The sequence below is a fragment of the Geotrypetes seraphini genome, chromosome 17 (genome assembly GCF_902459505.1).
Source record: "Geotrypetes seraphini chromosome 17, aGeoSer1.1, whole genome shotgun sequence".
NCBI lineage: Eukaryota > Metazoa > Chordata > Amphibia > Gymnophiona > Dermophiidae > Geotrypetes > Geotrypetes seraphini.
In genome coordinates, this window is record NC_047100.1 from 19,201,263 (window position 1) to 19,345,441 (window position 144,179).

Genomic DNA, 144,179 nt, shown 5'->3' on the forward strand with positions numbered 1-144,179 from the left:
CTGCTGCTGCCTCCACCAACATCAAAATTGTTGCTAAGACCTTGTATATAAGTCTCTCGAGACCTGGCATAGTCAGGAGTGATTCAAGTTTTCAATAAAAATTTGATACAGTCACTTATCGAGACTACTAAGCGAGTTACAATTAAAATAAAGGGAGTAGACAAACATACAATCAAATTTAAAAATTTTTTGTTTTAAAAATTTAGAAAAAAAAAGAAGTCATTAACATAAATGAACAGACTAACAAGACACGATAGGTACATGGGTAGAAATACAATTTAAGATAGGAAAGCGTAATTTGACAAGTGATACATATGTTTATCATATTTGGGAAGGGGTAGGAGGAGAAAAACTGAGAGGTACAGTGAGGACATGAATCCAAGGGGGGATATGGGGGTGTGGGATTGTGAAGCCAATGGGGCCTTATCAGATCCTGATGTTATTTTTTAAACAACTTCTAACCCATACTACCTACAATTCTAATTGACTCACAATTAATGCCTTTTAGTAAATATACTTCTGTTCAGCATGCTTTCTAAAAAATATACATAAACTCATTGTCAGTAATTTTTTTAAATGTGTGTCAGTGTATAGGAGCTTCAAATCTCCTGCAAACACCATGCATTATAGGAATAATGACTTAACTAGATATTTTATTGAAAATAAATGTTTGCCCAAGAAATAAATAACTACTTTGTTCTTTTAGATGTATGAAAGGGTATACAGAAGGCAAGCACTGTAAGAATACTTGTCTTCAAAAGTGATTGTTGTAGCAACATGTTAATAAACTTGTAGGATATAAGTTGCTGATAAGTACAACACTGATAAGCTTTCAACAAGGCAGCCAAAGCGTGGGAATAATAGTTTCTCATCAAAGCATTTCCAACTGCCATAAGCCTCAAACAAACATCGAGACTAGGTTTTCCAGGGGTGATTGTGCTACCTACTATATCTAACCTTTTTTTTTCCAATTTAAAGCAGTCCAAGGTCAATGCATACAACCTATTGCTCTCGCCTTCGGTACTTAATTTTTATTCACTTTCTTGGCACATTGAAAACAGGCCAGTTCAAGATCTTAAGACAGCAACTAGCAGCTTTAAAATCTGCTGTAGAAGTCCAGCGATAAAACTGTCATGAAACCCTTCTTTGATAGTTAACAAGCTGAAGGACATAAAGCCACAAAAACTACTCGTACATTTGTTTAAAAAAAAAAAAAATACGCTGATTGCTTTTGGAGGCTTTCCAGTTTTAGTTGTACCTAATTACAGGTCTGATTCACGAAGGCATGATTCTCATTCTGCGTCTAAGGGAAAAAGTTCAATAAACTAGGCTGTGCATCTTTTCAGAGAGTCATATGAAGGGCCAAGTTAGAATATGCTTGAATCATGGGATGATGCTCTGAATTACTACTAAAATGTGTGAACTAAATCCAAATAAATAAATTCTTTAACAGTGTGCCTTTTTATTTCAATAAACTTTTGATAGTGTTCAATATTTTTTTTTGAGGGGGTAGATGATAAAAGCAATTTTTGTTCATTATTTTAATATATTTTAAAGTGTATAGTTTTTGTATCCCACCTAGAATTTTAGATAGAGTGGGTTATACATATTTAATAAAAATAAATAATAAATAATATTTAATAAAAATAAGTAAGTAAATCCAAGTACTAAGAATATACATAAAAGACCAGAGTACCAGTACGAGTGGCCATTGAAAAGTTATCGGAGGAGCGTGAAGGCTTCCTGCTGGTCTCCACTTGCCAGTGGAGGGGTCTTACCAGCGATTACATATTGCGTACGCTGTGTGGAACGTGACCGCGGCCCCATGGGCGCGTGTCCTAAGGGGCATGCACCTTAGGAGCACCTTCGGAGCATTGGGCTCTGCCCCATTACTTGGATGGGGAAGAGGAAAGGAGGAATAAAAGGGGAGACTTGGACCGAGCGATAGCAAAGGTCCAATGGACAAACATCCGATACCAGCTACATCATCTTTAACGGTATGTTCCCCTAACCTCCCAGAGACTTCCCTATCATTAGGGGGACCAACCCCACCCCCACAACCAACAGTGGGAAGACTTGAACTTTCTAATTTTGACTTAAGTTTTTCCTCTCTTATCTAAAGTTAAAGAATTAGACATAGTGCAGTCTTCTCAATTTCAGGTTTTGCCAGTTTCCCTAACCATACTCATCATACTATGGAGGATCCTTTATTAGATAGTAAAGAGATATCTTTGAAAGATATAATGAAAGCAATTATGGAAATGGATAAGTCCTTACATGATAACTTTCAGCAAGTATACTGAAATTTCTTTAGTAAAACTTGCTGAACAAGATATTAGACTGAAAACATTAGAAAAATCAGTGGAGAAGTGTGAAAATCAAATTAAAGTATGTCAGTCAGCGCAGGTTTCAGCAATGAAGGATAACTTAATGATACGCTCATCTTTAAAAAGGGATCCAGAAGTGACCCGGGGAACTACAGACCAGTAAGTCTGACCTCAGTTCCGGGAAAAATGGCGGAAGCACTGATAAAAGATAGCATCGAGGAGCATCTACAAAGGAATAAAACTCATGATAACAAGCCAACATGGCTTCTGCAGGGGAAGATCGTGCCTGACGAACTTATTGCACTTCTTCGAAGGAATTAACAAACGGATGGACAAAGGGGATCCCCATAGACATCGTATACTTAGACTTCCAAAATGTTTTTGACAAGGTATCCCATGAACGCCTACTTCGGAAACTGAAGAACCATGGGGTGGAAGGAGATGTACACAGATGGATCAGGAATTGGTTGGTGGATAGGAAGCAGAGGGTAGGAGTGAAGGGCCACTATTCGGAATGGAGGAGGGTCATGAGTGGTGTTCCGCAGGGGTCGGTGCTTGGACCGCTGCTATTCAATGTATTCATAAATGATTTAGAAACAGAGACGAAGTGCAAAATAATAAAATTTGAACTATTTAATAGGGTTAGGACTAAAGAGGAATGCAAAGATTTACAAAGGGACCTGAACAAACTAGGGGAGTGGGCGACAAGATGGCAGATGAAGTTCAATATAGAGAAATGTAAGGTCTTGCACTTGGGAAACAGAAACCCGAGGTACAGCTACACGATGGGAGGGCTGTTATTGAGTGAGAGCATCCAAGAAAGGGACTTGGGGGTATTAGTAGACAAGACAATGTAGCCGTCGGCACAGTGCACAGCGGCCGCTAAGAAAGCGAATAGAATGCTAGCTATAATCTAGTCGGGTTTTCAGGATTTCCCCAATGAATATGCATGAGATTTATTAGCATACAATGAAAGCAGTGCATGCAAATAGATCTCATGCATATTCATTGGGGAAATCCTGAAAACCCGACTGGATTGCAGCCCTCGAGGAGGGACTCTGACACCCCTGCTGTAGACACTGGTGGGAACTCGGGTAAAAACGTCTCTGTGAATCGCTCCTGAGCTGAATGGCTGCACATTCGCAAACAAGTAAGTGCCTTCCCCACTTACTCAGACCGAGGAAGTTTTTTTTAGCACTTTGGACAATGCACTGAGACTAAAGACAGCAGGGTTCTGATCTTGCTTCTGTCACAAACACTCCTTGTGAACTCCCTCTCACTGTCTGAGGTACCCACACAGACTGTAGCTGTTTGGGCTAGGGACATTTCATATCTAAGTTATTAACTACATATACTGTATAGCCAGTAGCAGTATAAAAAAATAAGAATTTGTATTATCTGGTAAAGAATATCGTCTATAAAACTAAAGATATAATATGGGCATAGAATAAAAAGAAACCAACCCAGAAACAGGAATAATTACTCATTGCATCCTTGAGCACATCTGGCTGAAAATCAAATTTAGCATAATCCAATATGTCGAGAGAAAATTGACTAGGAAGCAAATAAGCTTCCTCTCTTGTGTTCTCCGCTATACAAGGTCCACTTCAAACCAGCTGTGCTTAGAAAAAAATTTGATTTTCATAGCTGACTTCTACGAATATTTCTCAGCTTTTCATCTATCTAATGCTTTTTTCTCATCAAGTTGCACCTCTTCATTCTATTCTTAGTGTATCTGTCTATATTGCATCCTCCTCTTTTGGTAAACACCAGACAACTGGTCCATTGTGTATCAACAACCTTTTGTTGATGAATGAAAATACTATTTCATCAGAGATTCATACAGATTATAAAATCTGCATAAAATATTAGCTTGCAAGGGAAGGGCTTTTTTTTTCCATGCATGATCTATGACAGTGACATTCATTCAGTGACTTTTTGCTTGGTGATTCCAAAAATTGGAGCCGGTATAGCCATTGAGCACAGTTACTTACCGTAACAGGTGTTATCCAGGGACAGCAGGCAGATATTCTTGACTGATGGGTGACGGCACCGACGGAGCCCCGGTACGGACAATTTTAGAGTGATTGCACTCTAAGAACTTTAGAAAGTTCTAGCTAGGCCGCACCGCGCGTGCGCGAGTGTCTTCCCGCCCGACAGAGGCGCGCGGTCCCCAGTTAGGATAAGCCAGCTAAGAAGCCAACCCGGGGAGGTGGGTGGGACGCAAGAATATCTGCCTGCTGTCCCTGGATAACACCTGTTACGGTAAGTAACTGTGCTTTATCCCAGGACAAGCAGGCAGCATATTCTTGACTGATGGGTGACCTCCAAGCTAACAAAAAGAGGGATGGAGGGAAGGTTGGCCATTAGGAAAACAAATTTTGTAAAACAGATTGGCCGAAGTGTCCATCCCGTCTGGAGAATGCATCCAGACAATAGTGAGATGTAAAAGTATGAACTGAGGACCAAGTAGCAGCCTTGCAGATTTCTTCAATAGGAGTGGAACGGAGGAAAGCTACAGACGCTGCCATAGCTCTAATCTTGTGGCCTGTGACAGAACCTTCCAGTGTCAGGCCCGACTGAGCATAACAGAAGGAAACGCAAGCGGCAAGCCAATTAGACAGGGTGCGTTTAGATACAGGATGACCCAACTTGTTAGGATCAAAGGACAAAAACAGTTGAGGAGATGATCTGTGAGGTTTAGTGCGATCAAGATAGTAAGCCAGAGCACGTTTACAATCCAAGGTATGCAAAGCCTGTTCACCTGGATTAGAATGAGGCTTTGGGAAAAAAACAGGTAGAACGATGGATTGGTTAAGATGAAACTCAGACACAACCTTAGGAAGAAATTTTGGATGTGTACGGAGAACGACCTTATCATGGTGAAAAACAGTGAAAGGTGGATCAGCCACCAGTGCATGGAGCTCACTGACCCTCCTGGCAGAAGTGAGAGCTATAAGAAAGACCACTTTCCAAGTTAGAAATTTAAAATGCGTTGTGGCCAAAGGCTCGAAAGGAGGCTTCATTAACGCAGAAAGAACCACATTAAGATCCCATACAACAGGAGGAGCCTTAAGAGGTGGCTTCACATTGAAAAGGCCCTTCATGAACCTTGAAACTAAGGGATGAGCTGAGAGGGGTTTTCCATGAATCGGCTCATGAAAAGCTGCAATAGCACTAAGGTGGACCCTTATCGAAGAGGATTTAAGACCAGAGTCAGATAAGGACAATAAATAGTCCAACACCAGTCCCACTGCTGTAGATATGGGATTATGGTGATGTAACAGGCACCAGGAAGAAAAGCGAGACCACTTTTGTTGGTAACATTGAAGAGTAGACGGCTTCCTGGAGGCATCAATAATAGAACGGATAGGCTGAGACAGGAGAGCATGAGCTGGAGTCAGCCCGAGAGATATCAAGCTGTCAGGTGCAGAGACTGTAAGTTGGGATGAAGTAGTGTTTGCTGATTCTGTGTAAGCAGTGAAGGAAACAGAGGAAGAGGTATGGGTTCCCTGGAACTGAGTTGAAGTAGAAGGGAAAACCAATGCTGTCTGGGCCACCGTGGAGCTATGAGAATCATGGTGGCTTGTTCCCTCTTGAGCTTGAATAAGGTGCGCAGCATGAGCGGAAGAGGAGGGAATGTATAAAGGAAGAGATTGGTCCAATCCAGGAGAAATGCATCGGGTTCCAGACGGTGAGGAGAGTAAAGTCTGGAGCAAAACAGGGGCAGTTGATGGTTGTGGGGAGCTGCAAAAAGATCCACTTGAGGTGTGCCCCATTGGGAGAAAATGGACTGGAGAGTCGAGGAGTCGAGAGTCCATTCATGAGGTTGAAGAATAATGCTGAGATTGTCTGCTAAGCAATTATGTTCCCCTTGGATGTAGACTGCCTTCAGGAATAAGTGACGAGCAGTCGCCCAGGTCCAAATCCTTAGAGCTTCCTGACATAAGGGATGGGATCCCGTCCCTCCCTGTTTGTTGATATAGTACATTGCAACTTGGTTGTCTGTGCAAATGAGAAGAACCTGAGGAAACAGGAGATGTTGGAAAGCTTTGAGGGCGTAAAACATCACCCTGAGTTCCAGGAAATTGATGTGGTGTTTCTTTTCCTGTGTGGTCCAAAATCCCTGAGTTTGGAACTCGTTCAAGTGAGCTCCCCATGCATAGGGGGAGGAATCCGTGGTAATGACCAGTTGATGAGGAGGTAGATGGAACAGTAGACCTCTGGATAGATTTGATGATTTCAACCACCAAAGATGCGACTGTCGAAGAGACGAGGTCACAGATATGTGTTGTGAATAAGGATCCGTCGCTTGTGACCACTGAGTCGCTAGGGTCCATTGAGGAGTACGCAGGTGGAGACGTGCGAAGGGAGTGACATGTACTGTGGAGGCCATGTGTCCCAAGAGCACCATCATGTGATTCGCAGAGATGGAAGGTTGTTGGAACACCTGCTGACAGAGATGAAGGATGGTGTGAAGGCGGTTTGGAGGAAGAAAAGCCCTCATCTGAACAGTATCCAGAATGGCTCCAATGAATTGAAGTCGCTGAGTTGGAATGAGGTGCGACTTGGGTAGATTGATTTCGAACCCCAACAGTCGAAGGAAGTAAATGGTCTGATCCGTGGCTTTCTGAACGGACTGAGGAGAAGGAGCCTTGATGAGCCAGTCGTCCAGGTAAGGGAAGACTTGAAAGTTGTGGGAGCGGAGATAAGCTGCGACCACAATCAGACATTTGGTGAATACCCTGGGCGAGGAGGCTAGGCCGAAGGGTAGCACCTTGTATTGGTAATGATGTTGGTTGACAAGAAAACGAAGATATTGTCTGGACATCAGATGAATTGGAACGTGAGTATACGCCTCCTTGAGATCGAGGGAACATAGCCAGTCTTCCTGAGAGAGAAGAGGATATAGGGTGGCAAGAGATAACATCTTGAACTTCTCCTTGACCAGACATTTGTTGAGCTCCCTGAGATCTAATATTGGTCTGAGATCTCCGGTCTTTTTGGGGACAAGAAAGTACCGGGAGTAAAATCCTAGGCCTTGCTGGTCCAGAGGAACTGGTTCGATGGCATTGAGAAGAAGGAGGGATTGAACCTCCTGAGCGAGGAGGAGGGACTGAGCCTTGTTGGAAGCAGACTCTTTTGGCAGACTTAATGGTGGAGGAGTCTGAAAGTTTAGAGAGTAGCCGTGGGCGATTATAGCAAGTACCCACTGGTCGGAGGTGATTGCTTCCCAGCAAGATAGAAAAACTTGTAGTCGACCTCCTATGGGCTGAGGCAGAGGACATGAGGGAGGAAGACTGGCAATGTTCTGGAGAAAGGAGTCAAAAGGGCTGTGTCGACTTAGGTTGAGTAGCCGGTTTGACAGCAGGCTGCTGTTGTTGACGAGCCTGCTGCTGCTGCTGACGCTGTCTGCGAGGTTGAGGAGGATGAGGCTGGGCCGGCCGAGCAGAAAACCTCCTTTGATATGAAGATTGTTGCCTGAATGGACGAGGAGGAGGAGGAGGTTTCTTCTTGTTTTTCAACAAGGTGTCCCACCTAGTTTCATGGGCGGAGAGCTTTTGTGTGGTGGTATCCATGGACTCCCCAAACAGCTCATCCCCTAGGCAAGGCGCATTGGCCAGCCGGTCCTGATGGTTTACGTCCAATTCTGAGGCCCGCAGCCATGCCAACCTTCTCATTGCTACAGAGATAGCAGTAGCACGAGATGTCAGTTCAAAAGTATCATAAATAGAACGGACCATAAACTTCCCGAGTTGCAGAAGACTAGAGGTACATTGCTGAAAAGCAGGAAGTTTACGGTCCGGAATATACTTTTGAAAAGAGGTCACCTGTTGAATGAGGTGCTTCAGGTAAAACGAGAAGTGGAAAGCGTAATTACTTGAACGGTTGGCCAGCATGGCATTTTGGTAAAGACGCTTTCCAAATTTGTCCATGGCCTTTCCTTCCCTACCAGGAGGGACAGAGGCATACATACTGGCTCCTGCAGTCTTCTTTAGGGTTGACTCTACCAACAGGGATTCATGGGGAAGTTGGGGTTTGTCAAATCCAGGGATTGGAATCACTTTATATAGAGATTCTAGTTTTCTTGGGGCTCCTGGGGTTGTCAAAGGAGTTTCAAGATTCTTATAAAAAGTTTCCCTCAAGATGTCATGGAGGGGTAACTTTAAAAACTCTTTAGGAGGTTGGTCAAAATCCAAGGCATCCAAAAATGCCTTGGATTTTTTAGAGCCAGACTCTAAAGGAATAGACAGGGTGTCTGACATCTCCTTTAAAAATTTTGTGAAGGAGGAGTGCTCTGGCTTAGCAGTAGTATCCTGCACCGATGGTTCCTCCTCATCAGATGTGTAATCCTCCTCGGTACCGAGGGGATCATCCGAATCGTCCCACAAGTCAGGGTCCCGTACCGATTGTAAACGGCCCTGGGAAAGTGGAGTCGATGTATCAGCATGTTTAGTCTTGCGTACCGATTTACCAGACCGAGTGGAGACGGTACCAGGGGAATGTAGAACGGTACGGGGTTCAGAGAACGGTACCGGTTCCGACCCCGTAGGAATAGCACGCCGTTTTGGTTCTGCTGACAGAACAGGCATGGACAAAGATTTATGTGGTGCCGAAACAGTCGATGCCAATAACAGAGGCTGTTCGACAGACGGCACCGAAGGCTCAGTCGGTACCGACACTGGAAGGTTCGGAGACAATAGAGCCGGGAGCAACTGTTGGAGTTGCTGCTGAAGCTGGACCTGGAGGATAGAGGCAATGCGCTCATCCAACGTTGGTCCCGATGGCACCGGTACCGGTTTTTTCTTGCTCGGTACCTTCGGTGCCGCTCGACGCTCGGGTGAAGTCGATGCCGATGAAGAGGCCGAGACTTCAATGGGAGCGGAGCGTTTACGGGGCCGGCGCTCAGTCTGCAGGACTTGGCTCACTGCATGCTCGACTGGCTGGCCTAGAACAGTAGGGGAAGGCTTCTTAGCCGGCTTACCTACAGGAGTCGACACCGATGATGGATCTGGCGGTGCCGAGGTAGTCGGAGTCGATTTGGAGGAAGTCGTCGACGTCGATACCGGTGCAACTTCCATAGCGGTACCGAAAAGGATCCGCTGCTGAATTTGTCGATTTTTTAAAGTTCTTTTTTGTAAAGAACTACAGCGGGTGCAGGTTTCAGCCCTATGGTCCGGACCCAGACACTGGAGGCACCACTTATGTGGGTCGGAAAGGGAGATAGGGCGTGCACACCGCTGACACTTTTTGAAACCCGGTGACGGGGGCATGAAGGGAAATACTGCTGTAGCAAAATCGAAGCCCGAAGCTTCGATGGTGCCAACAGGCCCCGCCGGGTCAGATTCGACAAAAAAAAATGAAAATTAAGAATTTTTTTTTTTTTACACAAAAGGTAAAAAAGAAGGAAAGAAATAAAATATGAAGAGAAAAATACGCGCGAGCGGGAAGGCAAGTGAAAAAGAAAAAAACTTCCAACAGCCGTTGGAAACACGCGTCTTCTTAGCTCCGCGGAATTAAGAAAACTGGGGACCGCGCGCCTCTGTCGGGCGGGAAGGCACTCGCGCACGCGCGGTGCGGCCTAGCTAGAACTTTCTAAAGTTCTTAGAGTGCAATCACTCTAAAATTGTCCGTACCGGGGCTCCGTCGGTGCCGTCACCCATCAGTCAAGAATATGCTGCCTGCTTGTCCTGGGATAACACATCTTTCGCTTTTCATCGCTTAATCTTCTATTTTAGGTTTCATGTTTTATGATTTACAAACATACAGTATATATAGGCCTGCTTTACTTGAAGCAGTTGTGACCATAGAAGTCACTTAAATAAGTGTTGGTGGATTCTGAAATTCCTTATATTGTGAATGCTCCTTCAATGTCTCCAGGGAGAGGTGATTTGTATTTAGGGCAATTCTATAAACTGGCGCTTGAGACTTAGGGGTGTCAAAGGAGTCATTAATCACCTACATGCACTAGGCACTGCTTTTTAAGACAGCACCTATGTCCACGGCATCTAACTGCAAGGGGGGATATACATGACTGGAGCCTGAGCAGAAAACAACCAGAGATAAAAGATCCACAAAGTAACAGACAAAGCAAAGTAGAATCCCAAAAAGCCCAACAACTGCTTTATTGATAAATTCAACAAAAGCCTAGCATGATCATAATAAATTTGACCATGTGACACCCTACTACCGGCAGCTACATTGGCTGCCGATGAAGGCACGCATAAAGTTCAAATTTGCCTGTTTCTGCTTTAAAGCATTACACGGACTTGCCCCCAAATACATTACTGACCTTTTCTCCTTCTCAACCAACAGACACAAGAGAAGTTCACATTTCAACTTCGTTTCCCCCCCAGTGAGAGGTTGCAAACTGAAAAAACACCATGAATTCCTTCTCTCACACCAAGCAGCATCATGGGGTAAAGACCTAGAACAATTACTTTCGCCCTCTACTTATGAGGAATTTAGGAAACGTCTAAAAACACACCTGTTCCTAAAACATCTTGACAACTGATCCACTTATCTCTTTCCTCTCAATAGCGACCTATTGTCCTTTTGATCACTTTTCTCCTCAACAATGAATTTCCTGTCTAATTACTTCTCTTTCCTCTTCCCCTCTTGAAGTCAGTCAATTTGTACCTTTGCTTAATCTTTTGTAAACCGCAACTTCACGGTATTGCGGTATATAAGCTGTTATTATTATTATTATAAGAACATAGGAATTCCGCTGCTGGGTCAGACCAGTGGTCTATCGTGTCCAGCAGTCCGCTCACGCGGCGGCCTTTAGGTCAAAGACCAGTGCCCTGAGACTAGCCTTACCTGCGTACGTTCTGGTTCAGCAGGAACTTGTCTAACTTTGTCTTGAATCCCTGGAGGGTATTTTCCCCTATAACTGCCTCCGGAAGAGCATTCCAGTTTTCCACTACTCTCTGGGTGAAGAAGAACTTCCTTACGTTTGTATGGAATCTATCCCCTTTTAACTTTAGAGAGTGCCCTCTCGTTCTCGCTGCTTTGGAGAGGGTGAACAACCTGTCTTTATCTACTAAGTCTATTCCCTTCATTCTCTTGAATGCTTCAATCTGCTTTGTTTTGAAAGGAGTATGGGTGGGTCATGAGCTCATCATCCATTTATGCATGAAGTTTACAGAGTAATATAAATTATATATATCATTTAGAAACAAGAAACAGAGAAACATGATGGCAGATAAAGGCCAAATGGCCCATTTAGTCTGCCCATCCGCAAATGCAATCCTCCTATAGTCTACAGAGCTCAAAATCCTTGCACACTTAAAGGAAAGAGCCTGAATTGCATGCCAAGATGGGCGCCAATGCTAGAAAAACTGTTTAGTGACATAGAGGAATGTGATCCCATGCTGGGGCCCAGTTTAAAATTCAAGCATCTGACCAGCTCTGTGTTTGCCCCTGATGCCAAGCAGACAAGGCTGATACAGACCAGGATTTTCAAAAACCCATGCTAAAAAGCGACAGTCTGCTAACGCAGCCGTTTTGATACTGAATCTAAAAACCTGTGGCATTCTTAAAAAATCGCACACGCAAATAAGATCGGCGGACAGCAGCGAACATTTCGCAGAAAAATGCCATTTAAAAAACAACAACACATTCTTCTGTTGCACTATTGGACAAATCAAAGGGAGAGGAAGGGGAAAACATAGACTTTTTTCAATCATGCATAAAACATGCCTTTCTCTCTCAAAAACTACTATAATTCAGGTAAATCTTGTAATTTGTTTTTAATGTAAAATGTAATAAAGACTACAGCCAGAAACACACAAGAGAAGGGTATCGTACATGTGCTCAAGAAGAAACATTGGCTTTTAACAAGCGCGTATGAAACATGCCTGCCTCCCAAAAATTCAAAAGGAGTGTGATTTTACTACCCTCCAGTTCTGAAATATAGAGATACACATTTTTTTTTCATTAGCCACAGCCAAAACACAAGTGCTGGCACCGTAATGGCACCCCCGAACCAGTCGATGCTTCAACGCCGCTCTTCGAAAATGCCTCGGCATTGTTTAAGAAACCACCAGAGGGTTCATTTCAATGTTAAAGAGCACATTTGCATGCCATTGGCGGAGACTGCTAGAAACCTCGCTAAAGACAGAGATAATCCATTTGGATAATGCACAGCTAAAATGTGTGTAGGCTAAACCGCCGGAAAACACTTTAGCGACTGCGTTAAAGTTTTGAGAATCTTGTCCACAGTCTTTTTCAATCAGCAAGTCATGAGACTCATGCACCAGAGGTTGATGTGACTGAAGCTGAACAACCAGTGCTGTCATAATGGAGCTTGCGTCTGTCCCTCTCCAGGGAGTGTGTGGCACAGTGGTTAGAGTAAAAGCCTCAACACCATCAGGTTGTGGGTTCAAATCCCTCACTGTTCCCTGTGTCCCTGGGCAATTCACTTAATCCCCCCATTGCCCCAAGTACACTAGAGAGAGTTTGAGCCCACCAGGACAGATAGGGAAATATGATGAAGTACCTGAATGTAAAAATCACTTAGGATATAAGTGGTATATAAAATGATAATAATCTCTATTTTCCCAACGCACAGCATTTCATTATGCATGATTTCACAGTTCACAGACTTTTCCAGAAACCATACTACTGCAAATAATGAAAATAGAATGTAATACAGGTTCAACAAACACCACCACAATAAGGTGCATTAGAGTACTTGTTTGTATGGAAACTGCAAAGTGAATGCAAGACAAACCCACAGTAGTTGCCACAGAGCCTTTGCACTTAAGACTTTTGCCTGTTAACCTGCATTGTGCAAACCCCTAACCTTCTTTGTTCTGCGAGATAGTTAAAGTGATATATAACAAGTAAAGTTTAACAAACATTTCCCATAGGTTCCTGTGTGTCTTCATAAAACACAGCACAAATCCTTCCAAAATTATTAATTATTGTTTATTAAGACTTTTTATACCAGCGTTAAATGACATTGCATATCTAGGCTCTGTACAATCTAATGCACAAGCAAAATAGGAAAGGAACGCCATAAAATTTGAAAAAATAGAACCTAGATCGAATGCAAAGGCATCTAAGCATGACCTAATTTTATAAAATGCCTTGTCTACACATACATCAAAGTAGGATTACCATATGGCTCCAGATAAAGAAGGATGGATTGAGACATCTGGGTTTTATTTCTACTGAAGGAAGTAAAACCTGGATGTCTCAATCCGTCTTCCTTTATCTGGAGCCTATGGTAACCCTAGTCAATGGTATTCACCAGTACATATTTATTAAAATGTCCTACCACAATATATATATTTATTTTCATCTAAAAAAGAGGCTGGCCTGGAGGCTCAGGATTTATCACTACTCTGGCGAAAGCCCTTTTAATTCCCAGCTCTGGTTTTTCTACTCCCTTGGAGGGTATTATGGAGATAGCATTTACAGCCTTAGTGAGAGGAGATTCCAGAATGATCTGCGAGTGCATAGCCATCGCCACCATGTCTGAACTAAAATACCGTATATATATGTTTAAATTATTTTTATTATTCCAGAAGTAAGAAGCAAATACAAACAGTAGTACCATTCAGGAAATAACATTTTCAACAATATAGTCAGTTCCCCTCCCATCCCATCCCCCCCTCCCCTCCCCAAGAATCCATGGCCGGACCAACAGCTGAGAGTGGGAATAAAATCTTAAAGATTCAAAAGTCTACTGCGAGCACGCGGTGTGAGGTCCTGCCAGAAGTGCTCCCACACCTGACAAAATTTGCGACCCGGGCCAAGAGTCAAGTCTCCCACCATGCGTCTCTCCAGTGTTGCGTGCACTATCATTAGGGATCTCCATTGTGCATATGACGGGGGATCACGGGAGAGCCAGTTGGTGAGGATGGCTTTTTTTCCCATCAAAAGGGCTCTGGAGATAAATGCTGACATTCCCCTGGGTTTGGGCAAGGCTATATTATAAAATCCAAATAACGCCCTCGGTTGCGGAAGCCATCACCTTCCCCAAAGCGATGTGTTATATAGGCCAAGATGTCTCCAAAACTGTTGGATTGCGGGGCAGGCCCAAAACATGTGACTCAAAGATGCGTGAGCCTGATTGCATTTCGAACAAGAATGTGACGCAGTAATCCCCATCCGGGCTGCACGTTCCGGTGGAATGTAAAGTCTAAGAACAATTTTCAATTGCATTTCCCAATGAGTAATATTGGGTGACACCTTCTGAATGTTCTTCAGGACCCGTTGTAACTGTTGAGCAGTCAACTGGCAATGCAAGTCCTCAGCCCACGCTGTCGCTAATATATCCAAATTCGTACTTGGTTGGCAATCCCGGATCCCCACAATATGAAATCGTAGAGGAATCCTCTGTAGGGCTGAAAGGCTGAAGAGTTCCAAAAGGGCCTCCCTGCAGACTTCAGTAAGGGCAGCCACTGGGAGGGACTGAACATAGTGACGGATCTGGTAATAGGTGAAGAGATCATTAGCCTGTAGGTCAAAAGTTTGTTGCAGCTCGGCAAATGTGACCAGGCTCCCCTCCTCCGAAAACAGGTGAAAAAGATATTGTAGACCTTGTGCTTGCCACCTAAGAAAGGTGGCATTTTGCATGCCCGGCTGGAAAGCTCCATTGCCCTGTATAGGCAAATATAAAGACACCCTAGAAGACAATTTGGCTGTTTTACAGACCCATCTCCATGTCCTTCTGGCCGGCGTAAAAATGGGGTAGTGAGACACCAAAGGACGCATCCTCGGATCCGCCACATGTAGAAAATAGCTCACATGGAACGAAGCCAGCAAAGATAACTCCAGTGGTGTAGCAGAAAAATCAGATGTGCCTCTAAACCAATCATTAATATGTCTCATCTGACAAGCCATAGCATACCAACGTACATTTAATAAACCATAGCCCCTCCTATCCCTGGGCAGACACATCCGTAGCAAGGGCATACGTGGTCGCTAAAATACCATATATATATATATATATATATATATTAAAAAAAAAAAAAAAAAAAAAATCCCCCGATTGTTGCAAATTAAAGTTCATGGTACCATATCCTGGCTCTGATTCCAACTGAGCTGGAAGCCAAGAAGAGCAGGAGGTAAGCTGCCAGGTCAGCAAAACTCCCACGTTCTTCTTTTAGTTTATGGTCCACTAGGCTGTTGGCCTGGTTCTCCAGTTGCCTGGTAACAGCTGTTGCTCTATTTACTGTGTTATGTTCCAACTGGGTGCCATAACAGTACAAAAAGACACTGAGGATTTCAGCCAAGAAAGTTAGAGGGAAAGCTGATCATGCTTGTGCTACGGTCAAGTCTAACCTGTGTTAAATGGTCTCCAACATGCAGCCCCAAGAATGATTGTGGCCCCCCAAAGACCTCCATTGTGGCCCTCAACCAGTTGACTGAAATGCTCTTCAAACCATATAAATGGTGTTGATTTCAGTCTTGCCCACTTGATGTAAAGTAACTGCAAACAATCTCAAAAGTGTGTTACTCAGGTGTCTCCAATATATAATTTGATACTGTTGACAATCCAAAATAAAGTGAGTTTTGAAATATATCCTTGAAGTGCTGCTGAATCAATATGAGTATTAATTTTTCATGTTTAATACCCATTCTGAACAAGCAGGTCAAGGTGGTTTACAAAATGAGCAGTATGTGTAAGCTTGCAATATTCACACAAAGCTTGCTTTCTCATATTCACACTGTGGCCCTTCTTTACATGAAAAAGGTTGCCCTATAGTATAATCTGGCATGAACTCATATTGCAGATATATTTCGAGGTTTTCACTGCCAGCATAAAAGAGGATCTTGTTTACAATGTAAAATACAAGGCTTCATCCTTGCTGGAGTATGAAGAGAAAAGAATAGCTTCATTCAATAATTCAGACTCCCTAGAATGATCAGAATCTTTAAAAGACCACAACAATATCATCCCTGTCATCCCTTCCGTGCATCAAATAGTGTACGACACCACCCGAAAAAACCCCCCACCAAAACAACATTTTTGCTGTTGCTGTGCCAACAATGTGGAATGCCCTCCCCATTAATCTCAGGCAAGAAAGCAGTCTCCCAAAGTTTAAATCCGGCCTTAAAGCTTTCCTTTTCAAAGATGCGTTCGGAACCTAAACTAATACTCCTTCTTCTGATCCTCCCCAAGTGGAAAATTCTCTTTTTATTCCTCCTATAAGCCTTTTGCTCTCTCTTTCTCTCTCTTCTCTCATTTCCATCTCTACTCATTTGCCCCATTCCCGTTTGGTTTGTTTCTCCCCTCCTTCCTTTTTATTTCAATGATGTATCCTCTTACCATTTTTCTCTTTTGTGTCATGTATGTCAGTCTTTTGTGTTTTATAATAATTGCTTTGAACGTTTCCCCTGTTTTTTATATATAATTATATACAATTTGTATGGAAACTGTTTTGGCTTTTTAAGCGGTATTCAAATAAAATAAAACTTGAAACTTGCATGACTCTCAGCAATGCTATTGTACATACAATCATGGTGGTGGTGGGGCATTCTACGTATAAATGGTGCACAAACATTGGTGTCGTAATGAATTGTCATGGAGGGCCAGTCTATAAACAGTCTCCAAGGAGAGAACTGTTTATAGAATAGCCCACCGCACAAACAGAAAGTTGGGTGCCCATATTTATGCCAGCTGAAACCTGGTATAAATGCCAGTACCCAACTCTAAGCGCCAACACTTTGTGGAAGGGAAACCTCAAGGAGTTGGTGACTAAATCATAGTTTGAAAGCCCAGTTCTGATGAGTGGACTTGCGGTGGTGGCCATAGTATCGGCAGACATTGTTCTGTGTGCGCTCATGCCATTGTCACACAATCTTTTACGCACCCACAATTACAACAAGATTACAGACTGAGAGAGAATACCAATTGCGATACCACCAGAGTTGTATATTTGATAAAATGTCCCTGGCCGTTGCTATATATTGGTCACACAACCAGGTCCATTCGCACCAGGATCGTGGGAACCTAAGTAAGATTTGTTGGGGAGATTATATGGCCCCACTTACCCAACGCTGGCTTGACTAAACCCAATTGGGTTGCTATCACCATTTACAAGATTTTTGCTACTAATTTCTCATGTTTTATATAATCTACAGTAAATGGAAGCACAAGTTTGAAAGCAGTGAAGTATGATGTCTAAATGGAGATTTTTTTTTCAGTACCTGTGATGATAGTGGCTCGTTTGGAACTTTTTTTAGTGTTTTTGAGCAAAAATATTGAGGTCTGTTTTTCTGTGCATATAACTGTGATTGTCTTATGTGGATGTATGTGAAAATTCTAGCAAAGACTTTAAACAGCACGTACTAGTTTTTGAATATTTGGGATTGACTAAACCCAAGACATTGCTGATCTTAAGTTCCTGGTGCTAGAAGCACAGAAGCTTCAACGTGGAGGCAACTTGCTGGCAGTGCTATGGAAGAAAGAGCAGCAGTGGTTTTATAAATGGCAGACAGTGACATCATGGGGCCTCAATAAAGAGGTTGAGTGGTGGATTTTCCTCCATTAAAAGGGGATTGTTCATGAAGGTTACATGGGTCCTGGAGAGCTTTCAAATTTTCATTTGTTCCTTTTAAATGTTCCCAAATGAGTGATGTCATGTCTGGGTTTGTATATACAGTATTCCTCGGTGAATTCATGGTTCACGGACTCACTAATTTGCGGTATTCTCCGACCACCTTTCCTGTATTAAAGTCGGGCTACACCAATCAGGAGCCAGCCATACCACAATGAGACAGGAGAAACCCAAAACCAAAGCCTGAGACCAATGTGATTTGAAGAATAAAATTACCAGACAATGAAAGGTAGAAAAAAAAATAAATTTATTTTATATTTTGTGATAAAAATATTTCAGATTTGAACTATGTATCCTGCTAGAGCTGGTATTAGACATAACTGGGGACTGCAAAGCCCAGGCTGTGCTTCTTTAGCTTCCAGCTGGCTTAGGGCTCTCTCTCTAAACAGGGAGCTTTTGCCCTAGTTGCTCTTCCCTAACACTATTCCTGCCATGTGTGACTGAAGTATTCTGTTAGCTTGATTTTTCTATGTAGCATTCTGTAGGAATTTGGTTTGTTCAGTTTTCATAATAGTGGAGGGGATATTTGTGAAAGGCAGGGGAGACAGGGGTTTTGTTGATCCTTGCTCTGTATTATTTGTGTTTATAAAATGACAATTGTACAGAATATTATCTCTTTTTATACTTTATTAAAATAAGTTTAGGATAAAATCATAACTATTCGAGGCTTGTATGGATGGGATCTGACAGTTTGCGGGGCAGGGACAGGACTGAGCTTGTGGGGACTGAGCTCACGTGGACGGAGCAGGGATGGGGACTAATCTCGCGGAGATGGGGCGGGAATGGTGATAAATTTTCCCCCCGTGTCATTCTCTACTGTGCACTACAAGTATAGGACAATCAAGTCATTGTGACATCACTGATGAGTTTGGCTCTTAGGCATTGGTGGAATGAGGCATTATGACATCATAATCTCAGCTCTGAACTGCTGCTATTCTTTGGGTTTCTGGCAGGTTCTTGATGCTGGGCTTGATGGGCATTCTGTCTGTCCCAGTAGGCAACTCTTATGTTCTTAGGTCAAGCACAGAAGAAAGTTGTCCTCTAGCCCTCAGCCAAAGGAAACCTGAAATTATATTAAGTGGTCGATCTGGTGGTGGGAGCTATTCAAAGTCCTTGAGTGGAGGCCTTATAAAACTGAAATTTATCAGACTGATGTCTGAAAAATGATTTCGTATGCTGATGGTCTTCTCTCTTTGACCGTCTTTCCTTTTCATAATGTTACATTGTAATGGATTTTATTGGACATGTTTGGTTAAAATTTATAGTTGTATGTATTGAGCAGACAAATGTAATCAATACGTTGTATAGTAAATTAAATTTAAGTATGGTAAGGCATGGCTTTTATTCATCTAAAGGACTGCTAGAATCAGGGCTGCCACCGCTTGTCTCGCTAAGTAGATAGAAAGTGAACAAGACAAGCAGTATGTAAAACAAATGTTTAACAAAGAGAAGCAAACTCTCTTACACAGGCACAACACTATTTTAATTTATTAAAGGGAAGCTTTATTGAATGCTTTTAGGCCATTTCCTCTCCTATCCTCTCACCTTCATTTGTTCATGTCGATGAGCTACCGTAATATATCTCAGAGCAATATGCAGACTAATGATTAATAGGTAAATCTATTCTTTTCACATGCAGTTCATTCTGTCACATTTATACTATGAATGTTGATTTAAGAAACACTGCCTGATGGAAAGGGTGTCTCTTTATAACATAGAAACATAGAAATAGACGGCAAATAAGGGCCACGGCCCATCAAGTCTGCCCACTCCAATGACCCTCCCTATCTATCTTTGCGGATAGATCCCACATGTTTGTCCCATTTGGCCTTAAAATCTGGCACGCTTCTGGCCTCAATAACCTGAAGTGGAAGACTATTCCAGCGATCAACCACCCTTTCGGTGAAGAAGAACTTCCTAGTGTCACCGTGCAGTTTCCCGCCCCTGATTTTCCACTGATGCCCCCTTGTTGCCGCGGGATCCTTGAAAAAGAAGATATCCTCTTCCACCTCGATGCGACCTGTGAGGTACTTGAATGTCTCGATCATATCTCCCCTCTCTCTACGTTCCTCTAGTGAGTAGAGATGCAACTTCCCTAACCGCTCCTCGTATGGGAGCTCCTTGAGTCCCGAGACCATCCTGGTTGCCATTCTCTGGACCGATTCCAGTCTCAGCACATCCTTGCGGTAATGCGGCTTCCAAAATTGCACACAGTACTCCAGGTGCGGTCTCACCATGGATCTATACAGTGGCATAATGACTTCAGGTTTACGGCTGACGAAACTCCTGCGTATGCAACCTATGATTTGCCTTGCTTTGGATGAAGCTTGCTCAACTTGATTTGTAGACTTCATGTCTATATAAAGTCATGCAAATGTCAGTAATTGCTTAGACATGGAAAGAAAGCTTGATTTTTTTTCCCCAGCCTTGGTAATCCCTGAGCTTGGGCTCTCTTGAAGGTTCATAGTATATCAACACAGGGAAACAGGAGCCAAGGTAGAAGGGCAAGAAAAACATCAAAGGTGACCTTAGATGTTCAGTTTCTTTATTTTATGTTATTAGACTCATAGTATATCGAACCAGTGCAGATTGAATATAGGCAGGATGATATAGAAGATCTGGGTGAAGTTACAAGATAGAGGAACCCCACAAAACTCCAACAGCATCAAGCGTAACTTAAAAGAACAAGTGGATAAAAGTTATTCAGTTATGTTTATTTGAGATTGATCATAACATTGAAACCGATGTTAAAATCATATGATTTTTCAGACAGTTGTGCAGAATCAGATCGTGATGAGACTTGATTTTTATAAAGTCCTCTATGTAGGAAAGCCTACTGCATTCTGCTATTTCCAAGTTGAATTCTTTACCTACTGAATTACGAAAGGTTGAGCAAATCTTGATGTTTTGCAAGCAACTGAGGGTCCGTTATTTTAAAGAGCCTTTATATATTTTTTTAATGTGATCCATAAAGAGTAAAGGAACAGCCTTTGAAATTATGACATGGTTTTATAAGTTAAATTTATGGAGTTAAGTCATGTGTGCTTATGATGATTAACTGTATATAAGACATACTATATGTGTGTGTAAATACAATATATTTATTTATTTAATTTGTTTTCTTGCCCGTCATCCCCAAAGAGCTCAGAACGGGTTACAGGTTAATATACATAAAAAACCAGTTAACATGTTTTTTAAAATTGTTTTTTCTAGTACAAGATTTTGTCCTAACATGACACATACTATGGATCTAATACCCATATCTGTAATATACAGCTTGCAGGTTAAAACTGTCACAGTTACAGTACAAGATTTAGCAATACAAGTTTTTATCCTAACGTGACACATATGGAGGATCTTGTATCAATATACATGTCTTTGTAATCTATTAGTTGTAGGGGTTAGGTGAACAGGTATGTTTTTATTGCTTTCCTAAAGTTGATGAGTCCTTCAAGAGATCTTATTTGCGGGGACATTCGATTCCAGAGGGTTGGTATGAAGTGAGAGTACAAACGTTGTTTGGTGGTTTGCAGTTGTAGGGCATGACCAGGGGGCATTTTGAAGCATGTTTCATCCTGGGAGCGGAGGGAACTGTTTGGCAAGTACAGAGGAAGCTTGGCCCTGACGTGTCGTGCAAGGATTTGAACACTAACAAAGGGCCCTTGAAGATACAACGGGCAGCCAGTGAGCTGACGATGGGGCCTGAGAGACCAGGTCACAGGGATGGAGGTTCTTTAGAAGTCTGATCATTGCATTTTGTACATGCTGGAGATGTTGTATGTTATTCGCCGTGCGACCATTGGATATATAAGACTTGCATGTCTTAACATTGTAATCCGCCTAGAATTGTATGATTGAGGGGAATAACTTTATTTATTTATATAGCATTTTTTATACCACTTATAGCCTAAATGGTTTACATTCAGGTATTCAAGCATTTTTCCTTGTCTGTCCTAGAGGGCTCACCTGGGGCAATGGTGGATTAAGTGACTTGCCCAAAGTCACAAGGAGCAGTGTGCGATTTGAACCCACCACCTCAAGGTGGTGAGGCTGTAGCTCTAACCACTGCACCCCACACATTATGATCTAGCAAGCTGCCTCTGGAAGGATACTTAGGTCAATGGGAAAGAGAGCTGGGAAGGCTTTATATGGCCCATGCATAAATATTACTTTAAGTCAGAAGTTAGGGGGCAGTTCTACATGGGAGCCTCCTCTTAAGCATTCTGATGTTGCACAGTGAGGTCTATTGTAAAACGGCCATCTGTTTTCCCAGATTCCATTATATAATGTTAACATAATCCTGACATCAGTGCACTTTACATTTGTGTATCCGCAGTAATACTAAACTAAACTAAACTAAACCTTAAGTTTATATACCGCATCTTCTCCACAGATGTAGAGCTCGGCACGGTTTACAAGAACTTAAATATAGGAAGAGCAGAATAAAGGGTTGGGGTTGCATAAAGGGGGGAAGAGAAAGGGTAGGGGATGAGTGAAGGGGGGGAAGAGAAAATTACATTTTTGTGAAAAGCCAAGTTTTCAGGTGCTTATGGAATAGTTGGAGGGAGTTCAGGTTCCGTAGTGGGACAGTAAGATTGTTCCAAAGCCCTGTGATTTTGAAAAGGGGGGATTTTCCCAGTTTACTCGCATAGATAATACCATATAGAGAGGGGAAGGATAGTTTATGTTTTTGGGTGGGCCTGGTGGAGTCAGGACTCGAGGAGTTATAAGATAGTGGGATTAGGGGGGGGGGCAGGATGCCGTGAATGATCTTAAAAGCCAGGCAGGCACACTTGAAATGAACTCTGGAAATCACTGGGAGCCAGTGAAGTTTGGACAGAAGTGGGGAGACATGATCAGATTTGCGTTTTGCGAAGATCAACTTGGCCGCAGTGTTCTGGATTAGCTGGAATCTTTGAAGATTTTTTTTTGTTAAACTTAAATAGATGGCATTACAGTAGTCTAGTTTGGAGAGGACGATAGATTGGACAAGGACAGCAAAATGATGTTGGTGGAAGTAGGACCTTACTTTCCTCAGCATGTGGAGGCTAAAAAAGCATGATTTTGCCAAGGAGTTGAGGTGGTCATTGAATGAGAGGGAAGAATCGATGGTGATGCCTAGTACCTTGCTTGAGAACTCAAGCTGCAGAGTGTCGCCAGAGGGCAGTGAAAAGAGGGTGGGCAGGTGTTCTAATTTTGGGCCGAGCCAGAGTAGTATTGTTTTAGACTCTTTCAGTTTCATCTGTACCGAGAGGGACCAGGAGTGAAGTCTTGTTATGCAAGCTGTAATGTTCTCGTGGAGGTTGGTGAGGTTCTGGTCAGTCTCGAGAAGGACAAGGATGTCATCAGCGTATATGTAGATTGTTTTGAGGGGAGATAGATGGAATAATTTCAGAGAAGACATATAGATGTTAAAGAGAATAGGGGATAGGGGAGATCCATGTGGGACTCCGCAAGATGGTTTCCAAGGAACGGACATGGTGCCATTTGTGTTGACAGTGTAGGAACGGGAGCGTAGGAAGTTCGAGAACCAGTGTAGGACGGTGGAGTCAATGCCTATCTCGGAAAGTTGATAGAGTAGAATATTGTGGTGGACTACATCGAAGGCTGCAGAGAGATTGAATTGCAATAGGACAGCGAACTTGTTTCGAGAATGTAATTGTTGCACCTTTGAAATTAAGGAGACTAGGAGGGATTCAGTGCTGAAGCTAGGTCGGAAGCCATATTGGTAGGGTGGGAGAATGGAATATTTCTCTAGGTAAGATGAGAGCTGGGTACCAACTATAGACCTGGTGTAACCGCAGGCACTTAGATATGGCAAGGGAAAGTGTAACTTACAATATTCTATGCATTGAATGCATAAGTAGAAGCACCTCCCATGTCCCACAGGTGAAAGCTCTAGTTGCATTTTTGAGCTATGCAAATTATGCACATATGTGTATACTTAGCTGTGAAAGAGAGAGTTTTATGTATATTTTTAATATTAATAATCATAGACAAATACTCCTCCAAACCTGGAAAATATGTGTGGAATCTTATTTTATATATTAACGTTCTTGTATGATTATTTGTATATTTTTTTTTAAACCCTTTTTTGTATATATGTCAATTTTTTATGTTTAAGGGAAAAGATTTCAAGTGCCCGTGGCTGTCAAGCTTTAGAACTTGTCTGAGCAGACTAGCCCTTTGAGAGCTATCATCAGTCAAAAACCCTTCTTTTTAATTAATTTTTAAACTTTTTTTTGTCATTTTTTACTCATATAGAATTCTCCATTTCATTTGTTTTATTTAAAATTTTACATCATTTCATTAACATAAATTATTAAGAGAACCATAACCTTCAGTAATTGGTACTTAGCTCGGGTTTCTATAATGTCCAAGGGTTTTTGACTGATGATAGCTCGCAAAGGGCTAGTCTGCTCAGACAAGTTCTAAAGTTTGACAGCCGCGGGCACTTAAAAATCTTTTCTCTTAAACATAAAAAATTGACATATATACAAAATAAGGTTTAAAAAAAAATATACAAATAATCATACAAGAACGTTAATATATAAAATAAGATTCCACACATATTTTCCAGGTTTGGAGGAGTATTTTTAATACTATAAATGTTATTATGTAACCTGTTCTGGGTACTATTAGGAGGATAAATACATTTGTCCACACTAGTGGTGCATAAATGTGGTTGACCAGTTATAGAATTGCCTTTTTTATGTGCATATAGTTAATTTACTTCCTAATTCTATAAAAAGCGCTAAAAAAAAAAAAGTCATGTATCCAAATTTTGCACTCAATTTAATTGAATAATAAGCTAATTAGAACTGATTGGCATTTTAACGAGCAATTATTGGTGCTTATGAGAAACAACTACAAGTTACGCATGTAAATTTAGGCACAGGATCTGTGCTTAAATTTTACACAAGTCAAAAAAAGAGGGCACGAGGCAGCTCATAGGTGGTTTAGGGGTATAGACTAAGGGCATCCACACATAAATTTAAGCACAGGCATTTGCATCACATTTTCGCTAGTGAAAGTGGCTGTGTCTAAATTTAGTCTTGGCTCCTGGGCATAAGTGTCTAATTTTAAGCCTGGTTCACAGAACAGCGCTTTTTCAGCACCAATTTTTTTAGGTGCCAGGTACAGAAATCTGTCCTTAATGTGCATTCTTTATGCACACAAAAACTTTCCAACCCAAAACTAGAAACTTACTCCCCCCCCCCTTTTACAAAACCACACGAGAGGTTTTTACCGCCGGCTGACATTCTGAATGGTCCGCGCTGCTCCGATGCTCATAGGAAGTCTACGACCATCGGAGCAGCGCAGAGCATTCAATGTGCAGGCCGGCACTATAAACCTCTTGAGTGCTTTGTAAAAGACAGGGGGGCAGGGGTAATTCCCACCCCTAGCAGAAAGTAATATCCATGCCACAAGGATGCAAAGCCAGAGAAAGATGAGTCAGTCTATTAAGGTAAGTTCAATGCCAAAATCATTATCTTCAATTACCAATATGCCCAGCACTGAGTACTGTAAACAATACAAATAATGAATATTGTTACATCTGTTCATTTGAGAACATTTCACACTCGTGCCAATGTCTTATAATGCATTGAAAATAGCTCTCTAACACTGGAAGTTGAAATATTTATCCAGGGAGTGTGATATTCTACTATATAACTGTTAGTATTAAGAAGTTAAATGAGCATGATTTAAAAACTGTCTAGCTAGTGGCTCCCTTACATATCTGCATGACATTTATTATCTTAGGAACCATTGCCAACACAGCTCATGGTTTGTAGGATGGAACCATTTTGAATATTCTCTGTCATTATGGCAACTCTGTTAAATCTTGCATAAACAATTTGCGGTCATTTCCATAGCATGTATAAACATGTCACTGACTGGCAGAAAGCCAGGGACAGGGCCGCTGAATAGGGAAGCAGGATATTAAGTAGCTTTGGCAGGGAAGAGCAAAGAGAGAAGTCAACAAAAAAGCTAAGAGGCAAAAACACATGATTTCACATGCGATGCGAGTACAAAAGTTTGAGGATTTGAGACCCTTGCCTTCAAAAGTGATTTCCTTGTCCTTTAACAATCGTATTTCAGAAATAGAATTGCTATACCCTTTCAATTCATTCCACATTTATTACTCAAATGAAATTAAAAGAATGGCATTTACACATAAAATGCAAATGTGCTTGGGATTCAAAGTCCATATCTATAAATCAAGAAGAGCCATATTTGTGGGGGGGTTTTTTGGGGGGGGGAGGGTTTTTTTTCTTTTGTGGTTTTCTCTAATTGCCTTTCCCCAATTGCACCTGCTGCTGATATTGAAAGATTCAACTTTTCCTTCAATCAGGGTCTGACATCTATCAGAAGTTGTGTATTGTCAGATTCAACATGACCAGCCTAAAGGGTCAGATTCTGTAATTGGTAGGGTTACCAGATTTTCCTTCGGGAAAACCTGGCCCCATGACCATGTCCCCCAGGACTGCCTAGTTCTGCCTCTGTCCTGCCCCCAGCCGGCAGCCACACATGTGTGGACACGACGTGGTCATGTCACATGCATACGCATGTTCACATGATGTCACTGCATTGTGGCCGCAGATGCATGGATGCTCCTTCCCGACACAATTATGTCAGAAAACTTTTCAAAACCCGGACAAAGTGCTGGGTTTTGAAAAATCTTCTGGACCCCCGGACATGTTCTCAAAAGGAGGACATGTCTGAGGAAATCCAGACGTCTGGTAACCCTAGTAATTGGCACCTAAAAATATAGGCACCCAAAATTAAGCACCTATTACAAACCAGTCACACTTAGGCGCCATTACAGAATCGTACTAAGCAATGCCTAATAAAACATAGCCACCTGTAATATAGGTCAGGGTTTTAAAGACCTACATTATAGGCACCTAAGTCATAGAAACATGATGGCAGATAAAGGCCAAACGGCCCATCTATGACCATGTAACCCCCTTTCTGGTTGCCTCACATTGGCTTCCCATTAACCATCGCATCACCTTTAAAATTCTACTTTTAGTATTTAAAACTTTATCCACAAACGAACCGCAATTTATAAACAGGATACTTATTCCATACAACTCTTCTCGCTCCCTTCGCTCATAAACCCAAGGTCTTTTGGTAGTCCCTTCTTTAAAAGTGATCGGCACCAGATGACATGATATATTTTCAGTAGTAGCCCCCAAGCCTGGAATTCTCTCCCCCAATATGTAAGACGAAAAAGACATTAGCCATTTTAAAATTAATTTAAAAACCTTCCTGTTTAAAGATGCTTTTACCTCCTATATGGAATAATCACAATGTAGCAGTCCTTTATCTAAAATAGAATAATTAAAAAAAAAAATAAATAAAAGATACCCCTCCTAATGTTTTTCTCCTTTTTTGTCTCCCTTTTCTTAAAATGATTAATATTGTAACCTTATCTCCTCATCCCTTTACATCCAGTCAAGTCTGTTGGTCTGTAGGTCTAACCCCTTTTTTGATTTGTTATTATCATTCTTTTGTATTTTAACGTATGTATAAATTTGAATTTTAATGTAATTCGCTTAGTATTTTATGTATAAGCGATTCATCAAATTTCGAATAAACTTGAAACTTAGTCTGCTCATCCACAGCAACCATCATCTCTTTCTCTCTCTGAGAGATCCCACGTGCCTATCCCTGGCCCTCTTGAATTCAGATACAGTTTCCATTTCCACCACCTCCTCCGGGAGACTGTTCTAGGCATCTACCACCCTTTCTGTAAAACAGTATTTTCTTAGAAAAAAAAGTATTTCCTTAGATCAATCCACCTCTTAACTTCATCCTATGCCCTCTCATTGCAGAGTTTCCTTTCAAATTAAAGAGACTCGACTCATGCAAATTTATATTATGTAGGTATTTAAACATCTTTACACAAGTAAAAAATAGAGTAATAAATTAACTCAAAAATCCACACTGGAGCACCCCCCCCGATAAACATTTTATCAAAAAGTGGAGAAAAAGCCTCAAAATTGATAACAGCAGCCAACCATCAAAATTGATATACATTCAAATCTGCTTCATTTTCTATCATAGGCAAGAGAAACTCCACCACCACTAAAATGTATTTATCAAAAGGGTGAAAAACCCATCACTGTGCACAGGAAAAGAAAAACTGCAAAGTTTAACTTAGCTTAGGATCCATGGTCAAAAAACGCCGTAGCTGGAATGTTTGTCTGGCCAGACAAGATGGAACAACGACATTGACAAGATGAACAGTCCAAAGACCATGTCCCCTTCAAATTCCAACAAGTGCCTTGTTTTGCCACACAAGAGCCTTAATCAGGGAATATACATCAGCTAAAAACTCTGCTCTCCTTCCCGTGCATGCTGGTATGCAGTTGTTCCATCTTGTCTGGCCAGACGTTTCCAGCTATGGCGTTTTATGACCATGGATCCTAAGCTAAGTTAAACTTTTCAGTTTTTCTTTTCCTGTGCACAGTGATGGGTTTTTCACCCTTTTGATAAATACATTTCAGTGGTGATGGAGTTTTTTGCCTATGATAGAAAATAAAGCAGATTTGAACGTATATCAATTCTGATGGTTGGCTGCTGATATCAATTTTGAGGCTTTTTCTCCACTTTTTGATGAAATGTTTATTGGGGGGTGTAGCCCATCTCTGGTGAGTAATATATATATTTGTGGAATTTTGATTTAAACATCTTTATCATATTGAAACATTCAAGATAATGAAGTGAATAGACTTAGTAGAGAAAGAGAGATTGTTCACCCTCTCCAAGGTGGAGAGAACAAGACTTGGGCACTCACTAAAGTTAAAAGGGGATAGATTCTGAACAAACGTAATGAAGTTCTTCTTCATCCAGAGAGTGATAGAAATCTGGAACGCTCTTAAGGGGAAAACACCCTCCAGGGATTCAAGATAAAGTTAGACAAGTTCCTGCTGAACCAGAACGTATACAGGTAAGGTTAGACTCAAAATAGGGCAATGGTCATTGATCTAAGGGCCGCCACGTGAGCGGACTGCTGGGCACTATGGACCACTGGTCTGATCCAACAGTGGCAATTCTTATGTTCTTATGTTATCTCCCCTCTCCTGCCTTTCCTCCAAAGTATATAGATTGAGATCTTTAAGTCTGTCCCCATATGCCTTATCACAAAGATCACACACCATTTTTGTAACCTTCCTCTGGACCGACTCCATCCTTTTGAATGTGTGGCCTCCAGAATTGTACACAATATACTAAATGAGGTCTCACCAGAGTCTTATACAGATTGAGGCATCAATACCTCCTTTTTCCTACTGGCCTTTAAAGAATCGTGCCTAGCGGCAAAGAAGTCTTTTTCACCCCTAAACATGACTACTTAAAGTTCCTAACTGAAGCCAGTTTACTAAGGCCCCCTTTTACGAAGCCACATTAGGCTTTGTAGGAATTCTATGCATATTGGAGCAAATACCGCTGCAGCCGGCAATAAAAAAAGCTTAGGTGCTTATCTTTAGGCACCTCATAGAATTTCCACCAAAATGTCTAGATCTGCTTTCTAATGCAGGTAATAGTGATTAGGGATTGCATATTTTGGATGGCTTATCACTAAAGGTGGACACCATCTCTAAAATACTTGGCATCTTTTTGGACTCCACTCTATCATTAAAGCCACCGATTAATATGATGATTAAAATCATCCATTTTGAAATTGCGTCAACTCAGGAATGTGTACTCTATTTTTTTTAGAAAAGCATTTCTTGATTCTAGTTCCAGTACAATTCTACAACTTGTTAACCACATCTATTTGTTAAGGTGCCTTGACAATTTAAGGGCACACAAAATTGATCTCGGATTTACTCAGTTGTGAGATCTTGCCTTTCCTTGAAGCCTGTAGGCTGCTGTTTTCGGTTGTCCTGATGGTAACACACTCTTTTTTGCATTATTTTCTCTTTACTCACATTTCTTGCTTTGCTATTATTTATTATCATGTATTTCTTTTCTTCTGTAATTTATGTTTTAATATTGTACATCACTTTGATTTGAATTTAGAATGGCAATATATCAAGCCTTTTTAAAACATTAAATACTTGATTTGAAAGTATGAATTAATATGATTATAACATTAGCATTCACATTCCTGTCACCTGCAACTGAAAGCTAATCACCATCAATCAATAATCACACAACTCATTTGACTGGAATAAATATTTGGCTGCAGGTTTATTATCTATCTGAATATTATCTCCACTTACAATAATCCGTGTCCAAAACCAACAAACCCCCAATGTATATTTCACACACCCTCAGGGAGCTATTCAGTATCAAAACTAGCTCCCGTTAAGACTTTAAACTTATAACTTTCCCCCAAACATCACCTACGGTGATATCAGGCCATGCTTCCCCTCGCAGCGGTGTCGCCTATAAGTGTTACATTTATTAACGGTTCATCTCCCAGATCCAACTGGGCCAACCCCCATTTTCCACCCTGCCCAAAGCTGTGATCACCTCCCCCCAACCCCCAAATCTCAACCAAACCCACCCAAGTCCACAAATAACCTGTAAACCCTCCTCCAATACTGACACAAAACATATCACCAGCACACATGGGAGGGAGGGATAATTTTTTCCTGAAGAGACTACTATATTCTTCCCCTTTCCTCACATAACTCATCCACAACATCCAGCCAATCCCATGACTGCTCCAACCCCATCACCTTAGAAACCTCCCCAATCCTTTTTCTTTCTTACAAGCTCTATTAACCCTTTCTTACCACCTCTTATAACTTGATAATCCTTATTCTACATACCCTTGACATCATCTCGTATGTTTCCCTCATCCTCCTCACCCCCCCCCCCTCATTTCACCCACACCACCATCCAATAAATATTACTAGCAGGTGACATCAGCTCAGCTAATGTTATATCACACCAGATGAATCTGGTGCTCTTCTTAATTAATTTCTATATACTAAAAAGTTCTAATGCAGGTTCTTTTTTTAATGTGTAAAACAAACCAATAACATTTATAAAAATCAGCGGAAAATCCAAAATTTCCAAAACCAAACTGAAAAGTTTTGCCTGTGCACTTCTCTATCAGTAATTCCATTCCATTCCATTAGTATTTATGGATCGTTAATATGGCCCAAAAGGAGTTCAATGCGATTTACAGCCTGGCCATATCCATGCATTACATTATTTCATCAGCGTTCATGACACAGATAATCATACGCCCACAAAAACCAAGTTCTGGCATATGGTTTGGCTATATCTAGTGTAATAATGTCTTGACTACAAAGATACAGACTTTTCAGTTATCATCATTTGGTGGTATTGTCTTCACACTATTTTTCTTGCATGTATTATGACAGGAATGAACCTCATCCTAAAGCCCAACAGAGCAACCAAGAAAGAAGGTGATAGAGAGAAAGCAGGAAAGGTAAATTAAAGAGAGGGCAAAAAGAATGGGATTTGGGAGAAGTCTTAGAAGTCAACAAGAGGGAGCTAACTAGGGAAAGGGTTATGGGCTCCTTTACTTCTCCAGGAATGTACGATTGGTCTCCTTCCCGTATTTTACGCTGCCTTTTACAAAGCTGCCCTAGAGGTTTCTACTGTGGGCTGGCGAGGTCAATGCTCCGATGCTCACAGAATTCTTTTGAGCATCGAAGCAAAACCTCTACCACGGTTTTGTAAAAGGAGCCAGTAAGTTGTAGTTTCTTTGAAGTTATTTTCTATTATTTTATATTGTACACTGCTTTTACCTTTTGTAAGACAAGGCAGTTGGTCAAGTTTTAATAAACAAACATTTTAATGCACAACTGTTTGCAAATAGTGTGCACATTTGTAAAAAAGAAAAAAGAATGCTATAAGTGAAATAAAATGAAATATAAAATGTCACTGCATTGCTATCCTTAATATCTCTTATGTATTCTACCTAATTTTATTATTACACGGAGTAGCTGTAGCTTTAAACTTTGGGCTTCCCACTGTTTTTAGAGCAATTAGGAAGAGTCAACTGGTACGATTGTTTGCTTATTAGGCAGTTCAGACATGCAACAGTCTTTCTTTAGAAATAAGAAGCCTGAATTTGTGTATCATTTTTCATTACGTCTTAAAGCAGGGGTGTCCAATGTCAGTCCTCGAGGGCCGCAATCCAGTAGGGTTTTCAGGATTTCGCCAATGAATATGCATGAGATCTATGTGCATGCACTGCTTTCAATGCATATTCATTGGGGAAATCCTGAAAACCCTACTGGATTGCGGCCCTCGAGGACCGACTTTGGACACCCCTGTCTTAAAGAACTACTTTTTTGATAAATGTTATTCTTGATGTTTAATCTCTTTGTGCAATAATGTTTTAAGTTTGTGTGTTCCCCTTAATGTAGGGTTCTTCTTGTTGTAATCCGCACTTGAATCTGAATTGAAAAAATAGCGGGATATAAGACTACTGATTAGATTAAATTTATTTATTGGGATTTATTAACAACTTTTTCATGAAGAGATTCCCTCAAAGTGGTTTACAAATACATTGAACTGTAATCAGGTACTCTCAAGTATTTTTGCCTATCTGCTCCGGCAGGCTCACAGTTTAACTGTGGTACCTGGGGCAATGGAGGGATTAAGAGCTTATTTTACTAAGCGCTCCAATGTTGTTCCGATGCTCATAGGAATTCTATGAGTGCCGGAGCATTTAGCACTTCAGGCCGCAGTAGAAACCTCTGCCATGACTTAGTAAAACCAAGCGTAAGTGACTCAAATCGTGCACTCAGCGCTTGTTGCTCTATCCCAACCCCACCGTCAATCACGAGACAATAACAATACTCCAGTGTTCGTCAACAAGTGTGGAATTTATTTTGGCCGCAGCCATAACTGCACAGTACAACAAATCATGAACAATAATCAACTGTACATCAAGACTGAACATATGAACATAACATACCACTATATGTACATATCACTTGTTACTAGTATGCAATATAACAACCACATGATCAGCTCACATTGTGGGGTGCCGTACAAGCTTCCCACTGCTCACCCTGACCGAGCCCGTTCAAGGATGGGTCCTTTCCATATGCTATACTTTGCTGTGAATATCATGGCTTGGCCTCCCCGCCGTCCAAGCAAGGAGACATGCCCCTTTTTCCTAACCTATGTGAAGGTGTATCTCTGTTATACATATGCTGTGCCCTCAGTATCCTCACCGACATTCTGGCTGCGACAGTAACCGTGGGTGGGTGGGAGGGAAGTCGCGTCTGCTTCCCGCGAGTGCCGTATTCAAAAGGGCGACTTCCCTTCCGCCCTCTGCTATCCTCTCTCCCCTTTCTAGCCTGCTCTTCCCCGATTGGCCCTCTTCACTGCCCCTCCCATCCCCTATCCTGGCCTGCCCTTCTCTGCCTCTCCCTAACCCTTCTTCTTACCCCACCCTCTCGCAGCAGTTTTGGCCGATTTGGCCATGCTCCCCCCCTAAACGGGATGGGAGTTTGTTTTTTCCAGAGTTACAAGGAGCAGGCTGGGATCGAACTCACAACTTCAAGGAGCTGAGGTAGCAGTTCTAACCACTAGAACACAGCTCCACTTAACATTGAACACCCACAATTATACCAGTCAAATGGAAACATGATGGCAGATAAAGGTCAAATGGCCCATCCAGTCTGCCCATCCACAAAAACCATTATCACTTCTTCTCTCTAAGAGATCCAACATGCCTATCCCAGGTTTCTTGAATTCAGACACAGTCTCTATCTCCACCACTTCTTCCAAGAGACTGTTCCACGCATCTACCACCCTTTCAGTAAAAAAGAATTTCCTTAGATTACTCCTAAGCCTATCAACTCTTAACTTAATTTTATGCCCTCTCATTTCAGAGTTTCCTTTCAAATTAAAGAGGCTCGACTCGTGCGCATTTACATCACGTAGGTATTTAAACGTCTTAATCATATTGCCCCTCTCCTGCCTTTTTTCCAAAGTATACAGATTGAGATCTTTAAGTCTGTCCCTATACGCCTTATAATGAACATCAACCATTTTAGTAGCCTTCCTCTGGACCGACTCCATCCTTTTTATATCTTTTTTAAGGTGAAACCTCCAGAATTGTGCACAATATTCTAAATGAGGTCTCACCAGAGTCTTATACAAGGACATCAATACTTCCTTTTTCCTACTAACCATACCTCTCTATGCACCCTAGCATCCTTCTAGCTTTCACCATCACCTTTTCAACTTGTTTGCTGCAAGAACTAAATTTAAACATTCAGCATGGTGGTGTGTGTGGGGAAGGGTGGATTTAAAACTAGTATTTTGTCCAGATCACTCCTGAAGCTACCCAAAGTGCTTCAAATATTGACCCTCAATGGAAGAAACCCTTTAGTTCATAAGGGATAAAATATTGGGACAAACCACATATGCCTTCATTGTTCATACAAAATTGTAGTTATTAAGCTTTATCTGAGCAATCAGAGTATGGGCTATTTTTTGTGCAAATTATCGTATCTATGTCTCCTGCCACATCAGATAGAGATTGTGCATTGAATCGCCCAGTCTACCTTTCTATTTTTTCACTGTTTTTCTTTTTGGATAATGTAAGGCCATAGAATTATAGATAGAAAGGAAACGAAGACAACGGGAAAAGGAAACCATGATTTCGATTGTATGCTATAAAGAAAAAAAAATCTGGAAGAATAGACAGCTTTGAAAGGTCATTCTGCAGACCTATATAATTATATAGCATACTCCTGACTGCAACCTGCAGTGAAACAGTGTTCTAGTCCAAAATGACTACTGCCTAGTGATTTTCTAAATTTGTATCCTAGTAGGGAGCTACTGGTGTCATGTATGCAGCAGAAAAGAAACATCTATGGCAGCTGTCAGTCTGTGATATAGTGCAATGCCAATTAGACTAATAGAGACAGTGATCATCTTCTTCTATACATGATGACATTAACAGACACACACAAGCACAAATAAGGAAGCAGATTTTAGTAGAACAAAAACTATAAAAAATAACTTGATAATATCCATTTATCTTTACATATTAACGGACAATAACCACAATGGTGTAATAAGTGGGGAGGGAACAGATCCCCCCAGCACGATTTTGGTGGGGGTGCCGGCACCTCTCTGCACCTCTCCCCCATGTCATGCTAGCACCTTCCCTTCCCCTGTACCTCTTTAAAATCTTCACCAGCACGAGCAACAACTCTAGCCTGTTGCTAACGCCAGCCTGGCTCCCTCTTAAGTCACTTCCGGGTGTTGCCAGAGGATATGAGTTTCACATCGATCCCTGGGAAGATGGTTGAAGCATTGATTAAGGATAGCATAGTCCAACATCTGGATACCCATGACTTAATGAGAGCTAGTCAACATGGCTTCAGGAAGGGGAAGTCATGTTTGACAAATTTACTTCAGTTTTTCGATACTGTGAACAAACATGTTGATAGCGGAGAACTGGTGGATATAATATACTTGGACTTCCAGAAGGCGTTTGACAAAGTTCCACGTGAGAGACTTCTCAGAAAACTACAAAGTCATGGAAAAGAAGGGGACATACTAAGATGGATAGGAAAATGGCTGGAAGACAGAAGACAGAGGGTGAGCGTAAATGGGAAGTTCTCGGACTGGGAGAAAGTAACTAGCGGAGTGCCTCAGGGTTTGGTTCTTGGGCCCATCTTATTCAATGTTTTCATAAATGACCTGGAAGAAGAAACGATCAGTGAGATCATCAAGTTTGCTGATGACACAATCAGGTCACAGACGGACAGCGAGGAACTCTAGAGAGATTTGAGACAACTAGAGAAATGGACAGAGAAGTGGCAAATGAAGTTTAATGTAGAAAAATGCAAAGTGTTGCACCTGGGCAGGAAAAACAAGGAGCACCAGTATACCTTGTTTGATGTAACTTTGGGCAAAAGCGAACAAGAAAAGGACCTGGGGGTAATGATAGACAGGACCCTGAAGCTGTCGGCTCAATGTGCAGCGGCGGCATAAAAAGCAAACAGGATGTTGGGCATGATAAAGAAGGGTATCACGAGTAGATCTGAGGATGTCATAATGCCGCTTTACAGAGCGATGGTAAGACCACACTTGGAATACTGTGTCCAACATTGGTCTCCCTACCTAAAGAAGGATATAATACTATTGGAGAGGGTGCAGAGGCGAGTGACGAAGCTTGTAAATGGTATGGCGAACTTGAGCTACCAAAGATCGCCTCAGAAAACTAGGATTATTCACCCATGAGAAGAGGAGACTGCGAGGGGATCTGATAGAGACTTTTAAAATACTGAAAGGATTCAACAAAATAGAGCAGGAAACAACTTTATTCACATTGTCAAAGGTGACTCGGACAAGAGGTTATGGACTGAAGCTGTTGGGGGACAAGGTCAGGACAAATGTCAGAAAGTTCTGCTTCACACAGCGAGTAGTGAACACCTGGAACGTTTTCCCGGAAGAGATTGTGGAGGAAACCACCATTCAAGGATTTAAGGGCAAGTTGGATGCACATCTTCTTGAAAGACACATTGAGCGATACGAGTAACTAAGGTATTCACCAGGGTAAGCCTGGCTGGGCCTCCGTATGTCCGGATCGCCGGACTGGACGGACCCAAGGTCTGATCCTGTGCAGGCATTTCCTATGTTCTTATGTGGTAACGCTGGTTAATATAGTTGGTTAAAAAAAAAGGTTTGGACATGTTTCTGGAGGAAAAATCCATAGTCTGCTACTGAGACAGACATGGGGGAAGTCACTGCTTGCCCTGGGATTGGTAGCATGGAATGTTGTTACTATTTGGGTTTTTGCCAGATACATGTATCCTGGCTTGGCCATTGTGGAAACAGGATACTGTGCTTAATGGACCACTGGTATGTGGCAGTATGGCTATTCTTATGTTATGTACAGCTAGCCACCCATCCACCCATCCATGTTATGCTCAAATCCCACATTTGACATGAATTTTTACCAAAGCAGTCACCTTTTTAATGCAGGATATAGTGGCGTGAGTCTGTACCACTGTCAATTTCATAGTAAACCTTCCATTAACTGCTCAACACAGCTCAGTGAAAAGGCCTCTTTTGATATTGAGGTGCTAGGCAAGAATGACTAGGGATTAAAGTTTTATTACAACTGCCTTGGCTCATCTCTAATAATAAAATGCTAGCCGCGCATGCGCACTCTCGCCGCGTGTTCCATGATCTGTCGTGCTAGGCAAGAGTGCGCATGCGCGCTTAGTACGTCACCACAGCCTCCCTGCTCTCCACCTTGTGCCGCTGCGGTAACGGCCCCACACTTGCGACTCGCCTTCGTTTCGGAGCCGGCAAAGAAGAGCTCTCCCCAATCGGAAAAGCTGCCCGGACTCTTTCCTCCTCCTCCTTCCTTCCTTTGAGGTCATCAGTTTCCTGCTACTGCCGCCGCCGATACCGCTGTTGTGTGCGCGCTTTGCAGCCTCCGCCGCTAGCATTTCCGCCACTGACAGGGATCTTGAACTTTTTCAGTGTTTGCAGGGCTTGAGACCCCCCCCCACGACTGCGCACGCCAAATCTGGTCATGCAGGCTCGGTGAGAGGCAGCGGAGGGGGCCGAAGCTCAACTCGGGCAAGTCTTGCTTCTTCACTCTGCCCGCCCTCCCTTCACCCCACCCCACACAGCCTTCCAAACTTGCTATATTCATCAGCGGCAATTAAATCAGGCTGCTTCTAGCTTGCCATGGGGACCTTCAATTTGTCACAACTTCCTGTTGTCATGTAGGCAGTATATTTCAGAGGAAAAGACCCAAACTGACGACTGTGGGCTAGGGAGAGGAAGAAGGAGGTAAAGAGAGATGCCGGATCTGCAAGGTATAAGGAAGGGAATAGGTGAAGGGAAGAAAATAGAGAGACTAGACTGGACAGACAGGGGAGGGCTGCAGGGAATGAGAAATCAAGTTTCAAGTATTTACAATGCATCCATCACATAGGATTTCTACTCGATGTACCATTCAGTGTCCCAGTGCTCCAGAGCAGGGGGGAAAAGGAAGGGAGGTCTACTGTAGGACAGGGTAGGTAAAAGGAAGAGAGAATGGACAGGGGGAACAGGCAAGGGGTGGTGGTGGACAGCCAAGGAAAAAGAAAAACAGAAAGCGCAAAGGAGAGACAGAGAGAGAGAAAGAATTAAAGACAGACACACACACAAATATTCTAGCACCCGTTAATGTAACGGGCTATAAGACTAGTTCTACTATAAAATGGATACATGATGCTCTTGTTGGGGAAGAATAATATTCAAGTCCCTTCTACTGAAATGAAAAACGAACAACAAATTGACTGGATAAACCCTTTGGCTTAATCAAGGCAGATGAGCGATAACTATCTACAAAACCCCTTTTTGAGGTACCTCCTCCTACATTTAAAGTGTAAAAGGCAGGAAAAGATGAAGATATAATTTCACTGTCCATTTACTGTATATACTTGAATATAAATCTAGATTTTGGGGCCAAGAAACGGGCCACAAATGGGGGTCTTGGTTTACATTCAAGTCCTCTCCCTTTCAGACTCATCACAGGCCTCTCCCTGGGCCTACCTTACGTCTTGCTGCTCCAGTGGTGAGCCAGGGTAAGCGTGATTCTCCTAAGCTCCTGCCTCATGCAATCTCACTACTTAAAATGGCTGACACGAGTTTCCACAGTAACCTCGCGAAACTGCCACGAGTTTGGTTTATATCAAAGTCAACTATTTCACCCCTTTTTTGGGAGAAAAAGGTTACCTCAGTCTATATTCAGATGGGTTTATATTCGAGTATATACGATATGTACACCTTTAACTTTGTCATTTTTTAATGTGTAACATCTCTAAAGTATTAGGGAATGAATATAATGTTCAAGCAATAATGTAAATAAAGTAGAGATGTATATCAAAGTAATTGGAAATTGTTAATTTCTAATCAAAAAACTTAGAATTTACTTTTGCAAAATCTATAAAGCTTTTAATCCAATACACAGCTGCTAATTTGCATCGATTGGTATAACACAAACAAAATCAAAACAGGTAATTTGTGTGCCATCTGTGTAGTGAATTACCCACAAATATCTAAATGTCACATTTCACTGGAGCGTTCTATATTTTCTGAATGACTTTTTTTTTTCTCTACCTTTACAATTGAATATTGGTTTGGAAAATGTACAGCAGAGTTGATTCACTCAGCTTTGCTATAGAAATGCCCATGCATTTCTAGAAGGACACAGCCATGTTGCACGATGATGCATTTGGTGCCATGATAACCTAAACACGATACACGCAGGGTTTAAATTATGGTAACCTCTATAGAGCCCTGGAGGCCAGCTGTTGTGTACAACTGCATTATCTAATTTGCCCCCTTCTATTTAGTACACGCTACATCGGCTAGCACACCTTAGTAAAAGGACCCCTTGGTGTTTGTTGGGTGGATTGCAAACCTTGGTAACAAAAGGAAAGAGACAAAGTAAAATATAATTCGTCTAAGCAATAAGATGATGATGACATAACCTACAATGCCATACCAGCCGAGCTGGAAGAGCCCAACAATATCAATGTTGAGATAGATATGGAAGCCATTGCTCAAATAATGTTTGGAAGATCCGTTGTGACATCAAGCTAGAGTTTTGCACTTAGGATGTTATACAGAAACAGAGAAAAATAGAAAATGAAGTCAGATAAAGATCATATGGCCTATCTAATCTGCCCATCTACACTATCTATTATCTCTTCCTTGCCCCTAGAGATGTTTTGTACCTGTCCCAAGCTTTCTTGAATTCAGGTATATTCTTCATCTCCACTACCTCCACCTTTCACCTTTTTCATGATGAAGTATTTCCTTAGGTTAATGCCGAGTCTGTCCCTTTCCTCTTCATCCTGTCCTCCAATTCCACAGTAGAGAATGACACAGGGACAAATTTTTCCCCATCCCTGCAGGAACTCATTTTCCCATCCCCGTGAGTTCTTTTCCTGTCCCTGCTCCATTCCTGCAAGCTCTGTCCTCATCTGCACAAGCCTCGAACACTTTAAAATCCTAAGTGTTTGAGGCTTGTGCGGTTAAGGCAGAGCTTATAGGAATGGGGCGGGGACAGGGACAGCTACAAAACTCAAGGGAACAGGACGGGGAAATTGAGTTCCTGTGGGGACAAGAACAAATTTGTCCCCGTGTCATTTTCTATTCCAGAGTTTCCTTATGACTCACCTCCTTTGCTCTTATGCCATCATATTTCCCTTCTCCTACCTTTCTTCTAAAGTACAGTATACATATTTATTTATTTTATTTCTAAAATTTCTTAACCACGTATAACTAAGCGGTTTACAATTTAAAACATTCACAATAATTTAGAGGATAACATACATAACAATACTTTCAATACACTACGTTTAACTCACTAAAAATTGCAGAAAACCTGCAATAAAATTCCATATAATCAGTTCTCAATAAATCTAAGACACAGGCCATAATAAGATCCCTCTTTAGGTATCTTTATTCAGCATAACTTCAAAGGAAAGCCTCTACATATAATTGTGTTTTTTAACATTTTCTTAAACTGTGATTAATCTAAACAGGTCCTCAGAATGCCACGGAGGAGATTCCATAATTTTACTCCTGCCCTAGACATCATTGCTAGTCTTGATTTAGCATACCGAACAGTATTCTCCATTCTCGAGGTCAATCTCGCTGTACCTTCAGATTTCAAACATCTCCTCGATTGATATACCTCCCACAGTCTTTCCCCATACCCTTTATGATGAAAGCCACTGATCGGACTGACTCCATCCTGTTTATATCATATCTAGCAAACTCCCTCAATACAACTGTCTGGTCACCAATCAAAAAAAAAAAATCAATCACATTTGTCTGATAAGATATGCCACTGGTAAAAACCATGGTGCCTCAGGTCCTGTAATCCAATGGATTCCAAAAATCTCAATATTTTCAGTTTTATAAATTTTCCTTTCATGTACTTACCATAGAGATCAGACTAACTAGCTTGTAGGTCTCAGCCTCCTCCTTACTTCCATTTTTGTGGATAGGGGCAACATCCTTTATTCTTCCAGAACCAGTCTTGACTCTAGAGAAGTATTGAAAATGGCAGACGACAGAGCCACCAGACCTTCCCTAAGTTCTTTCAATACCTTTGGATCTATACCATCTGGCCCCATCACTTTGTCCATGTTTAGTTTAGCTACTTCGTCATGAGCATAGTCCTCTGAAAATCAATCTATCATACTTTCTTTCCTATTTGTATTTGTCTTCTGTAGTCATGCTCCTAGCCCTTCATCTGTGAACATAAAGCAAAAATATTTGTACAGTAATTCCAACCTGTCCTCATCAGATTCTACATATTCATTCCCGTCAACTTTGAGTCTCAAAATGCTACTTTTGCACTTTCTCCTAAATAATAGCCAGTAGACATGATGAATCTCATCAGACTCTCCATAAGATCTCTAATCTTGGCACAGGGCAGACAGCACACTTCCCTGGACATCCTGTCTGGTTGACAGATGGAAACCTCTTTACTCCTCAGAAGGGAATCACTGACCACCACAATTTTTCATTCTAGTGGTTACTTATCCAGCAACTTTGGGTTGCCTCCTGATTCCATTAGACTGATAGGCCAACAATTTCGTAAAGCCCTGAAAACTCTGCTTTTTACACAAAATTTAAATGGCTTAACTATAGTATCAAATAATTGACGATAATCCAACTTTTTTTTCTTTCATGCTCTCTTTCTTATGTACTCTAGTCTTAATTACATGTGAACCGAGTCGAGCTCCGTTGGGAGATGACCTGGTATATAAATTGAAGACTAGATTAGATTAGATTTTGAGCTTCAGTTCCTCCAACCCTGGAATGTTCTCACCTCCTCCACTACCAGGGTTGCATACAGGCTCTTTAGTTTAAGGGCAGATGGAGTTATGGCATCAATCTTGCTGGGTCTCATAATTTGTGTCCAATTATCTTCTTTCTGCACAGCTCTATTTCCCCTCCCCCCCTCTATTAGAGATCTTTGATGCCTCATGAAACATTTCTTCAATATATTTCTTCAATATATTTCTTCTCAACCTTGCCTCTTCCGTTCTTAGTTTATCGACTTCTTTCATGAGGATGTCAAGCAGCAGACATCTCAAACATGAAACCAGTAACTCACCTTGGATCATGCTTTCAGACTGTGGTCATAGCTTCATAAGTAGTAAAAAACCATAGAACAAGAATTTCAGCTGGACATACTGAATGGATTTGTTTTTATTTACTGTCAGTCATGTTATTATGTATTATGATGGCAGAATACAGCATAGTAATGCATTTTATTCCAATATTTCAGACTGGACATTTAAGTAAATTTTTTTTAATCCATAGAGATTCTAGATGAGAATAGATTTAAAAACAAAACAAAAACAAAAACATAAGAAGATATATTACAGCCTAAAATCTTAAGACAAGCTTTTCATAAACTATTTAAAACCTGTTGGGTTGATTTTACATGAGACAAAGAAAAAAGTGGAAAGAGGGGGAAAGTGTGGCACAGTGATTAAAGCTACAGCCTCAGCACCCTGAGGTTGTAGGTTCAAACCCACACTGCTTCTTGTGACCCTGGACAAGTCACTTAATCCCCCCACTGCCCCAGGAACATTAGATAGATTGTGAGCTTGCCAGGATAGATAGGGAAAAATGCTCAAGTACCTGAATAAATGAATGTAAACTGTTCTGAAATTCAATATTTAGCTAATGTTAGCTGAGACCACATTTACTGCATTTCATGGACTAAAGAGTGAATGTAGAGTACATTTATTCATAGAATCCAGTTCTGTGGGTGCTTGAACACCCCCAATATTCAGCAAACTCTTTGAATGTGTCCACGGAGAGGCAATTTCCATTGGGTTTAGTGCTCCCCCAATAATTTTGAAAAGTTGGCTCCTATGGCTTCATTCCATTTTTACTCCTGAGTTAACTTGTCCCATTCTCTCTCACTGGTTTTCTTAATAATTAAGCTGTAGTAATCAGTTATCAAATTAATTCTTAACCCTCTGAAGAAATCACATTTTGTACCATCACGTTCATTACAAAATATCAATTCAATGTCTACTGCTTGCTGATTCAAAAAACTAGATTGCTATCCTCCGTTTCGGAGAGAGTTTCTTAGTAAAATAGATTTTATCTATCGAATGTCTAAGCTGACAGCATTACTGTATAACTGCACAGCACTGTTCCTAAAGGTGTGGAACCCGTACGTAAAATGGATAGAGTTCCACTGAGTAATATTTAGCTTTTATCTTATTTACCTTCTACATGGCCCACCAATCTGCAGTCTGGAGGGGGGGGGGGGGAGGTATTCTTGGCGTTGATTTGAATTGATCTTGAACAAAGAATTACTGTACAACTTGTTGGCATTAACATTGGCACTCTCATAAGAATATAAGAGTTGCCGCTGCTGAGTCAGACCAGTGGTCCATCATGCCCAGCAGTCCGCTCATGCGGTGGCCCTTTTGCTCAAAGACCAGTGCCCTAACTGAGACCAGCTCTACCAGCATACGTCCTTGTTCAGTAGGAACTTGTCTAACTTTGTCTTGAATCCCTGGAGGGTGTTTTCCCCTATAACAGCCTCTGGAAGAGCGTTCCAGTTTTCCACCACTCTCTGGATGAAGAAGAACTTCCTTACGTTTGTACGGAATCTATCCCCTTTCAACTTTAAAGAGTGCCCTCTCGTTCTCCCTACCTTGGAGAGGGTGAACAACCTGTCCTTATCTACTAAGTCTATTTCCCTTCAGTACCTTGAATGTTTCGATCATATCCCCTCTCAATCTCCTCTGTTCGAGGGAGAAGAGGCCCAGTTTCTCTAATCTTTCGCTGTACGCTCTTGATGCTCATAAATCAAATAATTTCCATAAATAACCACTCAATACAATTTTTTTTGTGTGGATAATAAATTCTGACCGCAGTTTTATTTAACAAACAATTTAACAAACAATAATATAACCTTACAACCATGAATTATTAAATGCAATTTTTCCAAAGAAGTCTTCACAAACTACAGTCCCATGATAACTAGTTGGTAATGACCTAGATGCCAGCCCCTCCCAAATTTGTACTGCATTTTCTCTTAACATTTATCCAATCCTTGCTCCCCCTCCCCATGAGATCTGTGGTGCCGCCTGGCTTCACCAATACCTGTGCTGGAATCTCACACAAGTAGCTGCCCTTCATCAATCACTGTATCAATACCATAATCTTATCACTGACCGCCTGGAAGAAAACAATTTCTGCCTAAAACTGCAACAAACCCCTCCCCAACAATACAAGACTCCCAAATAAGCAAACCAAACAACCATTTCCCAACCAAACTTCACATCCCGGAACTGCAAACCCATAAATCACTATGGGACAGGGTGGGAAAGCAAAACTCCTTACACCCATCAACCTCCCGTCCCTCTCTCTTACCTCACGCACAGCCGCACCCTAAACCACCCTCTCCTCCCCACAATCCTAACTACCAAAATAATCCTCTCACATCTCTACATCTCCCGTTCAGTATACAGCCCAATCACAACAGTCATAACCATTCCACCAATCACTCTCTCACTTCACTCCCTAGCAACCATCCTTACCTAACCAAGCCAACACAATCACATACCTTAAAACTGCACATCTCCTTTTACCTAACCCCCTTCCCCACATACACACCTGTCCTGGCCTTCATTCACTTTTGCCAGTAGTTCAGCCAATGTTATTGGCCCACTACTACATTTGTGGGCCCCTTTAATGGTTGTTGGGGAGGAAGGGGAACTGATTAAAACTCTATGTTGTTCTATATTGCTTCTTGTAATGTTTTTGAGAACATTCTAAATAAATAAATAAATAAAAACCTAGATTACTACGGTACAACCAATAAATTAGTTGCATCTATGAGCCATTGATATTTTCATTTCAGCTCAACAAATATTGCAGGCATACTTGTTCTGTTTAGAATCGTCTATACATTCCAAAATGTTTTGTAAAGATAAAAAGGAAAGGTATTTAACTTTCAAGGCATGAGCAACCTGCTGTTCTCAACTGGTAATTTAATTAGTATTTCACAGCCAAAAGAGTGCATAAGAATAAGAGTTGAACTACAATGTTGAGAAAAGGGAAGAAAAATGACATCTTAGAAAGAAGGCACACACATTAATTTATATCTTGCACTTGGGGAGTTTTAGACAGATTCCTTATGGATTCCTGCTGTGAATGTCACTGTTCTTTAATGATCAGGTGACTAATAGATGAGTAAAAAAAAAAAAAAACCAACACACTGTTGAATCTAATTCCAAAGTGTTTTGGGCTCCAACTGGCATCAGGTTCCCTAACCAGATTAAGGGAGAGGCAGGTCACAGCAGATGCCCTGTCTTGGTTCATTACTCAACACCTGTTAAACTTGATTAACAGCCCCAGCTAATTATCTGTTAAGACTATCTCATGCTATAATAGATCCCAGAGGTCTGTAAAGTTGACTTCATTTACATGTTTGTCTCCTTTCACAAGGTCTTTGTTAAACATCACAAAATTCTACCAAGCATTTTATGAGGTCTTAGGTGATCCATGCACAACATTCTATATACTTGGACTAATCCCTGCTTAGAATGTCGTTCACAAGGCCTTCTAGTACTGAACATATCCACCTCCGCACAAGGCTCTGACACAATATTTCTTGAATAAGAAAAATGTGAACATTACAGTTTTTTAATTAAAATATTGTATGTATGTTTTAGAGGTAAAATATTGTTTCTGAAGGCAGATATGAATATAATTACTATCTTCTTTTCTTCTCCATTGGATCAGAAACAGTTGACCTTGAATATGTGACTCTACCATAGTAACGCAATAAAATATATGATGGCAAAAAAAAAATCAAATCAGCCCATCTTATCTGCTCAGTTACCTTTCTTCTACTTTGGAAAGATGAGCATATAAATCCTTATACTCTCTTCAATACCAGCTTCCCACCCATTTTCCACATCACTTATTGAAATACTCAACCCTTTTAATAATAATAATTTTATTTTTATATAACTCTAAAGCCATGAAAAGTTCGAGGCGGTTTACAACAAGAAGCGCTGGACAATCAGCGAAGAGGTCAACAATTTAAAGACATCTATACAATCTTATATAATGGAAGAAGTAGAAAGCTATATAGTTCTTAAGGTTAATGGTTGAATTTGCAGTGCTATAAAATTCTTAGTTTATAAATTGATTGAACAAACTCGTTTTTACCAATTTTCTAAAATTGAGGTAGGTTGAGGAGTGTGTGATAACGTTACTCAGCCCATCGTTCCATTTGCCTGCCTGGAAGACGAGGGTTCTGGCCAGGAATATATTGTAGTGGCAGGCCTTTATTGTTGGGTAGGTGAACAGATGTATTCTTCGTGTGGACCTAATAGAACCTGCCAGATTAAAATGGGAAACTAGGTAAGTGGGGGCCAGACCAAATATTGATTTATAACACAGACAAGAGAACTTAAACAGAATTCGCGCCTCCAGGGGCAGCCAATGGAGTTTTTGATAATAGGGGCTTATGTGAATCCATTTCTTCAGCTCAAAAATCAGTCGAACTGCTGAATTTTGAATGACTCTGAGTCTTAGAATGGTTTTTTGAAGAATCCCAAGTAAATGATGTTGCAATAATCGAACATGCTGAAGATGGAAGATTGAACTAGTAAGCGGAAAGATGCTGCATCAAAGTATTTTCTGATGGTTCTGAGTTTCCAAAGTAACGAGAAGCATTTTATAACTAGTAAATCTGTGTGAGCATTTAGAGTAAGGTGGCGGTCCAGAGTCAATCCCAGAATTTTAATGGAATGGTTAATAGGGAAGACCTGACCGTTCAAGGAGATCGACGAGTCTTTGATTTTGTCATTAGAGCTTGCCAGGAAAAATTTAGTTTTGTCTGTGTTGAGCTTCAATTTGAAGTCGGTCATCCATAGTTCAATTTGTTCTAGAATGAATGAATGATATATGAATCTTTGTCTCGGGGGTCAGAGTAGTAATTGGAATAACTATGGTTATATCATCAGCATAGATATAAAATGTAATTTTTAAGCTTTGTAGTAAGTTCCCCAGTGAGGCAAGGTATATGTTGAACAATGTAGGGGATAGAGGAGAGCCCTACGGGACTCCGCAAGAATTTACCCAACTACAAGATTTTTTATTGTCACTATGGACTTGATATGACCGTTTGCTCAAAAAAAAACCAAACCATTTTAACACGTTACCTGAAAGACCGATTGACTCCAGACAGTCAATCAGAATGGCATAGTCAGATCGAAGGCACTACTTAGATCTAGTTGCAGAATTAGGGCACTGGTACCCTGACTGAATAAGGTATGAAGGAAATCCAGCAGTGATGCAATGACAGTTTCAGTGCTGAACCCAGAATGAAAACCTGACTGATTGTCTTGCAGTACGCTAAATTTGTCCAAATACATTACTAGTTTCTGGTTGACCAAGCCTTCCATCAGTTTAACAAACAAGGGAGTGCTTGCGATTGGTCTGTAATTAGAGGTCAGTTTGGTAGATTCTTTAAGATTTTTGACAATCGGGGTGATCAGAATCTGGCCTAATTCTTCAGGGAAGGTACCGGTTAGTAAAAGAGAGAAGAGCCAGTTGTATAACTTGGCTTTAAATGAGACTGGAGCAACTTTAATTATATTGGGGAGGCAGCAGTCTAATCTGCAGTAGGAATCAGCGTATTTCATATAATATTTAGAGAATTGTTGCCAGGATGGAGTAGTAAAATTATTCCACATCATATCTACCCTAGGTTCATCTTTGTGTTGGGCAACTGGGTGGTTCAAATGTTTGGTTGTGGGGCCCGTTAGTTTAGATCTCAAATTGTTGATTTTGTTGTTGAAAAAGTCAGCCATGTTGTCTGCAGATGGTGGGGAATCTAGGGTAGAACATGAGAAGGCCTGTATATCGTAGAGATTGTTGATTAATTTGAAGAGATTTCTACTGTTGGCGTTCGGTGATCTGATTTTTGGGGCGTAAAAGTTGGTGCTCTTCTTTATTATTAGTTTTTTGTATTTGTTTATTTTTTATCTCCAATTTGACCTACCCACACTGTCCCTGATTTCAGCCATTGTCTTTCGAGTTTTCGTAACTCCCATTTTACATTTCCTAACTCAGTATCATACCAGCCATCCAGATTCTTATTTCTTATTTTTCTTAGTTTAGTGGGGGCCATTTTGTTTAATATCTGCGTACTCATGTTGGTCCAAGAGTCCGCCGAAAAGGAGTCCGAGTCTGAACTAGAAGTTATGTCATAGTGTGACCAGAATTCTAAAGATCAGCGCACGCTAAATCGGTTAGCGTATGTTAAATTGGCTAGCATGCTTTAGTAAAAGACCCCCTTTGTGTTTTATTAATTGTTCTTAAAATAAATTTCTGGCATAAACTCAAAAATAGACTAAGGGCTCCTTTTACGAAGCTGCGTTAGCAGTTTTAGCGCACGCAGCTTTTTAGCCCGCGCTACGCAGCTAGAACTAATGCCAGCTCAATGCTGGCGTTAGTGTCTAGTGCGGCTGGCAGTTTAGCGCGCGCGCGCTATTATGCATGTTAAATCGCTACTGCGGCTTCGTAAAAGGAGCCCTAAAAGTTGGAGAAAAGTCCAAGAAATAGAAAACAAAATTGGACATTTTTGACTTGTGCATATCCTCATATGTTATGCATCCTGCTTCTTTCCCCCTCCCCAACCCCCACCTGACTCATACAGAGGTAGCCTGTGTTAGCGGTGGTATAACTTGTATTGAATATTCATAAGGTGTTTTGTTTAAAGAGAGAGATTACTTTTTTCCGCTATTTATTATAGTCTCCTTGTTTCTGCAAAAATCAAAAGAGTGTTCGAAAAATGATGCACAAGGGAGAAGGGCCAGACTTTTCCTCGCAAACCTAAATGCACAGTTTGCATCATGATAAAATAAAAGCTGTGAGCTGAATATCTTAAGATATTTGGCCATTTACAGAGCTTAGGGGTTTACAGAAGAGAGGCTTAAGAAGAACTAATAGTCTAGAGCATGAGGTTATGCTAATACAGCTTGCAAAGGCCAAGTGCATTACATGTTTGTTATGCAAACAGAGGGGAAAGGCATAGCATAGGAAGCTGCTAATAGAATCAAACATAAGGAATCCTTGCAGCAAAAATGAATGCTAACACACAAGGAACAATTAGTTCAGAATAGCATACTTTTGGTCTCTATAAATCTCACCTGTAAAATGAACACATAATCTACTTACAGATTATTAAGAATTTATATCCTTAGTTACCTTAGAAATGCCAAGGTCAATATTCACTGCTTAGATGGCTTAAGGGAGAAGTTACATTACATTAAAATACATTTCTAGACCGCAATGTGGTTTACATCATTAAGAGACCGTACACCACAGTGAAATACAAAATAAATATAATCTTCCTTACTTTCCTAGAATCTTACAAAAAGGGAAGTCTTCAATAGTTTTCGGAAGTGCATATATGAAATTGAAGCAGCAAATAAAATACGCAGTTCCAAATCCCAACTAGCAGCCTGATATGCAATTGTTTGACGCAAACATTTCTTACAAAGACTCACACTAGAGGAACACAAACAATGAAGTTATCTTTAGTGGACTGTCCACCTCAAAAAGTGTAAATTGCTCTAATAAATAACCAGGTGCCTGACCTTGTACGGCTTTGTAACAAAGAGTCCCAAATTTAAACCAAACCCTGGTCTCAAAAGGCAATCAATGGAGTTGTCTATAATATGGAGTAACAGGATCTGATTTCTTTAAATCAAAAATTAGACACACAGCAGCATTCTGGGATTTGTGCAATTATGTAAATTTGACTGAAGGCCTTCCAGATGAACTGAATTACTATAGTCTAGTATACTAAGTACCAGAAATTAGACCAGTATTCTGAATGTAATGGGACTGAAGAATGCATACATGTGCGAACTTCCAAAAAGTGGGCCACCGTTAACATATGCTACTTTACTATTAACGCCAGTTGTTACTAATTAGGTCTCTTTGTATAAAATGGGACCCGTGCTAAAACAGAATGAGTTAGTGGCAAAATAACACAACTTAACAGTAGCCTGGGTAACTAGAAAATTAGCTCAAGGAACTCTGCTAGATATAATTGATTTCAGCAAAGCCATTGACATGGTTCCTCATAGAAGGCTCTTGAACAAATTTGGCCTGAAGTTAGGACCCAAAGTGGTGAACTAGATTAGAGATTGGTTGACAGACACGTCAGAGGGTGATGGTTAATGGAATTTGCTCAGAGGAAGGAAAGGTGAGTAGTGAAGTGCCTCAAGAATCGGTGTTGTGGCCAATTCTGGTCAATATGTTTGTGAGCGATATTGCCGAAGGGTTCGAAGGTAAGGTTTGCCTTTTTGCGCATAATACCAAGATTTGTAACAGAGTGGATACTCCAAAGGGAGTGGAAAACATAAAATAGGGTCTGCAAAGTTGGAAGAATGGGATAATGTCTGGCAACTAAAATTCAATGCAAAGAAGTGCAGAGATTGATGCATTTGTGGAATAAGTATCTGAGGGAGATGTACTGTATGTGCTGGGAGGCAAGAGGCCAATATGCACGGTCAGGGAGAGGGACCTTGGGGTGATAGTGTCTGAGGATCTGAAGGTGACGAAGCAGTGTGGCTTGACAGTAGATGTAGTCAGAAGGATGCTAAGCTTTATAGAGAGGCGGAACCAGCAGAAGAAAGGAGGTGTTGATTCCCCTGTACAGATTGTTGGTGAGGCCCCACTTGGAGTCCTGTGTTCAGTTTTGGAGACTGTAACTAGCCAAGAATATAAGCAGACTTGAAGCAGTCAAGAGGAAAGCAACAAAAAATTGTAGGGGGTTTGCACCAAAAGAAGTGAAAGAAGGGACTAGAAGACTGTAATATGTATATTTTGGAGGAGAGGAGAGACAGGTGTGGTATGATACAGATTTAAAATTTTGAAAGGTATCAATATAGAACCAAATCTTTTCCAGAGAAGGGAAATTGGTAAAACTAGAGTACATAAATTGAGATTGAGGGGTGGTAGACTTAAGAGTAATGGAATGCCCTCCTGAGGGAGGTGGTGGAGAATTTTTTTCTAATAATAATTTAGATTCTGCATATCCTATAATTCTATGTGATTACAAGTTATTCATTTTGTATACCACTTATAGCCTAAGTGGTTTACATTCAGGTACTCAAGCATTATTTCCTAACTGGGGCAATGGGGATTAAGTGACTTGCCCAGGGTCATAAGGAGCAGTGTGGGATTTGAACCCACAACCTCAGGGTGCCACTGCACCACATACTCCCACAAGAGGTCCTTAACAGTGGCTGGCATGCTGAATGCTCTGTGCTGCTCTGACGGTCATAGAGGGGGGTATATATGTAAAGCACTTTGAACGTTTAACCACAAAAATGTGGTATACAAGTCCCATTCCCTTTAGAGGGCTCTTCCTATCTTAATTTTAGAAAATTGTTAAAGACTCCACGCTTTGATAGGCTGGTATCTTAATGCATTCTGCTTCATTTTTTCAATCAAGTTCCTTATATTCAACTTGATGTATTTTATCTGTTCTATGTATTACTTCTTTCCCTGCCATGCTGGTATTTTCTGCATTATATTGTAAATGCTTTCTGTCTTTATCTGTTTTTAAGTCCATTATTCTAATTTCTATTTTATCTGTAGCCCATGTATTAGCTCACCTTGTTGTGAACCACCTAGAACTTTTTCGGTATGGCGGTATATAAGAATAAAATTATTATTATTATTTCCCTTAGTGTGAAGAGTTAATCTCTGGTAGCCAGAACTGATATTGTGATGTCATAATGCTCATTCCATCAATGCCTGAGAGCAAACCTTATCAGTGATGTCACAATGGTTTGACTGCCCTAAACCTGGCTCATTTTTATTATATATAGCAATGATATCTAGAGACATTTCTTTTTTCTTTAAGAGGAAAAGAAATCAATATAGGCTACTGTTAAGGTGTGTCATTTTATTTTAACCCTATTATTTGTAACTAGGTTTTGCTGCATAAAATGGGATCTGTGCTAAAAACCATATGAGTTAGTGATAAAATAACACTTCTTAACAGTAGCTCACATTGATAGCTACATCTCTCTTATCCATTTATTTTATGCACTTAGGAGGACCACTTAACAGGGATGTGCAGGCCAAACATTTTCATTCCTGTGTTGTTTAAAAAAAAAAAATCCTATAAATGTTTGGTTTTTTGTTTTTTTTTTTTCATTTTGGGATAGTAGTATCAATAGCGTGAATATAATTATTGCACAACAGTGTTCACTATTGCAGCCAACAAGTTCTCTCACTTTCTGAGAGTGGACATATAGGGATCCTTTTACTAAGACACAATAACTGATTTAGCGCATGCTAACCGATTTAGCATGCGCTAAATCAATTTAGCGCGCGTTAAATGCTATGGCACCCAATGGATGCCTTAGCATTTAGCGTGTGGTAAATCGGTTTGCATGCGCTAAATCTGTTAGCACGCCTTAGTAAAAGGACCCCATAATGCTTTCACTACTGGCCTTTACCACTCTCTCTGGTAACTAAATTAATCTGCATACTAAACCCCATAGCATTTCCATGTTAACAGAGATACACAGACAGGAAATTGGATGGGCAGTACATATACATGAGGAGGTAATTTTTAAGAAAGCATTTTCTGCTTGCATGTGGGAAAAGGTCTTATTAAATTGCAGGGCTCATACACAAGTAGGTGTGCTAACAAGAGCATGCGTACTTCTATGCAATCTGAGCATAGTCTGGGTTGAGCAAGGGTAAAGCTGCAATGTGTGCACATATTTCACAAAATAAGAGCATCTATGCATATAGTATATGCAAATAACTGGCTTATTTTCTCAAAACTCTGATAGGACCAGAATATACTCCTATATGACACCTAGGATTTTAGCGGTATTGGTCATTTGGATAGGAGTAGATTTGAGAAGTATAGGAGAGATTGGATGTTCATTGTTGTTTCCAGAGAAAATATTCCAGTAGATTTAGAGTGGTTTAGAAAAATCATATTATTAGTGTGCCATTGATTAATCTTTTTTGAGTTTAATGTTTATTTCTTGGATATTCTCTTGATCCGTAGGATTAATTGTGTGTATTAATCGATTGTTGTCGGCCCAGGCAACTACTTTGGCCTTGCTCCCTCTGAAATCACTTCTGAGTCATGGGGACAGGAAGTGATGTCAGAGGGAAAGCCAACTTGAGCAGCAGGCTGGAGAAGGTGCTTGCACTTGTGAAGATTTTAAGAGGTACAGGGAGGTCACAAGTATGGTGTGGAAGGAACGGGAGAAAAAGGGAGGGCACCGAGAAGTCGGTGTGGAAGGTGCAAGGGACAAAGAAGAGGGTGCCTGGGTGCCTCCTACCCTCACTACATGTATCATAAAATAATGTGTAGTAAGCACATCAAATTTTACGTACAACTTTAGTCGCCTTATACTTTAGTCGCCTTCCGCCACTTATTTCTGTCAGATGGGATGATCAGTGACACTCAGAAAAGCACACAGACAATATAAAAGCATAAACAATAACCCTTTAATATATATATATATATATGAATATAAGAATAAAATAGCTTCACCGTAATCCCAGGCAACAACCATCCTTCACAATTGGGAATCCCTGCAATTGATAGGTGGGTAGACACGGGAGACTGTCCTTTTAGACGTCTTGGATTCTAATGTTAGGGGCAGAGTCCCGTCCTTATATAGGGTGACAGCTGCTGAGTTCATAGTAAAACATCTGGTCCTGCAGTAACCAGCGTCCTTCACTACGATTCAGGCACACCCGGTCCTGGTCTTTTGTTCCTTGTTTTGGCAGCACCCAGGTCAAGGAGGTCAGGATAGCAGATAAGCAGACTTGTTGCAGAAACCAGCTTTCCATCTGGTTTTACTGTCCTTTTGTTGTTGTTTTGGCAACACCCAGGTCACAGAGGTCAGATAAGCAGACTTGAGGAGACATATCACGTAGTATGTTGAGTTTCAGTTACCCCCTGGCCATAGGCATAACATATGGAATCCAGGGGAGTATGTGCAATTGATTTCTCAGTATAATAGAAAGTAGTTTTAACTTAGGTCTTTTGAAACCTAAAAAGACAAATTCTTTAGTGATACAAATATATTCTATAATGAAATAATAAAAGACTGTGATGAAGTAAATTATATCTAGCCTGGCTCAGATCTGCTTTGTCCACGTCTTCTTATTTCCAATCTAATTAGAACACCAGCAGGAAATAAATCTGAGCGCTTATTTCATCTCACCGAGTGAGATTTTCAAGAATGCCTGAGAATGACTATCAGAATATCAGTCCGTGCATAATATAAAAAAGTGCTCTGAGGTTCAAATACCCTAGTGAGGTTTATTTTTCTTCCTGTGCCTCTCTTTGATTTGCAGTTAGACATTACTGTAACATATTTCTTTTGGAAACAATATCTAAAGCACAAAATTTATGGAATGGAAGATACACCACACGACTGTTATAGCTCTTCCTTGCAAAATGATTGTGGTGAACAGGGACAAATGGCTACCTGCTAAGAGAAATAGAAAAATGGAACATGTGAATGAAATGCCTACCAGAGAAACAGAGTTTGCCTCTTTACACGACCTTTAAAAAAAAAGTCTTAATTAAGCCTCTTATTTTGCTATGCAAGTATTTTCTATAGTTCTTACTATACTTCAGCAAAGTCAGCAATTCCCGAAAATGCTTATGGTTAAAAATAATTGTTTTTACCTCATTTAAGTAATTGCCAGCTAGAATTTTATATTGGGTACGAAATAGGAATTTTCAGCCTACAATAAAGCCTCTCTGAAGCCTGACTTTTGCACAGAAACTTACTCTCTTTTTTTAATACATTTTATATATATTCTCATATTTGCTTTGACTTGAATGGATTGAAAGGGAGCGAGATGGTTGAGTGGAAGGCCTGAGAGAAGCAAGTTACAGTAATCCATGCAAGAGGTGATGAGAGTGCGGATAAGGGTTTTTGTGCTGTGCTTGCAAAGGAGAGGTCGGGTATTGGTAGTATTATAGAGGAAGATGCAACAGGGTTTAGTAGTTTGTTAGATTTGAGCTAAGGAGAAAGGAATCAAAGACGACCCCGAGGTTGTGAGCTGACAGACAGGGAGGAGGAGAGGGTTGTCCACAGAAATAGAGAAGGGGGGAGGTGGGTATAGGTGGAAAGATAAAGTGCTCGGTTTTCATCATATTCAGTTTTAGAAGGCGTGGGACATCCAGGTGTTAATGCTTGACAGGCAAGCTGAGACTTGGGCCTGGATTCCTGTAGAGATATCTGGTGTACAGAGGTAGATCTGGGATTTGGCATAGATACTAAAAACCATGGGAAGAGAATGGTGCACTGAGGGAGTGGTGTAGAAGGAGAAAAGGAGATTGATAGTGGGATAGCATAAGAACATAAGAAGTTGCCTCCGCTGAGTCAGACCAGAGGTCCATCTCGCCCAGCGGTCCGCTCTCACGGCGGCCCATCAGGCCCACTGCCTGAACAGTGGTCTCTGATTTACATTATATTATATATTTACATTATAGAATAATTTTACAAATTTCCTCTAATCCTATCCCTATAACCTTACCTCTACTCTTATCTGTACCCCTCAATCCCTTTGTCCTCCAGGAACCTGTCCAGACCTTCTTTGAAGCCCTGTAGCGTGCTTCTGCTTATCACATCCTCCGGTAGCGCGTTCCATGTATCCACCACCCTCTGGGTGAAAAAGAACTTCCTGGCGTTTGTTCTAAACCTTTCCCCTCTCAATTTCTCCGAGTAACCCCTTGTACTTGTGGTTCCCCATAGTTTGAAAAATCTGTCCCTGTCCACTTTTTCTATGCCCTTCATGATCTTGAAGGTTTCTATCATGTCTCCTCTAAGTCGTCGCTTTTCCAGCGAGAAAAGCCCCAGCTTTTTCAGTCTGTCAGTGGAGGATCCACCATTGCATGCACTGAAAGTGCAATGGGAGAAGTAAGAAGAAAACCAGAACAGAACAGAGTCCTGGAATCCCAGTGAAGACAGCGTATCGAGAAGTGGGTGGTGATCCAAAGTGTTGAAAGCAGAAGATAGTAGAAACATAACATAGTAGATGATGGTAGACAAAGACCTGCATGGTCCATCCAGCCTGTCCAATAGTCACCCCTCTCAAGTCACCTCATTGGCTCCCCATCCATTTCTAAATACAGTTCAAACTCTTCCAAATACAGTTTAAAACTGACTTACAACTGCATTCACTCTGCAGCTCCTCAATCTCTCTCCTCACTTATCTCCACATATGCGCCCCCCCCCCCCCGTGAACTCCATTTATTGGGTAAGTGCCTCTTATCTGTACCCTTTTCCTCCATTGCCAGCTCCGCTCTGTCCCTTCTATCTTGCTGCACAGTATACCTGGAACAGACTGCCTGAGTAAATATGTCAAGCTCCGTCTCTAGCCCACTTTTTCAAGGCTGCTTTCAACTCCTAACTCTCACTCAGAGTATGATACCTATTATTCTTTCTGCAAGAAACTCCCCAACTTCTATCTATCTCACTTGTTCTGTCTTTCCAAATTAGAATGTAAGCTCTTCTGAGCAAGGACCATCTATTACATGTTGAATGTACACCTTTCAGCACTAAAGAAATGATAAATAGTAGTAGTTGACTTGAGTGGATGAGTGGTCTAGTGGTTAGAGCTGATGCATAAGCATCCTGAGGTTGTGGGTTCAAGTCCAATGCTGCTCCTTGTGACCCTGGATAAGCCACTTCACTCTCCATTGCCCCAAGTACCATAGCTAGATTATGAGCTTGCCTGGACAAATAGGGCAAATACTTAAGAGTACCTGATTTGATTGTGAGCCACTCAGATGGCCTACCATGGCTTAGTATAAGAGTTCCTTGTTATTAACCACACAAATCATATTGATTATTCACTAATTATTAATTCAAACAATAATATTTATTTATTCAATTTTCTATACTGTTATCCCAGGGGAGCTCAGAAGAGTTTACATTAATTTATTTAGGTACTCAAGAATTTTTCTCTGTCTGTCCTGGCAGGCTCTCAATCTACCCAATGTATCTGAGGCAATGGGGGGATTAAGTGACTTGCTCAGGGTCACAAGTAGCAGCATGGGTTTGAACCCACAACCTCAGGGTGCTGAGGCTGTAGCTTTAACCACACTGCTCGAGGAAAGTAGATTTAGATTTTTCTTATCTTGTTTCACTTTTTCAGGGCTATCGTTAGTCATAAACCCCCCTTTTTAATCTAATGTTCAATTTTATTTAACTATTCAATAATTCACTTAGTTTCATCTGGGTAATACATGCTGTGCTCAATGGAGCTTCTCCGTTTTACTTTAATGCTTCTACAGGAGTTGGCCATCCAAACTGGCTATATTGTTCAATATATATATCTATATATCTATATATACAAAACTTTTTAAATAAATAGTTCTGCTTTTGGAGGAACTATAAGAACATAAGAATTGCCGCTGCTGGGTCAGACCAGTGGTCCATCATGCCCAGCAGTCCGCTCACGCGGCGGCCCTGTGGTCCAAGACCAGTGCCCTAACTAAGACTAGTCCTACCAGTGTACGTTCTTGTTCACCAGGAACTTGTTTAACTTTGTCTTGAATCCCTGGAGGGTGTTTTCCCCTATGATATTCCTTCTGTCAGCGAAGAAGATGGTAAGCCAAAACATTTGGATTTGTGACTCAGTGCTCCAAGACAGTAGAATATTACTGCTTGTGGTGTTGTTCAGAAGTAATGTTATTCTTTTAACATGGGAATCATTACTGGCCGTACTAGGATACCTCAAGTTGGTGACTCGTGTTGTAAACCAAAGTGTAGCACCTTTTACTATGCCTTGAGAATGCTCTCTCCCCTTAATGGTAACTATGCCTTTTCATTTTTCTGCATTAATGCAAACATATATTTTTATAGCATCATAGAACATTTGTATGTCACATTGTATAGTTCATAATATTGATCAATGAAAGAGTCTCAAATATCCATCAAGATTATCACTGGTATTTATCTTTTTTCATAATAAATTCCTTTGATTTATACAGTAGAAGCAAATAAAATAATTCTATGCCTTCACTTTATAGGTCTTGCTGAGCTTAGCTTTGAGTTGATTCATATTCGCATGATGGTTCATCTGCATAAACAATTCCTAATCTGGCATTTTATCATGATGTGCAACAGAATTAATGACATTTGCTTTGCTACTTTTATCTGTTCCAAGGTCCATGCTATCCCAGCTGTGAAGAGAAGCTTGTCTCTTGCTAAACATTTGTGAACTGCTGAGTTAAAAAGGTATAAAAAATGGGGTATGTAACTTATTTATGCCACAAGATAGAGGAATATCAACTGCATAATTTTGCAAAATTTAAGTCTCAGGTATAGACTAATTATGTCTTTAAAAAATACAGTAAACTTACTTCTACAACAATCATTTTGCAATTCTGGTCCAAATACTGGTCCTAAATCAACTAGATTACTGTAACTCCCTCTATGTAGGCATAACTTCTATTCAATAGAATAAGCTTGTAAATTATCTTTACATATGCGTAAGAATTCCTTTTTTATAGATTCTGCAAAAAGGGCAGTGCGAGCTGTGTTTTTAACCCGCAGGTTTAAAGCGTGCTCTTTTCCATAATCTAGCTGCACAAAAATTCAAATCATTCCTTTTAAAATGTCCACTCCTAGGGCCAGCAAGCAAACTGCAGCCACCCCTCCCCCTTTCTTTTGAGTTCACCTGAGCGAAGAGCAAGCGCGTGCGGAAATTGCATCTGTAACCAACAAGGATACTCTGCACATGCGTTTCGATTGCTGTAGGGTGTGCATCCGATCAGATCATTTGCATGCAGAATCTGTTGTGAATCGGTCACTCGGCAAAACTTGGCCAAAAATTGCCCAACAATGATACAGATAGGCGAGTTTAGTGAATCGGGGCCATAGTCAATATGTTCTCCACCTCCTACTTCACCTCATCAAGGATTAACATCCTCCTACAATTGATTGTCTCCTCATCTAAGGCAGTGAAATACAAACAAATATTCAAGACCCTCTTCACTTATGTTGCTACCAGAACCTGGAATGATCTTCCAGCACCCTTACGAAGAGAACTTAATTACCTCACCTTTAGAAAGCTACTTAAAACTTACTTATTTATTAAATACCTATCTGTTCAGTAACTTTGCTTCTTGGAGTTTTTCTCTCCAGTTATGTTTTTATTGAATTATTGTTTTATTCTTCCCTCTTTTTTCCTTTATCTATGTCTGTTATGTATGATATTTGTTTGTTCATTCCTTTTCATATTTACTAAAGTTAGATTGTGTGCCCATTGGGAAAGAGAAGGAAATTACTTAAAGTACCTGATTACATTTGGCCATTATATAAGTCCAGTTTTTATTTGTTTTCTTGTGAACTGCTTTGAAGCCAGTATAATGATTTAGTGATATATAAACTCTGCATTAAATTAAATTAAATAAACCCTCAGACCTAAATAATAAACTTGAAGCTCGGGGCCGCGTCTCAGAATCACACAAGTCTTCACAAGATAAGTTTAACTTTAATTTTCTATTTTTCACCTACGGTGTTACTTAACATATGGCACATTGCAGAATAGCGTCTATGATTAGAATGATAATGACCAACAGGGCGTAACTTCAAGGTCGTTCCTTTTGAATGCCTATGTCTATGAGCACACAAAGGGCTAGATTCACTAACCTGCCCGATCGTGACCAATCCGTGTCCGATCTGGGCAGGTCCGATGGATTCTTCGATCAACAATATTCTAATGGGGGTGATCAGAGGAACGCCCCCATGCGTCGACATGGATCACTTGTGCTTTCCTGTAGATGGTCTGCGCATGCATTCGTGTTCGTTTGCTGCTTTTTAAGAGCCCCGACTTGATCCCCGGCAGCAGCAGCAGCCTCTTTTTAAACACTTTTTTTTTAAACATCTCAACTTATTTGCAAGCCCGTGGTTTTAACCCGCTTAAACCCATGGGTTAAAACCATGGGCTCGCTGTGCGGGGAAGGGCAGGAGAGATTCAGGGGAGAGCAGGGCGGCGATTCAGGGCGGCAGGCAGGAGAGATTTGGGGCAGAGCAGGCAGGAGAGATTCAGGAAAGAGCAGGCAGGAGAGATTTGGGGCAGCAGACAGCAGGGCGGCAATGGACCTGGAGAGTCGGAAAGGACATTTGCGACTGGTCCCCAGGAGTCGCTTCTTGGGTTGATCGGCCAGCCCAGTCGGATTGTGAAATTTGTTTTGTTCATGCCGTTCCCCTCATTTGCATGCGCAGATCGGAATCAGATCGGCAGAGAGGTAATTGAATTGAATCGGGCCGGAGTAAAATCGGGTCTCAAAGGGGTTGCAAACCGATTGGTACACCATCGGTTTGCTTAGTGAATCTAGCCCAAAGTGTTTTGACTTTCAAGTTTATTATTTAGGTCTGTGGCAATTTTCCCCCAGACGTTTGCTTATCAGTGTATGAGCTTTCCCCTCATACGTTTTGGCTGTTGAGTTAAAAAAAAAAAGAAAAGAGAAACATTTATCAATAAAAAAGTGAGTTTTTCAGAAAAACATTTGAAAAATAGAAAGCGAAAAACATCTATATCTCTGAAATCCATGGGAAGTTATGGATAAAATTTGACCAATAATGATGCCAGAGGACACAAACCCCCTTTTATCAAGCTGCGCTAGAGGTTTTTAGCCCAGGCCAGCAAGGTAAGTTTCAGGAAAATACTTTTAAAACCAAATGGAGGAAATATTTTTTTCACTCAGAATAGTTAAGCTCTGGAACGTGTTGCCAGAGGTTGTGGTAAGAGTGGTTAACATAGCTGGATTCCTGGAGGAAAATAACATAGTCCATTATTGATGTGCTGAGACTTTGAGTCGGTCCAGCGAATGGCCACACGGATGGTAACAGGGCTCAGGGAGCTCCCGTATGAGGAACGGCTGAATAAATTGGAGCTCTACTCCCTAGAGGAGCGCAGCGAGAGAGGGGACATGATCAAAACATTCAAATACCTCACGCGCCGTATCGAGGTAGGGGAGGATATTTTCTTCTTCAAGGAACCCACATCAACATGAGGGCATCCGTGGAAAATCAGGGGAGGGACATTGCATGGCGACATCAGGAAGTACTTCTTCACCGAGAGGGTGGTAGATCGATGGAATAGTCTTCCGATACAGGTAATTGAGGCCAGCAGTGTGCCTGATTTTAAAGCTAAATGGGATCAAAAGGTGGGATCTTTTCACAAAGGGAGGGTCATTGGTGTGGGCAGACTTGATGGGCCTTGGCCCTTATCTGCCGTCACTTTCTATGTTTCTATGACATGGGGGAATAGTAGCACGGAATGTTGCTACTATTTGGGTTTTTAGCTTTGTTTTAAAATGAAGCAGAGATACTTCTTCACGAATGTAATTAGGAATATAATTCCAAAGCGATGGCGCAGTCACTGCAAAGTTATTTGATCTCATTGTGTTAATATGCTTTAGAGATGAAACCACAAGAAGGTTTTGTGTCACAGAACGAAGTGTTTTAGATGGACAATAGGGAATTAGTAGGCTATTGATAAATTCTGGTTGGTTACTTTGGCGTGTCTTGAATGTAAGTAATAGAATTTTAAAACTAATCCTGTGCTCAACGGGCAGCCAATGTGCTTTGCGATAGAGACGTTTAAATACCTATGTGGGGTAAATGTGCAAGAGTCGAGTCTCTTTCATTTGAAAGGAAGCTCTGGAATGAGAGGGCATAGGATGAATTTAAGAGGAGACAGGCTCAGGAGTAATATAAGGAAATACTTTTTTTTACAGAGAAAGTGTTAGATGCGTGGAACAGTCTTCCAGAAGAGGTGGTGGAGACAGAGACTATGTCTGAATTCAAAAAAGCGTGGGATACGCACATGGGATCTCTTAGCGAGAGGAAGAGATAATGGTTACTGCGGATGGGCAGAGTGGATGGGCCATTTGGCCTTCATATTTCTATGTTTGCATATCACACTTTTATCACAGCTCTGATGCTATATCATAAATAAATAAATCAATTAATTATTTTGTAGTAAAGGGCTCAGACCCTTCAACCAAAATTGTATAGTGATAACACTACACCATGGCTGCCGCTGGGACCATCATCGCCTTTACTGTCCCATGCTTTCCCATATGAGTCTCACAGGTATCATTTCTTATAACATAAACTAAAAGAGAAATAAACAAACTTCTCTTTGATCCTGTTGGGAAGGCCGGATGTAAACACTGTCGGCAGTCATAGACTAAAAACTGTAGAAGTGCTAGTGCTCATAAAAAGGTGCAGCAAACCCTATCATGGAAATGGCCCTCCGACTCAAGTTTCACACTCTTCCTCAGGAGGGAGGTCACTATTACATATGTGATATGTAATATAAGTGATAGTGATAAGTGATAAGTGTTGTGCAGGCCTGGGCTAGAAGTACTGAGCAACGAGAGAAAATGGAGATTTACCACCAACTCTTCCTCAGGAGGGGGGGTCACTATTACATATGTGATATGTGATATAAGTTATAGTGATAAGTGATAAGTGTTGTGCAGGCCTGGGCTAGAAGTACTGAGCAACGAGAGAAAATGGAGATTTACCACCAACTCTTCCTCAGGAGGGGGGGTCACTATTACATATGTGATATGTGATATAAGTTATAGTGATAAGTGATAAGTGTTGTGCAGGCCTGGGCTAGAAGTACTGAGCAACGAGAGAAAATGGAGATTTACCACCAACTCTTCCTCAGGAGGGGGGGTCACTATTACATATGTGATATGTGATATAAGTTATAGTGATAAGTGATAAGTGTTGTGCAGGCCTGGGCTAGAAGTACTGAGCAACGAGAGAAAATGGAGATTTACCACCAACTCTTCCTCAGGAGGGGGGGTCACTATTACATATGTGATATGTGATATAAGTTATAGTGATAAGTGATAAGTGTTGTGCAGGCCTGGGCTAGAAGTACTGAGCAACGAGAGAAAATGGAGATTTACCACCAACTCTTCCTCAGGAGGGGGGGTCACTATTACATATGTGATATGTGATATAAGTTATAGTGATAAGTGATAAGTGTTGTGCAGGCCTGGGCTAGAAGTACTGAGCAACGAGAGAAAATGGAGATTTACCACCAACTCTTCCTCAGGAGGGGGGGTCACTATTACATATGTGATATGTGATATAAGTTATAGTGATAAGTGATAAGTGTTGTGCAGGCCTGGGCTAGAAGTACTGAGCAACGAGAGAAAATGGAGATTTACCACCAACTCTTCCTCAGGAGGGGGGGTCACTATTACATATGTGATATGTGATATAAGTTATAGTGATAAGTGATAAGTGTTGTGCAGGCCTGGGCTAGAAGTACTGAGCAACGAGAGAAAATGGAGATTTACCACCAACTCTTCCTCAGGAGGGGGGGTCACTATTACATATGTGATATGTGATATAAGTTATAGTGATAAGTGATAAGTGTTGTGCAGGCCTGGGCTAGAAGTACTGAGCAACGAGAGAAAATGGAGATTTACCACCAACTCTTCCTCAGGAGGGGGGGTCACTATTACATATGTGATATGTGATATAAGTTATAGTGATAAGTGATAAGTGTTGTGCAGGCCTGGGCTAGAAGTACTGAGCAACGAGAGAAAATGGAGATTTACCACCAACTCTTCCTCAGGAGGGGGGGTCACTATTACATATGTGATATGTGATATAAGTTATAGTGATAAGTGATAAGTGTTGTGCAGGCCTGGGCTAGAAGTACTGAGCAACGAGAGAAAATGGAGATTTACCACCAACTCTTCCTCAGGAGGGGGGGGTCACTATTACATATGTGATATGTGATATAAGTTATAGTGATAAGTGATAAGTGTTGTGCAGGCCTGGGCTAGAAGTACTGAGCAACGAGAGAAAATGGAGATTTACCACCAACTCTTCCTCAGGAGGGGGGGTCACTATTACATATGTGATATGTGATATAAGTTATAGTGATAAGTGATAAGTGTTGTGCAGGCCTGGGCTAGAAGTACTGAGCAACGAGAGAAAATGGAGATTTACCACCAACTCTTCCTCAGGAGGGGGGGTCACTATTACATATGTGATATGTGATATAAGTTATAGTGATAAGTGATAAGTGTTGTGCAGGCCTGGGCTAGAAGTACTGAGCAACGAGAGAAAATGGAGATTTACCACCAACTCTTCCTCAGGAGGGGGGGTCACTATTACATATGTGATATGTGATATAAGTTATAGTGATAAGTGATAAGTGTTGTGCAGGCCTGGGCTAGAAGTACTGAGCAACGAGAAAAAATGGAGATTTACCACCAACTCTTCCTCAGGAGGGGGGGTCACTATTACATATGTGATATGTGATATAAGTTATAGTGATAAGTGATAAGTGTTGTGCAGGCCTGGGCTAGAAGTACTGAGCAACGAGAGAAAATGGAGATTTACCACCAACTCTTCCTCAGGAGGGGGGGTCACTATTACATATGTGATATGTGATATAAGTTATAGTGATAAGTGATAAGTGTTGTGCAGGCCTGGGCTAGAAGTACTGAGCAACGAGAGAAAATGGAGATTTACCACCAACTCTTCCTCAGGAGGGGGGGTCACTATTACATATGTGATATGTGATATAAGTTATAGTGATAAGTGATAAGTGTTGTGCAGGCCTGGGCTAGAAGTACTGAGCAACGAGAGAAAATGGAGATTTACCACCAACTCTTCCTCAGGAGGGGGGGTCACTATTACATATGTGATATGTGATATAAGTTATAGTGATAAGTGATAAGTGTTGTGCAGGCCTGGGCTAGAAGTACTGAGCAACGAGAGAAAATGGAGATTTACCACCAACACTTCCTCAGGAGGGGGGGTCACTATTACATATGTGATATGTGATATAAGTTATAGTGATAAGTGATAAGTGTTGTGCAGGCCTGGGCTAGAAGTACTGAGCAACGAGAGAAAATGGAGATTTACCACCAACTCTTCCTCAGGAGGGGGGGTCACTATTACATATGTGATATGTGATATAAGTTATAGTGATAAGTGATAAGTGTTGTGCAGGCCTGGGCTAGAAGTACTGAGCAACGAGAGAAAATGGAGATTTACCACCAACTCTTCCTCAGGAGGGGGGGTCACTATTACATATGTGATATGTGATATAAGTTATAGTGATAAGTGATAAGTGTTGTGCAGGCCTGGGCTAGAAGTACTGAGCAACGAGAGAAAATGGAGATTTACCACCAACTCTTCCTCAGGAGGGGGGGTCACTATTACATATGTGATATGTGATATAAGTTATAGTGATAAGTGATAAGTGTTGTGCAGGCCTGGGCTAGAAGTACTGAGCAACGAGAGAAAATGGAGATTTACCACCAACTCTTCCTCAGGAGGGGGGGTCACTATTACATATGTGATATGTGATATAAGTTATAGTGATAAGTGATAAGTGTTGTGCAGGCCTGGGCTAGAAGTACTGAGCAACGAGAGAAAATGGAGATTTACCACCAACTCTTCCTCAGGAGGGGGGGTCACTATTACATATGTGATATGTGATATAAGTTATAGTGATAAGTGATAAGTGTTGTGCAGGCCTGGGCTAGAAGTACTGAGCAACGAGAGAAAATGGAGATTTACCACCAACTCTTCCTCAGGAGGGGGGGTCACTATTACATATGTGATATGTGATATAAGTTATAGTGATAAGTGATAAGTGTTGTGCAGGCCTGGGCTAGAAGTACTGAGCAACGAGAGAAAATGGAGATTTACCACCAACTCTTCCTCAGGAGGGGGGGTCACTATTACATATGTGATATGTGATATAAGTTATAGTGATAAGTGATAAGTGTTGTGCAGGCCTGGGCTAGAAGTACTGAGCAACGAGAGAAAATGGAGATTTACCACCAACTCTTCCTCAGGAGGGGGGGTCACTATTACATATGTGATATGTGATATAAGTTATAGTGATAAGTGATAAGTGTTGTGCAGGCCTGGGCTAGAAGTACTGAGCAACGAGAGAAAATGGAGATTTACCACCAACTCTTCCTCAGGAGGGGGGGTCACTATTACATATGTGATATGTGATATAAGTTATAGTGATAAGTGATAAGTGTTGTGCAGGCCTGGGCTAGAAGTACTGAGCAACGAGAGAAAATGGAGATTTACCACCAACTCTTCCTCAGGAGGGGGGGTCACTATTACATATGTGATATGTGATATAAGTTATAGTGATAAGTGATAAGTGTTGTGCAGGCCTGGGCTAGAAGTACTGAGCAACGAGAGAAAATGGAGATTTACCACCAACTCTTCCTCAGGAGGGGGGGTCACTATTACATATGTGATATGTGATATAAGTTATAGTGATAAGTGATAAGTGTTGTGCAGGCCTGGGCTAGAAGTACTGAGCAACGAGAGAAAATGGAGATTTACCACCAACTCTTCCTCAGGAGGGGGGGTCACTATTACATATGTGATATGTGATATAAGTTATAGTGATAAGTGATAAGTGTTGTGCAGGCCTGGGCTAGAAGTACTGAGCAACGAGAGAAAATGGAGATTTACCACCAACTCTTCCTCAGGAGGGGGGGTCACTATTACATATGTGATATGTGATATAAGTTATAGTGATAAGTGATAAGTGTTGTGCAGGCCTGGGCTAGAAGTACTGAGCAACGAGAGAAAATGGAGATTTACCACCAACTCTTCCTCAGGAGGGGGGGTCACTATTACATATGTGATATGTGATATAAGTTATAGTGATAAGTGATAAGTGTTGTGCAGGCCTGGGCTAGAAGTACTGAGCAACGAGAGAAAATGGAGATTTACCACCAACTCTTCCTCAGGAGGGGGGGTCACTATTACATATGTGATATGTGATATAAGTTATAGTGATAAGTGATAAGTGTTGTGCAGGCCTGGGCTAGAAGTACTGAGCAACGAGAGAAAATGGAGATTTACCACCAACTCTTCCTCAGGAGGGGGGGTCACTATTACATATGTGATATGTGATATAAGTTATAGTGATAAGTGATAAGTGTTGTGCAGGCCTGGGCTAGAAGTACTGAGCAACGAGAGAAAATGGAGATTTACCACCAACTCTTCCTCAGGAGGGGGGGTCACTATTACATATGTGATATGTGATATAAGTTATAGTGATAAGTGATAAGTGTTGTGCAGGCCTGGGCTAGAAGTACTGAGCAACGAGAGAAAATGGAGATTTACCACCAACTCTTCCTCAGGAGGGGGGGTCACTATTACATATGTGATATGTGATATAAGTTATAGTGATAAGTGATAAGTGTTGTGCAGGCCTGGGCTAGAAGTACTGAGCAACGAGAGAAAATGGAGATTTACCACCAACTCTTCCTCAGGAGGGGGGGTCACTATTACATATGTGATATGTGATATAAGTTATAGTGATAAGTGATAAGTGTTGTGCAGGCCTGGGCTAGAAGTACTGAGCAACGAGAGAAAATGGAGATTTACCACCAACTCTTCCTCAGGAGGGGGGGTCACTATTACATATGTGATATGTGATATAAGTTATAGTGATAAGTGATAAGTGTTGTGCAGGCCTGGGCTAGAAGTACTGAGCAACGAGAGAAAATGGAGATTTACCACCAACTCTTCCTCAGGAGGGGGGGTCACTATTACATATGTGATATGTGATATAAGTTATAGTGATAAGTGATAAGTGTTGTGCAGGCCTGGGCTAGAAGTACTGAGCAACGAGAGAAAATGGAGATTTACCACCAACTCTTCCTCAGGAGGGGGGGTCACTATTACATATGTGATATGTGATATAAGTTATAGTGATAAGTGATAAGTGTTGTGCAGGCCTGGGCTAGAAGTACTGAGCAACGAGAGAAAATGGAGATTTACCACCAACTCTTCCTCAGGAGGGGGGGTCACTATTACATATGTGATATGTGATATAAGTTATAGTGATAAGTGATAAGTGTTGTGCAGGCCTGGGCTAGAAGTACTGAGCAACGAGAGAAAATGGAGATTTACCACCAACTCTTCCTCAGGAGGGGGGGTCACTATTACATATGTGATATGTGATATAAGTTATAGTGATAAGTGATAAGTGTTGTGCAGGCCTGGGCTAGAAGTACTGAGCAACGAGAGAAAATGGAGATTTACCACCAACTCTTCCTCAGGAGGGGGGGTCACTATTACATATGTGATATGTGATATAAGTTATAGTGATAAGTGATAAGTGTTGTGCAGGCCTGGGCTAGAAGTACTGAGCAACGAGAGAAAATGGAGATTTACCACCAACTCTTCCTCAGGAGGGGGGGTCACTATTACATATGTGATATGTGATATAAGTTATAGTGATAAGTGATAAGTGTTGTGCAGGCCTGGGCTAGAAGTACTGAGCAACGAGAGAAAATGGAGATTTACCACCAACTCTTCCTCAGGAGGGGGGGTCACTATTACATATGTGATATGTGATATAAGTTATAGTGATAAGTGATAAGTGTTGTGCAGGCCTGGGCTAGAAGTACTGAGCAACGAGAGAAAATGGAGATTTACCACCAACTCTTCCTCAGGAGGGGGGGTCACTATTACATATGTGATATGTGATATAAGTTATAGTGATAAGTGATAAGTGTTGTGCAGGCCTGGGCTAGAAGTACTGAGCAACGAGAGAAAATGGAGATTTACCACCAACTCATTTGAATCAATTAGTGGTAACTGTAGTGGGACCATTTCCTTCTCATCTTAGTTTTCCCCGTCAAAAAAATTTCTTAAAGAAAATCTATTTCTAATTTATGCATTTCTTTTTTTTATCTTCTAGGTGGGGGGTTTAAGAAATCTCTCTATACCTGCTCATGCAAACTCATTCATATTCTTTCTGCATCCTCTGTTTTAAACTATGAATTTCATCTTACCTGCAAGTAAGTGCTATGGAAAAAGATTCCTCTGTAAATCACTGCCTTTCTACAGCAGTGACTTTCTATTTTATGGGGAGCCAAGAAAGAACAATACATTTTCTGAAGGTCATGTCAGAATCAATAGCGGCCTATCCCAAAACAAGATGGTTAGCGTGCCTTAGTCCTTAGTAAAAGGACCCCTAAGTGTTTATTTCAGTAGGATTTAGCACAGTAGAGCCCTAGATCATTCTCATTCAAATTTAAATCACTATACCCCCTCTTAGGCGTGCTAGCCGATTTAGTGCCGCTAAATATTAGCGTGTCCATAAACTATAATGGACGCATTAGTATTTAGCGCTAAATCGGCTAATAAAAGGACCCCTATTTGGTCATATACAGTACAAATAATGCATTTGGGGCCAAATCAAATCAGAATATTTGATAGATCCCTAGCCTGTATTACATGCTGTGGACATTTTCACAGTGGCTCTCTACAGTACAAAGAACTACTACAATATCAATATCCTAAAAAAGCATTTGAGCATGTACAGTTAAAATTTTAACTAGTGCCTCAGAAACAACAAGAAAAAGGAGCTTGTTCAAGCTTATAGTAATTAAACTGCTCATGGCTGCATGTAATTACATCACATCGTTATGTACACAGCCTGGTTTCTTTAATTTGGATCACTGGTGGGCAAAGTGTCAGAATTTCTATAAGGATGTTTAATTCTATTTTGGCATATCCTAAAGGAATTACTTCAAACTTTTGAGAACTGTGAAACTTAAAAATGCATTTAATTCCTCTTAGGGAAGAGAAACAAAAAATGTGCATGAAAACAAATGGTTTCATATGGTTGTACTCTATTGTAAGTATAGGTAGAACCTAGTTCTCATTGGTCTATCCTTCAGCTTATTTACTCTGGATACTGTAAACCAGTGTTCTTTAACCACCGGTCCATGGACCAGTGCCGATCTACAGAAATTGCCTGCCGGTCCACAGTGCCAGCACGTGCATCAGGCCCAAAACAGTGTTCTTCAACCGCCGGTCCACGGTGCGATCGATGCAGCGTTATCTTCGAGCCAGCTCCCTCTTCCTAACTGATTCAGCCACGGGCAGCGGCTCCTACGGGCATCTTGCACCTGAACCGGAAGCCTTCTCTCTGACGTTGCAACGTCAGAGGGAAAGCTTCCAAATGAGGCATGGGACGTGCAAGGTGCAATTAGTACTATTATGAGGCGGGGTCTGGGGTGGAGATTAGGTAGATATGGGCGGAGTCTGACCCATGACTTAGCCCAGTGTTCTTCAACCACTGGTCCACGGACCGATGCCGGTCCACAGAATAATTCTTTTATTTCTGCCAGTCCATAGGTGTAAAAAGGTTGAAAAACACTGCTGTAAATGGTAGATATAAGGTGACTCTATGGGTCATTCACATATGCCAAATTATCCTCTGCCACCCTTTTTACGATGCCGGGTTAGATTTTTTAATCACTGGCCACAGTGGTATTAGTAATAACAACAACAACTTGTATACCGCAGTATCGTGAAGTTCTGTGCGGTTTACAAACGATTAAAAATACAATTAAATAAGAAAAAGAAATAAAATGGTTAAAATAACATTATACAAATCTAAACAGATTACTAAGCTTACAATTATCCATACAAGCTAATTACCCAGATATTTCAAGAACAAATGGGTCCTTAGATGTCTCCTAAATTCCACATATGAATTAGAAAGCTTGATCAGATGTCCCAGATCCTTGCCCCCAAAATGCCGTTTGGTATGATATAAAAGCCCCAAGAGCTAGTCTCGATGGGCGGCATTAACGCGGGACTGGGTGGCCCGCGGTGTCGCCCGTGGGACTAGCTGAGTCAGAGGAGGGGGGCGAGGTAGCGTACCCGAGGGGGGGTGGTCCGCGTCGCAGCCGAGGTGGATTGTGGGTGGGAGGGATTAAAAGGCGGCTCTTGGAGGACCCGAACAGTTTCGGTCCTCCAAACAACACCTTGAAACAGAAACAACCAAACTTGAACCTCACCCGCGCCTCCACTGGCAACCAATGTAGTTTCCAGTAAGAAGGTGTCACATGATTGAACTTCTTCAACCCAAAAATCAATCTAGCTGCAGCATTCTGAACCATGCGCAGTTGCTGCATATTCCTCCGACGCTCATAGAATACAGGTGAAACATAAAAGTGTAACATATCTTTATTACGGAAACCATCTAGATTTGGATAGTGTATAATTTTTTTTAAATAAATAAATACATTTAGGGCCTGATTCTGGAAGAGGCGCCTGCCGCAACAGATGCCTGAAAAACAGGCACCTGCTGCGTGTCAAACGTCCTTTTTTTTTTTTACATAAACATTTTAAATGATAATAATAAATAATAATAATAATAACAGCTTATATACCGCAATACCGTGAAGTTGCGGTTTACAAAAGATTAAGCAAAGGTACAAATTGACTGACTTCAAGAGGGGAAGAAGAAAGAGAAGTAATTAGACAGGAAATTCATTGTTGAGGAGAAAAGTGATCAAAAGGACAGTAGGTCGCTATTGAGAGGAAAGAGATAAGTGGATCAGTTGTCAAGATGTTTAGCTTCAGTAAGCAACCAAAGGTCCTGATATTCAGGATCACTACTCAGATAGGGCCAGGAACCAAATATCTGTGTTTACTTTAGCCAGTGGTGGTCAGCATTGAAAGAAAATCTACCACCAGCTGAATATTGACCAGTATATATTTCATGCAGCGCTGAAGAATGTGGTGAAATCAGTTAGCTTAGCGAGATTTTATAAAAGGTTTGGATAATTTCCTAAAAGAGGCCATTATTGAGATGGCTTGGGGAAATCCACTGCTCATTCCTAGCAGCATAAAATATGTTTTACTACTTGGGATCTAGCTAGGTACTTGGGACCTGGGTTGGCCACTGTTGGAAACAGGATGCTGGGCTTGATGGACCTTTGGGCTATCCCAGCAGGGCAGTTTTTATGTGAATCAAATACAGGACAATCAAGCCATTGTGACATCACTGATGAGTTTGGCCCTTAGGCATTGGTGGAATGAGGCATTATGACATCACAATCTCAGCTCTGGAATGCTGCTACTGTTTGGGTTTCTGTCAGGTACTTGGGACCTGAGTTGGCGACTGTTGGAAACAGGATGCTGGGCTTGATGGACCTTCGGTCTATCACAGTACGACAATTCTTATATTCTTAAGATACAGTATTTGAATGGATTGTTTGCAGGTTTGTAATGTAAAGTTACAAAAGCTACAAAACACAGCTTTGAATCTAAAGTAGAAAACAATATTTTTTCTATAGGTATCATTGCTTATATATCAAAATATTTATTTATGTATTTATTTTTCAAGTGGGATAATTATCAGCCAGTAATAGGACATGCATACTGCCATCTGCCGGTGAAAAATATAACTGTAATTGCTGTATGTTTGATTGAATCTTGTAAGAAATTGATACAGAGCACTCCATTTCAGGTCGATTTTTCAATGGCATATCCGGAAGCCCTGAATATGTATACCCTAGAGGAAAGGAGAGACAGGGGAGATATGATTCAGACGTTCAAATACTTAAAGGGTATTAACATAGAACAAAATCTTTTCCAGAGAAAGGAAAATGGTAAAACCAGAGGACATAATTTGAGGTTGAGGGGTGGTAGATTCAGGGGCAATGTTAGGAAATTCTATTTTACGGAGAGGGTGGTGGATGCCTGGAATGCGCTCCCGAGAGAGGTGGTGGAGAGGAAAACTGTGACTGAGTTCAAAGAAGCGTGGGATGAACACAGAAGATTTAGAATCAGAAAATAATATTAAATATTGAACTAGGCCAGTTACTGGGCAGACTTGCACGGTCTGTGTCTGTGTATGGCCGTTTGGAGGAGGATGGGCAGGGGAGGGCTTCAATGGCTGGGAGGGTGTAGATGGGCTGGAGTAAGTCTTAACAGAGATTTCGGCAGTTGGAACCCAAGCACAGTACCGGGTAAAGCTTTGGATTCTTGCCCAGAAATAGCTAAGAAGAAAATTTAAAAATTTAAATTGAATCAGGTTGGGCAGACTGGATGGACCATTCGGGTCTTTATCTGCCGTCATCTACTATGTTACTATGTTACTAAAGCGAGGGCAAAAATACTTGCTGATATACTTGCATCGTTCTTGCATTAAGAATGTTTTTATATGCTTATATTAAACATCCATGAATCCTTACATCTTAAAATTATTATTCTTGGATAACAGGGCCTCACTCACTCTTTGTCTGAACCCAATGCTCGGTTGCTCAATATCTTGCACTGTTGGAAGGACTTACCTAAGGTGGAATTTATTGTATGGTGGACACTGGATGCAGAACTTCTAAATTTGAAAGTGTTATTGCTGAAAAACACCATTCCACTAGTTCATTCCATAGAGTATGGAGCCCTGTCCAATCCTATTGGGTTTTAGATCGTTAACATATAGTACTTAAGAACAAAATTTTAAAGTTATATATTACTAGTCTTTAAGCCCGTTACATTAACGGATGCTAGAATATATGTCTGTCTGTCTTTCTTTCTTGTCTTTCTACCTGCCCCTGTCTTTCTTTCTGTCCTTTGTCTATCTGTCTCTCTCCCTGCCCCTATCCCACTTCCCTGTGCAGCAGCATTTACCCCCCCCCCCCAACTTTCCTGTGCATCAACACTAGCAGCATTTTGCTTTCCCTCCATATCCCTGTGCAGCAGCAGCATCATTTCCCCCTACCCCCCTTTCCCTTCCCGCAGTCTGGCCAGCTCCCTGCCACCCCCCCCCCCCTTTTCCCTTGCCGCAATATAGCATGCAGGATTAGTTTTAGTCTCTGGCCTCCCTACTCTCCACCTCGATCGTATGAAAAACGGCCCTACCGGCTGAAGTTTATTTTTAAGTTTAAATGTGCCATGGCGGCCCCTCTCATGATCGCTGCCTCCGTCAGAAGCCTTCTCCGATGTACTTGCGACTCATGAGAGGAGCCGCCGCAGCGGCTTTTAACTTAAAAGTAAACTTCGGCCGGTAGGGCCATTTTGGTGATAGAAGGCTGCGAAAACCACTGGGGCCACCGTTGCTGCTGCTGCCGCCGAGATAAGGGGAATTGAATAATGATTTGAATAATTACCAGACAACAAAAGGTAGAAAAAAAAATGTATTTTCTGTTTTGTGATTACAATGTGTTAGATTTGAAATTTGTATCCTGCCAGAGCTGGTATTAGACCACAAATGTGAGCTAGGATTTAACAGAGAGAGGAAAAGTCTTTTTTGTTTATTTTGTTTATACCACAGCGCCAGTGTGGGTAGGAGATGGCAAAGGGGGTGGAGTGGGTGAAGAGGCTATAAAATAAACTCACCAGGATGTTTGGAAAAAAAACACCCAATTGGACAGGAAAATTGAATCAAAAAATTGATTCAATAGGCTGAATCAAATCGAAATATTTTTTCCTGAATCGAGCAGCACTAATAAACACCATCTAACTTTGAGCACTGTTTATAGACTAGCACCGAGCACTATTTTTATCAGTGCCTATTTTTTTTCAGGAACCATTTATAAAATCTAGTCCTAAGGGCTTAATGTCCTTTAGTAAAAGGACTGTTAAATGTGCCTTATACATGCTTAACTTATTTCATGCATAAATAGGAACATGCCCATGGCTCAGCCATTCTTCTCCCCCTCTGAATGCCTCCTTCCATTTATGTGCTAAGGCAGCTGCAAGGTAAAGTTATGGAATGCTCAGTGACATAGTAAGAGGAGTCGGGGTGGCAGACTGCCATCTGGGTGGGGTGACTGCCATCCTCTCCGACTGCAAGCAGCACCTCCTCCCTGCTGCTTGTACCGGCCTTCGCTTTCCTGGTTGTGGGACCAGGAAGTGATGTCAGAGAGCCGAGGCTGGCGAGACTAGCAGGAAGGAGGTGCAAGCTTGATGTCGGTCAAGATTTAAAGAGGTATGTTGGCGGCAAGGAAGATTGCAGGGGGCACACTGAACCGGGTGCATCCTTCCCTCGCTACAGCCCTGAAAATGCTGCTGTGTGCCTAGAATTTACCTATGGAATTGAGGGTATTCTAAAACTTATGGGGGTAAACCTATTATACCTAGAATAAGAGAGATAGTGGTTGAGAAGGAATATTAATTACATATTGATTCCTTGACTCATGGACATTTATGATCTTGTTACTGGGCCTCATCAGGTTAAATCAATCCATGCAATATCCCCTTCCTTGTCTGTGGCTGTTCCCTAAAAAAAACAAAAACACAAAATCCTCATCTCTTCCCTCATCACTATTAAGATTGGAGACTTCAGAGGATTCTATAAAAGTCATCTTTTTAACTCTCAATTTACCAAATTCCTTAGATATACAATGATATATTTCTTCCTGTTGCTAATCTCTCTCACCATGTTTAAATTTTCTCATTTTATTCTGGCAGGTATTCTCTTTGAGCTAAATGAATCATTGTAGAAATTCCATGAACTGTTTGTCAAAATTAATAATGACAAATCTTGTTTCAATTAACTTTCAGTCTGGATAATTGCTTCTTTAATTTCTTTTTCTATTTCCACTGTTGTTTCCACTATCAAACACATTAAATCAAGAGCACATTTGTTCAAAATTGAATTCTACTTCTCCAGAAATTTTTCATCTTGTACAAAATTTTGGGCTCCTTATAAATCGGTAATCCTCTAAGGATCAGCTTAATATAGTCCACTAACATGCAGTTCAGCTCATGTCAGCTATTAATAAAGTGTCTTCAGTTCAGACCTTGACTCCTCATTATTTTGCATTCTACAATCATTCACCGATGCTGTGAATTATATTATATGAGTAGTTTATTCATCAATAACACTAAAAGTTTCTCTTTGAGATCATATTTAATGATTATATGATCTTATCAAAACCAGTCTTCAATAGTCCAATAATCGTGAGAAACTTGTCAATAGGACTCAATCATTAAAATGTATTGAATAATAAAACATAATTCTTAAATATTAAATTTTATTTATTGGACCATTATCACAGAGAATTAAGACATGCTGACACCATCTTGGTTTCTTTCATTAGCTTATGTAGCGTGATTGAACTCTGGAGTATGAGATATGCAAGAGAGGGGAGATTATCCAAGATGCAGGGCTGAGAGCTCAAAACACGATATAGGGTCCCCTTTTACTAAACTGCGCTAAAAAGTGGCCAGTGCTACACTAGCGCTGGGATTTCCAGTGCACTGAGGACACTTTTAGCATGGCTGTAAAATGGCCGCGTTGTCCATTTTCTCTATTAATCGCCCCTTGTTAATTTCCACATCAGTCCATGAGCCCTTATGGCATTGGGGGCTCCAGTGCTTATCCCACACTAATTAGCATGCATCAGTGTAGCTGCACTGACCAATTAGTACAAAACATGCATACGCTCAAGCACGCATTAGTAGAGGGCTGGAGCCATTGTTTCAGGGTATCTATTTTGAGCAACCTATATTATTCAGATAAGTTTTAAATCTGACGTGTTTGCAGAATAAAATATTGTGGAACACAGTAATGGACAAATTCTTAAAACTTAAGGAGTTCAGGGAATGGGGGATAAGGGTGGTTCTAGGGAAGAGTTTCTGTAGCTGTGGAATAGTCTGTGATGTTATCATACTGGGGGGTGTTTGCTGAGATCTCATGCATGTATTAAGTGCTTTTCTTTGATGAGTGTTGGCATTGGTTTGTTTTCTATACAGTGGCAATTTTTTTAATAAAAATTTATTGAAATAAACAATAACTTAAGTTCTTAATGTGTGGTTAGTGAAAGCAAAGAGGCTACCACAAAAATGCATTAAAGCATTTTGAGTTATAATGCCTGAATTTAAAAAAATATTTTTTTCAGGAGGCGTGTCATGGTTGGAGAGTGGATGTGGAAGCATTTTAGTTATTTATTTTAAAATGTTTAGCTGCATATCCAACAATTCTATGTGGATAACAGTATAACATACATAAGACAGTATAATCTCGTTATAACGGACTCACTTATAACAGAATATCGTCTATAGCGGACGAGGTCCGCTGGACTTGGCCGTGTGCCTTTACAAACATGCAGAAAAGCACTGCATATAACCGACAAACAATTTGGTCTCCATAGCCGTTTTTAGCTGTAGTTTTGTTCGGCTATAATGGACATACAGCCTCCACCTACAAGTCACGTGGCATGCCAGTGATATAGTATCAAAATGCAGCCCAGAAGAAAATGACAGATTATTTTTCTTTCCGGTACGACATAATGCTTTTAGAACATCTTTTAGGGTTCTGGTTTTGCAATCATTTCGTGCCATACCAATGTTTTGCTGAGTTTTGTTCTTGATGTTGCTGATATGTTTGTGCAGAGATGGTTGTTCATTGATTATACGTTGTTTCAAGTTGACCTAAATAAAATAAAAAAAAAATTGCAATATAATGGACTCTTTTTCCAGGTCCCTTGAAGTCCGTTATAACAAGATTATACTGTATGATTAAAACAAACAACATACTATCGACAGCATAGAACATAACTACAAACAATACACAAACATACCCTTAAAAAACACATAAGAATGTTAATAACATTAGCACTCGCATTCCTGTCACTGAAAGCTGATTACCATCAATCAATAATCACAAAACTCAATTTTATTGGAATACATATTTGGCCGCAGCTTTATTATCTATCTGAATATTACCTCTACTTACAATACAATCTGTGTCCAAAACCAACAAACCCCAAATGCATATTTCACACATACCCAGGGAGCTATTCGGTGTCAAAACTAGCTCCTGTTAAGTCTTTAAACTTATAAAATTCCCCCAAACATGTCCCACGGTGATGCCAAGCTAGGATTGCCAGATTTTCCAATCGGGAAATTCGGACCTCTAGATCTGCCACCAGGCTCGCCTAGTTCTACCCATCCCCACCCTGTAATGCCCTGCTGCTCCAGACTTCGCCACACCTGCTTCTCCTCTCCCCGCCCTGCCGGGGTCATTATTATTTTAAATGTTCCGGGAGCCACGACACAGCATCCACCAGATGAGACTTTTGCCGTCGGTCTGTCCTGGAACTCTTCATGCAGAAGCCACCCACCTAGGTGGGAACAGGAAGTCACTACTGCATGAAGAGTTCCAGGGCTGGCCGACGGCAAAAGTCTCATCTGGTGGATGCTGTGTCGTGGCTCCCAGAACATTTAAAATAATAGCGATCTGAGGTGGAGGGCAGGCAGGTGTGGGGAAATCCGGAGCTGATGATGCTGCAGGGTCCCATTGGGGGGAGGGAGGAAGAAAGGAAGAGGAGATAAGCTTGGGGAACCGAAGCATTGGCAATTTGGGGGGAGGCCAAGGCCCCTGTGCCCCCCCCTTCCGACGCCTATGTTGAAGCTTCATTTTTATTGTGTTATCCATGTAAATGTTTGGTAAAGCTGGGAGATTTACAATATGTCTTTTTTGATCCAGAACAATTAAGAGCCTTTATAGATCTAAAGAAGATCATCAAGGATTAGAAATGGCCAAGTAGGACATTGGGCTAGATTCACTAACCTGACTTCCGGGTCCGATTCGGGGCTGATTCCAATTCACAACAGCAAAATATTGAAATGAGGGTGATTGGAGGAATGCCCCTCTCCGACCGCACAGATTGCTAGTTTGATCCTGACGCATGCGCAGACCATCTGCTTTCTCTGCAGATGGTATGCGCATGTATTTTTTTTTTTTTTTTACTGGAGGCTCACACTGCAAGGAAGGCGGCAGAGATCCAGAACTCGGAGCAGAGAGGACATAGGGGAGAAAGCAGGGCTGGAAGATCTGGACTGGACAGGCTTCCACGTTCATATCTGTTTGTTGCTTGCACCCTCTATGGGCAGCAGAACCCCCCCCCCACACACACACACACACACACACACTTTTACGTTCTGAGACTGAGAGCTAAGATCAGGCATGGCTGGAAGATCGGGGCAGAGTGCAGGGTGGCAATGGAGCAGGAAAATTGGCAGGGACGTGGGCAACTGGTCCCCAGCAGTTGCTTCTTTTCTTGATCGGCCAGCCCAGTCAGTGTCCCAAATTTGTTTGGTGAATTGTGTCCCTGCATACTTTGCATGCTGTTCCCCTCATTTGCATGCGCGGTTCGCAGGAGAGGTTAGTGAATCGGGTTGGAGGGAAATTGGGTCACAAACCGATCGGTACATGATCAGTTTGCTTAGTGAATCTAGCCCATTGTGCTGTATTAGTGTTAGGGCTAATTGTGTTATTATTGTTTTTTCTTGACTAAACTCCTTCTTTGTTTAGCACATTTCCCCTCCCTTTTTTGGTGGACTAATGAAGACATTGGATTTATTTACTTTGGAAGAAATATTTTATTTTTCTTTTTTATTTTATTTATTTAAAAAATTATATGCCTTATATTACCTATACGGTTTCCATGGTAACAAGCATAAAATGTTAAACAAACATACAGTTCAGTTAAAAAAACAACACTCTTTAAAATGGTTGATAAACATCAGAAATCTTCAAATCCAGTGTGAATATAAAATTGAATTATGCTATCCGTATTTCCATTCCAAATGGATACTTGTGAATTGTTTATTTATTTATTTTTTTTAAAACCCAAACTTATTGACTTGAAGTAATGTGCCACTGAACCTTCCTGTACTGGTAAACTTCAAACACTACTCAGGGATGAAAATCTATTTATTGCAATTACTCTGCATATCACACAATTACAAGTCCTGTTCTTACATAATGATCTGTTATTCGACCTGATGTTTATTTATTCTCATCCATCTGACTCACTGATCCTTTAAAAATTGATTTATTATGCATTTCCCATAGGTACAAACAACATTTTGGGACTGAAAAGGGCAAAACTGAAAATGTGGAAGCTTACATAATTGCAGCTGTGATGAAGACCTCAGCAAGTGAATAATTGCATGCTTCTAAATATCTATTAATCCAGCTGCGGTTCTAATTTCCATTAGCCGCCCCTATAATGATGGCTTCATTAATCTCTAAGGCCTTTCTCTCTTTTATTCAAGAATATTAGCCATATTCCAAATCTCTTTTTACTATAAAAGAATTGATATCATAACTCTATCTGCTCTATCCTGTGACCCCTTTATTAGAAATTATTTTATGTTTTAATATATCATTTTATCCCGCTATAGAGGTACATATGAACATAAGAATAGCCCAGGATCCTGTTTCCACAAGTCACAAGTACCTGGAAAAACTCAGTTAGTAGGAACATTCCATGCTACCGATTCCCATGCCTGTCTCAATAGCAGACTATGGATTTTTCTTTCAGAAACTTGTCCAAACCTTTTGTAAAACCAGCTACGTTAACCATTGTTACCCCATCCTCTAGCAATGCGTTCCAGAGCTTAACTATTCTCCGAGTAAAAAATATATTTCCTCCTATTGGTTTTAAAAGCTTATCCCTGTAACTTCATTGAGCGTCTCCTAGTCTTTGTAATTTTTGATGGAGTAAATATTCAATCTACTTTAGACTTTAATTGTATCTCCCTCCAACCATCTTTTTTCCAAGCTAAAGAGCCCTAACCTCTTTAGTCATTCCTTATACGAGAGGAGTTCCGTCTCCTTTATCATCTTAGTCGCTCTTTTTTCTGACTTTTTATAATTCCACTATATGTTTTCTGAGATATTGCGACCAGAAATGAACTCAATACACAAGGTGAGGTCACACCCTAGAGCAATACAAAGGCATTATAATATTCTTAGTTTTTTTTACCATCTTGTTTGCTTTTTTGGTCACCACTGCACATTGGGTGGAAGGTTTCAGTGTATTGTCTATGATGACATTCCTAAAGAGGACCCTAGTATCTGGTAATCGGTAAGCAGAAGACTTAAGGGATTTGGTTTTATAACAGGACAACTATGTAGAATGCTTTGAAAATGTCCATCTGAATTCTGAATTTTTGAAACTTATTAAATTCTATGAGCTTTATCTACATTTACATTTTGAAGTTCATTTTTGAATTTTTTTGAATGAATTAAAGTTTTTGTACTTTATTATATACATTGACCTTATGAAGAAGAATGGTGTGTTTTTCTCTTTGAGGAATATTGATTCTTAAGCTCTGAAGATGTTCACCTCTGAAGGTCCTTCTAAATTACTGTATTGGAGAATTAGACACAACATTTTTAATATTTTATAAAGGCAACACAGCAACATAGTAATAGTGGCGTAGTGAGGGGGGGACGGTTCACTCTGGGCCAGCATCTGTCCTCCTCTCCACCCTCCTCTGCCGCCCCTTCTCCTGTACCTCTTTAACATTCCGGGAGTGAGCATCAACCCCAACCTGCTGCTCACGCCAGCGTCGGCTCTTCCTCTGATATCACTTCCTGGACCCACGCCTAGGAAGTGAAGTCGGAGGAAGAGCCAATGCTGATGCAAGCAGCAAGTTGGGGTTGCTCTCATGCCTAGAACTTTAAAGAGGTATGGGGGAAGGGAACAAGTGGTTGGGGTGGGACCTCAACACCACGGGCGCCTCTCACCCTTGCTACACCACTGCATAGTAACATAGTAAATAACGGCAGATAAATACCTGAATGATCCATTCAGTCTGCCCATTAGTTACTAAAAATGCATGATTAAATTAACTTGTTTCTTTTCTTTGATATTTCTGGGCAATAGACTGTAAAGTCCACCCGGAACTGTTCTAGGTTCCAAATGCTGGAGTTGCCGTCCAAGCTCAATCCAGCCTATCCAACCAGCATGTTTGCAGGATAAACCTACCATAAAGCATTTTTACCATTCATTTACTAGAGATCCTGTGATTAACCCACAATTTTTTTTTAATTCCATCCTTCTTCTCCACCACTTCCCTCTGGAGGGCATTCTAGGCATCCACCACCCTCTCTGTGACAAAGAATTTCCTAACATTACTCCTAAGTCTTCCTCCCTGCAACCTCAATTTATACCCACTAGTTTTACCATTTTCCCTTCTCTGGAATAGATTTGTTTCTATATTATACCTTTCAAGTATTTAAACATCTGTATCAAATCTCCCCTGTCCCTCCTCTCCTACTTTTGGTTCAACCCCCTTACCATTTTGGTTGTCTTCCTCTGGACTACTTCAAGTCTTTTTATATCTTTCGCCAGATATGGCTTTAAAAACTGAACACATTACTCCAAGTGTGGCCTCACCAATGAAATATACGGGCATCAAAACCTCCCTTCTGCTGGTTACTCCTCTTTCTATACAGCCTAGCATCCTTCTGGCTACAGACACTGCATTTTCACACTGTTTAGATGCCTTTAGATTCTCAGACGCATCACCCCAAGGTCCCTCTCTCTGTGCTTATCAGCCTCTCACCTCCCAACACATATGGTTCCCTTGGATTTCTACCCCCAAAATGCATCACTCTGCAGTTCTTCACATTGAATTTTAGTTGCCAGACATAAGACCATTCTTCTAACTTTTGCACCCCTCTGGGGTGTCCACTCTGTTACAAATCTTAGTATCATCCACAAAAAGGTAACCTTACCTTCTAACCCTTCAGCAATGTTGCTCATAGACATATTGAACAGAATCAGTCCCAGCACCGATACTTGAGGCACTTTACTACTCGCCCTTCCCTCCTCCGAGCACATTCCATTAACTACCACCCTCTGATGACTGTCAACCAATTTCTAATCCAGTTCACCACTTCGGGCTCTATCTTCAGCCCCTATAGTAAATTTATGAGCCTCCAAAGAGGAACCATGTCAAAGGCTTTGCTTACTTTTATACAGAATGCATGTAGAAATCCCCTGGGGTATAGTTACCAATATGCTCAAAAAATACATTTGCACATCTCAATTCTACCCAGCTCCCTAAAACTATACCCCTAGGGATATCTACACACATTCTGCATAAGAAACATAGAAACATGATGGCAGATAAAAGCCATATGGCCCATCTAGTCTGCCCATCCACAGTAATCATTATTTCTTTCTCTCTCCGAGAGATCCCACGTGCCTATCCCAGGTCCTTTTGAATTCAGACACAGTCTCTGTCTCCCACCTCTTCTGGGATACTGTTTCATGCATCTACCATACTTTCTGTAAAAAAGTATTTCCTTAGATTACTCTGGAGTCTATCATCTCTTAACTTCATCCTATGCTCTCTTATTGCAGAGTTTCCTTTCAAATTAAAGAGACTCGAATCATGCGTAAGTATTTAAATATCTCTATCATATCTCCCCTTTCCTCCAAAGTATACAGATTGAGATCTTTAAGTCTGTCCCATACGCCTTATAATGAAGACCACATACCATTTTAGTAGCCTTCCTCTGGACTGACTCCATCCTTTTTATATCTTTTTGAAGGTGTGGCCTCCAGAATTGTATACACTATTCTAAATGAGGACTCACCAAAGTCTTATACAGGAGCATCAATACCTCCTTTTTTTACTGGCCATACCTCTCCCTATGCAATCTAGCATCCTTCTATCTTTTGCCCTCACCTTTTCAACCTGTTTGGTCACCTTTTAAGATCATCACTTACAATCACACCCAAGTCCCGCTCTTCTGTCATGTACATAAGTTCTTTACCCCCTAAACTGTACCATTCCCTTGGGTTTTTGCATCCCAAATGCATAACCTTGCATTTCTTAGCATTCAATTTTAGCTGCCAAATCTCAGCCCATTATTCAAGCTTCGCCAGGCCTTTCTTCATGTTATTTTTACCATCCTGCGTGTCTACTCTATTGCAGATTTTGGTATCATCGCAAAGAGGCAAATTTTACCTGACAACCCTTCAGGAATATCATATACAAGCATATTATAATGCAAGGTGGCAATTTTGAAACTGATTACATTGAGACAATTCCAGGGAACGGTCAAGCAGTGGAATTTGCACTGATTTACAAAACAAAGGGTGTGCAAAGTTTCAGTTTGAAACTTGTAGATACCGAGTACACACAAATATTAGCAGCTGAAAACTAGCACTTGTAGGATTATGCATTTTATTTTGCTCCTATGGATATAAATAGAGCCTTGAATGTTTTTTGTTTGTTTGTTACTCTTTCAGATAAAATAATTGATGGGCCAGGATAAAATATTAGACATAAGAAAAAATTAATAATATTTGCCATTTCATTTTTCATCATTTCCCATCTGAAATAACAGAAAAAAACTAAACAAATGTCGTTTTTATCTTTATGTAATTATAGCAGGCATCAAAGCTTTTCAGCACAAAATCAACCCCCTTTTATGAAGCCGTGTTAGGCCACGGTGGTATTAGCTCCAAAACTCATAGGAATTCTATGAGCGTTAAAGCTTTTACCGCCGTGGCTGGCGATAAGAAAGCCTAACGCAGCTTCATAAAAGAGGACCAAAGTGAAATATAAATAATTTTTTAAAAAATAAAAAAAATTCAAGCTCTCTATAAAACAAACATAATCAAATTAAAACCAAAAATAAATTATATAACAGCATAAAATTAAGGGCTCCTTTTACAAAGGTGCGTTAGGGCTTTAACGCACAGAACAGTGCACGCCGAATTTCTGCGCACGCTAGATCTTAACACCAGCATTGAGCTGGTGTTAATTCTAGAAGCAAAGCGTGGATTTAGCACAAACTAAAATCCTGCGTGCACTAAAAACGCTAGCGCACCTTCGTAAAAGGAGCCCTAAATGTATTAATATACATCCTTAATTGCTTTATACTTTAGTAGGAAAACAAATGCATCTAGTGGATCGACATATTCACCCCACCCCCACTTTACAAAACTGCAGAAGTGGTTTTCAGCACAGGCCAGCGCACTGAATGCTCTATGCTGCTCCCGATGCTCAGTGAGCGTCAGGAGCAGCGCAGAGCATTCAGCGCGCTGACCTGCACTTAAAACTATTCTGTGGTTTTGTAAAAAAAAGAGGGGAGGGCGGGGTAAGTCATTTCTTATGCCTTTGGTTAAATGAAATAGTTACGGATATATTTCTGCAGCTGTTTCTTGCTATCTTGCGTTAAAATAAAAAAAATTTCAACATTATTACTGATGCTAGATTTATATAATTATTTAGGTTAGTAGCAATAATAGTCAGTGACTTCATTGCGTACAAATACTCATCTGTTATATTTTCCCTTCATTTCAACTCACACCAGACTAAAGCAATGTTATTAAGGACTGAAAAATCCATTAAAATTCAGAAACATTCTTCAAACAGAAATAACATCAGACCCTCACAGTTAAGGGCACTGTTCATTAACTAAACAATCCCATTTGCATCACCAGTTCTTCGTTCACTGTTTCTGTAGCAAAGCCTTGGCGTATTAATTACCCTCAATCCAATCAAACCACAACAATCCACCTAGGGAATACATTCTGTTTTCAGGAGTCTGATGCATTGAAAATGTTTTTAAACGCCATGCTGAAGAATAAAGGAGGATCTTAGTGGCTGGAAAGCATTACTCACCTGCACAGTGGCTCAGCTAGGGTTAGCAGACGTCTGGATTTCCCCGGACATGTCAGGCAGGGAGGAAGTCTGTACAAGTGCGGCTATCGTGTGATGACATCACAGCATGCATGTTCCATCATCAAGCAGCGTCTGCGCACGCGCAGACTTTCTCCCTGGTCGACAAGAGCAGGCAGCGGGGGGTGGGGCTAGGGCAGGCTTCAGGTGGGATTAGGATGAGGGTGGGTGGGGCTAGGGGGGTCCGGATTTTCTAAAAGGAAAGTCTGGCAACCCTAGGCTCAGTGGTAATTCTGTGTACCGCAGTGTGAAGAATTTGAGCTCAATTTCCTGCCTGTTTCCTGTCCTACCTGAAAACAGCTCTGGCAGGGAACAGTCCTAGTTATTTTCCCTAAGTCAATGCCCAGTTGTAACATTTTAGACTCCGATCCAGACTGGATACGCAGAGGGTAATATTTTAACACAGTGCCTGGTTTAACCCTTACACCACTTCAGTAAGTGCACCTGTGAACTGGAATTCATTACCACTCTATTTAAAAGAGGAAGAAAACATCAACAACTTTTAAAAATACTTATTTAAAAGGGCGCTTACAACTTATGATTTCCTGCCCCGCCCAGACCACATATTTCTGCCAAAAATATTAAATACTTAAGGAAGAGCATAGCTTCCCTTCCCAATTGTGCTATCCTCCTGTCTCTTTCCTATAAATCAGGGGTGTCCAACTTGTGGCCCGAGGGCCGCATGCAGCCCCATGAAGTATTTTGTGTGGCCCCAGTCGAGGGCAATGCAGTGTTTTCCTCTGCTGCCCCCGGGTGTTTACTGTCTTGCCGGCTCCCTCCCCTGTCTTGCTGCAGCGTTTGTGCGGCCCCAGAAACATTTTTTTCGGCCAATGCGGCCTAGGGAAGCCAAAAGGTTGGACACCCCTGCTATAAATGATTGTAGTTCTACCCCTTTTTCCTTATGTTTCAGTTTGTCATATATTCGTCTAAAGTATTCGTTATACTTCCCCAATTTTATATTTCTTAATATAATGTACCCAGAGAAACAGGGGATGATTATTTTCCAAGGCTTGGAAAGCAACCAACCAACAGCAAAATAAGACTCTGGTGTCCAATGTCTTTTATTGATATTTTGTGACTCGACACGATCGTGTTTCGGCCCCAAATGGGCCTGCCTCAGGAGTTTATTAGTTGGATAGTGTAATGACTGTTATAAGACATTTTGATAAACCGTAAAAGATAGTTCTGCGAGCCGGCGTAGCAAACCTTGAATGGGAAAGCTTGACCTTGTATCCAAAAAATTCTAACTCTTTCTAAATGGAATAAGAATTCCATTTGGAGAGTTAGAATTTTTTGGTCTCAAACTCCACCCCTTTGCAGGGCCACATTTTGGATTTATAGGTATTTGGAGGGCCTCAGAAAAAAAATAGTTAATGTCTGATTAAAGAAATGACAATTTTGCATGAGGTAAAACTCTTTATAGTTTATATATCTTTCCTTTTGGCTAAGTCTTAATAATAATATTGCAATTTATAGCTAAAGAGACGTATGATCAAGAAACTGTTTTATTTTATTTTTGTGATTATGATAAATAAACCAAGGGCCTCAAAATAGTACCTGGCGGGCCGCATGTGGCCCCCAGGCTGCAAGTTTGAGACCACTGATCTACATGGTTGCAGGTCTGAGCAGTTCACACAATTTTTTAAAAATATATTTGAATACTTATACTGTGTTAAGAGCCTTAGCCAATAGGGAGAGGAGAAAACAGTGGATGGGCAGACTGGATGGGCCATGAGGCCTTTAGCTACCATCATGTTTATATGATTCTAAGAAAGTGTTTTGATCCCATGTGCCAATGAAGCAGAAGTATCCAAAGGATCATGCCTGCTCTCCACTAGTCAACAAGGAGACTCCTGGAAAGAGATAGGAAAATTAAGGTGTACAAATGCAAAACTAAATCCATATGACACCTTTCTATTATGGCATACAAACAATCCTTCTTCTATACTTGTTTTTCTCTAGACTCAATCATCTACTGTACTTCCTGAGCATTTACTGTACTTCAGCAATTAAATTAATGGCAGAGGAAACAGCAAGAAATCCTTCAATCCCCTCTGGGCTTGTTCTTTTGATTAGACTAGATCAGTGAGGCTGCAGCTATTTACAGGCAGATTAGATAGGCTGGGTTTTTATCACCATTTGCACTAAAGATTGAAAGGTCAGCTTTGCTGGCACCATGCCAAATCCCATCTGTGAAAGCTGACTTTCAACATTATTCTTCATAAATATTTTTTAATATTTGAAGAGTTTCATATGTACCGGAGAATTAGTAATGACCCTCGCAACACTCCACTTTCTTAAAGGGAACAAAATGCTTCCAATGCTATCACATACTAGTCAGAAGTGGCAACTTTCTTTTGTAATACAGATTGCAACTTGAAAATCAAATTATAAAGTGTACTGCTAGTTTTAGTGCTTTGAAATGAGATAGTTATAGAACAACAACAAAAAGATATATCTCTTTGTATCTCAAATGGTGATTTAGGAAGCACTTTTCTAGCCAAGCAAAACAAATGTATTTTGGTTTTGAAGAGCTGTTGCTATTTTTTTTTTCCAGATCTAAAGGAGCAGCACTTTTAAACATGTCTGTAGATGTGTTTGTCAAATACAATGTGGCAGAGTGAGGGATTTTCATAAGAACATAAGAATTGCTGCTGCTGGGTCAGACCAGTGGTCCATTGTGCCCAGCAGTCCGTTCACACGGCGGCCCTCTGGTCAAAGACCAGCGCCCTAACTGAGACTAGCCCTACCTGCTTATGTTCTGGTTCAGCAGGAACTTGTCTAACTTCAGCTTTAATCCCTGGAGGGTGTTTTCCTCTATGATAGACTCCGGAAGAGCGTTCCAGTTTTCTACCACTCTCTGGGTGAAGAAGAACTTTCTTATGTTCATACAGAATCTATCCCCTTTCAGTTTTAGAGAGTGCCCTCTCGTTCTCCCTACCTTGGAGAAGGTGAACAACCTGCCCTTATCTACCAAGTCTATTCCCTTAAGTATCTTGAATGTTTCGATCATGTCCCCTCTCAATCTCCTCTGTTCGAGGGAGAAGAGGCACAGTTTCTCTAATCTGGGACGGCTGTTAAGCCACTGGGCAGCAGAGGGTACCATGTATTTGAGAAGGACTACAGGTCCCAGAGTGCCCTGCATTGCTGGGCTTAGTGCTGAGTCAGAGGGGTGGGTCTCAGGGAGGAGTATTTCTGCCCAAGCTCGACTCAGAGACTTTAGAGAGAGGTCCAAGGAGAGAGGTCTGAGGAAAACACAATGTGGCTGAGATAAGCCAAGCTTTATTATAATGTGTGGGGCAAACAAACCAGAATAAAAGTCTGTTACAGTGGTGCCTCGCATAACGAACGCCTCGCACAGCGAACGCTGCGCACAACGAACTTCATGTCTTGCTTCCCACAACGAACTTCGTTTCACACAACGAAGTCGCCCGAGCTGCATCCTTCCGCGCAGGCACCGCGCTTAACTGCCCTCTCTCCGCCTGGCTCCCTGTGCAGTGGCGGACCGTCGGCTCGCAGAGGCCCGGCGCCTACTGCTGATGCGTTGGGGGGGGGGCGGAGCTACTCTCGCCGCTTCCCCGCCAGTAGAGCAGAGATCTGCCTTGCAGAAACAACTGCCCTCTGACCGGCCTTTATCGCTGAAACAAGCACTGGCGCTACAGCCGACACCCCGCCGAGAAGAGAAAGTAATGTCGGCAGGGAAAGAAGCACGGTATCAAGCAGCTGTGGGTCCTGCACCGCCGATAGCATCCACATACCCTGCAGCGCATAACCCCGATGGTGTTTGCCGCTTCCCACACCGGAAACAACTTTTAACCACCTCTGCTGCCATGTTACTGCACCGAAAAAGAGAAAAAACTAACACCACAGAACATGAAAACCACCGGGCCAACCAAAAATAAGCCAAGAAAAAAAAAATGAACAGTTAAGTCCCAGTTTTTGCCGCTGAGACTCTGCCCTCTCTCACTGTAAAATTAGACTCTACTTAGTCTGTCTTTAAATTTAAAAAATGTGTGTTGTTTTAAAAAACAATTATGTTTTTAGATGTATCTAAATAAAAATAATAACCAAAAATTTATCTTTTTTTATGTCATCTTAGCATATTTTATGCTACAGAACGAATTATTTTTTTTAACATGTATTGTTATGGGAAAACGCGTTTCACATAACGAACTTTTCGCATAACAAACTTGCTCCTGGAACCAATTAAGTTCGTTGTGTGAGGCACCACTGTATATGGAATTGTATGTTTGTGTCTTGACCCTCCTAAAAATATAGGCCAGCCTGCTCCACCAGATGGTCTGTTACATACAGACAGTAGGTTAAATATTCAGCTTATGGAATAAGCATTGGTTTTGGCCACCGCCAGTGTCATATCCAGATAGCCAATGCTGGATCATATTGGGGTACCAATGTTGAATATCCAGGGGGCAATTTAGCCCCAATTTTATTTTAAAAATGCCTACAATCAGATGCCTAGATCAACGTTCGCCAAGTCAATCTAGCCATCTATCTTAATTTTATAATTGGTTCAATTGGTGCTGTTAATCAAAAATCACCATTGAAAAAAAAAAAAAAAAAAAAAATTGCCATTAGGCACTTATAACTTGGTAGCTGTGTACACTGAAGTACCTACCGGCGTCTACATAGAAAGTAGGCATAGTAAGGGGTGGAGTTTGAGTGCGGATCAAGTTAGGCGCCAGTATTTCTATCCAATAAAACCCTGGCCTAATATACTGGTGCCTAATCTATACATTCCTAAAGGTGATTCTACAAACTGCACCTAACCTTGACATTCGGTAGGTGCCATTTTCTTTGGTGCCTACTGAGGCAGGCACTGTTTATAAAATCAGGCCCTTTCTACAAACGGGTTATTTTTGCAAATAAAATAGAAAACTATTGCTTACTAATCAATGAAAGTAGAAAAGAACTGCAAAGGGCTCGCTAATGATCACAAAACTTTAACAAATAATTAGCCTCAAAGCTCCCCAGGCAAGATGCATTCAAAAGCAGTCGCACACAGATGGAGTCCCCGCTTTCCCCATGTTCTCAATTGTTTTCCTTTACGTTTTGTCTTCTTTCCATTCTTACCCCATTTAATTTGTTTTGTTTTCTGTTTTTTTTAGTTTAAATTTTTTTTTATAAACCGCTTAGATTTGCCTTCTGGTTTTATATTTGTGGTATATTAAATAAATTGAACTTGAACTTTTATTACTCGTATCATAAGACTATTTTAAAACGCTAGTAAAAAAACTCCACCAACTCAGAGAAAAATAAACTCATCACAAAAAGCCTGGTACTTTGCCTAAACACTTGCAGTTGGTTCTAATTTCAAAAATATTAAAAGTCTTCTCAAACAGTTCCAATAACCACAACCAAAATTGTGGTATCCTGAATACAGAGAATATTCAAAAACATGTTAAAAAAAAAAGGCAACTTAACTCCAGATGTGAAGAAAATGGACTCTTCCAGTTCCATTATTTCATTCACAAATGCAGGGTGTAATGGTGTCCAATAAACCAAATTGCCCTCAAGTCCCAAAAGACCCCTAGTAAACCAAAGCCACGACAAGGTCCCCTTCTTTCACAGACAGCTGCTTCAGGAGGCGGAAACAATCTAATATAATAAAACGGTAGACGCGCATGCGCACTCAGATCTGCGTGATCTGAAATCCCTGTTCCGTGAGATGTATATCCGTGGCTTTGCAGACGTGCGCATGCACGAGTCCCGAGCCTTACTGCTTCCCAACCGCATTGTTTGCCAGCCGCAACCGTTGCACTCCCTGCTCTCCAGATCGCGGTGTACTGGGAGCTAGGGAGAAAGCAAGGGCTCAGTCTTTGTCGTCATCTTCGCCCCTCCCCCCCAATCCCCGTTGAGCCTCCCACCCGATTTTCTCTTCTCGCGGTCTGGCCGGCTACCTTAGTCCCTTGCCGCCGCCACCCCCTTCCCTTCCCGTCCTGCGGTCGACAAACCTCTTGGCTTGAGCAGCGGACGCAGCACTGTAAATACGCTGCTTCGCGGCCTCTACTGCCCCGATTTGCTCTTCCGTGTCTCTGATGACGTCATCAGAGACACGGAAAACCTAATCGGGGCAGTAGAGGCCGCGAAGTAGCGTATTTACAGTGCTTCGTCCGCTGCTCGAGCCAAGAGGTTTGTTGACCGCGGGAAGGGAAGGGGGTGGCGGCGGCGGCAAGGGACTAGGGGAGCTGGCCAGACACGAGAAGATAAAATCGAGTGGGCCACGAAGAGACAGGGAGGAACTGGGAAGAAGGAAGAGGAAGAGGGAAAGGGGCCTGCTTTGGGGGAGGGGTGTGCTTGGAGGCACACAGCTTTGCTTGGGGGGGGGAGACAGGGAGGAACTGGAGCTGGAGAGGGAAAGGGGCCTGCTTTGGGGAAGGGCTGTGCTTGGAGGCAGACAGCTTTGCTTGGGGGGGGAGACAGAAGGGGGGGCACAGAGAGATAGGGAGGAACTGGAGCAGGAGAGGGAAAGGGGCCTGCTTTGGGGGAGGGGTGTGCTTGGAGGCAGACAGCTTTGCTTGGGGGGGGAGACAGAAGGGGGGGCACAGAGAGATAGGGAGGAACTGGAGCGGGAGAGGGAAAGGGGCCTGCTTTGGGGGAGGGGTGTGCTTGGAGGCAGACAGCTTTGCTTGGGGGGGGGGAGACAGAAGGGGGGCCACGGAGACACAGGGAGGAACTGGAGGGCAGAGGGAAAAGGGTCTGCTTTGGGGGGGAGGGGTGTGCTTGGAGGCAGACAGCTTTGCTTGGGGGGGGGGAGACAGAAGGGGGGCCACGGAGACACAGGGAGGAACTGGAGGGCAGAGGGAAAAGGGTCTGCTTTGGGGGGGAGGGGTGTGCTGGGAGGCAGACAGCTTTGCTTGGGAGGGGAGACAGAAGGGGACCACGGAGACACTGTCAGGGAGGAATTGGAGGGGTAGAGGGAAAGGGGGCTGCTTCGGGGGGAGGGGTGTGCTGGGAGGCAGATCATTTTGCTTAGGGGGGAAGACAGAAGGGGGGCTATGGAAAGACAGTTAGGGAGGAACTGGAGAGGGAAAGGGGGCTGCTTTCTAGCACCCGTTAATGTAACGGGCTTAAAGACTAGTATTAATATAATGTACAAGATAGCGGATGGAATTTAAACAGACACCAGCGTTTATCCATCAATCACAGCTATACAGATAAGAGTTGATGTAGGTTATAGGGATAGGAGTAGAGATAGGTTATAGAAATAGTCAAGGGCCACTGCTCAGGCAATGGGCCTGATGGGCCGCTGCGGGAGTGGACCGCTGGGCGAGATGGACTTCTGGTCTGCCTCAGCGGAAGCAACTTATGTTCTTATGTACAGAGATTTAAAGGAACAAACCTCAGTAAAACAATTGTCATTTATTAAATTATATGTTTTGGTGGACAAATGTTTGTACCATGTATAAATATGAGAAAATGAATGCAGAGTGTTTGGGGTTTAGCAGTATATTTAATAAAGTGTGGAGCCCGTTGACTATACTGTATTTGTAACATCATAATAATTGTAATGTATTTATCTATTTATTTTTTTGTGGTTGGTGGACTTCCTTACACATCCAGGGGAGGGTGGGGGGTAGGAAAGGTATTTTGATTATTAAATTACTTGATTATAATATTATAATTACATAATTTGACTTCTTGTATTAAATCTGGGAAGGGGGGAAGAAAATGATTGTTATAAATATAAATTGTATGTTTAATAATGCATTTTATGAAATATTTATGTTCAGATAATTGTATTGCATTGTCTAAGTTTAGAAAAATCAATAAAGATTTATAAAAAAAAAATAATAATTGCCATTTAATGAGTCCTTTTACTCTAAATGCTCACAGAATATAATGGGCGCCATAGAATTTAGCACGCTAATCGGATGGCGCGCCTTAGTAAAAGGACCCCTAAATCTTCTGATGCTATGTATTCAAACAGAAAATCCAGCCCCATTCAAGCCAATAAGTAGCTGTTAACTCCAGTCACCCTCCAGACGTGGTACCAATCTCGGGGAGGTTTGTGTGGGAGAGGGGCAGAACTGGAGGCGGAATGGGGTGGGGCTGAGGGTAGAACCAGATGTCTTCTTTTTTTAATAGAGGAAACCTGGCAACAGATTCACCAAGGGTAGGTCCTGCCAATCCAATCTCATCAGCTTCTTTGACTGGGTAACAAAACAGTTAGACTTGGGAGAATCCGTGGACATCATATACCTAGACTTCAGCAAAGCTTTCGATAGTGTCCCGCATCGCAGGCTGTCGAGCAAGATGAAATCAATGGGGCTGGGAGAAACACTAACTACATGGGTCAATGACTGGCTGAGGGGCAGACTTCAGAGGGTGGTAGTTAACGGTACCCTCTCTAAAACATCGGAGGTGATCAGTGGAGTACCGCAGGGCTCAGTCTTGGGCCCACTCCTTTTCAACATATTCATAGGTGACCTAACTCAGGGGCTTCAAAGTAAGGTAACGTTATTCGCTGACGACACCAAACTATGCAATATAGTGAGAGATGGCAATTCAGCCGATAATATGACACAGGACCTACATTTGTTGGAGCTTTGGTCCTCGACCTGGCAACTGGGCTTCAATGCTAAGAAATGCAAGATCATGCACCTCGGCAGCAGAAATCCGTGCAGAACTTACACCTTGAATGGACCTTAGCTAGAACTTCAACAGAACGAGACTTGGGAGTGATCATCAGCGCAGACATGAAAACTGCTGATCATGTGGAGGAGGCTTCATCTAAGGCAAGACAGTTGTTAGGTTGCATCCGCAGGAGTTTCGTCAGCCGGAAGCCTGAAGTCATAATGCCATTATACAGAACCATGGTGAGGCCTCATTTGGAATACTGTGTGCAATTCTGGAGGCCACACTACTGAAAAGATGTTCTGAGAGTAGAGTCGGTGCAATGGATGGCCACCAGGATGGTCTCGGGGCTCAAGGATCTATCGTACGAGGAAAGGCTGAAAAATTTGCGGCTGTACTCACTCGAGGAACGTAGGGAGAGAGGAGACATGATCGAAACGATTAAGTATATTACCAGCCGTATCGAGATAAAAGAAGAGATTCTCTTTCTCAAAGGACCCTCAGCCACAAGAGGGCATCCGCTCAAACTCAGGGGCGGGAAATTTCATGGCGACACCAGGAAATATTTCTTCACCGAGAGAGTGGTTGATCCTTGGAACGAGCTCCCAGTGCAGGTAATCGAGGCAAACAGCATGCAAGAATTTAAGAGCAAATGGGATGCCCATGTGGGATCCCTTAGAGGGATAAGCCAAGGGAACCTGTCACCAGGAGTGGGATCCCTAGGATAGTAGACTTGGGTGTGGGTCAGTAGAGTGGGCAAACCTGATGGGCTATGGCCCTTATCTGCCGTCATCTTCTATGTTTCTAACCTTACTTAATTTCTTACTTAATAGGGAGATAAAACTTATTATTATTAACAATATTATTATTATTAACAATATTATTAACAAGAGACTATAGCTGTGATTACAATATTATATATCTAACCTTACTTAGTCATTTACATTCATAAACTCACTGTTTACAGAGATATATTGTTGTCCGCCCATCCCAAACCTTCTAAAATGACCTCTATAGTATAGTTTGACGATTTCACCCCCTTCCCCCGGAAAATGCATTTGCAGTGTGAAGCAGAAGGCTGAGCATTTTCCAGTGGGTCACTGAGGTTTCAGTTTGTGGCTAACACAGATTGAAAGGGAGCAGTAGGAAGCCCTTTTCTTGAGAGGAGGGGAAAAGACAGTGCAGGAGGAAGTTCCTGGCTTAGGGTTGTTCTTTTCTCCCACCAGAGCTCTTAGACAGAGGGAGACTTCCAATCAAGTTGGGAGGGAACTTACCTAATTTCTCCTTCCATCTCGTTTCCAGTCTATTTATGCCCCTTTTAAAAAAAAATATTTTCTTCCCTTTATTTCTAATTTTAGATATATTTTATTTTAAATTTTAAATTCTTTTTTTTAGACTCATTCCTTTGGAAACCATTTAGGTACCTGTTTGATAAACGGTATATCAAAGAATAAATAAATTTGGAAACTCGGAAATCTGAATATGGATTGAATAATTGAATGTGGAGTCATTTACAAAATCTTTTGGTTTTATGGACATGACATGACACCAGTAACTGATATCTATGAATATGTAAATAGCTGACTTAAACCATCTGCAAGCAAGTTAAATAAATCATTTACTGGTAATTTGTTCCAGTTTACCTCTTGGTTGCTGCCTGTTTTTCATCCCAAGGGACATGGGAGACTGATTGGACGATTGGAGCACTAGGATCTGCATTTCTTCTGGCCTACCGGATTTATCTGGCCTCGGCCTATGCCCAAGCTCTGGAGGAATAGTGAGTGACTGTACAAGTGATTAAGACCAAGTCCGAGTTGGATATAAACTTTTTTTTTATGGGCCCTGGTGGGGGGCAGGTGAAGCCTGAAACCCCTGAGCCTGAAGAGCTGGCCAGAGCCTGCCGTGGCTACATTAATAATGGAAACTGATTCAGGTGTATCCAAAAGCACAGGGAAGAATATTTTTTTTAATTTGCTTGTTTGTATTATAAAACATTATTTGGCCTCGTTCCAGGTTATTTTACTGATCACTCTGAATTTTCAGAAACTAAACGTTCCACACGTAGATGTTCTTTGTTCTTTTTCCCTTCAATAAAAGGTTGTACATCAAAAGAAAAAAAAACACTTTCATTTCAGGCAGGGAAATGAAATAAATGGTTTGGTGATTTGTTAATGATTTCTTCATCTTTTCAGACTTTTAGAAAATGACTGAAAACATATCTTTTTGACAAATATGTACAATTGTACTTTCAATGCACTTTTAATGTATTATATCGCCTGCCACAGGAACCAATAGACAAGAACTTCCCAAAGCAACTGAAAGCCTGTGTTAAAGCTGGGGGTAAACATTGAATTCACAGTGACTGCAAAATTCTGTCAATTGCATTGTTGAACGACATTAGTTTAGATGTTTTAGCTTGAACATTTTTTAACATACAAAAATCGCTAGTCAGTGACATCAACATAGCTTAAAATAATTAAATGCTGTTTATTAGCAAAATGTAAGTATGAGCTTTGCATGTAATATGTAAATATGAGCTTTGGTGCTAGAAAAGGATTTTAGATGTGCAATGGATTGCCAGAAGAACTAACAAATCGATTCTGGAAGAAATGAAACCAGCTATATCACCTGAAGTCCAAATGATGAAGTTGTGAGTATCTTATTTTGGTCACATCATCAAAGAGAAAGATCACTGGAGAAGGATGTCATGTTTGGGAAGATCGAAGGAACTAGGTGAAGAGTGCGACCTGCAATTGGATGGTTGGACACATTGAAAACAATCATGGGGATGATGCTGGAGGACCTTTCTGGATTAGCACAAAACCAATTTCTTTTTAGATCTGCAATTCATTAAGTTGATAGGATTCGAGCACGAGTTGATGGCACCTAACAACAACAAGAAGTATGATGACTAAATAACCCCCCTTTTACAAAACCACATTAGCGGTTTTTAGCGCAAGTCGGCGTTCTGAATGTTCTGCGCTGCTCCCGATGCTCATAGGAACTCTATGAGTGCCGGGAGCAGCGCAGAGTATTCAGCACACAGTCCTGCACTAAAAAACGATATTGCAGTTTTGTAAAAGGGGGACAGGGGTTAGCAAGTTAAATTTTGGGGTTGAAATTCAAAGCGGTTGCTGAGAAAATAGCAAAATAAAACAATAAATCTCTAGGGCAGGGGTAGGCAATTCCGGTCCTCGAGAGCCGGAGCCAGGTCAGGTTTTCAGGATATCCACAATAAATATGTATGAGATAGATTTGCATCTCAAGGAAGCAGTGCATGCAAATCCATCTTATATATATTTATTGTGGATATCCTGAAAACCTGACCTGGCTCCGGCTCTCGAGGACCAGAATTGCCTACCCTGCTCTAGGGGATTACTTTTTTTTTCTGCATCACCCTGTAAATCCTAATCCTAATATTAATAATTTGAACTGAATATTTGTTGCTGCCCTTTTGAAGGAGAATAGCAGTGACTTTAAAGAAGATTGAGAGTTTTAATGTGCAGCATGCAGCCATGGCCATATGGCTCACAACCGTGTTTTATACACCTTTCAATCTCTGTATCCTTCTGTTATCAACCCTAATTATGGGCACAGTGCATTGAGTACTGTGGCACATTATTTGGTAGCATTCTGTGCTCTGGGGACTGTGCATGCAATTTCAGTGAGGGAGAAATGAAAGAGGAGCTTAGCTTTTGCTTGGTATTAGTCTGAATCGAAACAATATACATACCACAAGCTTTTCAAAGAATGCACTGTAAGCAGGGCTTCGTTTTTAGTCAAAAAAAGGAGTGGAACTGTGGAAGTGGGCCAGAGGCAGGAGCACAAGGAGAAGACGGACTGAATTAAGTGGGTGTTCTTTGCTCTGCTATAGGCTTACCTCCTCCACTCCTATTCCTTATAGGCTGACTAGAAGGGAGGGGCTGGAGCAGAAGTGGCAGAGCTATGTTTCAGGCTGTCACCTATAAATGAATCCAATCCAGTCCTTGGGTTTTATATACCAATTGATCCATAGTTTCATAGTTTATTAAAATTTAATTGAACGCTAATCATAAAATTTGAAGTGTTGTACATTAAAAATAATATAAATGGGGAACGAACAACAAGTAATAAACCTAACCCAAATAAAACCAGACAAACTTGACTTGGGAAGGGAAGTGGAATGTGAGGAAAAGAGGGAGAACTACAATTTGTGGAGAAAAGGAACATAAAAAGTTACAAACAAATGGGGATATGAAAGGGTAGGGATTGGTGAAGGGGTGAATTTTTAAAAAAAAGTATGAATCAATCATAGGATCTTTTAAAAGAAAGCAATTTAGACTACTCTTGAATTTATCCAGATTTTGTTCTGCTCTGATATATAATGGGAGGGAATTCCAGATTGAAGGGGCGGTGACAGAAAAGATGGAAGCATGGCCAATAATTTTAAGTGAAGGGACATAAAGAGTATGTTGAGAAGCAGATCTTAGGGTTTTGGGGGATCGTATGGTAATAGGAGTCTGTCTACGAAGGCAGGCTCATTAGTTTTTTGAGTTTTCAAAGTTAGAGCTCGACTCGGTTTACTGAAATAATGGTAGGACATGGAAAGAGTATTAAGTTACAAGCTTCATCATTTATAATCACTAATTTAAAATAAAAGAATCAGTTAGGAATGTCTGAAACGGATATGTACATCGCTTAGATTGTACATCGCTTAGAATTACTATTAAGCGATTAATTAAATGAACTATTAAACTTGAAACTTGATACATTTTCAAGGCTTTCTGAAAGGTTAATAGGAAAGGGAAAAGCCTAACTTCTGAGGGAAGTTCATTCCAAATTTTTGCAACAGAGAAAGCAAAAGATCGGCATACATTGCCTAAAGCAGGCATGTTCAACCTGCGGCCCCGTGAAGCATTTTGTGTGGCCCCGGTCGATGCAGTGTTTTCCTCTGCTGCCCCTGGGTGATAACCGTCTTGCTGGCTCCCTCCTTTGTCTTGCTGCAGCGTTTGCGTGGCACCAGAAAATTTTTTTGGGCCAATGCGGCCCAGAGAAGCCAAAAGGTTGGATACCCCTAGCCTAAAGTTTTTATTCCTTTAACAGAAGGAAAGGCAAGTTTGTATTTATGAACTCCCCTGGAATTTGATGGCTGTTGGGAATTGAAAGAGACAGCAACCAATGGAGAAAAAAAATCCTGTACAAAATTTTAACTATTATGCTGGTCGACAGAAAAAGAGGAGTCTTCCTTTGCCCAGCACAGCGAGAAGCAAAAAAAAAAAATAAATAAATAAAAAAGGCAAAGCCGATGTCACAATACAACACAAGGGATTTTATTGAAAGTTACTATGGGAAGTCCCAATTAGGATCTTGGTTTCGGCAGAACACTGCCTTCCTAAGGGGACATACCAAACTGATAACAGGATATTAGAGTGGTATCTATTTCATAGAAACATAGAAGATGGTGGCAGAAAAGGGCCATAGCCCATCGAGTCTGCCCATTCCAAGTACCCGCCCCCCTGAATTTACTCCCTAAAGATCCCACGTGAGCATCCCATTTTCTCTTAAAATCCGTCACGTTGCTTGTCTCAATCACCTGCAGTGGGAGTCTGTTCCAATGATCTACCACTCTTTCGGTGAAGAAGTACTTTCTGGAGTCGCTATGAAACTTCCCTCCCCTGATTTTCAGCAGGTGCCCTCTGGTGGTCGAGGGTCCCACGAGACAGAAGATATCATCTTCCGACTCGATGCGACCCGTGATGTACTTGAACGTTTCAATCATGTCTCCCCTCTCTCTTCGTTCCTCAAGTGAGTACAGCCACAATTCTTTTAGTCTTTCTTCGTATGTCAGATCCTTGAGTCCCAAGACCATCCTGGTGGCCATTCACTGAACTGACTCGATCCTCAGTATGTCCTTACAGTAGTGTGGTCTCCAGAATTGGACACAGTACTCCAAGTGAGGCCGCACCATGGATCTGTATAACGGCATGACGACTTCAGGTCTCCTGCTGACAAAACCTCTATGGATACAACCCATCATTTGTCTTGCCTTGGAGGAAGCCTTCTCCACCTGATTGGCAGCTTTCAAGTCGTCACTAATGATCACCCCTAGATCACGCTCTGCCATGGTCGCAGCTAAGGTCTCACCATTTAGTGCATAAGTTCTGCGCGGATTTCTCTTGCCCAGGTGCATTACCTTGCATTTTTTAGCATTGAAGCCCAGCTACCCATCGTTCCAGCAGCAGTAGGTCCTGTGTCATATTATCAGGTAACAAGCTTTTGCCTACTATGTTGCAAATTTTGGCGTCGTCGGCGAACAGTGATACCTTTCCTCTAAGTCCATGCGTCATATCACTTATGAATAAGTTGAATAGAATCGGGCCCAAGACCGAGCCCTGCGGCACTCCACTAAGCACGTCCGACGCTTCTGATGGGGTACCGTTCACCACCACCCTCTGTAGTCTACCACTTAGCCAGTCTCCAACCCATGTAGTTAGAGTGTCCCCCAATCCTGTCAATTTCAGCTTGTTCAATAACCTTCGGTGTGGGACGCTATCAAATGCTTTGCTGAAGTCCAAATATACCACGTCCAGTGACTCTCCGGCATCCAGTTGTCTAGTAACCCAGTCAAAAAAGCTAATGAGATTGGACTGGCAGGATCTACCCTGGGTGAACCCGTGTTGGTGGAGATCACATAGGTTTCCTTCATCCAGGATTATGTCAAGATTCTGTTTGATCAGAGTTTCCATGAGCTTACACACTATAGACGTGAGACTCACTGGCCTGTAGTTTGCTGTCTCTGTTTTGCAGCCTTTTTTGTGGAGTGGGATTACGTTGGCGGTTTTCCAGTCCAAGGGGACTTTTCCTGTGCGTAAGGAAAGGTTGAAAAGCACAGATAATGGTTCCGCCAGGACTTCACTTAACTCCCTGAGCACCCTGGGGTGTAGGTTGTCCGGCCCCATGGCTTTGTTTACTCTGAGTCTCGATAGTTCGTTGTAGACGCTACTGGGCGTGAATTCGAAGTCTTGAAACGGGTCTTTCTGGTTATCTCCCGTCTGAATCTGTGGACCATCTCCCGGTGCTTCACATGTGAAGACTGAGCAGAAGGAATCGTTTAGCAGTTCTGCCTTGGCAGAATCTGATTCTGCAAAGTTACCATCTGATCGCTTCAGGCGTTCAATCCCATCTTTGTTTTTTTTCCTGTCACTAATATAGCTGAAAAAAGATTTATCCCCTTTCTTAATGTTCCATGCTAGCTCTTCCTCCATTCGGAGTTTGGCCTCTCTGACTACTTTTTTGACAGCTCTAGATCTCTCTAGATCAGGGGTGTCCAATGTCGGTCCTCGAGGGCCGCAGTCCAGTCGGATTTTCAGGATTTCCCCAATGAATATACATGAGGTCTATTTGCATGCACTGCTTTCATTGTATGCTAATAGATCTCATGCATATTCATTGGGGAAATCCTGAAAACCCGACTGGACTGCGGCCCTCGAGGACCGACATTGGACACCCTTGCTCTAGATAGTCCTCTTTCGCCTCCTGGCTTCCTAAATGTTTGTAGGTGATAAATGCTTCTTTTTTCTTTTTAACTAGGTCTGAAATTTCCTTGGTGAACCATTGAGCTCTTTTGTTTCTCCTGCGTTTACTTATTGTTTCAGATGGTCTTGAGAAAGACCTTTAGAAACGTAATGAAAGAAATAGGTACTTCTAAAGAAACTTGCCACAGAACTCACAGTGAGAACTGATAAGTGTGTAGTAAAAAAAATATTATGCTGGCACATTTAAACTGGATTCTCCGATAAACTGGAAGCCAATGAAGAGCTTTCAACAGAGGCCTGATAGTACGTATGATTCGAAGCATCCTTTAGCAAAATTGTGCAGCAAAAACTGCACATGAATTGAAACCTGACTTAGAACAGTTTCCCAATGCTTAATGTCTGCACTGGTTAGGCTGTTTTGTTATTGTCTTGTCACAAAGATGTATGAGCTACCTTTCAATACTAACTCCATACTAAAATATAAATGCCTAACTTGTGTTCATATTCATAACAATTTTTCTCCAATATCAATATATAAACATTAAAATGTATTTATTTAAGAGACTTATAGTCTGCCTAAAAACTAAGCGGATTACAACCATACACACATAAAACAGTAAATAAAGAGAGTAACATTAAGGGGTTCTTTTACTAAGGTGTGCTAACCAATTTAGCGTGGGCTAAAGATTAGCACGCGCTAAATCCGTTAGCGCATCTTAGTAGAGGGACCCAAAAAAGCACAAAACAGAATTTAAAATTAGATTTTACTGCTTGCTTTTCTTATTTTCTGCTATACAAATCTAACTCTCCCCCCCCCCCTTGTTATGAAGCCACGTTAGGCTTTTTTATCACCGGCCGCAACGATATTAGCTCTGACGCTCATAGGAATTCTATGAGCATCGGCGTTAATACCGTCGCAGCTGGTGATAAAAAAGCCTAATGCGGCTTCGTAAAAGGGGGAATATATGTTTGAGAAAACACTTCCACAAATAAGCTTTTTAAAATGTTGCATATTGTCCGTCATCCTGAACTGTCCAACATTTTCATCCCCTGCTATCGAAATCGCCTTCTTGCTGCTAAAAGCACAAAATTATGTACAACACTCTAATATCAGCTGAACTTATCAAAAAGCAATTGTGTGTTAGACAAGGCTTCCATCATGTGACAGTGTAATGAGAAACCAAATTACTTTCTCTGGGCTTCTACTTGTTGAGTTTTTTTTTTTACTATTACTTACCCCATCTGTTTTCTGTCCAGGACGCAGCAGCAAGGTTAATTACTGGTGTGTAAGTTCACCCACATTTCACCAATGCTAAAACAACTTCATTGGTTGCTTGTGAATTACAGGATGTAATACAAAGTGTTATCGATTATCCATCAGGCCTCATATTCATGTGTACCTTTTTACTTTAAGGAAGCCATGTCTGTTTACCATACATATAGAACATTAAGATCAGAGTACTCTAGGCAGTTATTACAGGATTTAATGCTGAAGGCACACTATGCTGACGCGAGGGTCTCTGCTTTTTTTCGGTAGCAGGACCCCTGCTATGGAATGATTCTTAATTGATTCACAATTAAGAAGTTATTTACAAAGCTTTTCTTAATGTCCTTTAATGCAGGCAAAGAGGTATAAGTAGGTTTGATGCTCTGTTTTTGTAGGTAAATTTTAAAGAGATTGAAGAAAGAGCAGCATTGGTATTCTTGTGACTATTTTTATGATACTGTTTGTTTACTGATTTATTATGCATGTGGAATTGTAAATTGCCTAGGGCAGGGGTTGGCAACCTGTGACTCGCGAGCCACATACATGTGGATGTGTCTCATCAGGCCCCAACCCTTTATCTCCCTCCCAACCCCACTATTCCCTCCTCCTTGGGCCTACCGAAGTACCTGGTGGTCCAGCAGAGATCTTTGTGGCAGGAGTACGGCCCTCTCATTCCCACCTCCTTGCGGCTGCCTTCTAAAATAGCTGCTGCACCCTCTCACCGCTGCTTGCGGCATTTCCTGTAGTACCATGAGCTGCCGTGAAAGGTTGCAAAATACATTTTAGAAGGCAGCCACAAGAAGGCAGGAGTGAAAGGGTCATGCTTCTGTAACAAAGGCTCCCGCTGGACCACCATGTTCCTTAGTAGGCTTGGGGGGGGGGGGGGAGGGAATCGTGGAATTGGCAGGGAGATTAACCTTTTCCTATCGTAATAAATTTTACGTTACGCTGGTTCCAATCGTAATTATTTTAGCAAAGTTTTGTATTATTCACCGTTATCATTTACGGCTATTATAAACATAATGTAAATAAGTCATAAGTCTGTAAATTCAAATATTTTGTGTTCCTTTCGTGTACTGTATGTCCCATGCCATGGGACATAAGATGGCAACAACATTTTTTAATGTCTCATCAGCCGGGACACACAATAGGAAAAGGTTAAAGGGTTGGGGCCTGAAGAGGGAAGAGAACCTTGGCTATGGGTTGGGGGGAGGGGCAGGGGAGGGATAAGAGGTGCAGAGATCTGAAAGGGGTTGGAGGGGGAGAGAAGCTATACCTTGCGATTATTTGTAAATCTTGGGTCAAACATTTTGGATAAATTGGCTCTTTGCTGTAAAAAAAAGTTGCTAACCCCTGGCCTAGGGCAGTGTATCTCAACTTCTTCAAGCCAAGTACCCCCTAAGTCTAACAAATATCAACCAAGTACTCCTGCCCAAGCTCCACCCCAGACTTCACCCCCATAATAATAGTACTAACTATAATGCAATTTCTTCAATCCTTTAGCGACGGTTCAATCAGGCAACCCCGGAACCTTTGCTAGGTCAGCCCACCTCTGATGTTGCAACTTCCTCTTTTGTTGGAGGTGGTCTCTCTCTCTCTCTCTCATACAAGACTAATCAAACCCATTCTATCCCTATTTAAAATGTAATAAAAATCAAACACCCAGATCATCACATAAAAAAGCCTCTCCTTTCTCAGCCCCCAATGACTGCTGCTTTAATAGGAATTCCATCTACTAATTTAACAATATTTAATTCAGCTGTACCATTCTACGAGGTCTCTTCAAAAAGTTCCAGGACAGTTTGAATTGTGCGCCAACAGGAGTTCTTTTGAGACACACTAGGTGGCGTTGAGTAGTTTGAGACCTCACAAGTAACCTCCTTTTTTCTGTTTATTGACATTTTTTTTTTGTCTCTGAGCAGTAGCAGTTTTAGTGAAAGTGTGTTTTCATGATCGGCTATTTTTCATCATGTGTGACCTCAATGAGCAGTGTGAAGTTCTGTTTTAAATTGGATAAGACCACTACAGAAACTTATTAAATGTTGGAAGTGGCTTATAGGAAACATGTCATGAGTCATGGAAGGTAAGTTGAACGGTATTCATGTTGATCAAGTGATGGTTCTTGTATGTACTAATCGACAATTAACTGTTAGAGAATTGGCAGAGGAATGCAACATCTCACATTATAGCAAAGATTGTTCCACTGTTGATGACAGACGACCAAAAGAACAACCACATCATGATCTGTCAGAATCTTCTTGCGCAGGCAAATGAAAATGAAACATTTCTTGATAAAGTGATAACTGGTGATGTGACATAGGTCTATGGTTATGACATGGAAACCAAAGCTTGATCATCTCAATGGAGAAGCAAAACATTGCCAAGACCGAAAAATGCTTGGCGAGTTCGGTTGAACATTTAAGTGATGTTAACAGTCTTTTTTACAGTTGTGGAATTGTTCACTATGAATTTCTGCCACAAGAACAAACTGTTAACCAAAATTACTATCTGAAAATGTTGAAATGAATCCGTGAAAGAATCAGGAGGAAGTGGCCTGAACTTTGCAGAGAGCAGTCATGGTTCTTGCATCACTACAATGCGCCCATTCACGCCACCATCAAAATTTCATGAATTTTGCACAAAAAAAAATGATGACAGTTCTTCCCCAGCCACCTTACTCTCCTGATTTGGTCCTTGCTGACTTCTTGTTTCCTAAACTTAAATCTACACTGAAAGGAAACCGATTCAACACCGTTGAAGCCAAAGCAAAATTTGATGCAGCAACTTTTGGTGATTCCTGAAGATGTGTTTAAGAATTGTTTCCAGAAGTGGAAATGACATCGGAAAAAGTGTATACGCAAGGAAGGGGAGTACTTTGAAAGGGATCTAATGGAATAAGTTGTAAGATTGTTTAATAAATTTTTATAAAATCAGTCCTGGAACTTTTTGAACAGACCTCATATATCTAATTCACTCAACAAGGTGCATATGGCATCTGAAAAATGAAAATAGTCAAGCTACTAAAATATATTTTTTTACTACTGATAATGGGTTAAAAACAACATTTGGAACAGCCCCCCTTATGCTCTCCTCTACAGCCCCCCAGGTTCTCCAGCCCCCTTCCCTGATGGATACCAACTGAAGTTTGTTGCAATCTTTCAGCAAGTATAAAGGACTGGAAGGAAACTATTGAGTGAAAAATAAAAGTTGATTTAGGACCTTTTCATCTTTGTATGTTTAGTTTTACATCATTTTCTAAAATGCTGTATTATTTTAAGTGTCTTTTGAATTTGCATAGGATGTTCTTTAAGAAATTATAGTTTTCTTTACACTGAATATGAAGATAATTATTATGTTTTTTTCCCCTTATTTTAAAGTTCCTGTAAACCGTGCCGAGCTCTATCTTTATAGAGAGGATGTGATATATAAGCAAAAGGTTTAGTTTAGTTTAGTGTGTTGGAAGGGTAATAAATCTTCAATAAATCTTCAATAATCTTCAATAAAAATGAATGTCATTTTAAAAATTACTTATTCTAATTTAAAACACTTAATATGAGAACATTCATTTTCTCTTTTCTGTAGTAAATTAGAATGAAATTAATAGCATGGATACAAATTACCAACTTCCCCATGTATTTAATTTAGCTGAGTTGGTGGTTGTAAGACAGAATATATTTTAACATAAGAACATAAGCATTGCCTCTGCCGGGTCAGACCAGGGGTCCATCTGCCCAGCAGTCCGCTCCCGCAGCAGCCCCCCAGGTTCACGTTTTTATGATATATATACTTTGGTGCTATATGTTATAATTGCTCACTGATCTCCCATTGAACATATCCTCCTGTATCTCAAACCTCCAATCTTGGGCCCACTCCGTCCATATGAAATTGAACGAATCCAAGACAAAACTACTTTGGCTTGGCCCAAAATTAGCTCAGCTACCCCCCTCAATTCCACTGCCTTCCGGTTCCTCTCTGCAGCTCGAATTCTCCAATAAGGTCCTGGGCGTCATCATTGACTCTACACTGTCCTTCAATGACCACCTCAACTCCCTGGTAAAAAAATGCTCTTTCAGCCTTCACATGCTGAGATCAGTAAGATCCTGTTTCCATCAAAATCATTTTGCCGTTCTCGTCCAATCCATCATCCTCTCCAGACTGGACTATTGCAATTCCATCTTCATATGCCTAACGAAGAAAAACCTCCACAGACTCCAGCGGATCCAAAACGCCGCGGCCAAACTTATCTTTTCTAAAAGCAAATTCGATCACGTCTCACCACTCCTTTCCAAGCTCCACTGGCTTCCAATATCTTCCAGAGTCCACTTCAAATGCATCAGCCTAACCTTCAAGATCCTCCACGGCATCCTTCCTCCATTAATTCCTCTATCCTGGAATTCCTCGAATCTTAGTACCTCCAGACCTACCCAAAAATCAAAACTATCCTTCCCCTCATTAAAAGGCATCTCCCACCCAGGAAAACTGGGGACCTCCCTCCTCTTCAGATTCACCGAGCTCTGGAATAACCTCACCTCCCCCCTTCGGAACCTGAGTGCTCTCCAACCCTTCCGCAAACTTCTGAAAACCTGGCTTTTCTCTAAAATCTAACCTCTCCCCCTCTCTCACATCCTAACTCTCTAACATTCTCCTCCCCTCCGATCTTCATCTATCCCTTTCCCTGGAGTTCCTTTCTTATTACAATCCCTGTAAACCGTGCCAAGCTCCACGACCATGGAGATGGTGCGGTATAAAAACCTAAGGTTTAGTTTAGTTTAGTTTGCTTTATTCTTCTTTTTCATAATGATTTGTTTCCACTTTTAATTTTTTATGATTATTTGATGTACTATATATCATGATATTTTTATTTTTTCTATATGTTTACATATGTACTCAGACTCCTGAGGAAGGCCTGTTCGGCCGAAACATGTACACGTCGAGTCATTGGATGAACTTTTGTGCTATTGGATGAATAAAGGCTTTTACACTATTAGATGAGTTGGAGGACACTTTTATTTATGCACATCATTCTGATTTGGACAAATCCACTCTGTCTTTTGGATAAAACCTATAGCCCAGACTACTGTATCCTTTGCACTGGAATGGTATGATCTATTATTTTATTAAATTCTTTCTAAATCAACAGTATGTTTGAGTACCACTCTATTCAAACCTTGAGTACTATTGAATTCAAACCTCCCTTCTCTTCCCCTCTCTACTTCAAACACACAATTATTGAAAGTGATTCCATGAGCCATCCTTTGTATGCTTTTACTACTTGTTTGAAGAATTATTGTGTCTACATCTACAGTAGATGGCAAGACAGATGGACATTGATCTCTTTTATATAATTCCAGCATTCTGTTTGTTGCAAAGCCTAAAAACCATCTGCTCTGTTGGTAGACCTTTGATTATATTAGTAACAAACGGCCCAGTGCCAAGAGATGCCTTGGTACTTCAGAAAAATAGTACGTACTTGTGACTTATATCTTTCATTTCTGTACATTCCACTTTCGAAAACAGGAATACAGGTGTGCTTTAGGTTTTAATTATTGAGTTAATGTTTCTGAAAATAGACAGAAAACCTTGCATTTGCTCAAAGAACTGCATCATCAAGCTTTCCTTTGCAATTAGATTAGGAAGCCATGTTTCAAAACACACCGCTTTCAAAAGGACATGTTATTTCACTTAACGGATCATTGACAATTTATTAAGGCTTAACTCTCAAGAGAATGCGGTGTGCTCCGAGAACCGGCAAACCAGATTAGAACTCCTGATATCCAAACCCTGCAATTTGTGAGGATAGTGCACTACACTGGGAACCATTATTTCTGTCCGGTGACAAATCTTTTCTCCAGTTTTAATAGCTTTGCTGTAGCTATTTCAGGCCAGAATGAAAATAACCAACACATTTATGTAACAGCCTCCTGTGCATCTCTATCCCCTTTTTTGAGAGCATGCATAATTCTCTAGATATATGGCAGGGAGATTTGCCATTACACCGCATCATGACATTAAGGAGGAAAGAACTTGCATTTAAATTCCCAATATATATTAAAAGCTTCTAAAGCCAGCTCTTCATCTTAGCTTCTGGAATAATCAGTTGTACTTCTGTGCTTTCTCCTTTGCGTCTTGCCAATGTTTACACACACTTTCCTTTCACTTGACTCATGTAGATTTAGTCAGGCTGATCTAGCCCTGGTCCCTAGGAAACAAATCCGAATAGCTAGATTTTCTTCAGTATTAGAGAATGACACAGGGACAATTTGTCCCTGTCCCCATAGGAACTCAATTTTCCTGTCCTGTCCCCGTGAGTTTTGCCGCTATCGCTGCCCCATTCCTGTAAGCTCAGCCTTAACCGCACAAGCCTTGGACACTTATGATTTTAAAGTGTTTGAGGCTTGTGCAGATGAGGACAGAGCTTGCAGGAATTGGGCAGGGACAGGAAAAAAACTTGCGGGGATGGGAAAATGAGTTCCCGTGGTGACGGGGAAAAATTTGTCCTCGTGTCAATCTCTACTCAGTATCCTCCATGCTAAAAGGGTGATGTTTGAGCATTATTTGAATGACCCAAAGATATTTGCAAGGACTTGAATAGAGCTGTCCATAACAAGGAGGATTAGCTTAATGGATGAAAACAAAGGCTGAGGACTAGGGGAGCTGGGTTCAAATCCCACTACAGCCCCTTTTGATCTTGAGGCATGTCACTCATTCAGTGTTCCCTCCCCACCTGCATTCCTCCCAGTGAGAGATGCTGTTTCATGATCACATTTTCAATAGTGAGGGACAGGTGAGCTTTGCAGGACTCCAGCCGATTGAAAACACAACCACTGGCAGGAATATGGTTGGAGGACTCCCATTCAGCTTAGAGGGAACATTACACTTAACCCTCCACTGCCTCAGGTATAAATTTACAGCTAACAAAATAAAAATCATCACTAACAAGAAAAAATTTCATCATGTAACACCTCTCTTCCAGAAAGCACATTGGCTACCTATAATACATAGAATGACATACAAGATAGCTTTATTAACCTTCAAAATACTAACAGCTAAAGCACCAATATTTCTAGAAAGATATATAATTCCATATACTCCCATAAGAACCTTAAGATCAGAGGACAAAAATCTTCTTTCTCTTCTGTCTTTGAGAATCATATATACACGACGAGATACTATTTTTTCGGTTACAGCACCACAAATATAGAACTCGTTACCAGCTTATATTAGGGAAGAGAGGATCCTTAACAGATTCAGAGGAACGCTAAAATGTTGGCTGTATAAAGACGCATTTGAAACTTTAAACTTTTACGAGGCTAGCTTATTTTTAATGGCTAAAGATATGCCTTCCCTTTCTGTTTTTACCTTTTTGTCCTTATTTTCTTTAATTCATTTCCTTTGTACTTGTCTGCTTTGTCCACGTCTTATTGCAATGAACATTGCAGTCGGTTTGCCCTGTTTTTATATTGTGCATCGCTTTGAAATATGAAATCGTGATTTAATCAAATTTTTAATTAAACTTGAAACTTTTTGGTCACTGCCGGTATTATGCCTGGATATTCTATGTTGGGCCATGTCTCAGCATCGCGTTTGAATATCCGGCTATGTGCGACTGGCTAGTCCCACTGGGGCAAGAAAATGCCCATTGTACCTGAAGGTTAGTCACATTGAACTACAACTGAAAAAAGACATGAAATTAACCTTGCTTTAAGTTTCTAAGTCTCCAAGCTTTCCTGCTCACAATCAATAATTCATCTCTTAGATCAAAGATGGGCAAAATATGCCTCAAGGGCCATTTTGAGCTCCCAGGGGCTTCTAAGGCAGCCCAGCTAGCATATCAAGATGTCTTCTCTTATCTGCCCATTAATGTCGATACATTGGCATTTAAGGTGTCATGATAATTTTAAACAAGCTAGCAGGAGATGGTGAATATTTCAAACAAACAAAAAAAAAAGTCTACTTGGAAACAAACTGTGTGGAAAAAAAAGAGAAAAAGGAAACCTCCACTTGCTCAGTTCAATAGAGAAAAGAGCTCAGTGGCAAATACAGAGAAAAAAAACAAGGGAATATAGACCTTGAAAATAATCATATCACAGGTCAGAAAAACTCCAGCCAATAACCAGTTAATACTGCTCAGTGCTAACCGGCCAACAACTAGCGCATTGCCCCCGCCCCCCTATTTTTTTACTAAACCACGGTAGAGGTTTCTACCACAGCCCGGAGCGTTAAATGCTCCGATGCTCATAGAATTCCAATGAGCTTCTGAATATTTAGCACTTCAGGCTGTGATAGAAACCTCTACCACGACTTAGAGAAAAAAAAAGGGGAAAGACAGGATAGTTATTTATGGAGTCCTATTTATGTACTAACCTTGCCATATTAGGGCTGAATATCGGATCCTAAATGTGACCTGTTACCAAAATGCCCCCAGAATGTCCCTGAGATAGCTTACTTCTGGTTATGTGTTAATTGATAATATTCCGCAGGGATATAACTACTCGTATCTTCCACTGCATATTCACAGATAGCTGGTTATGTGCAATTTGTTTTGCAGCCCTTGCCGACGGGTTAAATTGTTCTGCATATTTGGCTCACAATTTTCAAACAGTGGCCAAGGAGATCAGAAGATTATTAAATACTAAAATAGCTCCCAAACTGTGATATAACATTTCATTTTACTGAATATTTATCACTTCCCTTTTTTCTCCAGAGTGTCTCTGCCCTGAAGGAAAAGCAACGTTGCTTACTTTAACACCTTACTGCAAGGGAGGTGTATATATAGGTGGAACCTGGGCGGGCAGCCATTATTACATTACATTACATTAATGACTTCTATTCCACCTGTACCTTGCAGTTCTAAGCGGATTACAACAAAAAGATAACTGGACATTTCCAGGAAGAGGAATACAATTAAAGACGTTGGGCCTGATACATCAAAACGATAGCTGGACGTTTTCAGGAAGAGGAATACAGTTAAAGGCGTTAGGTCTAAATCACATTTTGAAGGGAGGATCCTAAGAGGGGGAGAGAGGGGAGAAGAGTGGGGTTAGGAAATTAGGATGAATTTCTTGAATAGTATGGTTTTGATTTTTTTTCAAAAAGCTTTGAGGTCAGTTGAAGCTGTCAGTAGGTTGGTGATGGAGGGGTCCAATTTAGCTGCATGTGTTGCTAGTAGGTTGTCGTACATCTTTTTGCGCTTAGTTCCTTTATAAGGGGGGTAGGAGAAAGGGAACTGGGTTCTCCTTTGTCTGGAAGAGAGGTTCCTATTTAGGCGGTTGTTTAAGTGGGAGGGTGCCGTTCCGTTTAATGTTTTGAATAATATGCAATATAGCTTGAATTGGATGCGGGCTTGTATTGGAAGCCAGTGTGAATCTAGGAAGGAGTTGGTGATATGGTCAAATTTTCGAAGGGAATAGATCAGTCTGAGGGCAGTGTTCTGGACGGTCTGTAGTTGTTTTATTAAGTAGGTGGGACAAGGAAGGTAGAGGATATTGCAATAGTCCAGTAGACTTAGGACTAGGGATTGAACTATGAGTCTGTATTGTTCTTTGCCAAATAATTTTCTAATTTTGCGAATGTTGCGCATGGTAAAGAATGCTTTTTGTGTGATTTTGTTGAAGAGTGCAGCATCTATCTACTGTTACTCCAAGGAGTTTGAGAGTGGGCTGTATAGGATATTTGGTGGTTTTTATTTCTAGTTCTGTTATCGAAGGGGTTTTGTCTTTTTCAAGCAGTAGAAATTTAGTTTTGTCTGGATTGAGCTTCAGTTTGTGTTCTGTCATCCATTTTTCCACTGTTTCTAGGGTTTTTACCAGGTTATCTGTTGTAGTGGGGTCTTGTGAGTCAAAGGGGAGGAGTATGGTTATATCGTCTGCATAGCTGAATGAGGTTACTTCGAGTTTGTCTAATAGGGTACCAAGAGAGGAAATGAAGACATTGAAGAGCATGGGTGAGAGTGGTGAACCTTGAGGTACTCCGCAGGGATTGGTCCAGGTTTCCAATATTAGATCTTTTGTTTTTACTCTGTATGTTCTTGTTTTAAGGAATCCTTGGAACCAGTTGTATACTCCGCCTGAGATCCCTATTGCTTCTAGTATCTGAAGAAGTATACTGTGGTCAACCAGGTCAAATGCAGCTGAGAGGTCTAGTTGAATTATCAGCATCCTTCTTCCTTTGCTAAGGTGTTGTCGGGCTGTATCTAGAAGGGAAACTAGCAGTGTCTCAGTGCTGTGGTTGGATCTGAACCCTGAATGAGTTGGGTGGAGTAGGTTGTGGTCTTCAAGGTAGTTGGTGAGGTATTGGGCAACCAGACCTTCTATTAGTTTAACATATAATGGAATAGAGGCTATGGGTCGGTAGTTGGAAGGGGTGTCTATTGGTCCTTTGTGATCTTTCAGTATTGGAGTGACTATGATTTCTCCTAGGTCTTGTGGGAATTGGCCTTCCGTGAGCGTTGTTTGGATCCATTGCAGTAGGCAAGCTCTAAATTTGGGGGAGGCATTTGTTAGTAAATATGAGGGGCAATTATTCAGGTCGCATGACGCTCGACTATATTTATTGTAGAGTTGGTTGAAGTCCCACCATTGCACCTTTGTAAAGTTGGACCAGTGTCTGTCGGCTGCAGTGGCTTCATCAGTTGTGGGGTTTATTATGATCTCATCTAGGAGGGTCGGTGAATTGGAGAAGGAGGCTCTGAGGGTAGCGATCTTGTTCTTGAAGTGGTCTGCTAGTTGGGTGGCCATTGGAGGGTGGATTCCTTGAGTGGCTAGAAATGGCTGCGTGTCTGTGAGGTTCTTCACAAGTTGGAAGAGTTTCTTTGTGTCTATGGATTCTGTGCCGATTAGTTTGGAGTAGTAAGCTCTTCGTTTTTCTTTAAGTTTGGCTTTGTATTGTTTTATTAGGTTTCTCCAAGCTACTTTGGTTAATTCTTGGTTCTTTTTTTGCCATACTCTTTCGAGTTGTCTGCAGTGTCTTTTTAGTTGAAGAAGTTCTGTGTCGTACCATTTGTCTGAGGATCTGCAGAGTGTGTTTTGTCTTTTCTGGGGCTAGTCCATTCAGGGTTGTTTCGCTCAGGAAGTGCCACTGGCGAATGAATACATTGTGGTCTATGGAGGCGATTGCGGGGTCTACTGTGGTCCAGAATGTAGAGGGGTCGATTTTTGGTCGGGTTTTGAAGGAGGTTTTGTGGGTTTCGTGTTTGCTTGTGCTTTGTGTCCAGTTGATGTTGAAGGTGAATTTGAAATGGTCTGACCATAGAGAGGGGTGCCAGGCCCCATTGGAGATATGAATGTTAGGTGTATGGGGGTGTTGGGCCATGTAAGCTGCAATATCGAGTTGGTGGCCTTTTTCGTGTGTGGGTTGAGGATACAGAATTTGGTAGGAGAGTGCATTGAGGTAAGAGATTATGCCTTCAGCTTGTTTGGAGGAGCTGTCTTCTAGGTGGAGATTTATGTCGCCGAGAAGCAGGTTGTGTGTTGAGGTTAATGAGTTCCGGAAGATGAAATCTTCAAGATCATGTTTTGTGGCATTCCATTTTCCTGGAGCGATGTAACAGAGGATGCAAGTTAGGGTATCTTTGAGTGAGTTACTGGAGAGTTGACAGGCAAGCAGGTCTGATTGGGGGGTGGAGTGTTTGTCTAGGACTGTAATTGTAAGGTTGTTTTTCACTAGGATGGCCAGACTGCCCCCTCGCTTTTTTTCTCGGCAGACTAATTCGAGTTTGTATCCCTTAGGGCAGAATTCTGTAATGCTAGGGTCCGAGTCGGAGGATAGCCAGGTTTTGGTTAGGAAAAGGCAGCCTAACTGTTCTTTAACTATCCAGTCTTTTAATAGGTCTGCCTTTGGGCTGATTGATCTTATGTTCATGTACGCACAGGGGATTGTGATATGATTCTTGTGGATGTTGGGAATAAGCTGTGGGTGAAGGAGGTTCTTGGATGTATGGGAGAGTTTGTGACCTGACTTCTTTGTGTTGTGGGGTGGTTTTCGTCCCCATGTGGTTGGGATGCTTTCTTGTGTGGTTGTTGTGCATTCTATCAGGTTTCCTATCTGAAGTTTCTTGTGTGGATGTGTCTGTCTGTGTGTTGTCACTATTGGAATTGTTGAAAAGTGGTAGCCTGCTGTTTTCCAGTTTGTTGAGAGTAGGGAAAGCAGTAAAGCAATGTTACTTACCGTAACAGTTGTTATCCAGGGACAGCAGGCAGCTATTCTCACTAGTGGGTGATGTCATCCGACAGAGCCCCGATACGGACATCTTGCAAGCATGTCTTGCTTGAAGAAACTCAGAAGTTTCGAGATGCCCGCACCGCGCATGCGCCAGTGCCTTCCCGCCCGATGTACCGGGCGCGTCTCCTCAGTTCAGGTAGCTAGCCTGAGAAGCCAACCCAGGGGAGGTGGGTGGGACGTGAGAATAGCTGCCTGCTGTCCCTGGATAACAACTGTTACGGTAAGTAACATTGCTTTATCCCAGGACAAGCAGGCAGGTATTCTCACTAGTGGGTGACCTCCAAGCTAACCCCAATGGGATGGTGGGAGAGTTGGCAACTTAAGAGAACAAATTTTGTAACACTGTTTGGCCAAACTGTCCATCCCGTCTGGAGAAAGTATCCAGACAATAATGAGAGGTGAATGTATGAACCGAGGACCAAGTGGCAGCCTTACAAATCTCCTCAATCGGTGTCGATCTGAGGAAGGCTACAGAGGCTGCCATTGCTCTGACCTTATGGGCTGTGACCTTACAGGGAAGGGATAATCCAGCCTGGGCATAGCAGGAAGAGATACAAGCCGCCATCCAGTTGGAGATGGTGCGCTTCGATACCGGTCGTCCCAACTTGTTTGGATCAAAGGAGACGAAAAGTTGAGGAGCAGTTCTGTGTGGCTTTGTGCGATCCAAGTAGAAAGCTAGAGCACGTTTACAGTCCAGAGTGTGCAAAGCAGATTCCCCAGGATGAGAATGAGGCTTTGGAAAGAACACCGGAAGCACGATGGATTGGTTGATGTGAAATTCAGAGACCACTTTAGGTAAGAATTTTGGATGAGTACGGAGAACCACCTTGTCATGATGGAATACGGTGAACGGTGGATCCGCCACTAGGGCCTGAAGCTCACTGACTCGACGAGCTGACGTGAGGGCCACTAGAAAAACCACCTTCCAGGTGAGATACTTGAGTGGAGCCGTGTTGAGAGGTTCAAACGGAGGCTTCATAAGATGAGACAGGACAACATTGAGATCCCAAACCACAGGAGGAGGTTTGAGAGGAGGGTTGACATGAAAAAGTCCTTTCATAAATTTGGAAACCACAGGATGAGCAGACAAAGGTTTCCCTTGTAGAGGCTGATGGAAAGCCGCAATAGCACTCAGGTGGACTCGTATAGAGGTAGACTTGAGGCCAGACTGGGACAGGTGTAGAAGATAATCCAATACAGAAGATAGGGAAGCTCGCTGAGGTTCCGTGGCATTGGAAATACACCAGGAAGAGAATCTAGTCCATTTTTGGGAATAGCATTGTCGAGTAGCAGGCTTCCTGGAAGCCTCCAAGACCTCCCTCACTGCTTGAGAGAACTGGTGAGGAGTTATGTTGAAAGGAACCAAGCTGTCAGGTGGAGGGACTGCAGATTGGGATGAAGTAGTGAACCTTGATGTTGAGTGAGTAGTGAAGGAAACACTGGAAGAAGTACTGGCTCCCTGCTGCTGAGTTGAAGTAGAAGGGAGAACCAAGGTTGTCTGGGCCACCGAGGAGCAATCAGAATCATGGTGGCATGGTCTAATCTCAATTTGACTAGAGTCTTTTGAATGAGAGGAAAAGGAGGAAACGCATATAGGAAACGTTTGCTCCAATCCAGCAGAAAAGCATCTGCCTCTAGGCGATGAGGAGTGTAGATCCTGGAGCAAAATTGAGGCAGCTTGAAGTTGTGGGGGGCTGCAAAGAGGTCTATCTGAGGTGTCCCCCACTGAGCAAAGATCTGATGAAGGGGGTCGGAGTGGAGCGTCCATTCGTGAGGTTGAAGTAGACGACTCAATTTGTCTGCCAAGACGTTGTCCTTCCCCTGAATGTAGACTGCTCTGAGGAAGGTGTTGTGGCGAACCGCCCAATCCCAGACTCGAAGAGCTTCCTGACAAAGAGGGGCCGAGCCCGTGCCCCCTTGTTTGTTGACATAATACATGGCGACCTGATTGTCTGTGCGAATAAGGACCACCATGTCGTGAAGCAGATGTTGAAAAGCTTGGAGAGCATTGAAGATGGCCCTGAGCTCCAGAAGATTGATTTGATGGAGTCGTTCCGCACTGGTCCAGAACCCCTGAGTGCGAAGACCATCCAGATGGGCCCCCCATGCATAGTTCGATGAATCGGTCGTTAGAACTTTCTGATGGGGAGGAGAATGAAACAGCAAACCTCTGGATAGATTCGAAGAGGTCATCCACCAGAGAAGAGACTGCCGTAGAGCAGGAGTGACCACAATGTGACGAGATAACGGGTCGGACACCTGAGTCCACTGAGATGCCAGAGTCCATTGAGGGATCCTGAGATGTAGTCTGGCAAAAGGCGTCACATGAACTGTAGATGCCATGTGGCCTAAAAGGACCATCATGTGTCTCGCTGAGATGGATTGGCGAGAAGACACTGACTGGCAGAGTAGAAGGAGAGCATGTAAGCGTGGAGGAGGAAGGAATGCTCGAAGTTGAATGGTATCCAGGACAGCCCCTATGAAGGGGAGAGACTGGGTGGGCTGAAGATGGGACTTTGGAAAGTTGATCTCGAAGCCCAAGCTCTGCAGAAAACAAATGGTAGTCAAGGTCGCCGAAATGACCTTGGGAGCGGACGGGGCCTTGATGAGCCAGTCGTCGAGGTATGGGAACACCTGGAGACCCATGTTCCGGAGTGCAGCGGCCACCACTACCAGACACTTCGTGAAGACTCTGGGCGACGAAGATAGGCCGAAGGGAAGCACTCGATACTGCAGATGCAGATGTCCCACCCGGAATCTGAGGAACTTGCGGGAGGCCGGATGAATCGGGATGTGAGTGTAGGCCTCCTTGAGATCCAGAGAGCATAACCAATCGTTCTGCTCGATTAGGGGATAAAGAGAGGCAAGGATCAGCATGCGGAACCGTTCCCTGACCAAAAACTTGTTGAGGACCCGAAGGTCCAAAATGGGACGCAGATCGCCCGTCTTCTTCGGGACCAGGAAGTACCGGGAGTAAAACCCCTGGTTTTGTTGATCCACCGGTACCGGCTCGACGGCCCGAAGCCGGAGCAAAGCCTGAGCTTCCTGGAGAAGAAGAGCGGTCTGTGTGGAGTTGGAAGGATACTCTCTTGGAGGATGGTCCGGGGGGGACCCGTTGGAAATGAAGAGAGTATCCCTCTCTTACGATGGAGAGGACCCAGAGGTCCGTGGTGATCGCCTCCCATCGATGACAAAAATGATGGAGGCGACCCCCTATGGGAAAATATGGGGTAGACAGAACGAGATCGGTTATGCTCCCTGGAGGAGAGTCAAAAAGGCTGAGTAGCCTTGGGAGCAGCCGGCATCTGAGGCTTTTGCTGAGTCTTCTGAGGCGGCTGTCGCTTTGCAGGCTGTCTCGCAGGAGGGGCCTGCCTCGGTTGATAACGCCTTTGGTAGATTATAGGCGGTCTAGAAGGACGAGACTGTTGTGGTTTAGGCTTAGGCCTCATGATAGACTGGAAAGATTTTTCGTGGTCTGACAGTTTTTTAGTAACAGTCTCGACAGACTCATCGAACAGATCCGCTCCCGCACAAGGCACATTTGCAAGTCTGTCTTGGAGATTCGGATCCATATCAATGGTGCGAAGCCAAGCCAGTCGACGCATGGCGACCGAGCAGGCCGCAGCACGAGCCGAGAGCTCGAAAGCATCATAGGAGGATTGCATCAATTGGAGGCGCAACTGGGACAGGGTCGCCACCACCTCCTCAAACTCAAACCGAGCCTCAGCATCGATGAAAGGTGTGAACTTGCGGAGTACCGGCAAGAAAAAATCCAAATAGGACGAGAAGAAAAAATTGTAATTGAGCACTCGAGTCGCCATCATTGAATTTTGATAGATACGTCTACCAAACTTATCCATCGTTCTCCCTTCCCTGCCAGGAGGCACGGAAGCGTAGACTTGGGAGGGGTGCGAACGTTTAAGGGAAGATTCGACTAGGAGGGACTGGTGAGAGAGTTGAGCTCCCTCAAACCCCTTGTGGTGCACGATGCGGTATCGAGCATCCAACTTGCTAGGTACCGCAGGTATGGAATACGGTGTCTCCAAACACCGCATGAGAGTCTGGTCAAGTAACTTATGCAGGGGAAGCCGAAGTGTCTCCGCCGGAGGATGAGGTAAATGCATGGTGTCCAGATACTCCTTAGAGTACTTCGACCCAGTATCTAAGGTCACATCCAAGTCATCCGCCATCTGTCTGAGAAAGGATGAAAAGGAAAGTTGGTCCGCCAAGGCCGGCCGGCGAGACGGACTAGAAGACGTGGAAGCCTCCGGTTCCAGGGAGAGCTGGGAGCGGCATGGAGAGTATGAGGTAGATGGTTCTTCATACTCCGGTCCCTCTGGCTGGGATAAATCTGAGGATGAGTATCCCATACGCTGCATTTTCTTCTGTGGAGACACCTCTGAATGACGCGAGGAGTGTCTAGAAGAATGTCGAGATCGATGCCCCTCCCGATGCCGGGATGGGGAACGTGATCTTCGATGCATCGATCGATCCCTTGAAGCCTCGAAGGAATGGATTGGACTCGATGCAGTGGAGCGCATGGGAGGCAACGATGCCGACTCACGCAGTGCCACCCAAGTCTGGTATGGAGTGCGAAAGAACTCCTCCTGCGATGCAGTATGCCCAGGACTCCGATTATCAGGGGCCGATGTAGTACCCTGGTGACGTGGAGGTGTAATGGGCTCTAAAGGCGGCATGTCAGAAAGGGAAGCCCGCCTAGTGGGTTCCGCCGCCCTCCGCCGCTCCCCCTCGTCGAGCAGGGAAATCGAACGACGAGGAGGAGGAGGAGGGGGCGGACCGCTCTTCGGGACCGGGACCGTAGTATCGCCTTGAATATTAGCGATAAGCCTCGGTCCCATCGTCCGCATGAGCTCAACAAATTGAGCTTCGAGCAGGGATTTAAGCGATGCCGATATGGAGGGATCTGCACCGAAAGGGGGTCCTCCTGCACGGTCATCGCGTTCCTTCGTGGTCGAGTGCTTCTGCTTGGTAGCTTTGGGCACTTTTATGACCACGGGAGGAACAGTGGAAGGCGGTACCTGAACCGAGGAGACGGGAGCAGGAACCGATGCAGAAGCCGGTGTGAACGATGCTGGCTTCACGATGCTCGATGCATGAGTCGCAGATGCAGGCTTCGAACAGACCGGTGAAACATCTGTCGAGGTCGAAGCAGATGGCTCCTTAGAAGACTCCATCTTAAACATGGACTCCCAAAGTAAGCAGCGCCGTTTAAAAGAGCGCGCTGTGAGCGTGGAACAAGGCCGGCACGATTTCGGAACGTGTTCTGGACCAAGACACTGAAGACAGCGCCGGTGTGGGTCCGTCAACGAAATCGCACGCTGGCACTTGCTGCACTTTTTAAAACCGGTGATAGGCCGGGACATAGGCCGGAAAAGTGACGTTGCTAGGTCGAAGGAGCTAGGTCGCAGCCACGAGGCCGGCCCGGCCGAACCGCCGGACGAAATAATTGTAACTTTTTTTTTTTTTTTTAATAGAAATAAAAGTCAAAGAAAGTAAGTAAAACAATAAAACGCGGGGAAAGAAGGCAAAATACTGAAATTTCAGTCAGCGCAGAATTGAAGAGAACTTCTCAGCTCCGCGGAAAGAAAAGAACTGAGGAGACGCGCCCGGTACATCGGGCGGGAAGGCACTGGCGCATGCGCGGTGCGGGCATCTCGAAACTTCTGAGTTTCTTCAAGCAAGACATGCTTGCAAGATGTCCGTATCGGGGCTCTGTCGGATGACATCACCCACTAGTGAGAATACCTGCCTGCTTGTCCTGGGATAACAGGATGCATAGGAGTTTGGTAGTGGAGGGTGCCATTTTGCTGAGTGGGGGTGAGAGGCTTGGGTCAGGGATCGAGAGTAGAAACTAAGGGGACTAAAAAAGTCTCCTCTCCCGGCAGGCAGTGGGGAGGAGTCGGAGCGGGCTCTCTAGACCTGCAGGCAGGTCCGATGGTCGTCCTCGGTCTCCGGCGGCGTGGGCTGGAATCCCTCAGGATCTCACCGAAACTCGGTGAGATTTGATGGCTGCAAAAGTCTCCTCTCCCGGCAGGCAGTGGGGAGGAGTCGGAGCGGCCTCGCTAGACCTGCAGGCAGGTCCGATGGTCGTCCTCGGTCTCCGGCGGCGTGGGCTGGAATCCCTCAGGATCTCACCGAAACTCGGTGAAACTTGATGGCTGCAAAAGTCTCCTCTCCCGGCAGGCAGTGGGGAGGAGTCGGAGCGGCCTCGCTAGATCTGCAGGCAGGTCCGATGGTCGTCCTCGGTCTCCGGCGGCGTGGGCTGGAATCCCTCAGGATCTCACCGAAACTCGGTGAGACTTGATGGCTGCAAAAGTCTCCTCTCCCGGCAGGCAGTGGGGAGGAGTCGGAGCGGCCTCGCTAGACCTGCAGGCAGGTCCGATGGTCGTCCTCGGTCTCCGGCGGCGTGGGCTGGAATCCCTCAGGATCTCACCGAAACTCGGTGAAACTTGATGGCTGCAAAAGTCTCCTCTCCCGGCAGGCAGTGGGGAGGAGTCGGAGCGGCCTCGCTAGATCTGCAGGCAGGTCCGATGGTCGTCCTCGGTCTCCGGCGGCGTGGGCTGGAATCCCTCAGGATCTCACCGAAACTCGGTGAGATTTGATGGCTGCAAAAGTCTCCTCTCCCGGCAGGCAGTGGGGAAGAGTCGGAGCGGCCTCGCTAGACCTGCAGGCAGGTCCGATGGTCGTCCTCGGTCTCTGGCGGCGTGGGCTGGAATCCCTCAGGATCTCACCGAAACTCGGTGAGACTTGATGGCTGCATCTGTTGTAGTCTTTTTCATTAGTCTATTATAGTCATTTTGAAGAGAATAAAAGGAATACACGAGTGCTTTGTGGTGAAAATTGTGAACTGCTGTCCGCTCGAGCGTATTCCTTTTATTCTCTCCAAAATGACTATAACAGAATAATGAGAAAGACTACAACAGAGATAATGACCGCCTGTGACATTCTCTAACAATTATCAGAGTCCAGAGGTAGGCCTTTTCGGCCGAAACACGTTCGCGTCGAGTCTTACCATATAATACCATACCATAAAATAAAGTGATTGAGCACCAAGGTCACCTTCGTTGTTGTTTCTTGCTAACTTTGTATACCAGTTACTAAATCAGATACCATATGCTCTGACGTAAACTATGCTTTAGCCATTTAGGACTGAATTCTATATATTGGGGCTGATTCTATAAAGGGCACCTAAAGTTAATCACCTCTTAGGAGCCTAATTTAATTGGCAAAATACCCTTAATAGCTCAATAATTGCTAAAAAAATTTTAATTGGGTGATAGATGCCTATCGCACTGCGCTTAGCAGCACCTAAGTGGGTGTTTCTATGGGTGAAGTGTGACCTAGCCGTCACTAAGTGCAATTCTCTAAAAGCTTAGATGCCTAAAACGTAGGCCTTTAAAAACCTCGACTACATTTCATTTGCCTAAGTTTTTACCTAGGCGCCGCATGCCTTGATTCTATAAATGGTGCCTAAATGTGAACTTATACCATATAACTATTTAGTCAGACCTCATACTCCCAGAGCATTCCTCAAAATACTTTCATGCCCTTACTGGGGTGGTGTGCATTCATCATTGGTCTGATTTACTTTTCACTTTAGGCTGTGGTGAACCCCACTGTGTGTATCAAAATATATCTCGTATGGGAGAAGGAGCACTTAACAAAAAAAAAAATAGTAATATGTTGTGCAGTTACTGACCATACTAGGGATTTGAACCCACTACCTTGGGAAGTGCCTTTAACCACTGAGCCCATAGGAGATTTCTTTTAGATAGGGTTCCTGACATGTGAGATGATACCTTAGGAGATCATAGCCATCTCAGGGTAAAAATAAGTATCCCTCTGGACCCTGGAAACGACAGAGAGCAAATGTAAATGGCAAAGTCCACAACCCATACTCTCTTATGAGACCAAAAAGAAGCTAATAAGATATTCGGGGGGGGGGGGGGCTTGTGGGGATTTAAACCTATGACCTGTGGAAGATGGAAGAAGTGCCTTTAAGCAATGAGCCACAGGAGCTTTCATTTAAGCAGGGGTTCCTATTATTTTTAAGTGACATTTTGCCATCTAGGTGCATATTGATGATGTCACAATGATGTCAAGATTGTGCATCACACAGTAATATGGACTGGGTGTGCCCTAGCACATCACAAGCAATGCGATTCCCTGGCCTCCACACTAAATAACACAATACAACCTTAAGTTAAATTTATGAAATGAGAAGAACCCTCAGCGTAGGTTTGAAAGCTCTTAAGAGCAGCTCAACGGAGCAGCTCTGATGCTTAAAAAAGCAGAGCCGGCAAACACTGAGCAGAAAATACTACTCCCGCCAACAGCATACCATCATATGGCTGCTCCTGTGTGCTTTAATAAGTGCTAATTTAGTACAAAAAGTGTGCAATAAATAAATAAATATCAATGAAAAGGCATGGCATCACCTGTCCTGTAATGCCCCGAGTGCCTGAGCCCACTGACCCAAAGACAGACAGTATAAATCTTAATCACGTGTCCCTCCAGGTACTTATCTGAATGTAAAATGCTGCAATCAAATGGTACCAAAGGAAGCAACCCAGCATGGTTTCAGGGCTGCAGCCCCTTCCTTAGGAACCGAGCAGGAAAAACACAGCTGTAGGTCAGAGTGAATCCGGGCAGCTCCTCATTTCATAAATTTAACTTAAGGTTGTATTGTGTTATTTAGTGTGGAGGCCAGGGAAATCGCATCGCTTGCAATGTCCTAGGGCACACCCAATCCATATTACTGTGTCTTTCAAGTATTTATTTTTTCCTTTTGGGGCATTTTTGTAAGATTGTGCATCAGACATGTCCACTTGCTCTGAACCACAGCCGTTGTGAGTAGGGATTATCTTCTTATTTTCTTAGCCTTTTGGGAATAAGGTTTAGTATGCTATGTACATTTCATGTGCTTTGCTTAAGTAATGCATTATTAAACATCTTTTGACCTTAATAACAAACTGGAGTCCTCTTTATCTTAAAAAATAAAGCCCCATTCACCTATATGCAGACAACTCCAGCATGCCCGACACCTAAGTTAGTCCACATAACTTGCACCTACCTAGTGCCCAATTCACGCTCAAAAATAGACTTGCTTTTGCAACACCTACATTTTAAGCATTAGGTAGAAGCGTTAGGGCGCTGAGCGGCATTTGATTCTGTAAATGGATGTCTATATTGAAACCACACCCACGCCTATCCCGTTAGGTACAGCTTTTTACGATGGGCATCCACAAAATTGTGGACACCTATTTGTTATTTGTGTACAACCTTTGGACATCTAACTTCCAATTATTGCTTGTTAAATTAGTTAATTGGGCTTATTATCCACTTTATTTGAACGCCCAAGTCGGTGGATGTCCACATTGTGGACACCTAAAGTTAGATGTCCTTTACAGAATCTGGCCCTTAGTACCCTGGGCTACGGTGGAAACCTCTACCATGGTTTAGTAAAAGAGGGCCAAAGAAAATAACTTATGTAAGCAATTTAAAACCTGTTCAGCTAGTGAAATATATGAATTGGGATGCACATTCCAGTTTTCTTCCTTATTCTAATCACACGGGCCACCCAGAAAGCTCTGTTTGGAGAAATATGTTACAGTTACCTGGGCAAGCAGGGTTAATGAATCCATTATTTAAAATAAGGTCATAATTTGTCATTATGGCAGACTAAGAACATATGCAAATTAGGATGTGTTACAGGACAGGAAATTATTATCCTTTCAAAGTCCCCGGAGAAATTTGGGCTACCAAAATCCCAAGAATATAAATGATTACAACTGTTCCATTGTTTAATGAGAAATGTAAAAGCATTTGGAAGGTTTGCAAAATTTCTAGACTTGCAAAAGCTTTGTATTAATGCTCTCTTTAGAACAGTTAGCTTTACTTATTTATTAAAAAAATTTAAAAAAAAATCAAGATTTAATTTTACCTCTGAAACTGGCTTTGGAAAAGTATGGGGACAAGATGCATAAGTGGAGAATCATTATTGACTGGTATATCTACTCCTTTATTTTGATTAGATCTATGCAACCATCATTGTCACCAAGCCAATCATGGTCTTTTTTTTGCCTATCATGCTATGTGAGCACCTTAGGAGCTATGGAAATCATGCATCCACAAGTAGACACTATGGAACCTGTATATCCATAAATACGAGGGATCGCTGATGTGGAACCATGAAACTTACATGTTATTTCACACTTTTCTTGATGTGCTTCATTTCATATCATTGAAATGAAAAGTGTCAAGTGTGAAATAACTTATAAATTTCATAGCTCCACATCATTCTCTTCTTGGTTATGCTGAAAGCTTTTCAGTGGCTCCTCATAGAAAGTATGCACTCATACATTTAATTATAATGCCTCTACAAATGATTGTTTTGGGGGAAGCAAATCTAGGACAATGTTAACATTATCAAACTGTTAATAACATTAAAGTTAAACATTGTTGATAATGTTAACATTATCAACCATTTTTATTGGAGGGGAATAACTCATTGCTTAGCTATTTTTTTAAGTCCTATGTAGTAGTGAATCCACTGTCAAGTCCTCATAAAAAGCTCATTTATTGCTCTATATGGCTACACAGTTGATGTCGAGCACATTGACAGACTCTATTACGAGAATTTTCTATTGTGATGGAATTTACTGTTTGGTACAAAAATATAAGTTAACATCTTCTGAGGAGAGCAATAGGAAGCTACAGATTCTCAAAATGGATGGATACGTTCACTGTCTTTGCTAAAATTTATATATTTTGTCACATGCCCTGCCAGTGAATGAGTTTCTGCTTTAAGAAAGAGACAATGGACGACAAGGTTTTTCTATAATAAATCACAGATTGTGCTGGCCTCAGCTGAAAACTCCAGATGTTTTTGTTTTGCTCTCTTTTTGAACTTTTTGTGTAGCTAGTTCTATTTCCTGCTATGGGAACATTTTTTTGGTTTGATTTTCTATATTACCAAGTTTGTTTGTTTTTAGCACTTTGAGGTATTTTCTTGCTTTTTTAAGTGCTTTTTTTCTGGTATTATCAGCCAATGATGTGATTCTGTGCTCCAGTATAACATAGGGCTGCTTTTACTAAGGTGCGCTATGCGCCAAGAACTAATGCTAGTGCAGCTTAGTAAAAGCAGCCCTATGTTATACTGGAGCACAGAATCACATCATTGGCTGATAATACCAGAAAAAAAGCACTTAAAAAACAAGAAAATACCTCAAAGTGTTAAAAACAAACAAACTTGGCAATATAGAAAATCAAACCAAAAAAAATGTTCCCATAGCAGGAAATAGAACTAGCTACACAAAAAGTTCAAAAAGAGAGCAAAACAAAAACATCTGGAGTTTTCAGCTGAGGCCAGCACAATCTGTGATTTATTATTTTAAAAAAACCTTGTCGTCCATTGTCTAGACAGCTAGGGCTGTTTTCTATGGGGTCTTTTTACTAAGGTGCGCTAACCGATTTACCGCATGCTAAATGCTAAGGTGGCCATAGAATATAATGGGCACTTAAGCACGTGATAATCTTTAGCACGTGCTAAGTCGGTTATCACGCCATAGTAAAAGGAGCCTGATGTTTGCTGAACCTGAGCCTTTGATGTTGCTTCGAGTACTATTTTCCTATCTATGTGGTGTTTCTGCGGCAGGGAAGGTACTGCTATAATATCTTTACTGTTTTCACACTAAAATTTTGATAATATATTTTATATTGTTTATCTGGAACATTATGGAACTGTAGAAATATACAGGTATTAATTCCTCCTTTTCCATATTATTTTCTTTTGTTACTGGTTTTTCTTTTTTGTTGCTAAAATTTCAATCAAATGGAAATTTTAAAAAAATTACTTTGCTTTACCTTTTAAGAATTTTTTCCACGTATGTTTTCCAATAAAATGATGTTTTCTTTAAAAAAATGGGGAAAAAAAGCAGTTTTATTAGGTGGACTTGAAGCAGATCTGCATTTCAGCACAAAGGCTCCTCAGGAGCCTCAGGAGTCAACACATCAGACCAGACGGGTATGAGTATACATCATCTCATGCAAATACATTATAAGCTTTTTTTTGAAACCTGCAATTCAGTTGCAGCACACATTATTGAACTCAGTATTTGTATTATCCAGGAGACTGACTTCTTACATGCCTGAGACTGTGTATACTGGTATCTGAGAAAAGTAGGTGATTACTTTTCTACAAAATACTAGTGTACAGTATATGTCAAAGAACACATTTTGAAGGTTGGCATGACTACTTATCCCTGCTTGAAACCTGTTGTTATGAAGGAATGAACTTTACATATGTATGCATATATTGATACATGTGATCTCTGTCTATGACCTGTCCAATCTCCATTCCCTGTGTATACCCCATCTTGTCATGGTGCGTACTTTTATACAAGTTGTAAGAGTTCATGTACATGTCTACATGTGTGAGAATGACTTTAGAAAACTGCCTTTACACTGTGGGTAATTTTATAACAAGGTGCTTATAAAAATTCTCAGAAATGATTTTTGGGACCAAATGATTACCTCTGATGGTGCTTATATCTGATGGGGCTGATTCTATAAATGAGTGTTCCGATTGTAGGCAGCAGTAGGCATCCTACCACTGTCCAGCAGCCAATAGGGCCACACTGTAGACATTTGTTACGGTTGAGGGAGATGCGTCAGGACATTTAAGCTCACCCAAGGCTAGGTGTGAGTGTGGTTTCCCTCGGAAGTGGCCTTATGCAAGCTTAAGTGGCCCTAGGCATCTCCATAGGACCACAAGAGATGCCTGAAAAATAGGCCAGCACAATGCTGCCGTACATTTCAAATAGATGCAACAGCTGAGCTGATTGCGGCAAGGGAATCCCCCTGCCACGATCAGCTGAGAGGCTGCATCAAGGAGACACTCCCCCTGCAAAGTCCCCAGCAGGAGGGATGCCCTAGGTTTCAACTGCTGAAGTTGCCATCTAAGCTCATCTCCAGCCTATCCAACCATCACGTTGTTTGCAGGATATCTACTGTAAAGTCTGGCCAGTAGCGTCCTCATGCTCAAAGTTAATGGAGTTCCCATTGATACCCTCCCCAGCCTATTCTACACCGAATCACATATATGGGACACAAACCATACAAGGCTGTCTAATACCAGCCTTAATTCTTTAATTTATACCATTTGTCTTCTAATTAGAGATCCTCTGTGTTTCTCCCACGTTTGTTTGAATTCCATCACTGTTTTCCTCTCCATCACCTCCCTCAGGAGGGCATTCCAGGCATCCACCACCCTCTCAGTGAAAAAGAACTTCCTAACATTACTCCTAAGTCTTCCTCCCTGCAACCTCAATATATGCCCTCTAGTTTTACCATTTTTCCTTCTCTGGAATAGGTCTGGTTCTGTATAATACCTTTCAAGTATTTAAATGTCTGTATCATATCTCCCCTGTTCTTCCAGATTATACATGTTCAGGTCTTTCAGGCTCTTCTCGTACTTCTTTTGGTTCAAACCCCTTACCATTTTCGTCACCTTCCTCTGGACTGCTTCAAGTCTTTTTATATCCTTCACACTCCAAGTACGACCTCACCAATGACCTATACAGAGGCATCAACAACTCCCTTCTTCTGCTGGTTACTCCTCTTTCTATACAGCCTAGCATCCTTCTGGCTACAGCCACCTCCTTTACCTTCCTAATCCTGGGAACTTTCTCTGAGCACTCCAAGAACCTATGAAATAAATTCCCTCCCGGATGAGCGAGTAAGCATTTTGTGCTTCGCAATTCACTAAAGGCTGTTCTCGTCTCAGCCCTCATTTTGATTCAAGTGAGGAATACATTTTGAATCAGCAGGTCATCATGAAATCTCAAATGGACTAATGAAGTGACATTTGTTTCACAGGAATTGTTTGTTGTGGGTTTAATAGCTTGTGATTTAATCGTGCTGTTAATGTTACTGGATTAATTTGTAACTGCTCCAATACTTTTTTTTTTTTTAAATGAAAAGCAAAATGTTGGATAATACTAATAAATAAATAATCTTTGGTATAATTTCCCACAGTGACCATGGACATTCAAAACAGGAAAGTCCCTACTAACTGGGGTTATCTTGCATGCAAAATTCAAATGATCAGTCAAGGACTGAATCTACTGTAGCGTGCCTTTTAACTGCAAGAGAATATGAGTAACCACAAAACCACATACAGAGATCTCAGTCATTTAACATTTGCAATGGAGCTGATTTACAAGTGCTTTTTGTTGCATAGACTTACGCCACCTGCGCTCTCAGAGCCCACAAAAGCCTGGCGAGTAAAGGAAATCATTTGCTATGATGTACAAGAGCTTTCCCTTTTTGTAAGGGTGAGCCACCCCCTTCAGATATCAAAGATAGGATAAGACACTTCCAACACAATTCAAGATTAGACTCAGCATCTTAAGGCTCATCCCTTGTCGGTTTGCATTTAGTCTCCCGGGGATGTGATGTTTCTGTCATCACTCTGTCAAGAGGATCTTGGCAGAAGCACTGAAAGCTCTCATTTCACACACTCAGAATAGTACAGCAATGGTGAGGAGAGTAGTGTTAACAGGGTGTCTGATTTTCAGGAATATGCACAACGAATATTTGCACATGAGTTAACCTGATGTTCAAGCCAATGTATATCTTGTTTACAGTTGCTCAGAGATCCAAAAGATCAGACTTGGAAGCCACAACAAGCGAACAGGCTCTCCATGGGATTTATCTGGCATGGAATGTCAGTAAGAAAATAAGCAATTCCCATCATACAAAAAGCAATCCTTTTTCATGCATAGTCTGATTCTCAGCTTTTATACCGTCTTAGAATATGTTTCAAAGCACAAGTAATAATTTCTAGTTTAATATGTTTTTATGCAGGAAACGGCAATCCCTGAGCTTCCTTTTTATGGTTTACTGCCCCAAGAGTCCTTCATAGCATTATAACCTTTATAGCATTTGAATACATTTGGTGCCCTTACATTAATCCTTCAAGTTGAAAAAAAATACGGAGGAGTTTTCAAAGGAATATAGTCAGGTAATTAAGGGGCTGATATTCAGCTGGTTTAACCAGGCGGGGGAGGCTCCTTCCAATTAAACCACACTGATTGAGTTGGGAGAAGATATTCCACCTACAGAGCACCGATGAATATTTACTTTCGCCACCACAGCACTCTCTGGTAAGTGCCAGGGTGGCCGTAGGGCAGGACAGAACTGAGAGTTATCCGATCACCGCTGATATTCAGCAGCGGTCCCTGGAAAGCAATGAGTTGTCATAAATTAATCAGGTAGCTATCTGGATACCCCCCCCCCCCCCACAAACACACACTGAATATCAGCAGGGTTGGATAACTTTCCCATCACAATGGCTACTCCATACCCAGATACTCGGTGCTGGTACCTGAAGCCAGCAGCAACCAGAATTTTAAACAACAACCATAAACACTGATCACTGCAGGGCTAAAGTGCACTGCTTGAAAATTGGACTCCACAGTAGAGAATGACACGGTGAAAAAATTGGTCCCCGTCACCGCCCCGTCCCCGTCTCACCATCCTCTGCACCGTCCCGTCACCGTCATTCCCTTCACCGCCCCGTCACCGCCACTGCCACCCCATTCACCGCCCCGTCACCGCCACTGCAACCCCATTCACCGCCCCGTCACCGTCACCGCTGCATACATAAAAGCCTCAAACGGGTACGATTTTATATACTTTTCCCCATTTCTAATATCTCCCCTATGTATCTGCCATTGCCCCCCCCTGTGTCCATATACCATCTCCATGGCATGTCCCCTTTTTGTCTCTGTCCCTATGCCCCATGCACATAATTTCCCCTCTTTCTGTTACCTTCCTGTGTCCAGATTTCCCCTATCTTCCTCTTTCATACCAGTGTGTCTCTTCTTTTCAACCCCATCTAGCTTTTTTCCCTCTTTCTTCCCCCCCCCCCCTGCTTCTAGCATCTGGCTCACCTGCCTGTCCTTCCCTTTCTTTCCTGCTGTGGGTTTTTCTTTCCGTTTTCATCCCCTTGGCCCAGAATCCTTTTCCCTTTCACTCCCTCCTTACAGTCTGAGCCGGGAACACGGGTGATCGCACGGTCCTCGCAGCCCCCACCCGCCTGCCCAATCGATCCTAGTGTTTAGCCAGCTCTCTCCCTTCTCCTCACCTTAATTTGCAGGCTTTCTTTTTCAGCGACCTGCACGCTTTCCCAAAGAGCCGCACACGCGCGGCTGCTCAGTGTTCAATCTTCTGCTCTGCTGCAACTTCCTGTTTCCGGTTGCGTCAGAGCAGAAGATCAAAACTGAGCAGCAGCGGCTCTTTGATAGCGTGCGGGTCGCCGAAAAAGAAAATCTACAAACTAAGGTGAGGAGAAGGGAGAGAGCTGGCTAAACACTAGAATCGATTGGGCAGGCGGGTGTGAGCTGCGGGGACCGCGCGATCCTTCATGCCTCACTGCGGGGACAAGACCCATTCACCGCCCCGCGGGCGGTGAATGGCCTTGTCCCCGTCGCCGCAGCGACTGCTAGTTTTCTTCCCCGTTTTCGGCGGTGACCCGCGGCTAAAATGCGGTGGCCGCGGGTAAACCGCCACCGTGTCATTCTCTACTCCACAGCTTAGCTTAAAATTATGCAGCTAGAAAGATTCAAACATCAAAACTGGAAGTGTTTTTCTTCCCCATCCTATGACACTGTCTGGCACATTGGTAAACTAGGCTAAAACTCTCCCTGTTAGCAGTGGAATTCCTAATTAGCAATTCAGGGTGCAATTTGCTAACAAAGTGAGTGCCTAGAACAGACATGGGCAAACTACGGCCTGTGGGCCATATCTGGCCCGTTTAGTTTTTCAATCCAGCCCTCCGACCATCCAAACCCTGCCAACCGCGAGCTCTAAATACCTTCTTTCAGAGCAGCATCGGGCTGGCAGCACTCTAAACAGGCTACTTTGTGGCCTTCTCTCATTGGGGAATTCCCTCTGCCACCTCACCGATGATGTCATCAGTAATGTGGCACACGGAAGGCCCCGAAAAGAAAAGGTCGCAAAGCAGCCTGTTTAGAGTGCTGCTGGCTCGATGCTGCTCTGGAGGGAGGTATGTAGGGCTTGCGGTCGGTAGGGTCCGGATGGGAGGGAAGGATGGAGGGTCAGCAGGGGTTTGGCTGCGCAGTGGGTGCTCAAGGGTTCTGCTGTACAATGTGGCGTTGCCGGTCGCCTGTGGATATGTTAGGCTCCGACCAGTGCACACTATAGCTCACCTCTGACGTGCTTCCATAAAGTTGGAACTCCTGCTGGTCTCCATGTTCATTCATAAAGCATGAAACAAAATCCAAAAGAGTCAGTTTAAAGTTCATGCCAACAATCACTTTATTGTGGGCTTATATTGGGAGCCAACTTCCAGTCAGTCCTGACTCCAAGTAACCAACATAAGTTCCCAAAACAAAAACAGAGCTGATGAAAAATAATTAAGTCTCAGCTCTCACCTTTATATCGGTAAGTAACATAAAAACACTTTGCAAAATAATTGTCATCAGATGCCAAGATAACTCTCCAAAACAATACTGTTATCTTTAAAGTCAGACAGTTAGCTAAGACTGCTACTAGCACTGTCTGTAGTGCTGTGTCCAAGCCTGAGAGGTAAGTAGGCTTGGCCCCAGCCAGCTCCAAAGGAGTTGGTGGGGGAGGGGAGTAAGCGAATCCACAAAAATATTCCTGTTATAACAGAATGCCCAAATGACCCCACAAACCCATCCAGTTGTACAGTGAATTCTCCCCAAACTTACTTCCTCATTCTTCAGCATTCAAAACACAAAATATAAACTTAACAGTGCAGTTTTTTCAGTATAAACAAAAACGTTTTTTTTTTTTCTTCTTTCAGGCTCCCTTAAAGGGAAAAGTTCAGCACTGCTCTCATTCTTCCTTCAACTGCAAACAGCTGCTGAGAAGCAGTCTAAACAATTGCTCACCTGAGCAGGAAGACAAACAGTCCCACAAATATGTATCCTAATGTTCTTCCATAGGCATACCTTCAGGAATATCAGCAGTTTCCTGGCAATCCATAGGTTCTAGCTCTGCTGGCTGGTTAGCCACAGGGTCAGGGTCAAAATCTAACATCTCTACATCAGCAGAGCAGTGAGGATCAGGAGCATTGTCCTGGACACCTCCTTCCTGAGCTGGCTCAGGGCAGACTGCCCTCCTTCCCCTCAGAGCAGCTTCTATTACGTTTAGCCGGGCACGCCCAGTTCTCTGAGGGGGAGGGCCAGCCTGCAGCTTTTGCCTAACTCTCTTAGGAGCAGCAATCAGCTTCTGCAGCTGAGAGTTAGCAGGTGAGTTGGGAGTGATCTCAGGCTGTTCCAGGCTGTTACGCTCGGCATCCTTCCCTCCCTGGAGCTCAGCTAACTGAGATTTAAAGGGAAATGAACCACCTTCCCTATTCTTTCCCTCTGGCTTGTCACATTGATCAGCCCTTCTCAGGGCTGGGATAGGTTTAGACAAAACCCTGCCTGGCACAAACCGAGCTTTAAGGCTAGGGGTGTGACATACCCCCACCCTTTGGTTCTGGCCTTCCCTAACCTCCAGGGGAGTATGGCTCTCCTCCTGCATCCTGGATAGGGTGTCAACGTTTGTGCTTAGTTTGCCCGGGCGATGCACTACCCTGAATCTAAATGTCTGCAGGGCCAGATACCATCGTGTTAGCCGGGCATTGTTGTTCCTCATGGTGTTGAGCCATTTCAGCGCCACATGGTCCGTTACCAGAGTGAACTCCCGCTTCTGCAGATAATGCTCCAGGGTCTGCATCGCCCATTTGGCTGCCAAGCATTCCAATTCAACTGTGGCATAATTCCTTTCATTGGGATAAAGTTTGCGGCTCAGAAACAAAACCGGATGCTCTATCCCCTGGACCTCCTGGCTTAGGATTGCCCCTAACCCTGTCCCTGACGCGTCTGTCTGTAAGACCAAGGGTTTAGCAAAATCTATGGATACCAGCACCGGGTTAGTACATAAGGCTGCTTTAAGGTCCTCCACAGCCTGTCTCCCGCTATTCTCCCATCGAAGATTGTCGGGCCTGTTTTTCTTTAACATATCCGTCAACACCGCGGCCCTTGTGGAGAATGCAGGAATGAAACGCCTGTAATAGCCGAGGAGCCCCAGGAAGCCTCTCAACTGTTTTTTTGACTGGGGTAAAGGATATTCCTTCACGCATCTCACCTTATCAACGAGGGATCTGACTTGCCCTCTCCCCACTACATACCCCAGGTACTTCACTTCTTTCTGCCCTAGATAACACTTTTTGGGATTGATTGTAAAACCCGCCTTTCTCAAGGAATCCAGAATTGCCCTTACGTGTTTCAGGTGCTGCGCCCAGTCAGAGGAGAAGATAACAATATCGTCCAAGTAGGCTTCCGCATAATGATGATGCCCACGTAGAACCTCCGTGATTCCTCTTTGACATGACGCGGCAGCACCATGAAGTCCGAAGGGCATTCTCTTAAATTGGTATAGCCCATGGGGAGTGCTGAAGGCAGTTTTAGGCCTGGCCTGGGGAGTTAGGGGAATCTGCCAGTAACCTTTCGTCAAGTCCAAGGTTGAGAGGTATTGCGCCTGACCCAGCCGATCTAACAGGTCATCAACCCGGGGCATAGGGAAGGCATCAAACTGAGATACCTCATTAAGTTGACGAAAATCAATACAGAATCTGGGGGTTCCATCAGCCTTCGGAACAATGACAATGGGGCTGCACCAGGGGCTCTGTGATGGTTCGATAACCCCTAGTGTCAACATCTCCTCCACCAGATTCTGTACCAACTCCCTCTTCCCCTCAGTTAGCCTATAAGGTTTGACCCTCACCACTTTCCCCGGGGTGGTCACGATATCGTGAGTCACCACCTCTGTACGCCCAGGTATGGGGGAAAACACATCTTCAAACTCCTGTACTAGGGATCGTACTTGCCCCGCTTGCTCACTGGAAAGCTGTGTCCCTATATTGACCCCCTCGGCTTGGCCCATATCGGCAATCTGTGGGCCAAGATCATCATCAGGAGACTGATCAGCCCACAGGGCTAATATTTCCCTATCCCGCCATGGCTTCAGCAAATTGTTATGATAGGTCTGTATCCTGTTCTTTCCGTCCTTAACCTGATAATCCACCTGATTCAATTTTTTTACAATAGTGGCAGGTCCCTTCCATTCCACTAGGAACTTATGGGGGTCTGAGGGTACTAATATGAGCACCTTGTCTCCCACTTTTAAATGGCGTTCCTGGGTTTTCTTATCATAGTAATATTTCTGTTTCTCTTGACTCCACTCTAGATTATGCTTTCCTAAGTGGGCCACTTGGCCTAGTCTCTTCCTTAACTGGGCCAAATAGGATATAACATTGGTCTCTTCTCCCTCTTGGGACCCCCAATGTTCCTTGACAATATCTAATATTCCCCGAGGAACCCTACCAAACAGCATCTCAAAGGGACTTACCCCTAGAGAATCTTGTATTTTTTCACGTGCCGCGAACAATACCAAGGGAATATACAAGTCCCATTCTTTCTTTTCCTGGCTCCCAACCTTCTTCAGCATTTGTTTTAACGTCTGATTAAACCGTTCCACCAACCCATTAGCCTGGGGGTGGTATGCTGAAGTTTTTAGGTGACGGATCCCAAAGCCTTGCCAGAACTTCTCCATTTCCCGCGAGAGAAAATTGCTTCCCTCTGAGCAAACAGGACATCACGTTAGTAGCGTCTCCTTGGTTTATTAACTTTTTTTGCTAGCTCTAAGGTTGGCGGATCGGGGTCCTCAAAGTCCTCGGGCCATCTTAAGACCGGTGGCTGGTATGGTTTTCCTAAAGCCCCATCCGCCTGACTCTTGGCCCCTTCCAAACCATCCACCCTCTGAGCCAATGCAGCTATCACCTGGGTTATACCACCCAACTCTTCTTTCTGCATGTTTTCCATTTGCTGTCTTACTTCCTCAAGGTCCTGGTCCATATCTTTAAATGTATCTAGAACCTTTTCGAAGTGTTGAGCGTGCTGTTCTATTTGCTCTTCCTGCAGCTTCTGTTTCGCCAACCAACCTTCTGTCGTGCCAGTTCTGGTGGTTAGCTCACCACAAGTATTTTTGATTTCCCTGACACTATTTTGTATTGCTTGTTGCTGAGTCTGACTTTCCTTAACTTGTTCTTGGACCACCTTAAGCTGGGAATTCACCTGCTCTATGAGGTTAGTCAGTTTCTCAGACTCTTTCTGGAATTGGGCAGTGCTTTCGTCCCTAGCCTGCTGCCTATTCCTGTCTAACTGATCCGCCCAAGCTTGATCCTTGGTTTCTGCTTGAGATTTCCCTTTGACCTCCCAATCCTTTCTGGCTGCTGTCAACTCATCCCTTAATTTAAGTATCTCAGCATCCAGGAAGGCTAGCTTAGCGGTCTCAATCTCTTTCTTTGGGTGGAGACTTAAGTCCGAGGGTGTTCCTATTTCTGGTGTCTTCACCCCTGTGGACCCAAATCCCTGTTCTCCCTGGAGCTCAGCTAACTGAGATTTAAAGGGAAATGAACCACCTTCCTTATTCTTTCCCTCTGGCTTGTCACATTGATCAGCCCTTCTCAGGGCTGGGATAGGTTTAGACAAAACCCTGCCTGGCACAAACCGAGCTTTAAGGCTAGGGGTGTGACAACAAGAGATGGGAGGAAGGGAAGGATAGAAGATGGGCAAGGGTTCTGCTGCACAGGGGGATGGGAGGGATAGAAAGATGCTCTTGGTCTGGCCCCTCTGTCAAATTTAAGAACCCATTGTGGCCCATGAGTCAAAAATTTGTCAGAAGCACAAATTGCCTCAAGGATCGGTGCTTTCTCCAGAACCTTTCAATATAGATACTAATGATCTCCTAGTTATTCAATCCAGAAAATTCATTTATGCCGATGACACATGCCTTGGCTTGCAAGCACACAGCTTCTCAGGCTTGGCGGATAGTCTAAATGCAAAAATGGCCTGCAATTCTACTTTACTGTCAAACCTGGTGACTAACTCCAAGTTCCAGCAAACCAGTTTGTTTAGTGTTTTGTTGACAGTATGTCACTCAACTGCAGCAAAAGAACATCTGAGTTCTTGGTCAAAATCTACACCATGAACCAAATCCAATGTGCCTTGGGATCACTCTGGGCTATAACTTCACTTAAAAAACCCCCCAAAAAACAACAATTCATCAAAGATGGCTGTTAAACTAAAGTCCCATAACAAAGTGATCTCAAAGTAGGCTGGAACAAAGAGGGGTATATCTGTGAAGATCTTGAAAATTAGTGTTCTTGTGTTCTGTTACTCCACATTAGAGTACTGTGTGTGAGTTTGGGCCAAATCTGCACATGTGCATTTGATGAGCACAGCTAAAATCCACAATTAATGTCACTCTGATCTATTGACACCCAGTGGCTATCAGAGCTCAGTAATATGGTCCACCAGATCTTCAAGAAATCCTAGAAGTTCCACTTCACCTGCAATATTTCAAAATCCCTTCTAAGATACCTGCTGATAATGATTCCAATCTAGGTCCACCTTCCAGACCCAGACATGACCATAGATAGAGAGAGTTCACCATGAAGACATGTGACTCTGGACTTGTATAAGATTCAGCAAGATGACAACCTGATTTCAACCTTCCACATTAATTGTGGTCAAAGCTAAAGCAATGTTGGTCAGACCAGTGTACAGTATATTTGATGAATGGCACTGGGGCTTCAGAGGTGATTTGCACTGACTGTGGTGCCAGCCAAACAATGGAATCAGAGGAGTGTGATCAGGGTCTTCAGGGACTTTGTCCTACTACCTAAAGGTCCTAAGGGCACTACTCTGAATTTGAAAGGTTGAGTAGGCAACAGGCAGAAGCTGCTCAGCCAATCAAATTCAGATCAGCACTGTCAGGGCCTTCAGGGGGTTTGGAGAATCCCCAGCCCAAGAATCCTGCTTTTTTTTTTTTTTTACTTTTTGTTTGATGCAGTTTAACTGGTTGAGCAGGCTGCCTACTCAACAAATCAAACTGCAAACAAACAAAAAGTAAACAAAATAAAAAATAAATCAGCAGGGCTGTAGAGTTAGGGATTTACTGCACACCACTGAATGGAACACATTGTCTACCTGTGTCTAGTCACACATCTGTTTGATGGTTTAGAGCAGTGGTTCCCAACCCTGTTCTGGTGGGTTTTCAAGATAGCCCTAATGAATATGCATGAGAGAGATTTGCACTTAATGGAGGTGACAGGCATGCAAATCTGCTCTATGCATATTCATTAGGGCTATCCTGAAAACCTGACTGGCTGGTGGTCCTCTAGGACAGGGTTGGGAACCACTGGTCTAGAAGCTTTGCACACCACATCTGACTCTGACTGAGGGAATAAACTGGCATAAGAGAGGGATCCAAATACCACAGAATGATGCACACAACCTTCTTCATATCTGTCATGCTTGAAGAGTCCTGTTCTTCACGGCCCACTTTCATTGTTGCTTGTGTAAGGGAATTTTGAAGTGTACACATTGCCCCCTTTTCCACCACTTGCAGATGCAATAAACATAAATCCACTAATTCTATAAAGTAGGGAACCTAATTTATTCTTAGTGTAGAAAGTTCTGCACTCAACTCAAAGAATAAGGGCAGTTGTGGGTTAGATAAGAAGTTAATTGGTGGGAACTAACAATAACTGGCACCAAGTATTGCTGATTGCCACCGATGACCAATATTGCATGCAACTGACCTTAGTCAGTATTCTATAAAAGGTTCACACAAAATCCATAATGCACAACTGCAAATCAACATAGGCCAGGGAGGGGCGTACCCAGAACTTACATGCACATGTTATAGAATACATTGAAGTTATGCATCTAACTATCTATAGTTAGGTTCAAACATTTACACCAGCCTTTGAGCTAACCCCTTTTTCATGTAAATTCATGGAAACCGTTCAACAGCTCCCCTGGGAGAACGGTATAGAAAACTGAATAACTAACTAAAAAAATGTGCGAGCCTTTGAGCAACCCCCGTGTACATCTTTAGAGAATAGCACTTAGCAAGATTCATACATAAATCCAAATTGTTGCCAGATAATTCCACAACATCGCTAAAACCAGACCCTTTCTGAGCACATTGCCAAGACCCTCATCCATACCCTCAACGCCTCTCGCCTAAACAACTGCAACCTGCTTCTCCCTGGACTTCCGCTAAACCATCTCTCTTCCCTGTTCAGAACTCTGCTGCATGCCTTATATTCTGCCAATGTTGCTTTGCACACATTATCCCTCTTCTCAAGTCACTTCACTGACTCTATCCATTTCCGCAAACGCCTCTTACTGACCTGCAAGTGTGTTCGCTCCACATCTCCTCAGAATCTCTCCTCTCTCCCCACACTCCCCCCTAGGCAGTCCGTTCATCGGATAAGTCTCTCTTATCTGTACCCTTCTCCTCTACAACCAATTCCAGACTCCATCCCTTCTATCTTGCTGCACCGTATGCCTGGAACAAACTGTCTGACTCGATACATCAGGCTCTGTTTCTGACAGTATTCAAATCCAGATTCAAAGACCGCTTCTTTGAAGCTGCTTTCAATTCCAACCTACCTTCTAAGCACCAATATCTGTCTTATCATTGTAATTTACAATGTCCAATGTGACACGGACAAAAGGACATGGACTGAAGCTAAGGGGGGACAAGTCCAGGACAAATATCAGGAAGTTCTGCTTCACTCAACGAGTGGTGAACACCTGGAATGCTCTCCCAGAGGAGGTTATTGCGGAATCTACCGTTCTAGGATTTAAAAGCAAACTAGATGCACATCTTCTTACGAGAGGCATAGAGGGATATGGGTGACTAAAATTACGCCAGGTGTACACCTGGCTGGGCCTCCGCGTGTGCAGATCGCCGGACTTGATGGACCGAAGGTCTGATCCGGAGATGGCAGTTCTTATGTTCCCCCACCTGAGCACTGTGTATTGATGCAACTTCTTGTCCAGTTTGTCTGTCTTGACTAAATTGAAAGCTCTTTTGAGCAGGGACTGTCTCTTCTGTGTTTTGATGTACAGAGATGTACAGTCTAGTAGCGCTATAGAAATGATTATTAGTAGTAGAAGCAGTATAATTCCAATAACTGATGTTAGGGCTCAAATGGCACTAATTGGCTTGTTATTCAAATTGTGCATGTGCTCAACTTTTGTGCACACAATTTTGAGTGCCATGTATGGAATCTGGGGGACTCCGACGCCAACCATGCTTTGCCTGAACTCCTTCCCCAAACACATTCATACTTGTCGCAGCATGTCCTAGTACACATCACATAATTTTATAAGAACCAAGGCATGTACATGCATAAAAGCAGCTGCCTAAAAAGCGTCTGCCGATCACATGTCAATCGCGTGATAGCACCATATACAGAAGCATTATTTATTCCTAAAATTTCTAGACCGTCTATGACTAAGCGGTTAACAAATGAAACATTCATAACAGTTCAAAGACAGTGCAAATGCAAAATACTTTCAATTACAGTGCAATCCCATAATAGCTTAATCCACTAAAGCTAGCGTCAAAAACTGGAGGAAATTATGTGTTGTCAATCTTCACTAAGTATAGTGCAATGGGAAAGGTAGGTGCTGGAAATGTAGGCCTACGTTTCCGACACCTATCTTTGTCGTGAATCGTGCCTACATATGAGCTTTAGGCTGCCTGGCACCACTTCCGGTGTTAGCCACGTCCACCGTGATGTTATGTAGGCTAAAGCGCCCACAGGGGTGCAATACCGGCACAGATTTTGGAGTTGCCAATAGGCACTTTAACTTCAACATTTTTCGCTGTTTTAAATGGCATTTCTTAACTTAGGTGATGAGCCTGTCGCCTCCATATGATACTTCAACCTCCTAGTTTATTTATTATTTGGTAGAGGTTATAAATTGGGATGCTGTATTAACAGCTTTGCGTAAGATATGAGTTATATATCTTATGTAGCTACACTTCTCCCTCCGTATTCACTGTGATTAGGGATTAAAAGACCCACGAATACAGAAAAACCACGAACACCTTTTTCATATGTTATTCACTGTTTTCTATTAAAAACCATCGTGAATATGGTGAAACCGCGAATAACATGGTGGGAGAGGCAAAACAAGGTGAAGAAAGTGCTGGGAATCAGCCATTTTCGCTGTAAACGCTTGGAATCAGCAATTTCTCTATGCAAGCTGACAATTTTTTTTTTGGGGGGGGGGGTGGGGGGAGGAGTCAGCAAGCTAAAAAATGCAAATAATCCAAACCGCGATTGCCAAAACTGTGAATACAGAGGGAGAAGTGTATTCATAAATTGTGACATTGGCGTGTAAAAAATTTTGAAAACAATTTTTTATTATTTAAAAATAAAAAAAACAAAACCCTTTTTTGATAATAGGTCACCTACTGGCACCTACTTTATAGCATTTTCCCCTATTATGTCTGCAGAAACAAAACTACTTTCATATTTTCTAACAGAACAGGGTAATTTGAACAACCCAAAAAGTGCTTTTTAATTTCATATCGGAAGCTGAATGCAGTGTGTTATTGCAATTCCTTTACTGGCTGTTCATCATTGTTGATTAATCTTAAGCACTAATACATTGTCTTCTTTTCCTTAATGGCAACCTACTAAATAATACAACCTGATAAATAATAGCATCTGTGTATCGGTCCCTAACCGCATTTACTTTAATCTTGTCAGCTAATCAATTACCAGGGCTGAAAATCCTTTGACTCTCCTTTTATTAACTATGGGCTAGATTCACAAAGCAAACCATCGTGTACTGATCGGTTTGTGACCCTGGCCCGATTCACTTACCTGTCTTCCGATCATCCTCTGATCCGTGCATGCAAATGAGGGCAACAGCAAGCAAAGTAGGCAGGGACACGATTTACTAAACAAAACCTTGCAACATCGACTGGGCTGGCCGATCAAAAAAAAGTGACAGCTGAGGACCAGTCGCTGAAGCCCTTTCTGGCTGCCCTGAATTCTGCCGTCCTGCTCTCTGCCCTATCAGCCCCCATCCTGCAGCCCGCCTTCCTGCCCCGAACACGTTGCCTGCCTTCTTCCGCCCTGCTCTCTGCCCTGTCAGCCCCAAATGCCTCCTGCAGCCCTGAACGCCAAATGCCTGCCTGTCTGCCCTGAACACACCTGCCTTCCAGCCCTGAACCCAAACACCCTGCCTGCCTGCCCTGACTCACCCACCCTTTCCTGCACTGCAGGTCTGTAGTTTTAACCAGCGGGTTATAATCATGGGCTCCAAAAAGATCCTCGATCGACTATTAAAAAATATCTATTAGCCAAAGCGTGTTTCTACAGTTTCATTTATAGCTAAAGCGCAAGACATGAAGAAGAAAAAAAAAACCCTCTGATGACCCAGAGGTCCAGCGCATGCGCAGGGATAGTTTGCACAAGCGCGGGGATCACTATAGAGCAGGGGTGCCCACACTTTTTGGGCTTGAGAGCTACTTTTAAAATGACCAAGTCAAAATGATCTACCAACAATAAAAATGCTAAACATATATATATTTATTTATTTATATATATATATATATATATATATATATATATATATATATATATATATATATACACACCGAGTGTACTTTGTATTTATGTTCAAATATTTTTTTATTATACAGCCCCCCTCCCCTGAAGGCCTGACCCCCCCTGAAGGTCTGCACATTCTCCCTCAAAGGTTGACTCCCCCCCCCCGAAGGCCTGCACTACCCCTTGAAGGACTGCACCCCCCCCCCCGAAGGCCTACCCTCCCCACATCCATTTACCTAATTTCAGCAGAGAGCAGTCTGCAGAGAGGATCGCTGGTACTTTAGCGATCCTTGCAGGTTGCCATAGGCCTCAGGAGCTGTCTTCCCTCTGCCCCAAGCCTGTCTCTGACTTAGAGGAGGGGCAGGACCACGGCAGAGGAAAGACAGCTCCTGAGGCCTATGGCAACCTGTAAGAATTGCTAAAGTACCATCTGCCACCGGCCGTCTCCCATTCGTCCCCTTTGGAGATCCCCATAGGAATAAGGAAGTTAAATTAATAGAATGCTTAGGCACAGAAAAACAAAGAAATACCTCCAACAACTGCCCCATAAGAACTGCCTGTCACAATGCTCATTAGTTGAACTGAATAAAACACAAGTGGATTTAGAAGGGGGACTATCCGCCCGGGTGCACGGCTTGGAGGGGTGCACAGCCGGCCAGGTCCGGGTCATCCTGCCTTTCTTTTCCCCCGGTCCGCGCTCGGGACTCGCGCCCGCCTGGTCCCGTGCTGACGCTCGAATGGTGCCGTCAACTCCCGCGAGTACCAACAGCACCATTTGGGTGGCGGGTGCAAGCCCCGTGCGCAGACCGGTGGAAAGGAAGGGCAGGAGGACCCGGACGGCTGTGCATCCCTCCAAGCCGTGCACCCGGGGCGGGGGCGGACCGCCCCACCTCGGTACGCCACTGATTGGGAGGCCGATTTTGGGGTTTTTAAAATTGTATATCAGGCAGCATTAGGCCTCGCTTTTACCTCAATCATTACAGGCGCTTCTATTTCTTGTGATGCGCTGAGCTCCGTCCCCCACCAACCTTCACCCCACCCTTCCAGCACTCTGATTGGCCAGCGTTCTTTAAGAGGCGGGCCAGTCAGGAGGGGAAAAAAAGAGAAGGGAAGAAGGGAACTTGCTGTGCGATCGACTGGGGTCGCCTGAGCGAACGACCTGTCGATCACGATCGACGCGTTGGGCACCCCTGCTATAGAGCGACTCGTGCCTGCAGATGGGGGTGTTTCGTCGATCGCCCTCATCTGCATGTTGGCGTTTGCTGAATTCGTTGGACCTGCCCGGATCGGGCTCGATCGGGCAGGTTAGTGAATCTGGCCCTATGTCCTCTTCCAACTTTTCCTTTGTTTTCACAGTTATTCAATTTAAATTCTGACCTACACTGAGCTATGCCAGTCTATAATATTCTGCCCCCCCCCTCTTTTTTTTGAATCATACCAACTGTGTTTGATATCTATCTATTAAAATCAGAAAGGGAAAAAGGATTATGAGAAGGTTTTGATTAACAAAACAGCATGCAAAAACCCATGAAGTCTCATTTTCAGCCAAAGCCAGAATTGCGAAGCAAGATTTTGATGAGTATTGGGGGGGAAAACAATGGAGCTGGGTGTTTGGGCCTGTCAAGCAATAAACAGTTATAGCACATTTGGGGTGAATTCCAAAGAGAATTGATGGGCATGCCTATGCAAAAGAAATGAAAGACCCCCATGTGTTTCAAAGAATTGAGACAACGTCTAAACAGTGTGCACGTTCTTCTACATTAAGTACTCG